We start from the raw sequence: 144,179 nt of genomic DNA on the forward strand, positions 1-144,179 counted from the left end.
TTTGTGGACGCCAGTCAAGGAGCATTATGGGTGAGACAGTGCTGGTGTTGCCAAATAGCTGGCATCTGGATTGAGTTTCACCCTGCTCGGGCCGTGTCCTCAGCAGATGGTCCTCGCCAAACAAGCAACGCAGCACTGATTGGAACCAGAAAGGGGGGAGGTCCTCGCTCTTACAGTACGTGCACCCATTTCATGCATGCTTGTCAAAAAAGCCAGTGTTAATAACATGTACCTCATGGAGTGAAAAGCACTTCCATACTGTTCTGTGGTTGACGCAGGCAAAGCTTCATTTACTGTACAAGCGAGCGATGATTGATCAGCGGAGTTTCTGTCTGTAGCTGTTGACTTCAAGCAGAAACTGCACATGCTTAGTAAAGCTTTAATATGCAATTCTGTTTTAATTTATGCCTTTGTGGGTACCGTCTCTGCTCAGAACAGAGGCAACCAATTTGTTGGCCTGTCAGCAGATGGAATTCGGGGCAGGTGGTGTTGTGTCAACAGTTCAGTGGAACCAGCTTTGCAGGGAAACATCTTCATCAAGCTCACCAGTGAGAACAAACAAAGTACAAGGCGACAGGAGAGTGAGACATCACCTCGGTGCAGCTGGCGTGCCGCCTCACAATATTCCCCTTCTTTCATCCACACTGAGTGCACCCTCGAATTACCAGGCATTAGCTCCTGGACCCTTTGCAAAGGGAGGCAGGTCCGGCATTGAGCTACTGTTCGGCTGGAATACAGGATGGCAGGTTCTTTTGAAAAGGCTCACCGCATGATGTCCACATGATGCAAATACACGCTGCAGCGCAAAGCCACAATGGCCGCAGAGTTTACTCGCTGTGTGGGAGCGGATGAGAGCAGGCAATGAGTGCTGGCAGCTGCCATGGTGGTCCCGGGGACTATGTACGACGACATCCATCAGGCTTTGAGGCGGACTATAGAGGCTGAATGTGGGATTTTGGATAAAGCCTGTCCCGGTGTAGAGGCATGTCGAGGGCTGCTCTGTAGAAAACTGCCACCTTCAATTTGTTTGTCTGTCCCTGAAATGGCATCTTTGTTCTTCTTGATACACCCACACAGCATTTAAGGCAACTGTGGAGACATTCACAGTACTTAAAATGGAGTTTACATTTTGAATAGCAACTATACACAAGTGGCTAAGTGGTCATATATGTTTAGCTGAGGATGTGTATTTATACTCAGATGTCAGAGCTGAAGGAATGTGCTGGAAACAACAGAACAATATAAAGAACTTAGATGGTCCTCAATTTACTTTTGGCTTTTGTGGAATCTTATATATATTTGAAAAAAAGGAGGAAATGTTTGAGTTACAATGTAAAATCAACAAGAAAAAGATTCAATAGTACAATGTGGGGTGGAATATATATTCATTTGCTACATCTAAATCAATCTCGGAGACCATCGGCTATCGTCTGGTAGTGGCCCCGCCCAAAATGTTGGGGCTTCTGGTGTTGACAGCAGATATATCCGAGACTCTGTCTTCCGTTTGCCGTACACTGTTTACAGTCCGACTGGTTTCTTTTATAACACGCGTCAAACAGTGATACTTCTTTCAGGTGTTTTAGGTCCAGACCACATTTTGGCTAATAACACCTATCTTGCTAATGTACTTCCTCCTCTTTTGCTCTCCACACGAACCGTTTACCTGCGGACAACCAAAGGCTGTTGAAACGTGATTGGTCAAACTAGAAACGGAAACCAGAAGGTTTCCAGCCCCAAACTCTTGTCCCTCACCTACAGTGTTAACATATTCACATGGAAAATCTGTTAATAGCGATTACATCCAAATAACACGAGTTGTATGCAGGGTCTCGGTTCAGACTCGCTTTAAAAACGTGTAAACACTCACAAAGTTGAAGTCAAGACCACGGGCAACAGCGAAACAAAACATGGGACAGCTGAGCCAATTGGGAAACACTGTGTGCTTCGACAGAATGCTAGGATAACATTTTAACAGCTGCTCCTGTCCTGAAAAAACACAACTCTATAGTGCCCACACACACACTTACACACACAAACACACAGACTTCCAGTGCATGCTGTGCACTCCTGATGTACTGAATCCGCTGCAGGGGTTGATGGTGGTGTTCGACCGGACAGAGGCTTTGTCAGGGGAGCGATGTGTCTCATGTGAGGGTCTGGGGGCAAGAGAGAGAGGCCGACATTAAAAGCTGCTCCTGGGACTCACACACTGTACCCACCAGACCTGTGACCACAGAGGCTCTCTTTAGTTTTATGTTTCTCGCTTTTATTCCCTTCAGGGAGCATTCCTTCAGTCCATTCCCACAGCCTCGATGTGAGGGCTGGGTAGTACAAAGACAGAGAGCACTCCCACCTACTGAACTTTGACTCAGGAGACTTGGCGGCATTGTAACCTTTTTGCAACTTCCACTCATTTATCCACTTCACATGAAAACAAGTTATTTTCTACGCATTTGCATTTGTTCCGAAGGTTTGTCAGGTTTTCTCTGCTTATTTCACTCATATTCAAAGTGGCAATCTGGGACTGAAGCAGTTATGGAAACTCCAATGTGTCGGTTGTGAATTCAGCACTTAGCGCTATTGCGACTGCTCAAAGGTCATTTTTGAGGTTTTTCATCAGCAGCTCAGTTTGAAACATTGCAGCTGTGTAATAGAACAAAAAGGAGCAGCCACAGTGAGCTGTTGGATAAAGAGCTGCAGGCGACAGTCTGCACACCTCCAGCTTCTAACCCGTCTTAGGTGAAACTGGTGCTACTGCAGGGCTGGTGCGAGGGCCCATTAGGAGCAGGTTCAACTTGAGAACCTTTTAAGAACTAGTTGCCAGGCTAGAGAGACCACTGTCATTACGTCCCTGTATACGTCACTCTACTTCTCCGATTTCCCAGTAACACAAACAACACAAGCACAACATCAACAATGGTGGAATACAGCGAGAACAAGGAGACAGTTTGTTGCTTCGCTTTGGCATCTATAGTTAAAAATATCTTCTTTGCAGACCAGATGACACAAGCTCTGTTCTTTTTTTAAATGATGGTCACAGTGTTTTGGTTGGATTTATTGGTCTTGCTGGTAGCGATAATTCCGCTCCCGGTCCCTGACGTAAACACAAAGAACTGGTTCGAGATCAGGAGCTGGCTCCGAACGACCCCCTTTAACTGGCTCGGTGGGAAAGAAGAACGCGAGGAGACACAGCAGCATAAAATCAGATCATGTATGCCTGCCACTTATTTATTAAAATGAATTCTGTAACTTTTTGTTTATTAAACCACATTTACCGCTACCACTGGAAACCAGAGGTGTCGCTAAATCAACCAGGACTGAAATCTTCCAGATTGCCACTTTGCCACCACATCCTTTGCACTATTCTTTACCCAACCATGCAATTAATGCATGGAATGAAAGGGGGGCATGGGATCCTTCGTGTGAGCTGTGTTAGGGATCAACCAAGGGAACCGCAGGTGGCGTGCTTTGCTGAACTGGGAGGATAAACAGAGGGATTCATGTGAACATGCCCTGCACCAAAATGGACTTCTTCGGAAAGCCCTCCGATAGGAAAGAAAACAGTTCTGGTTTAATTTAAGTCCCAACATGAACTTCCTCCACAGACATCAAACTATGGTGTTGGCTGGCCTCCACTTTATGCATCTTGGGTCTGTTATTCTAGAACCATCCTCTCCGGGATGACTCAGCCATTCATATGAGCAAGAGAGTGAATTCACAAACAAGGATGTCTTGGAGAGCTGAGGAAATGATCAATGGTTCTATATGGAATCAAGTGATCTCCTCTGGGCCGTTTTTGGACGCAAAGATTGGAATCAGATGCTGTTCGTGTCATGACTTCTTGGGTTATCACATAAGTCTATAAAGCGCTTATTGTTCTTTATCTGCTCGGGCATTTCGCATGTTCAGCTGTACATAATCATCTCTGCACAATTGATGGATCTATATATACATATCACAGACTAACTACTGTAGACATCATGAAGATATGTGAACAAGAGTATAAACAGAAAGATGGAAGGAAGCAAACTTTGCATAGCGGTGGGGGAAGTCTGCTTGACATGTTTGTTTGAGAAACTAGTTTCAACTGTCACTCCCTTCAAGACAGAACAGAGACAAGGTGAAACTCGGGCCTCTGCCAAGATCCAACAGATCCAACAGATCCAACAACAAATTCTGGATTTTAATTTGGATCTGCACCAAATTTGGCAAACTCAGTCCCCTAAACATGTCTCACCTTTTTTTCATCAAGATTTATGAATTTTTCTTGGCGATATCAGGGATGTTGAAAAACGTCCCGTTTCGCTAAAGTGAAGAAAGTGAAGCCGTCTGTAAAATATTCCAGGCAGTAGGCGCCGAAAACCTAAAAGTTTTATTTCCCAATTAGGTCTAGACTTTGGGAGCAACAAATCACAAAATGTCCATAGAACGGAGATTACAAATTCCAATCCAGTTCAATAAAGCAGATAAATAGTGAAGGTTTTGAACACACAGCAGTGACTGAGATGACACAAACATTAAGGGTGTGATATGGGTAAAAAGTCAAACTATGTGATGCAACTGTGGCCAAAGAACAAGACAACATAGAAAAAGAAGTAGGAAGTGGAGAGAAGAAGTGTGTTTAATGGTGGTTGAGTTCATATTTACTCAACCATCCAGTTAATGTATAGACAGGAAAGGGGGCATGCATGGGATCCTTCACATGAACAGGGAAATTCACCAAAGAAACTCAATAGTTTGCACTGAAAACCAGAAGGCCCTTTACAACACTCACACACATGATATGAGACATTTGCAGCCAGCACCAGCACATAGAAAGAGCACGAGAGGAAGCACATTGTGTCCAAGTCGGCCTCAGTGGCCCCCGTGTCCCGTCTGAATCATAACCAGGGGGTTCCTGCGGTGGTTTTCCTACAGAATGAGTTTCTTGTCCGACAAAGTATTTGGGAAGTGTAAAAAGTTTGTTGACCTTGAAGTGAACCGCTGGAGGTTTTTTATCGGCAGCAACCAGTCACATTCTCGCTCGTTCACCACCGGTGGCCATGGCTACAGTCGTCTTTGTTGGTTAGCGGCCTTCAAAGGCTTCAAACGCAGAGCCGTGATCACTTTGGCTTTGCGACTGACCACTTGACCCTCGGACGCCCCTCTTGTGGAGAGCTGTAGTAGGAAATGAACTGAAGATTACTCCGACCACAATCAGTCAGGGGATAAGAAAAAAGGGGCTTCACACCAGAGGATATTAGCCCCTGCGGCACAGAGCGAGAAGAATACCCGGATCATTCAAAGATAAATGCTAGGGTGGTGGTCCTTCAGATTCAATTACTGCCAACTTTGGGTGGTACGGCTGCTGCTCTGAAGGATTCAGACTTTGCCTGTGTTATTTTCTCGAATTTGAAAAGGGCAGCGGTGACACAGAATAAATAAAAGGGGGACTAAACAGCCCTGGTCAAAATGTCATCTTTAATGTCACCCCGATCACTGAGGCAATGCTGATGTGAGAACAAGTCTTCTCCCTCTGCACCAAACTTCACCTTTTACGACTGTCGGACCTTCACACCGCGGGTGCAATTAGAGTTTGTTCTTTTCTTTCAGGGAGGGAGAAAAGTTTTACCTCATCCATCACAGCAGTCAACAACAACAGAGAGGGTTTTGCTTGTGCAGTGGTAGTAAAAGTAAAACAGAGCATTGCATATGAATAATGATGAAAAATACACGCAGCATCGGAGGAAAGGATTCTGTTCAAACTTTTTATCAAGGCCAGATCACTGGCATGATCCCTAACTGCAGTTTTCTTTTTAAGTCAGCCAGTTTGCTCTCACAGTGCCAAAGCAAACAGTGCGCATTAAAAGTACAGGAACACAACATCAGATTTGACTGATTATTAACAGTGTTGGAGGAAGTACTCAAACATTTTACATAAAGTAAGACAAGTCAGACAAAAATGTAGATTAACAAAAGCAGAAGTACCACATTACATTTTCTACTTGCTTTTTGAATATTCTTAAAATATTAAAAGCAGAAGTAATTGTTGAGTGTAGCATATTCCCTAATGCAACAGTCAACTACATCATTAACTGTGCCAACTGTATACTTTGTTTAATACAAGAATAATACAGACCAAATAAAGAATGCTGCAGGTCTTATTTGCATCTTAACGCCCTATTGGAGTTTTCACAGAATTTGGCGATATCCACATACATCAGCTACCATCTGCTTGATAACACATGACCGGTGTCAACAAGATGTAACAATACAAAAGGAGTTGTAGATTTAGCAAAATTGGTAAATGGCATCATACATTAAACTATTTCAGGTTGGGGTTTTAAAACTGGGAGAATACCTTCAGACATAATGGCCTAGTGGACGTAATGACATGACTCATAATCCGACTGTGCTATGTAACACGCAAACAAGAATATGAATGGAATATTCTATTAGCAACTCTTGTGAACACCATAATCAAATAATGGTGAATAGTCAGAATATTGGTGTCCATGTATATGTAGTCACTGAGTGCTGCAGCTGCAGGAAGCGGGGTCTATTAATGGACAATTCCCCTCTCGTTATTGCTTACTTTTGAAAATATATAAAACAATGTGAACTGAATTGTAAAAATTAAGGGGAGTAGAAAGTGCAGATGTCTGCTGTTATGTGAAGTGTAAAATGTGTAAAAGTAGCCAGAAAAAAATCTACTAGAGTACACATACATGAAATATGTACTTAAGTACAGTAAAAAGGGTTATGTACATCATTACATCCCACCACTGCAGACTATAGGTTCAAGTCCGAGGTTCGAGTCCAAACTATACAAGCCTCAAAAAACCATCAAAATACTCTCAGTTGGACAACTTCTTCTTTCCTAGTCTCAAACTTTGGTGGAAAGCTATTATATTTTACGGCTTCATGGCTTCTATTTGCTGCACATTAAATTTAAGTGACAACCTCCTGTTTGTTTGAGGAAGTCTGCAGCCTCAGAGGCCGGTGGACGTAGACTCTCACCAAGTGGCAGCTGACTTCTCTTGGCCCCGTGTTTTGAGGTAATGGACAAGGTTCATTTTAACATCAGCAGCCAAGTTAGACACAGTGAGCCCCCATTTTACACACATTAAACTGCCAAGAGGAAATAACATTTCCACAGACAAAGAGGATTAGCAGGGAAGCTGATGAATGACTCCTGAAGCCCACTTCTCCTCCTGTAATCACTGTCAACGTTTGAATATTCCATTGTTGGAGCCCTTACGTCATCAGAACTACAGAATCTCCTTCTTTGTGATTTGTTGACGAGCTCTGAGTGAGCACATACAGCTAAGAAAGCCTATAAGTCAGAAATAGCCAGGGCTAGATGTGCGTGTATGGCACAGACCGAGGGAACCACAGTTGGTGTGCTTTGCCCAACTGGGAGGATAAACAGAGGGATTCATGTGGACATGCCCCGCCACAATAATGATTTCTTCATTGAGCCCTCTGGGAGCAAAGAAAAAACAGTTCTGGTTTCATCTAAAGTCCCAAAACGAACTTCCTCCTCCGACATCAAACTATGGTGTTGGCCGGCCTCCACTTTGTGCATCTTGTCTCTTATTTTCATGCTCTGTTTTTGTAGAACCAGAGAGAGCGAGTTCACAAACAAGGATGCCCGGTTGTCATGGAGAGCTGATGAAATGATCAGTCGCTTCAAGAGGGAATCAAAGAGTCTCCCCTGGGCTGTTGTTGGACATAAAAAATCGCAAGGAAATCAGATGCTGTTCATGCGATAACCTCTGGGGTTATCATAAATCCACGAAGCACTTGTTGCTCTTTATTTGCTTCGGCATTTTTTCATGTTCAGCTGCACATAATCTGTACATCACTGTTCTGTACAGCTCTATATATAGTTATTACAGTCAGTTACTGTGTCGAGACCCTGTAGACATTTTAACTACAGCGTAAACAGGGAGAGAGAGTGAAGGGTGACTTCAAGAAACTCTCCCTGACAAAGAAAATTGTTGCAGTGTCAAGGAGCCATTTTATATGATATGTTGTTTACAAAAAACAAGACAATTCCCTCTGGATTGTGCTGCAACAAGCAACCCTACAAAACCTGATATGTGTACAGTGTAAACACAAGCAGTCATTCAAGCCACTGTTTATATAAAAACATTAGTTTGCACAGCTTCCATCGTCATTTCTCTTGGTGCCAGGATCTACAGGGCATTTAAGGAACTGCATTTTATTGCTAAAAATGGCTCAAACCCTTCGTATCCACACGTTTCAATTCCAGCCTATGGGGAGTGCCATGATGGATGTCACTCCCCATAGGCTCAGTATTACCCACGCAGCATCTTTAGCTTGACTGACGCTCTTGCAGGGCTCTGCTGCTGCCATTAAAAATATAAAGTTGCAGTCTTTATAGTATTTTACCTATTTTATCATGATCCAAGCAAATGTATGCTTCAGTGCTTTTGTCATTTTGCTACTCTTCGCAACATAAGCTCCTCCAGAAAATGCAAGGCGATTGACAATGTCGCTGTAGCTAACTGAAGTGACGTTGAGCTGTTCTCCCAACTTTTTAAACCCCCCCGACTGTTTAGTCATCTCTGATTTTAGTCCATTTAGTTTGTGCTAAAAGCCTCGTTTCACAGCGAGCCTGACAGAGATGCGAGCGTGAGTACAGTTTCTTCTGCTTAAACTGCTAATAAACAAAATGCGCTTTGAATCAAGGGGAACCTTACGAAGTCGGGAAAAAGGTGGATTGGCTTTGTCAAGCATCCACTGGTTTTCACACTTTCATCTCTCTTTGCTCTAAACTCTGAACCCTCTCTTGAACTTGCACCACCTTCAAGTGCAATGAAATGCATGTGAGTACAGGAGCTCAAAAACACTAAACCGACGAACAGGACAAACCTGTGTGGGGACCAGAGAAAAGGCCTTTTTCAGGATCATATTAGAGACATTTTTTTTGGTTATTTAAACAAGATATATGGTGTTGTTGTTGGCTTGAATCATATGAAAACATTTGGAAATTGTTATTATTGGAAGACGTTCATGCAATGATTGCTACTGAGCTCAGCACACGTACGTCTTAACTCTTGCCAAATCTTTTTAACAGGGGTCTGGGTTTCCCCTGTCATTCTTTTTAATAGTCTTACCATACTATGAATTGTGGGTAAAGTCTGTGCGAGGTCTGCGGGAGTTCAAAACGTCTGCGACAAAGCCCTGAAGCACGTACTGATTATACAGTGTGACAGACCTTCGCCCTTTGTGGACTAATCAGATCATGCGTGGAAGTCTGTGGGTCCTGCGACAGCGGACACCGGGATCGGACCGTTCACTTAGTCGCTTGCTTAACTGCGCTGAGATCAGTCGACGCGGCTCCGTGTGAAGCTGAAGGGATTCTCTAATAGGTTCTGTTAAGAGGCTCAGTGGAGTCGCTGGCTTCGGCCCAAGCACATTTGCATTCCTCAGGGGCAAGCTGTCCGGTATTATCTCTGCTCACTCCAACAGAGGCCCCTGAGATCACAAAGGACTTGCTGTGTCGGCCTCTCCTCACCCTGGCCCCATCATATTTGACGGAGGGGAGAGGCCCAACTTCAGAGGCACCTAATTATGCCAACGCCACAGCGAAGGATGCACCTGCAGACAACAGGTGTTTATCTACTTATCATGTGAGGAACCTTCCTTTCAGCCCAACAGGACACATGCAGGCCTCGACAGAAGCAGACTAAGTCTTGATTGAATCATATTTCACTTTGAGTCATACGGGAGGACGTCTCTGCGGAGTGCTGCAGAAATGCTCATTCTTTCCATCCCCTTAAGTTCTCTGAAGACACTTAAAATAACTCAACAGCAAAGCCTGTACATACATGCATGCGCTTGATGAATTGATGTGGTTGGGTTGAATTAATGAGCCTCCTCTTGGAAGATGAATGTGTGTCATGTGGCGTCAGGTCCTCACTGGAAAGCCTCACAGTGCCACGTCAGGGAATCTGCAGGTGTGTAATCTAAAATCTGAGCCAGAGGGGGGGGGGGGGGAAAGAAAAAGAAGGAGTATCTGCGTGGAGGCTGCTGCAGTGGGAGGGGGGGGGGGGGGGCTCTGCAGTGTAACATTTCTGTGTGGAGGATTAGGGTTGTTTGAGGGGAGATAAGACACGGCGGGATCACAGCGCTGTTAAATGCATCTGCCCGAGCCAGCAGAGGAGCAGCAGCAGTCCAGAGACGCTGCCAACATTCCTGGGGATCAACACCCGCTGAAGGCTCCCACCACTCTCCCCTGCTGCGGAGACTTGAAAGAAAACCTGATAAGGAAACCTCACAGTAGCCTCTTTCAATACTCCACCATACATTTTAATTTTACTCATGTACTCAAATTTGAGGTACTTTGTACTATACTTGAGTTTTTTGACCGTATGCAATTTTCTGTATATTTTCGCTACTCTTAAAATAATTCAGAGTTAAATATTGTATTTTGTTTTGGTATTATGTCTTTAATTACTTTTTAATGAATATAAATGATACAAGTCATATCTTATATAATTACTAACTTATATGAATTGATTGTTAGAGAATAATCAACCTATTGAAATCCCAAATATCATCTCCACTGCATCGATAACACATTGATACATCACTAATACAATAATCAATGGTATATTTAAAACATGAATTAAAAATTTCTTTAAATTGTCTTTTAAATCGGATGATTTTATGACATATTGTTTGAATTGCTGCCTTGTGAAGGACTTTCTAATTCTTATTATAGTAGATATTTATATGTGTATTTTGTATATTTGGAAACACATTAACATGGGCAATTATTTTTTGTCTACAGCTAATATGCTTAATTTTGTTACTAATACTTACTACTTAGTGCAGAGCTTTTATTTGTCATGTTTTTTTGCCTATTACTACTTTTAGTTGAGTAACGAATCTAAATACATCTTCCACCACTGTAAATCAAACTCTCATCTCTTTTTATAACTATAGCATTGTGTCACAGTATGTTGGATCATTTTGATACAGATTAAAATACAGTACAATATATATTTTGTAATCCATTAAATATACTTGATATTGATGCATTATTTATTTATTGTCCTATAATTCATTTTCAGCATTCTTATGATTACTACTGTTGTTTTTATTGGTGCTGTTATTATTAGTAACATTGTCACATCACTGTTGTTGTCATTTATAACAACCAGAATGACAGTGCTTGGAAAGAGTCACACAACCTGTTGTGGTCTCTTTCTCTCTCTTCTTTTCCCCTCTCCCCTTCTTTTTTGTCCCTCCCGTATTTCTCTCCCCTCACCCCAACTGGTCGAGGCAGACGGCGACCTACCCCGACTCTCGCTCTGTTGGAGGCTTCTTCCTGTTTAAAGTACTCATTGAGAACTGTTGGGTATCTAATATAGTTAGGTCTCAACCTCACGATGCAAAGTGCTCTGACCATGTGATGACTGCAGAACCTGTACAATTTTAAAAATCACACTTTTGATGAAAGAGGAAGACCATGAGTCTTAAGAGGACATCTGGGGACAGAGTCTCGATTTCCGGCTCTGTGCTGCCATGAGTAAGTGACAGTCTGGGGACTACATGCACAGGCCACATACCAGCATGACTAAAGAACATGCACTTAAAAAAAAGGATGTGTAAAGGTACGAGGACCTCTAGTGGTTAAAACAGGAAGTTCAAATATAAATCTTTATGCCACTGAATGCAGCTTCATATTTTAGGACGCAGGATAGAGGGTGAACGACTGAGTGTTATAAACTCCCAGCTGCACAGAGACATCATAGGGCAGTGAGCTGTCAGGTGCACCGATGGATGTAGCGTGTGCAGGCGCTGACTGGAGGGCATGTCTGCATTAGATGACATGTTCCTCTTCACACCTGAGCCAGCACACAACTTGGTGGCCTTCAGTCACAAGTGGGCTTGTAATTTGAAATGTATTGACTTGCTTTCAGTCGAGTATGAGACCCTCTCAAAGACCCCCATGCCCCCCACCCAGGCAAGAGAAATCCTCCTCTAATCTACGATCTCAGGGGAAATGTGGACTATGTCAAGACCAGTCCTCTGATCTAACACCGGACATAACGAACAGACCTGTTTCACAGTGTTTGTGTGCAGGTTTTTTTCTCCGGGGTTGCGGCAGTGTTTACAGAACGTGTTTGATTTTCAGGTAGCCACTGCCGGGGATAGGTAACATGCGGTATTAAAGGTCGAGGACAGAGGGAGGGACGGAGATTGATCGGAAGGATGAGGGCATGGCGGGGAAGATAAAGTGTAGACAAACAAGTCAGTGTCAACCTGCGGCATTTCTTTACACCGCACACACCCCTGCTGAGTTTGAGCACCAGCTGCAGATTTCATTGTTCCTCTGGTACTGATGTTTGCTCATGTCAATGAAAGGAGTCTAACAAGTTCAAATTTACATACAATCTTTATTCAAGGTCATAGACATCTCTCAAAGGTATAACCCAATAAACAGCAACACAGGCATTTACAATTCAAGGACAAATAATTCACTGTTACGATAACATATCGAAGGTGTTTCGCCTCTGAAGATAACTTTTCACCAACCTGTTGCCTTCAAGTCCGGTTGGCAGACCACAAACCATATACTCATTAACAATATTTCTATATTATATATACCTCAAACTAAACATGTCCATGTCAGCACTGATATTCTGTTCACAGTCTGATGTCAATGAGGCCTTTGACCTCTTTTCTTTTTCTCCATTATGACCAGTTTATGAAATGCAGTTTTTTTAGGACAAGAAAACTATGAAAATACTGCGCTGAGCATTTTCCTACTAAAATATCTTTGTTAAATTGGAAAATCACAAAAATAAATTAATCTACTCAACCAATACTGACCAGATTGAATGTCTATGGACAACATACGGACATCTTTAATACTTTGAATAAACACAGACAGCTGTACATATATATGCTGTGTGTGTATGAGAGACAGTGTTTTCCTTACATGAAGCAAAACAATTTACAAAACAAAACAGTTTTTCACGTTATATATCAACCCCCACACATTGATAAAGATTTACTTCTGTATTGTGATGTAAAATTGATCTTTTAATATATAATTTCAGCTTCATAAGATCATATTATAGTTTTTGTAAACATTTGCACTGTAATGAACATGAAATATAATCGTGTCATTTATAATATTTAAGTCATATGATGTAATGTTGATATGGATGAGGTGGAGAGGGATTTCTCAGGAATACTAACATATTTTGTCTAGAATATCTTAAAAACGGTATTAAACATATAGGGGAATGATGGTCTTAAAGGATTCCTCGCTTCTGTTTGCTAAAGACATATTTCTTGAACACCTGAACGATCCCTGTAACGCAGCACACTCTCCAGGCATAGATATGTTTGTTTTGTTTTTTTTGCGTGCTTTTAACTCGCAGCTCCACAGGGTAACGACAAAGCACGACACAAGCAGCTACTGTAAAGATACATCGCTATCAAAATGCTGTCGGTGTTAAGATTTTGGTGCTAAGTTCTCACTACTTGCTACAGTGTTTCTTCTCTACTCTACATATTACTACTTTTGTGATCCTGTTGTTTTGTCCGTAAGGTGTCTCTCCATAATAAAACTAGCTTCTTTCATTAACGGCTCCCCCAAAGGCCAGAATGTGCATTATTCTTTTTTTTGTGAATGCTAGCAGGCGGCGTGTTTACACATTGTAAACTTGAAGCTACATTTTCAACAGTAAGGGCCAGTTTCCTAGACAGGACTTAAACCTAAAGTTAAGACTTAGGTGGCATTTTAAACCAGACTGATGGGTTTCATAGATATAGCTTCGAATTTTCCTGCATTTAATTCAGTCTACTAATGCCAAGTTGAGGCTTCACGACTTTCTTCTTCAACGGATCACTGTGAAGTTCACAAAACACGACTTGCTGTCTTGTCATCGTGAGTTCATACTATACAACCAAGGAAGAAACAGTTTTTAGCCTTGTTTGTCCACGGTTTTGTTTAGTTAAAATTCCAGATACTTCAAAAAGTCCGGTTTTTAAAAACACAATTAACTATTCTAGATTTAAGCCTTCTCTTGGTTTAATTAAAATTCTCCCCAGGAAACAAACCCTTTAGACTAGCTACAATTTTTAGATAATATTAGCTTGATAGGTCACCGCTACTATGAGAATCAAATCTCTAATATTACGATAAATCTGAGATTTTTTTGAGTAGTTTTGTTTCTCAATGTTCATCACAAGGTGAAAGTTCGATTAGAGGTTGTGTTTTTCTGCAGTAACATGAAAGTCGTAACCTTTCAGTCTGCGACACACAGCTTCAGAGGACTGGAGAGAGCCGGGCAATGAGAGCTGCTGTGGGAGCCAGGTCTTGTAATTATTCCCACACTGACACACAAACTTGATGGCTGTTTCCAGAACTGTCTGAACGCTACATAAGCTCACTCGCTGCAATTAGCATCATAAACATTGTTGACTCACTGGTGTCAGAAGAAACAATCTTCCCACCACTACTGTAGCACTGTCTTTGGCCTCTTCACTGACCCATCATAAGCTTTTTGAAAAGTGGAATGAACCAGAGCTGTGGCGTGTGTGTGCCACGCAGCCCCTTCAGCCTCCCTGCTGCCATCACACCGGCCCGAAAACACCAACCCTCAGAATAAAGTGAATCCCCCCCAAAGCTACTTGTTGTTCCTCAATGATTCCCTTCACCGACAATAGGTACTACAGGATTTCTTTCACATCCTAAATAAGCTTTTTATGCATTTTATCCCCACAGTGTTTGTGAAGAATGGTGAAAAGTCTCGACACCTGTTAAACTCCCCTGCAACTGGTGAGGTATAGATTTAAACTCTGACTGGATACTATTGGATATGTAAGCTACTTCCACAAAATAGTTCTGAAATGTTAAATCTATCATATCAAAGATTATACAACAAAGATAACATTACTTCATTACAAAAAATAAAGACTAGTAACATTTAGGATCAACTATCCATTCAATTCTAAAATATAGCTGAAATGAGACAGCATAGGGTTGCACAGTGACAGGATGTTCATTTTCCCAGTAAGAAAACATCCCTGTTTTCCATTTTTTCTCTTCTCATTTTGGTATAATTACTGAACAAACAATAACATTGGAGAATAAAAATCAAATATTGTAAACATCGTACCAGTACAAAAGCACAGGTTGCAAGACGAGGTCAGAAAACACCGATGCAGGCAGCGCTGACGGCTTCTACTCCTCCTCCATCGACTTCTCAATCTCCTTCAGCCTGCGGACAAACTCCTGAGCCTCCCTGTCTCCGATGCGCGCTTCCAGCATCCTCATGATTGGCTTCTCTGGAGGGGAGAGCAAACAGATGAGAGTAGTTCTTACACCTGACACAAATACCACTAGATTAAATGGCTTTTCATGTTGTATAGGAGAAGTAATTGGAAACCCTGACCTACACCCTCTGGTCTCCAAAGAAGCCAATATTATGTTTGTGTAAAAGAAAGAAAGACAACATTCTGATATGGCCTGGAGCTATATGTACCACTGGGTTTACTGCGAGACAGGTGCAAAATGACCGGCTGGACACTCTTGCCGGCAGGTGAGGCGTTCGGTCTCCCTGGCCAGCAGAAGTCGCTGAGAGGAGCCATAGCTTCGCCGGCGAAGTCGTTGGTGGAGAGCCAGTCATAGTCCATCACAGTGAAGGTCAAACAGGCAAACCTGTGTCTGTACTGCTCAGGACTGACGTGGCTGGAAGAGACAGGAACCAAATCAATCAGGTTCATAGATGTGGAACATACCTTCGCCAGTCCCCTTAAAAAAACTCTTGGGTCTGGCCCAAAGTTAATACACTGTTATACATCCCCTAAACATGCCTGATTTTTGTCAAGATCCATGAATTATTCTTTAAACAAAAAGAAGCGAAATATGTAAATTCCTGTATCAGCCCCTGATCCGGATCCGCATCAAAATGTTTAAGGATTCTTCCTCGACCCATATCGCACCCTTCCCCCAAGTTTTTTGGTACCATCTGGTAGTTTTTGAGAAGTAATAATCACTGACGAAAACATAACCTCCTTGGCGGAAATAATTTAATAGATAAACATTACTCACAAGTAAAAGAGTTCATCAAACACTGGGTGCAGGGTCTTGAGCTTCACTTGCGTGCGTTGACTCTTGGCCATAGGGAAGAGGTGGTGGGGACAGAGCTCCACTATGACGAATGGGTCGCTCAGACCTAGTGACGACCAGAACACTAGAGTGAAAACCCAACTTCAAAACACCAACCTGTATTTGAGTCAGACGTTTTGTTTTGTTTTACCATTGGCGTCCAGTGCTATGATATCGGCAGCATGCAGAATCTCCACCGTCAGTCTCTGCTCTGGAGCATCATAGTAGCACTTGACACTGATTCGACCGAAACGAGTGTGTTTGAGTGTTTTCTGCAACATTGAGTACATGTTATAATACTTGCAACATATAAAAGAATATACAATTTAAACATTTCTTACCAGAAGACTAATCAAATCATGAAGGTATCATTGTAATCACTCCTTTGTATTCAGCAACTCTACATGCACATTAAAGTACTTCAGGCAATGATGCTGCACTTCTGGCCTTCTTGTGGCCCAGACAAAATGGACCGGATGGCAGTGTGGAAGTGTGGGCCACATCTGGGCCAAAACAATGTTGCTATGTGGGTAAAGTGAATGCAATTTAAGACCTATGTCAAGTACGACAGATAAGAAGGAATGTCAGAGTTCATGAATAACACTTACCCATAATTAAAGATAAGGTGAAGTAGCCTGGCAGAAAATAACCCTTAAAAAGCCACCTTATCTCGAAAAGCTACAAAGGCAAGTGTACTGTGATAAATTCTGACAGGGGTGTATATACATTGTCAGTTATCAGTTCTGCTCTTGTTTGTAGTTTTTTTTAATTATTAAACAAAACAAATTTTAAAGCATAGAGAAGTAGCCCTTAAATGAACACTAACATAATTAAGACCTACATAAACATATTAAGTATGTAATATCTTAACGTATTTAAGACATCTGAGGATTCTTAAGACCCTGTAGATACTGTGATGTTAAATCACTTGACAGCATCATCTCTTTAAAGAGCCTGGTAGAAGGGAATTTTACACTCAGAGGCAAAATAACAGAAGACAAAGTGTTGTGCTGTCCAATCGATACTTCTCTGTCCACTCTAGGGCTAAAATGAGACTGTCACCAGGTATGTTCAAACGCACTTGGTGGGAAATCTTCTCCAGATAGTACTGTTCAATCAGCTCGAAGGAGGAACATTTATTCAGCCTGAGCTCCTCGTCCAGGACCTGAAGTGACATGAGGACGGTCAGAAAGGGAAAGAGATAAATGACATGGGAGGTGGAGGCACATAAATCAGACCTGGGCTGATACACGACAAGAAGTCCTACCTTGTAGTCTCCACTCTTCATGTCTTCCAGGGAAAGACCCTCTCCCTTAGCGTGGAAGAATTGCAACGCGGCCTAAACAAAATGCAAAAAAAGTAAATTGCAAGCTTGTAGCAGCACATTCGAGCCTTTAATTTCTGACATCTCAGCATAGACATGTTGTTAACACAAACAGCATGGTGCCTCTGACAGGAGGAAAATACCAAACTCCAAACGCAGCCCACTCCTGTAACGCTTGCTTCTGATGCAAATCACATCCAAATACACAGCAGCTTCTCCATTGTCATTCATGTGGGAACTCTGCTCAGCACAGAACTACTACCTGGTGACTTTCCAAACATCTAATTTATGCTAATGATGCACGACATACTGAGCTAATTAAAGGATGATGATGATAACAGTGGTGATGATAATCATTACAGGGGTGACACATGTCTACTCTTCTTAGCTGCTGCGCAGTGGGAGAGAAGCTGAGAACAGTCACGAAAGAGTAATTTAAGATGAAAAAAATATTTCACTGAGCACTGACCTCCACTGTGTACTGGAAGCGGTTGTAAAACTCCACCTGCACGCCTCTGTTTTCTGTCACCGCGTCCAGGATCATTCGCAGGAGCAGCTCCCACATGCTTTGGAGAGCTCTGCGAGGCGGCAGAAACAATGACGAGACACCCACAAGTTTGTGTTTACCAGCGCATCCAATTACAACCCTGCACCCCCTCACTCAGCCTTGATAATAGCTTAATAATAATAACTTGTAGCACAAAACATGTTCAAAGGGTGTTATCAATGTTGCAAAGCTCACACATGCCTACACAATTGCAGAATGTCATTTGTTGAGCTGTCACAGCTTTCAACCGATACTTTTAAATGTATAAAAAATCTTATGTAGAGAAGAGGAGACCATAGCTGTGTCTCGGTTCAGGGGCTTAATCCTTCGAAGGCTGCATTTGAAGACCACATGCCTCACAGTGGCGCAAATAGGCTGTCCCACTACGAAGGCTCTTTTAAATGCGGCTGACTAATGCGTCCTTCTATTCCAGAGAAACAAAGGGTCCGACAGGTGGATCCTTCCTGGCCCAACGTACCCCAGGATTCATTGTGTTTCGGTGACAAACCATCTTTCAAAGAGATAATGGTGCCGGCAAGCGGAGGCACGTCCAAGACTTGAGTATCTCGCTTCAACTGAACCAAACAGTTAACGGTACACGTAAAAAAAAAAAAAAGGGGCATTTAAGCTTTCACATTGTGTCCAACTTCGGCACTGTTGCTAGGCAACAGCAATAAGGGCGGTAGTTGGTGACCCCGATCACAGAAAGATTTCGTCGTGGAACATTTCGGTTCAGCCTTTGCGGTCGGAGACCCATGAAGACCTCCTCCTTTATGGGCCTGAAGTAGGACACAGCTAATGAGAGGCATTATGTAGTTTAAGGATATATTTGTCAAGGAGCTGGAGTGACTTAAAGATTTTACTATTTTAAAGCTTTTTGTGGCCTGCCACCTCAGCATCTCAGGCCTTTGCCATCAATGCCCCCAGTCTTTGGAATAGACTGCCTGTGGGCCTCAGATTAACTGGCTCAGTATATACATGTGTGTGTGTGTGTGTAAGATCAAATCATTGACATCTTTAAGGAAAAAGTTGGCCAAAGTCAGAAAATCTACACACTAGTTTTAACAGTTTGATGCAATATGTAATGTGCAACAACTGCTGTGTTTTCTTTTGTTTCATTTATGATTTAATGATTTGGTGCTGGATGCTTTTGTAATTTGCTTCAACAGATGGAAATGAGCAATTAGACAGCATGTGTCCCAACTATAACCAAGAACAGTTGTGTTAACTGACGTGTACAAAAATAAATGAAGATATTTTTACAGGGAGGAGAAAAGAAGAACTACCTCGTCAGGTTCTCCTTTACAAAGTTTTCAGTGAGGATGCTCATCGTGTCTTGTAAGTACTTCATGAGAGGTGACACAGCCTGGGAGAACATCACATCAACACATATTACATGTACTGCAGGAAAGATCGCTGTGACAAGAAGGAAGGGTGCAGAAAAAATAAACACTGCCAGAGGCCTTACATCGTCGTTGTTGATGGAGTCAGGAGACAGGCTGATGTGCTGGATGTATCTACGCAGCTCGGGGAGCATCTGCACAGAAATAATCTCTCACACATGTGCACGCTGGTGTATGTGTATACACCGTTGTGCGCATATGGTATCCCAACATGCAGCAATGGATCATAAAAAGGACTAATTTAACTGAAACCCATTATTGTCATTTTGCATTTGGAATTTTTTTTTAATGCAGTGTGAAATACTTCTGTTTTCACATTTATAGTAGGATCAAATATATAAAACACCCATGTATCCAAAGATGTACTGTATATATATTTTTACTCTAATTTATAACACCTTTTATACATCTCTTGAAGTCACTGCTTGTGGAAACCTCACACCATCAAGGTATAAGGCATAGAAATTGTGTCAAATTGCTGCAGGTCTCACATGTTCAAGTGTGGCTAAACAGTAAGTGTTTACCTTGTCAGTGAGCAGCGTGATGAGACGCTTGGCCTCTCTCTGCAGGTCCAGGTCCATGTTGAATAGCTGCCCGTTGAGGGCCTTGTAAACCTGATCCTTCCCCTCTGCCCCACAGGACTCCTCCATGGCCCGCTCCACACCTTGCCAGTCCAGGTCTTGGGGCAGGCGACCCAGGAACACGCGCACATGCTCTGTGTTGTTCAGGGCGATGCAGAGCTAGTGGAAAGCGAGGAGGAGCCGAAGAGGAGAGACAGAGGGTAGAGGTGGAGAAACAAAAGAAGGAAAAGAAGCAGGGCTACAGAGAAGTGGAGGGATGGGGTGCGAATGTGAATGATTGGATCGTAAACAAATCTGTTCCCCAGTTTAGCCCTTTGCGTTGCCAGGGAGAACTCTCGCTGACATTTACTTCCCACGTCATCGTGCTCCCTCCCCCAGTAGTGTCTACAGGCATTACCTGCACTGTGAAGCTCTTGTTGTCTCGGCCCAGCTGGTTCCTCTCAATCTTGCGTGTTATCATCTCTGAGTAGCACACGGCCTCACTGCAGAAATTCTGTGGCGGATAAAATCACAGTCTTGTTACTACAGGGAAACACCTACTTTTTTTCCCCTTCTATTTTAGGTCTAATTCCGTTAAAATCTTTTCATTAATCCTGATTATACGTGTTGTGTCTTTTCTGAGTCGTGTTTGTGTGTATGCAGGATGTGAGTCAGGTGTGTGTCAACACTGGAAGTGGCACTCACGTCTGTCAAACGAGTGACAAAGATGAAGGCGCCTGCAGAGTCTGGCCAGGCCAGCTGGAGCCAGATCTCTCGCACCTGGCTGAAGCACGTCGCCACTTCCACGGCGGAGGAGCTGTGTTTGGCCTCCTGCACGGGTTCCAGCTGTTCGCAAAACACATGGAACATGTGCATGAATGAAATGGGCAACATTGTTTTTGTATGTGAAACATTTGCTTTTTTAAGATTCTGTGGTACTTCAATGCCCCATTTAGCATGTATAAGGTTAACAAAAACAATTATAAGCGGATTATTTTGTAATTTAAAGCCGCTATAAAGACATTTTTAAGTTTATTCATTAATTTGTCAGCTCCTCTGATGAAGTATCCATGACTAGTGTATTAACAGTCCTAAGCTGTATTCATATATTGTAGTTTTAGTAGGTTTAAGCACATCTACATCAACAGTTTTATCCATCTTGTATGAAATAAAAACCTATACCTGGATACTAAAAACAATTTAAAACAAACACAATATCAGATCTAAATTATTACATCCACCAAGGAAGATGTTTTTCACCACAAAACTAGGTGGAATGATGCAGTATGGGTCAGGGAAGAACCCATAGCATTTTAGTATGGATCTGGATCAGGGGAAAGATCGAGGAATTTTTATCTCTTTCTTTAACATTGTGAGTTAAGAGATCTTATTTCTCAGGTATGCGATTTACTGAACGCCATTCTAATTTTCATTTGCATCATTTCAAGTGCAGGTGTCTCTTACTTGGTCTGTTTCCACTGCTTTACGGATCCTGTCGCAAGATCTGTCGTGAATGATCTGCAGCCACTTATGAATCGAGGACTTGAACCAGTTATGGAAGACCGTCAAGGCCAACATTTTAGCGTCCCTGTCAGAGAAGAACACATACCTTTTTTATTTGTTGTGAAAAATCCAAGGCTGAGTTTTCAACTTCCTGCTGACATTTCAAACAAATGACCAACAGACAGAGCCTTTTAAGCTGCTATGTGAACAGTCATTAGTTGAAACTGATAACTCACTTGAGTGGAAGAAACTCCCGAAAGCCTTTGAGGATTTTCAAGGACATGAAGAGCTCAAAGATGGTCTCTCCCATTGTTTGAGTCAGCTTGGAGCTCTCCTGCTCCAGGGTCCCACACACTCGCTCCATTGCTACATTTACGTCATCAGCTACCTGAAGGTCGAAAGAATTTAACTGTGTTCGAGTATGATGTGTCAAAGTAACAAAAAATACAGTGTGGTGGAATATATTTTTGACTTTTCACATACCTGCTTCTCCAGCTGTCTGTATGATATGCTGAAGAAATCTACTTTCACAGCACTGTGAGAATAAAAAACTAAAGTTGAAATGGCCATAGTCCAACAATGCAAATCATGTTTCTATGGCAGGGAGCAGAATAAGTTTTATTGAATTTACAGTATTGTTATTCACCTGTAGAAGAGTTTGTTGTAGATCTTCTGGGCCCTCTGTATGTCTGCAACCACAGCATCCACCACCTGAACCAGCTTCTTCAGCTGCTCTTCCAGGGTCTACATTAAAACAATTATACAATCAGCATCCTGTATATCAATTCAGTTCAAAGGCACAGTCACTACAAATAAAAAAACATATACATATATATGATTTTTGGCTGCAACGTGAGTAGATGAGTGAATTTTCATTTTTGGGTGAACTATCCCTTTAACATTAATCAGTTTAAACTTACCCCATCCTCTGGTTTATAACGGGCAATTAAGCTCTCGTACCACTCAGTGGCTCCTTTCTGTTGAAATAATTACACAAATTAAGAAGATTAGAAGGATTAATTAAGTATGTTTGTATAATCAAAGCCTATGAATTTGTTGAACACATATAACAGCAGCATAACAAGCATCTAGTTTTCCTGCTTTATCACAAACACAACAGCAACAGCAATATAGTACATTATTGCACTTGGTAGAGATACGCATCGTGTCACCCTTACTTTCATAAAATGCTGCAATAAGAACCATCTGCGATAGGACATTTATTTATAGTGCAGCACATCTCCACATGGCGGGTTGAATATGTTAATTGTAAAATCTAATGTCAAATATAATGTTTTTTAAAATTGCATATTCCATTGTTACCTTTACAGCGGTAGTGATGTCCAGATGCAGTTCATTTCGAAGAGGACACACGGTCTTAAACGCCCGCATGTTTTGCATGTAGCCAATCCCCCTGGCATACACAGACAGGAAGGAGCATTACAAGCCAATAACCAAGGTCATGTTGATGCTGCTTTCATGTCATACACCAACATATTATTTTTTAGAATTGAATAAGGACAAAAATAGCTAGAATATTGCAAAGGTATTTCAACTTTAATTATTGTATTTACTATATAAAGTATGTCTGAATGCTGTGAGCTACAATATACTTGTGGGCTCAGACTTTTTCATGGGGACCCCCACAACTCCTATTATGGCTAGGGTCCCCACAAAGTGAGGCATGCAAGAATGTAGGTGTGTTTCTGAGAGGTCGAGACGATCTTCTTCGAGGTATCGATCACTGGGCAGAGCTTGATTTCTCCAGCAGCATGTGTCTTCAGTAATTAGCTGATGTTACTGGCTGGCATTTGTGTATCTTCAATGCATCATTAATTTGGTGAATTTTCTGCTCAAACGTCAATTTTTTTTGTTTGATGGAAACTAGAAGGTGAGGACAAAAGATGGTGATTTCAGTTGATCCAGAGTAGGGTATCTCAAAATCAAATTTTGCACAGACTATCCATGGTCTCCCATGGATTGTTTATACATTTTCCCTTGGTCCTCACATTGTACATGACAATGTGTCTTGAAAATGACTGTATGGATTTCCAGGATTTCATGTTCCCCAGAGGATGAATGCATATGATTTTTGTGATTTTCCCTGATCTAAAAGTCTCACACGTACATTTTATTGGTGGAATGGAAGCATTATATGATTTAGAGAATAAAGTAAAAATATATACATAGCTTCTCATGACCAAAATATGTATAGCGTTAAGCCAGGAACAAATCTTTAACATCTCCTTTGATATGAGACATTTTTCAGCATTGCTGCTCGAGTAAGTAGCAACAGTGCTTCCACCACACAGTGTGACTAACTGGCTGTATTTTCTCAGTGTTTGTTGGTGTGAGAGGTTGAGCGTGTCCTAATATGGCAACAAGGGCGGGTGCGTGATGTGATGGCAGTGTGACTTTACCTCAGCATGAGCTCGTAGCGTGTAATGGCAGCAGCACTGGTGCAGGGGAAAACCTGACGCATGTTCTTCATCAGGCACAGGCAGTGCTCTGTGTACAGCCTGAAGCTGTCTGACAGCTGCCTCTCCTGGACACAGGAAGGGCCCTCAGTTATAGCTTCAAGTACACTGGCTGCGAGGCATTTTTGGCCAAACCAAAAACCTTGATGAATGTCAGTGACGAGCTGAGCTAATGAGGTGACTGTTTCCACATGATGAAAGGTGTGTTCCTACTGTGAGGCCAATGGCAGACAAACATACCAGGTCTCCCCTCACAGCAGGAGGGTCCCAATCTGCATCGATGGTCCTCAGGAGGCGCAGCAGCAGGGAGTAGCACACCCTCTGGGTCCGGTGGTGGCTGCTGTAGCACTGCCAGCGACTGTGTTAAAAAAAACAAAACAAAACAAAGTATTTACCTTTTGCTTGATGCTGAGGGTAACATATCTGATTTGATCAATTTTATTCCTCCATTAACACTCACATAATGGCCTGTTGGAGAGGTGACAGATCAGTCTGCACAGCATGGTGAGTGAGCACCGTCCATCCTGGAGGACCAACCTGTCCGTTCCAGTTGTACGGCTCCTTCTGGAATCATATGTGGATGTGGAAGATTATCAAGTCATTTCACTCATCACATCTAGTCATTCAGTCATTCATACATCAAGAACTTTGGTTTATTTTAGAATGTGGCACGTAATCAAGAAATACAAAATATAAACATAAATGTAAACTATAACTACCTCCAATAAATGGTGTATGTTTTCATTGCTGTTTGTGTGCAGGATTACATAAAAACGACTGAAAGGATTTTATTGTGGAACGCATTCACTTTTGGAGCTGATTCAAATAATGGGGCAGATTCAAAATTTATTTTCACTTTCTTTAACATAGTGAGATATAAGGTATTTCTTTCTAGTTACAGTACATTAGAACAAAAAAATCATATATATTTTCTTACAAATCTAGAGTTGAAGAAGGTGATACATAACAATATGAAATTCACTATATGTCTATAGAAAGTATGTCCTGTCTTCTACTATTTAGATTTTACACTGGAAATGTCCTTGCAGTTAAAACAAAGCCTAAGAATTTCTAATCCAATTTTCGACCCCTGGAGGCCATGCTGTTTGTGTTTTGTCCCAGATGAAAGGCAAATCAACTGATTAGATAAGGCTATCTTTAAGCTCAAGTGCTTTTAACACAAAAATAGCAAATTAAAGTTATTCAATGATTTATAGTTTTTTTTGTTAAAGTAGGTCATGGCAAAAAAAAACCCCAAAAAAAACACAAATAGCTTTAGACTGTTTGATAAAATCTGGAGGAGACTCACCTTAACATTAGCATGTTCATACTCCACAATCTGACTCAGCAGTTTCTTGTGAATAGAAACATTAGAATCCTTCTTGGACAAAGTTGTGTCTCTCTGATGGATTGAAAAAAAAACAACCATTAACATTAAAAGTCGCAGGCTATCATTATCTACACTAAAGAAGATTTTACACAAACCTGGTTGGTGAAGAGCTTCAGCATCAGGTGACATTCTCCCTGAACTTTAGACGCACTCGACCGAGGCTCCAGCTTGAACCACGTGTCATAGCCGACAACAGGAATCTCCTGCAAGAGGGACAGCAGCCTTAATCATTGGCACAGGCACACTTCCAGGGACAGCCATATTTGAATCCTTCAGTCTAATTGAGGTCGTGCTAGATTTGTCACAGCAGCTCGGCACCTCTGACTAGTGAGAGTTAGTTTGGAAGTTCTCCCACTTTGAACACTCACGTTCAGAGGGATGTTAATGCATCCGAGGAAGTCATCGGCGTTATCCTCGGAACCCGATGATGCAGATCCATCGGCACGCATGGACTTGGCAATCTGCTTGAAATACCTGACAAGAGAGAAGCAACAGGCATGGAAAAGTTTCTCTTGCTTGTCTCTGGTTGAGTCCCTAGTATAGTTATAATCAAAGAGTTTCATTTTTTAGGCATTTAGCTAATGCTTTTATCTGCAAGGACTTACAATTAGAGCGACAGCAAAATACGTTTCATTTTCTAATGAAAGACAGTTTTTTTGTTGAAATGAAAATTGCACATTTTCCACCCAGCATTAGGACCTTTTGTCCCTCGGCTATTATTGGCAATCTCAGGTTTTCATTTGACAGTTGTGCCATTTACTGATCTTTCTATGACATGCCTGAACTCTGTGTTCTCTGTGTGCACAGCTTTATTGTCAGTGGGCTTTCCTATATGTCAGTCTCTATTTAAGGTGAAAGGCCAAAACCAAATGATCTCTTAATTAACCAAGAGGATGGTGTCAGGTTTTCAGTCTCTTCATTTATGAAGTGCAACATTTCACTTGAATCACATGGAAATGACCCTTTGATTGGGAGGTTGAATGATTCATCATTTGACTGCCACAAAGTTATTTGGATGAATCAATGAATCACCAACTTATATAAAGTAAACTTGTGAACAGCTGCCCTACAGCCCTTAGATAAGTTTAGATTGATCGTAATTCAGGATCAAACAATACAAGTTTCCTCTACCTGCCCATTCCTCTAAGTCCACTGACTTCATTGAGCTTCTTGCAGGCTTCAGCTACAGACACGTCATCGTCGTGATCCCTGAAGAAGAAGAGTCACATGTCAGATGTTATTATTACAGCATCTCATTTCGGGGAGGAACACGTTTCGTTATCTTTGTAACAATTAACGGAACCGAGAGGTGACGTTCTGCAATCAAGACCCATTGTAGCTGAAGAAAAGCATCAGCCAACTTCCAATTTAGAGCTGAGACATCAAGATTAAAAGACAACTGAATCTTTATAGTGATAATGTTCACACTCAAGGACATTAGGGATAAAAGTGTAACCAGAAACAGTATTTGATCAAGAATTAATTCAATGTTATTGCAAAATAAAAAAATAAAAATGTTGAAAATACCTTTTGAAAATACTTGAGATTGTGTTAAAGACATTTATTGGATGTTACCCGTTATGCATAAAAGAAATCTAAGCAAATTTAACAATAATCTAACACAATATAAAACGTGTTTGTCCCTCTGGGATGGTGATGTATGAGGAATTCAAGGTGTCGTCCGTGCACAAATCTTACCATATGTCCAGATGTAAAAGGTCATTGTGAGCATCATCTATTTCACTGTAAGAATAAGAATCTCCATGAGTAAACACCAACAATAAACACCTTTCATGGTCCTTACACAGAGTCAGAAACGTGTTGCACTGTTCACGTAACTGACAGCATCGGGTGTTAAAAGTGAAACTGTGAATCCCTTGTGTCACACATATAGTATCACCACGTCCTGCACATGGTTAAAAGGTTAAACGGCTGCACTCACAACACAAAGTGCTCGTCCCACACCGGGTTGAGAGTCTCTGGTTTAACCTCTGTCACGTGGATACACCTGGCGGGTAGCACCTCCTTGGTGCTGGAGCGCTTCTCCAGTTTCTCCTTCCTCTTCCTGAAGCTGAACTTTCTCTCCTTCTTCTCCTCCACCTCCCGGGGGCTCTGGCCCACCAGGATTCCCAGCATGCAGTAGGGGTCACTGTAACCTGGCAGGCCACAGTGTGACACAAAGAAAAGGTCAGCACACATGTGAAAGGGATGATTATGTTACGGCAGCAAGAAGATGGACGCCGACACAGTTACAATAAGGGTTTTTTTGGGGGGGGAAAGTGCTTGTCAATCAGACAAGCTCAGTGTCCTCTTTTAAAGTGATTTTCATTAATCCATTGTCTCCAGCATTAACTTGTTTCCACTTGTAATCACACAGCATGCATTTTCTGTTATAATGTCTGTGAAGCACTTTGGAAATTTGTTTATAACCTAAACAAAGTGTATTATTATTATTGTTATTATTATTAATAACCTTGCGGCAGAATCAGTAATAATTATCTTGTTGTGTATATTATACATGTGTCCAAAATATTACACTTCAATTTTATTTTATTCAGCTTCTGATTGATGAGAAAATAATTTTACTAAACGAAAATACTTTTATAGAAGAAATGAAACCTCTTAAAAATCAAAATATATGGAAATAAACAGAATATGCTGTAAAGTGAATCTTTAAATAGGAAAGCCCAGTCATTTCCCATTTTAGGGTTAAGTCATAAGAAATAAACTTAATCATCCACTCTGAAACTGATTTTGAGAAACTTTCATTTCTTTTCATCATGACACTAGAAAAAGTTCATAAGAACCTTGATATTGTACCAATCATGCATTTTATTATCTCTACAATATAATTTGTGTTATTACTGCAAAGTGCAATTATCTGACGCTATTGCTATGATTTGCTGAAGAATCTATAGTGTTGGGTGACAGGAGGTGAATCACTTGAAGATTTATTGAGTGAGCGCCATTTATAAACTTATCAATCCACCATTGTTGCAGGATAAAGCCCATTTCATTTTGTTTTCCCATCAGTTACGTCTTATTTAATGCTTGAAATATCTCACCATTCGCGTCCTTGGCCATCAGACTCTTTGCTTTCAAAACAGAAACTCTCAAGGAAAAACTGGCTCGCTGTGGAAAAAGGAATTTACAGGCTGTTCAGTGAGAAACAAGGTCACACAGTGAGTACATTACAGTGCATTCCCCTAACGTGATGCTCTTGTGACTGTCTAAGTAAATATCAGCGTGCATGACTAAATGAATGTACAAATCTATTCTGCTTTGCTTTACCAGGTCACTTACAGCTTTGTGAGTCAAAAAGCAGGAAAAGTCGGCAGTAACAGCGAAGGCAGCATAACTGTAGATAATGTTTACACGGCCAAACATTTTCAAAAAGCTATACAGTTCTTAACAGATACATCTGCAAAGTCCCTGGCAGTCAGGCGCAGGTCTTATATACATCAAGACTCCAAGGGCATTATAATGTACTCCAACTGTGGCTCCAGATCTGAAGGCTCTCACCTTTTTACTACTGCATATATCTGAATATATCAGAGGATGCACTGAAACGGTGGCTTCACAACCAATGTGTAAGTAATGTTTTCTAAATCTGCACTTTATTTACTTTATTATTACTTTATTAACTCAAGATTATAACTGGAGCTGATTGACATTTACCATGAATCACACCGATATTTTAGATCCCAGCAAAAAGCAGTATTATATTGACAATGATGTTGGAATTCAGAAATGTAGGAGTATTTTTTTCTATTGTTCCAGGCACCAGTTGATTTCCATTCATTTCTCTAGTGCAGCATATTGAAATCTATCAGGAGACTCTTTGCTTTGAGAAAATTAGCTTGATTCCTGTAATCAATGTCACCATTACAGTTTCAATGTAATATTAAATTCATTTCAAATTCAAAGATGAACAAAAAACAACACTAATGTGGACTTAACTCAAATAAATTAAGAGCGTATTACAACACCTAAAATTAACCTCTTTTTTTCAACTGCAAATATCTAGAGAGTCATATGTCTAATCAATAACGTCATATCTCAATTATGTAGCACAGAATGGAAATTTACATTTGTACCCCAAGTTCTCCCACAAGCACAAAAGCTGATGAACAAGTGTGAATTTCCATGCCAGCAGTATGGATGAACATTTATTGCCATGACAATATGGACAAATGGATAGTGAGTCATGTACACATTTTCTCACATTGGCTTCCTGAACTTTCTGGAGAATGATGTCATGTTCCTCTTCGCCCATATCGAACACCTTGTAGAGACGACCAGACACCAGAAAACAAGGGTTATTATATATCTGTATTGGCATGATGGAAACACTCTGCTTTCTCAGAGCCACAAATAATTCAGACATGTACTGACAAAAATCCTATCAAAGGTCAGTGAAATTCCTTTATGAAATCATTGGATCCGAACACACGCTCTTCACACCTTGAAGAAAGAAGCCATGAGAGGCTAAGAATCCTTAGCGTGACATCCGAATGAAGGGGATATCACGGCTGAATATCAGGACTTGCTGTGACTCTGCTTTGATGTTTAATCGGTTTAGCGGCGAGAACATCTGCTCAGAGTTGTACAGCAGCACAACAAATAAGACTGTGAGGGTCCGTGAACAGTGTGCTGGATGGATGGATAGATTAGATAGATATATAGAGAGATAAAATATGTAGATAGATGGATTGATTGATTAGATGGATACTAATATAGATAGATAAGATAGATAGATTAGATAGATAAAATATAGGATAGGTAGGCTCGATGGATAGGATATATAGTATAGATGGATATATAATAGATAGATCAAATAGATTAGATAAATAAGATGGATAGGACAGATGGATAGCTACCTTGAGCATGTACGTAAACAGTTCTTCGTCACTTTTCACGTGTTCTGCCGAATGCACTCCGACACGGTTGACCACGGTGTACACAGCCTCCTCATACAGCAGGTCCAGCTACATGAAAACACGCTCCACTTAATAACAGCCCTTCAAAAATAAAAGCTCATGTTCTTGTTACTTCATGCTTTCTGCTCTGCTGCACATCAGAGGCAGGGATGAAAAAAAAAACACCACTGAGTTTTGTTATTGTGACTTTTAAAATGTATTCCCTGCTGAAATACGATGGAAACAGCGAGGCTGAGCTGACGCACCTCTGTCCTGCTGATTCTGTCCGCGATAAAGGCCTGGTCCACGTGCTCTTGGGGCGGCGGCACTGTGCAGGCCCCTCTTTGGCACTGTGAGGGGACAGAACCAGTTAAGACAAGGAAAACACAATTTTGTCAACAAGTAAGGTCCAAGTAAAGAATTGTATTATTGTATTTATCATCAAAACTTATATTTATAATATATATATACTTATATTTGAAGTTATGAAAGCAGATGTATGCATTATTTAAAAAATGCATACATCTGCTTTCATAACTTCAAACATCTTTACATTTGATAGTGTTACATGTGTTTATGTGTAGTTCTCCTACCTCCGCCAAAGACTTCATGTTTCCGCCCCTGTCCATTTGTTTGGTTTGTTTCTTTGAAAGTAAAATTGAGCAAAAACTACTCGACAGAATACCACAAAACGTGGTGGAAGGATGTGGTACAGGTCAGGGAAGATCCCATTCAATTTTGGTTCGGATCAGGGGCGAGAATGATTCATGGAGCTTGATGAAAAAAAATCAGGCACGTTTAAGGGACTGTTGGGGCTTGGCGGAGGTATGCGCTCTACTGAGTGCCATTGTAGTTTATCTTACATTTTCCAAATATAAGAGGTTGCCAATGCTACTTTGTTAAGTTATTGTCTACATCTGGAAAATGACAATACAGAATCTCAAAGCTTATCAAATACTTTTTATGTAAAATTTTTACGAAATGCACAACATTTAAGCACTTAGAAGAGACCACTAGAATCAAATATGTGGTGATGATGTTTGTTGTACTTTGCTTTTTGCTTAGTTCTTTTTACTCTGCTGACGTGCATCAATTTGGAACTGAAGTCAACACGCTCGCAGCAAACATGTCCATAAAGCAACTTTGCCTGGTTGGCAGTGGCAGCAGGAGGAGCTGAACATAGCCACTGACAGCAGCTTGTCACAGCTGAGCCTCCAGTCCTCAGAGCACCCAACTCAACCCGGCCCTTCTGTCCACTGACGTCATTTGGGCCACGGCGGTGGGCCCGAATGACAGCGGCGGGACGGCCTACTCGCTACCTGGATGTGCTTTAATATATGCAACAGACAAGAAGGTAGAACTTTGGGTGTGGGTTACCTCAGCCTGGGCAGCCCGCAGCATGTTCTCCTGTTTCTGAAGGACAGCATTCATACGCTCAAAGAACTCTGCACTCTCCTCGGAAATCCTGCCAAGAAGAGGGAGCTGATGACAACTCTAAAAATAGAGATTAAACACTTGGAAAATGTGAATATATGAGAAAATAAGTGTGTGTGTGTGTGGGGGAGGATTGGATCAGTGTGGCATCAGAATGTTTCTGGATAGTAATTAAAAACACAGTGGGTTTCAGTGACATCCTGTTTACAGACACTATGGTGGAGCATCTGTCAATAAAGATGATCTCTCTCCTCCTCATGATGAGCTACTGAGACTCCATCGCTTGCAGCTCAGCTCTTTATCATCTTATCAAACGCCGTCTTATCTCACGCCCCATCAAAAAAAAGCAAAGCCGGTCAGGACCAAAGCTGTGAACGATGCGACATGTCTTCACTCTGCATGAACCAAGTTAATCTACTATGATGAGCAGAGCTGTGTGCGAAATGCAAATGATGTTTTCTGTTTCCTCCAGGTGTGAGTGAATCCCCGGACTCCCGCCGGCCCCAGTTGTCATGGTGATACAGGCACATTCAGGGGGAGGGGGAGTTAGCTGGCTCAACACCTTGGGAATCCCCCCACCACCAACCACCACCACCACTTTCACCCTCACCTCTCCCTGCACCCAAATCTCTCACCAGGCAACTTCCTTCCCAGCCCGTATGGAAATCGTCAGGGCTGCTGGGAGCAGCTCTGATGTGTTTCTGGATCGGCCATATAACTCCTCACCCCCTGTAACCCCCCCTCACTCCCACCCTCCCAGTCTCCTTCTTCATCTCTCAGCCATCCCCACAACATTATGCAGAAGAGCTCGTCCGCAGAGGCCCCGTCACGCTCCTTTATTAGCGTCATTGCATCACAGCGGGCATGTGGCAGCCCATCCCAGCACCCACTGACTCTCACCAAGGCGGGGGAGCGGATGGCAAACCCCTGAGGTATTGATGAACACTAATGGCAGCCATGCTGGGAGAGTTGGTCGGGTTTGCATATGGCTTCAAACCCACTAACACATGAGAGGTGGATTTATTCATCAAATAGCAGTAGTTGGTTTTTTAATCTTCACCCAAATATTTAACATGTATATATTACATGTTTCAATCTGGCTTTATTTACCTGATTTTAATGTGTAACAGTAGCCAGTCAGATTTAGCCTCAGCTCACCCTTAAGTTTGGCCTGTATCATTGATTACAAGGCCAAAAAACTTGATGACGCTAAGGTGCACGACTGAAGTTATGTCCCTAACATCTGCTAACCTATACTAGTTGGCAACTTAATTTGTTTGGAAGACCTTCAAACATTCACCGTCTTGTCGTATATTCTAAAATTTAAATGAATTTGAATCAACTGAATAATATATACAATCAACTTAAAAAAGTATGTGCACTAAACTTACATTTTTTGTGCAAAAAATAACATTTTGTAAATTCAACCTAACAATTTTTGCAGTGCATGATATATTCTGGATTTACCAGTTACAAAGACTTACATCATGCAGGTTGCTTTTGTGAGACTGACCCGCACATATTCACTTTAAAGATGAAGAAGTCCAAGAAAACCAGCAAATATTTGGATGAAAGAAGCTCGAGCCGGTGAGTTTTGGATATTTGAACTAAAAAATTACTTAAATGGTAGTTCAATAATGAAAGATTCATTTTATCTCCATCAAATGAACTATTGCAACAAAGTCAGGACTTTACTTATAGCTCCAATGGTGTGTGTTTGTTGTTTTTGCTAAATACCAAACACACAAAATAGAACACGAGTTGTTATTCTCATCTGAAATACCTCAGTCAGTGATGGAAAGCTTGAAACCACATAGTCGAATCTAAAATCTGTCAATGACCCCCCCCAAAAGCTGTTCCACTGAAAAAGAGACCAAGTGTTTTGTTTTGTTTTGTTTTAAGCGCGCCTATTTTCATTTGCACATCTAGTACAAATAAGCTTCAGTTGATCATAATACTCGCAATATGAGACACTCAATTCTTGCCTAATCCATCTTAAATCACTCAGGGCATTCTTCCATCCAGAAATCTGTCCCATCTTCTATCAGTCAGACAGCTTGAGGATTTGTCCGGACAGGCTGAGATCTTTTTGTTTCTGAGTTTTGAGACGACGTATTTATGAGCAGAAATAAACCGAACTCATGAAAATCCGATTCATTTTCATTTAAAACATAAAATAAAATGCTGCTGATATCTTTTAACCTTTCGCTCACACACACACACGGTACCAGAATAACAAAGTGACTTGATGTTGCTAGGAAACAGGTCCTTCAAATATTCATTCAAACACTTCAATTATGTCTCCCCATCTTTAATCAGAAGGAAAAACATAAATAAAAAGGCAAACATGGTGAACTCGCTCCATCTGATCGAACATGTTTTTAAAACAGCACTCACTGGGAGAGGGGAGGTGACGCGGGCCCCTCACTTCAAACTTCAACATAATATGGCAGTGCATACATAGTAATTAATAGAGCAGGCATCAATGTCGTGTGCAGCATGAAAGACAATGTGACGTCTGTATGCGTTCTAATAAAATGAGATGATGTTTTAAATGTGATCCATTACGGCTGTCAGTGCATAATATCAGCCTTCAGCTCCGATCATAACTGAGGGTGTCCGTGACAAGAACCCAACTCCTCAACGCTACACACAAGACGGGTTGTTTTACTTTAATTACACATTTGAGTAAGCAACAGCAACACTACAGGCGAAAAGGCTTCGGTGCGGAGATACGATCTCAACAGCTCCGATAGAATCTTTCCATTCAATAACTTGTGAAAAGAAACAGCAGCTAGAAGTAGTGATGGACTGAGCAGTGGCCTGGTGTGAAATTGTTTCCAACTCAGGAGCTTTACAATTGTTTATACTCGCTCACTGTTTGGGACAATGGCTGCCTGAGGGTTTGAACCATTTTAAAAACAGGCAAATGGGCATTGATCACACTTTTCAAAATAGGAAATCTGTTTCATGTTATTACCTCCGACAAGAAGGTTATGTTTTCCATCTGCATTTGTATGTTTGTTACAAGAATAAAGCAAAACCTATATGGATTACCACAAATTTTAGTGGGAGGATGTGGTATAAATCAGGAAAGAACACATCAAATTTTGGTGCGGATCCAGATTTTTTTTTCACTTGCTTCTTTATTTTTGTCAATTAATCAGAGAATAATTCATGGTAAAAAAAAACATTTAGAAGACTGATGTAAATGAGTGTGTGCAATGTGGTTTCAATTCGGTGCAGATCCAAATACAAAGCCGGATCGAGTGAATTTAAATGTGGTTTCACAGGGAAACTGTCGGGCATGGTCAGTTTGCAGGATTACGCAAAAAACACGGGATTGATTTACACTGAATGTAGAAGCTGCAGAGTCAAAAATCTTTTCGTATTTTTAATCAATTTCTGTTTTGGAATTCTCAGAGAGTAATTAACGGGTCATGATGAAAATAAATCAGGCACATTTAGGGAACGCATATCTATTAGTGTGTGTAATTTGGTGCAGCTTGATTGAATCTAAGGGGACTGTTGGGCCTTGGCGCAGTGCCATTCTAGTTTGTTCTTTCTTAATCAAACGATGCAGCTTACCTATTGCAAAGAGCAACAGTTTGATGCCCTGACGTCGGCTGTGTGACACTGTGACAGACGAAGGCGGCTTTCACATGCACTGCAACCCTCAACTTTTATGGACCTTTCCCAGATGAGCTAAACGCAAATGACTGAACCAGCTGAACCAGAAATTAAACTGCCAGCTCCCCGCGTGCAAAGTCTGCATGCCACTTGTGAAACTGCTCTCCTAATCCAAACTGAATTACTCCAGTAGGTCCATGGGAACACTCGCCTCACGCAGATCCGGTCGAATGCGGCATGTGTGAAAGGGCAACTGTCAACTGTGGGCCGATCAAGTCCGGACATTGTACAGAGCTCAAATGTGGAAAAGGCTAAAATAAGAAAGATATTATGTGATTATTTTACATGTAAATATGACTGAAATCCCATCATGGCTGTTGTCTTAAACCCATTTGTGAAGATTACTTTGTCTTTGTTTGTTGCTGTTACACAATCAGGAAACTCAGCACTACAGAGCAGCGGGTTGGCTTGGAAGCGACTGCTGGTTAACGTGTAGTCTCAATGGGTTCCACTGTGTTTCAATCACTATGCATGTATACAAGACTAGCTTTGTTGGGACTTTGGAAATAATGTATTTGTGAGCACAGACAGGAGGAGAGAACCAAACAGATAAAGGGCTGAAAGCGGCTGACACTGGGAACAGAGCAAATAGGACGCACTAACATCATGCATATGCTAACTGGGGTACTGTAGTTCCACAGCAGATTTTGACCACACCCTCCTCACTTCTTCACTCTGACCATTAACAGTCCAGCAATACACCAGGTTTTGACCCATTCTTGTTGAGATTGAACCAATCTAGCAAACTCTGACAGAAAAGTCTGTTTGCATATATATATTTAAAGATTAAGTACGAATTAATGGGCTTAAGGCTGAGAGCAACAGATGGTGGCTGAATCAGGAACACAAACACGTCGGTGTTTTGGTATTTTCACTGGATTCGTTGCCAGTAAGAAAAATATAGAATAACACCAGCCTTATCCTTTAAATGCATAGTATTTCCACCATTAATGGCTGTAACTGTACGTGCATTTTCTTTCCATTTAAAGTCATTCTCTGCATTGATTTAAAAACTGAGATCTTCAACGCAGTGACACTGAAGAGTCAAATCTGCAAAAGCGACTGCAGCAGGCTCACGATTCAAATCCCGCGAAGTCGGGTGTGTAATATGAAGTTCACTGTTGATGACAAAGATGGAGGTGAACTAGGCAAACAATAATAAAATGAAAATATCAAATTGAAAAGAAATCCCTGTGCCTTTTATGCAGTATAATGCCTGGCCGGGCTCATCTCCGACAGCGTCTTGTGCTTTTGACTTACCAACCCTCTCACATAGTGGTATCGAACAAATTTTGTTCAACTTAATTAAAAAGTGCCAGAGAGCTCCGCTTTGACAGTCGACTGAACTACTGGTTCAACAACTGTGGATGGCGCGGCCCAAATCTTCACGGCCTCATTTGCAAATTCTCAATTAAAGTGAGAGTGCCTGCCGGTCAGCTGCAGACTGACTGGATAACAAAGATCAACGGTCTGCCTCTAATGATGAGCGCTCAGGGAATGTGCACGGCTGAGGCTCAGTTTGAAGGCTGTAGCACTGGGGAGCTGGAGAGGGAAATGAGAAAAGGGTGAGACACTGACAGTTCAAATCACTGTTCAAAGAAGAACACAAATGGGGTTCCACTGGAGCAGATTTTATATCAAACTTCATTAAAAATATAAATCATACTGAGACAGCATTAATATTATGCTTAAAAATACACATGAAAAATGTCCCGCAACGGTCCTCTGTAGGTCTAGTGTCTAAAACACAAAATGTATCGGTCTTCAACTAAACATCTAAGGTTATCTTCCATGCTAAAAATAGCCATCGTCGTCATTACAAGTATAAGTTCACATTGTGGCAACAGCCCGTGTTTAGGTTGCTATAGAAACCTCAGGTTCATACTATTACCTATGGCTTCAGATGAAAATTTAAAACACGACTGATAATAAAAGAAAACAGGTGCTTGATTTCACCGGGGCCACAAGCCAGAGATGTAAAAACTTCTAAAACAATAGAAAGGATCAGACAAGATCCAGATTTGGGTACAAAATCCATTTTATGTCCAGTTTCATTTTTATTGTCCAATGCTCTCAAGGACACAGAGCTGACAGAGACATGACACAACATTATGAGAAAGAATATAAACACAATATAAAGAAATAATATAACAAAAATACATACAGTACATACAGCATAATATGCACATAACCACAATACATAGAAACGGTACATATTCACGTACATGTAAAGATACAAACATACAGGTCATACAGTGTAAGCACATTTATACAAATATAAATACAAACAAGTAAATATGTATACATATGCACAAGAATATACATAAACATACAATGACAAAAACAAATCACAAATGACAAATTGTTTAAGATGGCTAAGAGGTATTTTCTACTAAACACACCTGGATACAATCAAAACTGTGAACATGTATAATTTATTTATTTCAATCTAAAGAATTATCTTTTATACAATTTATCTTAAAGGAGTAGATCTTTATTTGCACTATAGAGGATAACTATTTCATTATCTGGATAGCATGTCTGGAAGATGAAAGGTATGTTTGTCAAATGCGAGGCTACAGATATTGATAATTTTTTTATACTGACTCAAACAAAAAAAATTAGGTTGCCATAGGTTGCCTGTATAGACAGCTTATTACCACCCATAGTTACGTTTTTTATTGTTAGGCAACCTCTAGTGGCCAAGGTTAGTATGGCAGGAGCAATGGAGGGAGTCAGGTGATATATAAATATTGATAATTAACCTATTGGGATACATTTTGTTACTTTTATCTATAATCGTTCCAGACCTTTATCGGTATGTTCATTATTGTAACCATGACAACAACGGTTCTCTAACCTTAAGGAAGTCGACACACATACAAACATTTAGTTGCACATACACATTACATTACACAGTACAAATACACACTCAATAACTCAGCACACATAACATTCATGTATATTAAGATTCGCACACAGAAACACATACAAAAAAAGTAAATCGCTCTTTTATTTTGCAGGAAGACGTCTGTCATTTGAGTAAAAACTGATGTTATAGAAGTGCTATTGTGCAACCTACGTGAAGTAGACGTGTGGACATGAGACCGTGTGGTGTAAACTGATATACAAGAACGCAACGTTTGTGATCTCCTCAGAGCCTGACTGTGCATGTACTAGAGAGGCTGATGTGTCCATGGGGAATAGGCAGCTTGTACATTGCCTCTTAATGGCAAGTCACAACTGTGGAATAAATGCCAGCAACATTAAAACACTGCTGACAAGAAGTGATTATCTGTGGCTTAGTCAGGACAGAAGATGAATTAATAACAGAAAATAATTATTGCTTATGTGCCTAAATGGCAACTATGTTTCTGAAAAGAGTAATATTAATAAACAGCCGGCCTCCTGCTTTTTGCTCAAACTCAAGGACGGCTTGATTTGTGTCAGTCATTCAGTAGGTGATCGGTGAGTTAGTTAAAAAAAATGACACAACCCTACTGGTAGTGGCATAAGACACAACGTTCAGGCTACACACTTTCACCTATAGAGAGCCTAAGGGATGCCATGGCATGGAGATTTGTCCACCAGTAATAGACTCATGGCAACAGAATGAATGTGGCAACACCCAATTTCATTTTGGCTTAGTTGCTTCTCTTTGATTGGGATACGTGCGGTAAAATTTGAGAAAAGTTCAACTTTTGAAGCATCAGTGAAAGTACCAGCCGATCAAATCAAGTTCATGCAGATACAGAGAGATTGATTATTAGGGTGATGAATTGCCTTGTTATCTATGATTAGACATTTACTTATGGAGACTCAAACTGGAGAAACCTAACCTGGAGAGAGGTGGCAGAAGCTGTTGGTGAATCTAGCTAACCTTGCTACGAAGTCAGCCATTAAAGACAAAGCCCTGGTGGCCTTCTCGAAAGCCAGCGATGTAGCGTTGTGATCATGATAGCGCCAAGCACCAGGCACGCCCGTCATGGTATATGTGTGCGTGTAATGTTCACCGGGGGTAAAGCACAGTTATCAATTAAAACAGACATTTTCCAAGAAAACATGTGTCAGCTCAATAGCGGTAGAGCAGTTCCAACTTCGATTTTGCTGCAGCCTCACTCTGTGTTATCTCCAGATACTGCTAACTTTATGAGAACAAATTTGCAGATTTTCTAATAAATATTAACAAGTTCCCTCTTGGAACAAAGCTTTCAGTTCTACTATCCGACTAAATACTGATTACTTGTACTCTACATATCGGGAGTTTTTTATCTGATGAACATGGGTGTCCATTAATTCACGAAAACAAACGGCAAAGTATTTATAAAAAATATATATATTTTAAATGAAAAAGCACCAAAAGTTCACAGAATTCCACGAAAATAATAACCTCGTAATAACCAGAATCCAGTTACAGCACTTGACGCCAGGTGTAAGTAAAAGAGCTCACACCAGCGACTCACCTGCGGGGTAAGGGGTCAGGACTGTGTGTAAGGGGGCTGCCAGGGGTGGGCGTCGGCGGCTCCCTCCGGCTCCTCAGCGACTGGCTCCTCTGCACCTGCCGCAGCACGCTGCTCTTCAGGTCCAGCAGCGCCGTCATGTTGTTTCACTGCGGACACAAAGAGCCAACATCACGTTAACTCTCACTCCACTGCAAGAGCATGATTGGCAGTGTTTGCGTGAAGGAGTAACTCACAAGCTTGACTCTAAGAAAGCGAGTCAAAACACTTTTACGGTGCGAACATATTTATACAACTGGTTGTTTCCTGACATACAGTTGGTTTAAAGGGTTTCTTGTGGTCGGATCTGCTGCAAAGCACACGCACACACCTTTTGCTCTTTTAACATAATTATACTCTTTCTCAGCAGAAGGCGAGTCCTGGGTCTGTCTGACTGATGCCCCAGGGTGTGCAATTTATCCTCTACCTTTTAGTCTGTTCAGTTCAGGCACTCGACCTTTATTTATGGGACTTTGTAAAGAAATATGCAAATCAGGAAGCAGTGGCGAGCTGGGAGTCTTAAGAGCTGCATAATAGCAATGTCAGAAAAAAGGTTGTGTTATTAAAATAAAAAGGCAAGAAACGAGCGCAAAAATATAGTACTAACTATGTTTAGAAATGTTTTCCTGAATGTCTTAAAGGTTCAGTGTGTAGAATTTGGTGAGATCTAGTGGGGAAATTTCATGTTGTAGCTCAATGCCCCTCACCTCACCCTCCCCCTCCAAACATGAAAGAGAACCGTCACATTTACATAACATGTCATTTAGCTTTTATCCAAAGCGTCTTTACAATTTGTGCGTTCAACATCTATGAGGGGTCATTTTTGGGGTTCAGCAATTGGTCTAAGAGAAGAAAGGCACAAGTGTTGAGAGGCCCACTCGGTAACAACTCATGTACAGGTACATCAGAGGTAATATGATCAATGGTTAAACATTGAACTAAGTGTTAATCATGTAATTTGCACTTTTCTCCCTCTTGACAAACAATCAACATGTAACTGGCATTAATTGCAAAGCAGCCATGTTGCACTAAGTAATTAGGATCATTCAGTTGAAAGGTAGCTGTTGAGTTCCCAACAGTGAAAATGGAAACTCTGGTTCCTGATTTTTAATTGTGGGCTTGGCTGGACATAAAAAGTATTTTTCAACAATGGTACAATCCAAAACTCAGAGCTGCCAGCAGGGGTTCAGCTTCATGGAAATATTTGGGGGGGTTGTTATGCTTTGCTCAGTTGCCCCAAAGACCTCATGAGGGACACACTCTACATGTGATGTCACACAGAGAGCAGTTAGATGCATTGCTCTATTACTGTTCATCTCCATCAATCCATCCATCCATCCATCCATTATCTATACCACTTATCCTTTTGAGGGTCACAGGGGGAGCAATGAATCATGGGGTATGTGGGCTGGGAAGGATCCTCCCAATGGCGCCTTCGTTGCTCTGTTCTAGAAGAACATATTTGTCAGCCACATTTAGAGCCTTTGAATTCGACAGCCTAGTCGCGCCGCTGTGATGCAATCGGCCTACGAATGCAGCAGATGAAGGATGTGGCGCCTGAATTGGAACACAGCTAAAGAACCATTCACACTCACACCTATGTTCAATCTAGAGTCTCCAATTAACCTAACCAAGCCGCAGTACCCGCAGAAAATCCACGAAAACCTGTTCTTGCTGTGCTGCTGTGTACATCTCCACTGGTGTCATTTTAAAACAACTGTCTGGATGTTTGATTAACTCCGACACTGAATCTGACAAATGAAATGTAAGTTACAGTAGCTGGCCTAACATAAAGCAGTCTCCTATAAGAAATGCATTACCAGTGTTAGAAATATGCTTTACTTTGTCATTGCCGAGGTTTGGATAACAAGAGCAATACCTGTCTCACTTCTGTACAGTTTGTTAGCTTAGTGTAAAGATGGGGAAACTATTTGGACTAGTTTTCTTTTACATTAGTTTTGTAAAGATTAAAGAAATATGTCAGTTTTTGACTTTTATAGATACTGGTAATAAGATTTTGTTAGCTTTCAACCAATTTGTGTTGGCCATTTTAATTTTTATGCAAAGCCAGATTAGTTGGCTGTCATTTCAAAACAAGTAGGGACAAGAGACTGATATCAATCTTCTCAGCAAGAAACCAAATGTGTTGAAAATGATTTACTATTCCTTATAATAAAACCAAACAGTTTGTCCTGTGTTCTTTGACTAACCGTTTGCAGATGTACATTTCCCATAAAAAAACAAATCCACCTCTACCTAAAACTGTAATTAATACATGTTATAAATAATAAATAGTAATAACAGGAACAATTATAACATAAAGTAATTTAGGAAAATATGGGGATAAAGGCATGTACATATATTATTATAAATTGTCCTGCATATTTTAATGTATGGCAGCTTCTAAATTTAGTAAGCTTTAACTGAATGTTATGCAACCATTTGTAGAAGAAGGAAAACCTTTCTTGACTACTTCTCGTAACTGTGAAATACGATATTTAGAAAATTGAGTCTGCTTGACGACCTTAGCGAGATTGGCACTATGTTGCTAAGCAATTCCCTCAGACAAAGTAGGCCTTGCTGCCATGAAGTGAACTCTCAATTTGGCTTCATGGCGACTCTAAAATATAACTGAGTTATGTGACACAATAACAGTTTTGTGCTCCCTCTACTCACCCCTAGAAGAAGAGCCGAAAATAAAATAAACCAAAGTTATTTCATTATCCGTGCATGTCAGCATTCTCCCCAGGATAAATGTAAAGAAAAAGGTACAGGACATGTCAAACTTTACGATTTCCTTGCAATAGCAACATCAAATGTTTTTATACAGCTGACTCCGCAGTCTCAATCAAAAAATATAAACTGTCTTTCCGTTTGTGTGTAACAAAAAGGTTTCATGAGAATATATGTTATATCAAGAGGCACATAGTTACTATGAAAATTATTTTTAAGTGCAATGCTCCTTTATGGCTTTTTTTGGTCAACAGTCAGTCTCCAAACTTCATTATGTTCCTCAGCTATATTCCCTTTATTAGGAGGTAATCCTTTAAATCTTGACAGAAGGTTGGGCGTCTATAAATACCTGAGGATCAATATTGAAGTCAGTCACTAAATCCTCACAGGAAAAGAATACATTTATTAGCTGCCACAGTTTAAGTGCAACAGAACATTTCAAGGCTCCATAGAAGAAGGGGCGTTCGCAGTGCGAGTTTCATTTCAGCATTCATTTCGAGTAAAAGACAAATCTGATTGCAAGGTTATTGATTGCATAAATGACAGCAGTTTCTACAGCAAAACACTCACACACACATCTGCCTAGCAACTGAGGGAGAGAGTGAAGTCAAATCAAAGAGTCTCTTTAACAGCATTCCATCACTTTGGTCCCTGGTTCTCCATTTTACTGCATTTTCTTATAAATAGGACTGTGATACTGGCTCCACCTGCATAACTTGAGTCTTTTGTGAGGCTCCAATGGTCCGACAGAAACACAGTAAAGGAGGAAGAGACAGAACACTCAAAAAAAGAGAGAAAAAGACCTGACAAGGACACAACAGCGAGGGTTTGATTGATGGAGAAGTAGTTTCAGAGGACAGTCAGACAGTCAGACGCTCTTTTCAATAGTTGACAGCCAATGTCTACGTCTGTGTGAAAAAGAAGCGATGAACCGTGGGCTGAGAGCTTGTTCAGCCAGCAAAAGACAAAATAGTCACTGTTATTAACAAACTGTAATAGAGGACAATTAACTTGGTGTGCAGAAGAGATTCTGAGCTGAATTTACAGGAAATGTTAATTGGTGTTTGGTTTTATATTTAAAGACGACCCTCTTAAATGTGGCCTGTTTTGAATCACAGCACTTGCACCAAATACATGCAGAGAAATTCAACATACTGGCTTGTATGACTACTGTCATTCAGAGAGCAGCAAGCAGTAGGCTTTCCTGCTCGGAGAGAGCCGGATATTCATGGTACAGGTTGCATCGATGGCTGAGCCAAAGGACAGAGTGCCATTAATCCAGGAGGCTGACATCTGTTATCTACTTGGAGTATTCTCACTTTACTCAAGTAGACTGAAGTGTCGATACTCCTTGGCTGATAGATATTATCAAAGAGTCTTTCACAATGTGCCTCAGAAAGCACCTGTTGGAATCTCCTCAATGACGACTTCACATATCGAATTCCTATATTTTCCAAAATGACAGATAGATGTCGTCACCTTTCCGTTTTCATTCAAAAGTTTTGGAAGTGCATATAAATATTCAACTATAGCCAAAGGGTCGTCTCATAGGTTTTTGTCATATACTGATTTATAATAATTATGCACTAGGTCAAACTTTAGATTCATCAGTTTCTAACAATGATACATTTGTTGATGGATCCAGCTTGTAACCGTATAACCTACTGACATCCTAAGTCAGACATGTAGCATCAAGATATATCTGTGATGCCAGTTAAGGAATGCACCAAATGCGTGTAATTTGACCTGATTGTGACACTACCTTAATACGTCCACATGTATTATTCATATATTTACTATTGTACCTGACCTATGCTTCTATACCCTAAGGGTGAAGTGAACCTAATAGCACTAATACAAAAATAAGATTCAAACAGAAATTATTACATATAAAAAGAAACTATAATATCAAGATAAACCCTGAAAAGCTAGCAAGAACAGCAAGAACACACGCATGATTCTAAATGGCACAATGAGAAAAAGCATTAATCCAAGTATCATATATCGTATCAGATGAGTCCATCATTACTAAGTTGTTTGGATTTGCCAGTTCTTTCAACAAACCCTTCAGTCAGATGCAGAATTTAAGCTAAAAAATTATTGCAGTGATCCACAACTGTCTTGTTCTCTTATTAAAAGGAAAAAAATGGAGATAAACACTTTCTTCAAATTTAAGTTTGTCAATACCTTCAAAGTGGAGACATTTCTTTCATCTTTCTCTAAGGAGTCATCTCCTGGCCTGGAACTATTTAGGTACAACATCACTGAGAACTGCAACTCCTCCACTAACTCAAATTTTCAATAGATGTATGATTACTGGCATACATTGGACCAGATCTATGACTACTTTGTGAACAACCACTTGCTCTCAACATGCTTTCAGGCCTGGTTACTACTCTGGTCCAGATGATTGACCACAGGCTCAAGGACCCTGATAAAAGCCAATTAGTTAAGCTTTTGATTGAAGCCCATGGAGATTTACTATATTGTGTTTTTTCAACATATAAATTGTTATTTATTTAATAGAACTCAAAGATTTAATTGGCTTTTGGTTGTTTTTTTTTATGTCTTGTGGGGGGCCAGCATAGATTGCACAAAAAAAAATGGCAGGCATGACATCGTGCTAAAAGTGAAGCCAAAAAATGTTGAGCTCCCCCTGCTGGCTGGCTGCAGTATAGGTTGTAGACCCTTCATGCTAGCCGAAGGGACACACAAAAAACCCAAAGTACACGGAAAATAAATGTCTTCCAAAGATATAATTTTAGGTAGTTCTTATCACAATGATGTATGTGCTATTTTTTTCTGGTAAGTTTGGCTTTAATTTGTTATTTGATGCTACAAAAACGGGGTGAAATATCATGATTGACAGCTGAGATGATCTCACAATTAGTCAAGAGCATGAATCAGTGGGAGCTTGATACCAAAGCTCAACTCACTACTGCGCAGACTCTGGCACCAAATGATGTCAAAAGCACAATATGGCGGCCCCCGTATTCCAACATATTTTGGCCTCATTTTTGAGGGGTGGAAGTGGAGACGTGTTGTCCATCTTTACTTACAGTCTCGGATTTGTAATTAAACCAAAGCCAAGGCACACAGGTTGATTAGTTACAGAAGAGTTTTGAATCCAATATTTTCACCACTGGACAGTATCATTCTATTGATTTTATGCAGTGTTCCAGTGCTGTAATGTCTGGTTGACCCCAACAAAACGCCTTTAAGTGCATTTCGTTGCTGAACATTAGGGGCTACAGCCTGTGAGGAGAGGTGTTCACCATTAATGCTCCCCTGCGTGACTTCTGTTCAACAGTGTCATGCTCTTGTCATGATTTCTTTAAGAGGCAGAGCAGCAGAAATACCTGAGGCATGTTTGGTCGCTGTGCTAAACAAAGAAACCTGTTTTATATCTTCAAACTACGGTGCATCAGACACACAAAAAAAGCTCTGCTCAAGCCTCACATCAGATCCGCTACATGCAGCCTGGTGAGCAAGAGGAGCTGACAGCTAACAGGCACCGCAGAGCAGCTGTCTCCCAGGTGAACTCATTTCAATTACAGGAGAGGATCGCTCCCAACTGGATTTCACTCTGCCTCAGCCGTCAACCCACAGTGACAAAAACGGGTCGACGTGCCACCGACGGTGGGGCGCCGGCTGCCAAGGAAATACTGTCAAAGCCAAGTAAATGCCTTTTTCGCTACATTGGTGTCAAAGTCGTGCCAGGGAAACACTTGCTCACCACTGTCTCTCTCCTGTGAGAGCCAATGAGCCCGGCAGCCAAAGCCGGCTTGCTGATAAAAAGGGAGTGTCTCTATGGTAACAGCAGACGAAAGGGAGCTGGTAAATACAGGTGAATGCAATTTTACAAAGCCAAGAAAAAAGAAAAAAGCCCTTTCATGTGTTGGCTTTAACACAGCTAAACATGTAGAGCAATATATAAAACACACTCATTCATGACAGCAGGCCACAGTCTGGTCACTTCATTCCCTGACACAACTGTGGTAGAGGTCCATATAAAACAATTCCCCCTCTATATAGAATCTCTATTCAGCAATGTCAGTCACTATAACACTTCAGAGTCACAGATATGTTTTTCGATGTGACTTCAAGAGCTTAACTGTTGTTCCCACTTCTCATTCCTTTCCCATTTGACATCTCCAAAAGTATACATCAGATAAAAGACAGCCAGAGATACTGTAGCGGATCAATAAAGTAACAAGGTTTACACTGTTCTGCAGCGGTCGGTCATTGGCAGCTTCAAACGCACCCGAGATTAGTCTTCGTGGGGTTTTCAGAAGCGCACCTATCTAAGTCATTAGTCTATTGTTGTCGAGCTCTTCTTTAAGTGTCTGTCTGAGCGTGAAAGCTTCATCCTTTAGAGTGCTGTTGAGTGTTTCAAAGGGGCTGGGACAGACACAGGGAACGAGAAAAAGACGAGGAGGAGAGAGGGGTTTCTTTATCTCGGAAAAAAAAAGAATCAATGTAATTAGGGGCATGCATTTAATTCATTACATTCCTCCCGAGTCTCCAAAATGAAAGGTGAGTATTAACCATCCCCTCCTGTGGTGACACTGACAGTCACGTAATTAAATCAAATACACATTTTGACCTCCATATTCCCCGAGACTTCATTATACGACATCAGCCTGAGGAGATTCAAGTCATAACTCTAAGTAAATCATGCTCTAGTGTCAATGACGATAACAACTATGGCTGTCATGGCATTAAAGACGGAGCTTAAAGCCTCCTCAGTGGCCATCAGTTGTATTATGTAAGTCGGCCTTTAGGGACAAATGGATCCAACTGTCACTTTCTGTCTAATCTTCAACGAGCTGTCAAGTGGATTTGATGCAAAAAAAACAACAACAGCAACAACGTGTAACAAAGTGTAGACATCTCTATGACCTAGACCATATCCACTTGTAGATAACAAATAGTCCATAATCCAGCAAAAGAAACTGTGCATCTTGTCGTCTACTCCCCGAAGCCCCCCCGGAGTCTGTGTTGTCAAGGCAAATGACGGGCACTTTGGCTCGGAAACTGACTGCCAGAGAAAATCCCAGGAATTGACGGCTGTGAGCTTTAAAGGGCGTCTGCAGCGCAGCCGAGCAGTGGAAACCACTGTCAGCCACGCAACAAAGAATTAAATAAATAAAGAATACAAAACTTAAACAATGGTGCACATCTTTGCTCATTATACCACATATAATACATCCTTTGTCAGCCTGAGAGACACTCACTCCAGCAGTGACTGTCAAAAATAGCAGCCATTGAGTCTTCATGCGGAAGCAATGCCGCCGCCGCCTCCGTAGTTTACGCACATAACATCAATCTGAACTGCGCAACGACACAAGTGATGCTCTGAAGTCATGCAACTGCACAGGCTCTAACAAATTACACACTTCCCAACAATATATTAACACAGCGTTTCCATAACCTCTTTTTTTTCTACCACTGTGCAGCAGGAGGAAAACACTGGGGAGGCAGCTTTTATAATAGACAGGTTTGATCCACTGTATAATAATAGGAGGTGATGATTAATTAATGACTAAAGGACTCATAATAATTCGTCTAAAGTGGAGTTATGACCTCCACAAGGAGGAGAGAGAGCCACACAGAGCCACAGAATTTCAACTGTATCAACTGAACAGGCAAAGATGCTACATACGGATTTACTATTTTTATTATGTTCTTCTTCTATTAGACTCTGCAGTTTTCATGCAGTTGATGATTAGTGAAACACCATCATTGCCTTGCTCTTTTATTTTGCTGCACATGTAACTACTGTCAATATTAAAAATGCAGGTAAATTACCGGCTTGCAATTGCTGTTGCTGTCACTGGGGGAGAAAAGAGAGGCTGTGTGTGTGTGTGTGTGAGAGCGAGAGAGAAAGAGAGAAAGAGAGAAAGAGCTCCACAGGCATCTCCAATGCATCCAATTGATTTATACATACATAGTGTAAACCCAGCACTAACTGTGTGTCAGCTGCCAAAGAGGTTAAACTCACACAGAGATCAAGAAACCTAAAACCTCTTTTCTATTTTTATTTTCCTGAGAAACATAAGACTTGTCTAAGGAAAAATGTGCGTCAGAATAAAAAAAACTCTTCTACTTCGGGTTTACAAATGTTCAGTTATATTCAAGATGTAACCAGGGTAAATATAATAACAACTTCACAGGCTCTATCTTTTACCTGATGTGATACTGGTGTGTTGCACTTGTGTGTTTGTGTGTGAGTGTGTGTAAATCAGAAATCAATGCAACCTTGCTCACCTGTAGTCTCAGTAAAAAACAACATTACACAACATTTCCCTGAGATAGATCGCCACAATGTGTGTGTGTGTGTGTGTTTGTTTGCGTGGTTCCACTCAGAGTCAACTTAAAGCTACTGATCAGGTTTCCAGCATCAGTCTGTGGATGCTTATGATGAACAGAAGGGGAACTTTCACTATGGCAGACAGATTAAGAAGCTGCGAGGCGAATATTTCCTCTCAGAAAAAAAAAGTGGATCAGGTCTGAAACCCCCTCAGGAGACACATCACCCATCAACCACACATTCTTTCATATCACCCACAGAACTTTAGACTCCTTAAAAAAAGGCTAAATTCAAATGATTTCCAACTAATGTGGATTCTGATCAACAGGTGCATCTGAAGCAGCCTTCACATTGACAGCATGAGTCAGAGCAGCTGACGCATGTGTAAATACAAATTTGAGTTTGCGTTAAAGATCCAGATGTGATGCTGATGTTGGATGAAGAAGAAGAAGCTCCCGGGCTCACCTGTGTCTCTGGAGCGGTTCTCCGGTGTGAGAGGTTTTCACTGATGTCAGGATCAGTGGATCAGTGGATGTGCAGGCTCGCAGGAACAAGAAGAAGAAGAAGAAACGTGGTTTTTTTCTGTCGCGGTTCAACTTCTGGGAAAACAACACCGATCGCTCGGTGTTTTGTTTCTTGTGATGCACGAGGAGACAAAAAGCTCCGATTAGTCCGCGGAAATGTCTGCTGGGGCTCACGCGCCGCCAATGCCCGCGCCAAATATGGTCACGGGAAGTGCGGCGGTTACTTCACCGCCCTCCGCTGCTGTCGGAAATATCGCAACTGCGAGTGGACGACACGACACCGGTTCACCTCCCCTGAGAAGGAGAAAAGAAGAAACATGTTTAAAGCGACACTCGTCCATTAACCCTCCTCCCCTCTTCCCTTCATCCTTGTTCCCCCATCCATTCGTCCCCCATCCCTGCCCTCATACCTTTATTCTCCTTTTCTCTTCCCTCATCCCTTCATCCCCCTTCACTCATCCCTTCATCCTCCATCCCGCATCCCTTCATCCCTACCCCCATCCAATTATCCACCTTCCCTCATTCCGTCATCCTTATTCCCTCATCCCTTCATCCTCCTTCCCTCCTTCCTATACAAGCATCCCTTCCTCCTCCTCTCCTGATATAAAAGCTACGTACCTGCATCATACACTTGTTATTTAAACCAATTAGCTTATTAGCTTACTGTTTCTCAGTGGAAAGCAATACTTGACTTGGCCTGATGTGTTTTGTTGTAACCCTTTGTAGTTCAGTGTAAAGAGTAGTAACATAAATGTAAGTATTAAGATAAGATAAGATTGATTGACTGGGTGGCTGTGACTCACGAGGAAGAGCAGATAGTCCACTAACGAGAAGGTTGGCGGTTCGATCCCCGTTTAACCCATTCCACGTGCTGATGTGTCCCTGGGCAAATGGCCTCAGTGGGCCAGCAGTGTATGGTTGATTTAAGATAGAGAAAGTGCTCCTCACACTGTATGAGTGTGAATGGCAAAACTGTACTGTAAAACACTTTGAGTGCTCATCAAGACTATAAACGTGCTATACAGACCATTTACTTATTATTTATTGGTCTCATGAAGGGGAAATTAGCTCTGTTGCAGCAGCAAAGACAACAGTCAAAAATTGGCATCCTTAAAAGTAATGAATAAGTAAAAATGCAGTATAAACCAGGGGATATAAATGATGCATACAGTGTAAACAGAAACAAAATTATATAGAGTAATACACAGCAAATATATGACAGTCACACCATGGACACAACTAAACAGCTATGACATAAAAATGGCTTTCTGTGAGTGTATATTATTTTTAAGAATTACAGTATATCTTTTTGGTTCATGCAATGCTCAGCATACTTTCTGACCAGGGGCAGGGGTTGTGAAAAGACGGAGTTTACATTGTGCACCTGAAGGCATCATTTGACTGTTGCTGAGGGATGTTGCTGAGAAAAATCCTCTCAGCTACAAAGGTGAACAAGGTCCTACTGTCAGTCACTGACATCAGTGTACATGTTGTTCTGCTTAATGAGCTCAAACACGGGCAATGCCGCTATTTCCAAGAAACACTTAAAGGGGACCTACGTACATGTACTCATACCACTCAGGAGACAGGAAGTCATTGAATTTACACCGAAAACAGTCTGAGCCTGCACAGAAAAAACACAAAGACTGTATATTTTCAGTCCAAAGATGACATAGTGTCACTCTTTGTATGTTATTTAGCGTTGGATAACAACACTAACAATAATCAAAAAAAGAAGGGTAGACAATGTTCTCTCCATCCATCCATCCATCCATCCAGAGCAGGGAAGAGAGGCTAAAGACACTAAAGAGAGAGATGCACTAAATGTAGGAAGATGTTAAATATAAAAATGTTGGTTACAATATATATATAAACACATTTATCGTTATTAATAATTTTTATCATACTTTAGAATGTGGGTGAATAATTTAATGTCATAAATATAAATCATTGTACTACCATTAAATGTGGGGTAATAGACAGAGTCACTGCCCCAAAGCCTGTTTTACTTATTAAAGCACGTCCACCATTAATCATGGTGTTACCGCCATATACCATAACCTAATAAGCACGCCATGGCAACCAAAAATAGGAGATGGAAGGTAATTAAAATACTAAATCAAAAGGTGATTGAAATGGTAAATCAAATGTGTTTAAACACGCCATTAATAGAGATAAACCAAAATCCTGGCTTTGACACCTGTTGTGACGATGTGTTCTGCATCAGTGCTTGGTGGAATGACACTCTGACAGTAATATTTACAGCCCATGCAAATAAGACCAGATGATGCACAGTTCGAAGCCCTCGTATTATAGGACGTGTCGGGCACTTTCTCACTTGTCTGTTTGCACGTTAGGACACACGAGGGGAAGGGCATGTGCACGGACGCTTTAAATAGGCACAGGAGCATTAATTACATGCTTGCAGGAGAGAGGTGTCTCTCTCCAAGCACAGAAATGATTTCACACGTGACCATTATAATGGGAGCTGCAGTCATCTCCAAGTGAAAAAAACTGGAAGGGATCCCTTCATCAGCATCAACAAAGTCAAAGCTTGTCAGCATCCTGTGATTAGGGAGTTCCCTTTTCACTGTTTACCCTGTTTATTCTGAAGCACTCATTATGGGATGCAATACAATTTAAACAGGTTATATTAGATTAAATCTGTTTATGGGAACAATGGGCAAATTCTTGCTGCAAACAGAAGATTGATGAAAAGGTTGAGACGCTGTTTTGGGCCTTTTTGTGAAGGTCAAAACAATCGTATACCATTTCAGTTGTACATTGGGTAAACATGAAGGCATTCAAGATATTATTCACAATTAATCCCACATCCACTGATTTTCAGTTCAAAGCCAGTGCTAATCAATGCTTGGTCCTTCGTCAGGTCATGGTGGGATATAAACAGCCTCAGTTACTTATTTACAACTTTGTTTTGTATCTTGTACTAAACAAAGTTAAAAGAAGGTTAATGGAATGAATTTTCTTTGATGGAGACAGACTCCTGAGCTGCAAATGAGGGGCGGTCAATACAAAAAAACACTCTGACAACAAGTCCAAAGCTGGAGTCTGGAGAATTACATTATCTAATGCACTTCTGAGGAAAAACAAAAAGATCAAAAAACAACTCTGATTCGGATATGGTTTGACATCATTTTCAGCAAATCCAAGCAGAAGGCTTTTCCCATGTTGAGAGATAAGACACATGTGACCCTTTGCCTTGTTTCCATGGTCACATCATTAGAGAACTTCCCCAGCTGGCTCCGACTGCTTGATGTGTCGACGGCGAATAACAAGCGAAAGATTTGGTTACGCCAGAGGAAAACAAAAGCTACTTTCGAATCTTTCACTCGACCTGAAGTCCTACGACCTAATGGAACCACCAAAGCGGATGTATTAAAAATACATAATTTAATTTTTTTAATACATATTATGTATTTATAAACCAATCAGTTAAGTCATTGCATTTTCTGAGTCATTCAAAGGTTATTCAGTCACTTATCGTAACCATTTGTCTTATTATTGAAGATACGAGTCAGTCCCCTCCTTTTTCTCTTCTCTCTAGAGAATATGAGAGATGTTTGTCAGCAGTGAAGAGATGTGTATTTCACACAACATCTTGTTATTGTTTCCATCTGCTGTGATTGCATTATTTCGACACGTGATTTTCTGAATACTCTCAAAGGCCACGTTCATCAGTGTGTTCATCAGAAGTCAGGGCTGCACAAAGCAGCGCACAGAGGGAATCATCTGGTTCTCAATGGTTTTAATTATGCAAATTGGATTTTGGAGAAGTGCTGACAGGTTCAAAAAAATGCACCCACTCGGATTTGACCCGTTTTATTGTGTTGGTGGGGAGCTGCAAAAAAGCCTCAGAGGAGGCGGGGCTGACTGAGTGTCAGAAGTTTAAAATGTGAGTGATGGTGTCATTGTCCAAAACTAAAAATACACCTGAGTAACTTTTGACCAGTTTTTCCTCCTCTGACTGAGCCATAGTTAAAATGCAGCTCGTTTGAATTCCTGTGGTTGACAATATTTACCTTATGGATTAAGTTTTCCTGTCATTTTGGCAGGATCATGTTTGTATCATTTTATTTTCTCTGTATTTACAGGGTGAGGAATAGAGTCTCTATAATGTTCGACCGCAGAAAGAAAAGTGCAACATCAATATGTTGTTTTTCAAATAAGCTTCATTTGGCATTATTAAGACCAACTGTCCGTGTGATAGCTGTGGGTGTATTTCCTCCTTTATTTACATCTTCTCCACACACTTAACTGAAAATAGGAAACTTGTTATGATGTCTGTTCAGAAGGATGATTCATCTTGATTAAAATGCTCTCACCCTTTCGAGTCCATCGCACGTACCCTGGCGTCAAGACAGCAATATCCTGTGATTCCAAACAATCACATGTGCAAAGATGTGGACATTGAAATGATTTAGTATCATATTTACATGTCATAGACACATATTACATACATACTGTCAGGACACATCACTATAGCATGTTCGTACATGGATACACACAGTACGTGTAAATATTAGTGTATGAGGTACTCAGATAATTAGACACCTCTTTGTACATATGGATCATGCAGTCTACAGCCTTTACCTTGGTTTCTTCTTCATTTCTCATGACTCTTGTGCCTCCCTCAGGCAGAAGAGGGAACTGACAAAGAGCCATCACAGTAACTTTATTTTTGTACTGTTTGCCCCCTACTTTTGATATTTTTCTTTTCTTTTTTTATATTTTCATCCTCGATTAAACCTCAGGTAGCTTGTAAATGTCTTCCACAGCCACATTACCACCACATTTAAAAATTTGAAACCGCTTCAAAAAGTGATGCTCGCTGGTCTTCCACAGTTTCACTCAAATTATTCAGCTATAAAATCTCACAAAAAGGTGACTCAGGGCAGGTTGTGGCTGCCTCTGCTATTATACAGCATGTGCGGTTGCCTTTTTAGATAATTGATATTGAGCCTCCATATGAAAAGCAGTAATAAATGTCTTAATAAAGCTATTTACTGCGCGATATGGTGCACTTTGCTTTTATAGTGGTGCATGTAAATGATCAGTATCTACAATTTACTTTATAATGGGAACAAGGCTGTTATAGCCAGGGTAATGCTTGTGTCCTAGGTTAACCTCCAGGGCCACACAATTATAATAAGTGAAAAAGAAGTTTATGATTGTAATGCAAAATCAGAACAAGGGGCCACTCTATTTATAGTATAAACCCGTTAGAGGCCTTTATGTGACGCTAATAAAAAACCTACTTATTGTTACTTTAGGTTAATAAGTGTAATTGATTATTTTTTGACTGTCCTGATTCTGGTGACCAGGTGCTACTTCCTTAAAGTGACAACTTTATACTTAAAAGGGACATTAGTCAGTATGCACCACTTATATAATATAATATAATATAATATAATATTTTAATGTCCATAATATAACACAGACAGGCGGCTGCTCTGGCTCCAGCCCAATAGGGGGCGCTTGTGTAGCTGCAAACTCGCCGACCAGCTGCCAACACAAACAAGAAGAAGACGAAGAAGAAGAAGAAGTGAAAACGCTATGTGGTATTTTAGCCCGAATGTGCCTCCAAATATGTGAGAAATGTGAGATTTACATCCCGTCGGACTCGGTCTTGACTTCAGCTGGAGTTACCTGCACATCATGGCGGACTCTCTGTTTCTGCTGAACGGGGACACGCTCGCTGAAGGAGACTGTCGCTGTCTCTGCGGCTCTTGTTATTGTATCTGGCGCTAGCATTAGCCCGGGGAGCTAACACCGCTGTCCGAGCTTTCGACAGAACCGATGTCGATTCATTGCTGCGGGGCAGGAAGTTGAACCGCAAAGAACAAGGTAATTTCAGACATTGGCCCGCCGATCGGAGAAATGCTCACGCTTTTTACGTAACTGGTCGCAGTCGGTACGTTAGCTTTGCGGTGCACGAAATGCTGACGTTAATTTACAAGTGAAAAGAAACATCTGCTGCGTGTCTGCGTTACAAGAGGAGACCTTGATTAAAATGTGACCGCCCGCTAATACTAGTTTCCACGTCTTTAACGGTACCTCGTGGACGTTATTGCTGTGTAAACATTCCGGGGATGGAGCTGCATGTGGGAGCCGCTGTGATGGATCTCGCTCTGCGCATCCCAGACATTTGACTTGTTCGCCTGTCACAGAGAAATCATGTCTTGCAAAGCCGCCACCAAGGACAAGAAGTCGAGCTTCAGCAAGAAGCTGTTCAGGCGAGGCTCTGTGCGATCCGTGGGCAGTTTCATGAGCAGATTCCTGAGGACCCTGACAGCCTTATCCCACTTTGGATCGGAAATACAAGCAGAGGATGACAAGGACGATGGAGGGTTCTCCACGTTTAAACCCGGGAGCAAAGATGTGCCCATGGACGATGGGGACCTGGGGGGGTTCCTGTCCGGAGACAGGGTCCCCGGAGTGTCAGGGCTCAAAAACCACGGGAATACCTGCTTCATGAATGCGATCCTGCAGTGCCTCAGCAACACTGAACTCTTCGCGGAGTACCTGGTTCTGGAGCACTACAAAGGCGAGGAGGGGGACAAACCGAAGACTAATGGCCTACACCTGCAGAGGAAGGGTCCCCTGGCCAAAGGAGAGGTCACGGAGCAGCTGTCGGGACTTGTGCGGGCTTTATGGACGTTTGAATACACTCCACAGCACAGCAGAGACTTCAAGGTAAGAGGGGCATGAATGATCACACCAGGCAAGATGCTGTCACATGTGGACGTTAAGAATGACTGTCATGTTAAAAGAAAATACTTCAGGTGACAGACAAACTAAATCAAAGTTATCAACTGTGGTAATCTAGCTTGTTAACTTTAATTTGAACAAACCTAATTCATTTGCATGTTACCAACTTGGGTAATTATGTTAAGTTGATGAATCGGAGAAGAAAATCACAGCAGATTCTCGTTTCGGTAAAGTAAATTCAGTAACGAATTACTAACGATAATAATTTATTTAAATGTCATTGGTGGAAAACACTATCTACATGATGATTCTTCACGTGAATCCTGTGTCATCATAAGACATTTGTGCCTCTTCACATTGGTTCAATATCTGTGGAAATGCATGGAGACAATGACACATTTCCTGCTGCTGCTAATGTAACATTTTTGTCACCTAGCATTCATTGTAACCTTTGTGTCGCACGTTTTGTTGCAGAACGCGGTGTCAAAGAATGCCACTCAGTTTAAAGGGAACTCTCAGCACGATGCTCAGGAGTTTCTGCTGTGGCTGCTGGACAGAGTGCACGAGGACCTCAACACAGTCAACCCCAACAGCAGGCCTGCTATAAAGGTGTGTGTTTGTTGGAGGCTCCTCTAATCCTCTGTTTTTTATTCAAACATATTGACTGTGTGTGGTAGCATTGATGGATGAATACTTTTCCCAAGTTGCTCAACCATTGCTCAGCCCCACACACCTGTAATTAGCGGCATTGCATTTTATTTCACAGGTGTTCAAATAATTTCTGTGACTCAGTGTTTCTCACGAATGACTTGCTCTCACAGTGCAGTTGAAGCAGACTTGCCTCATCTTGTTTCCTCTTGATTAAATGGTACGAGTGAATAACAGAGTATGTGAAGGCTTTCTGGCATTAATGCTAGATTATGAACCCTGATAGTCTGTTTTTTTTCGTGACTTTTAAATCTGACTCATAAAACCTGTTTGTTTGTTTGTTTGTTCAGCCCCCTATTGAAGAAGATGATGAAAGCATAGAAGAGCCTTCTCTACCTCTCTCTGCTGGGTCGTTTGTACAAGAACTGTTCCAGGCTCAGTACAGGTAGGTTTTTTGGCCTGTAGAAGTCCTGTTTTTTTTTTGTTTTTTTTACAGTATGCCCATGGTATTTGCTATAGTAAGAGATATTATTTCCCACACAGGTCGTCTCTAACCTGCCCACATTGCCAAAAGCAGAGCAATACGTTCGATCCCTTCCTCTGCATCTCCTTACCGATCCCACTCCCACACACACGGTGAGTGCACACCTGAGCTGAGCTACAGCTTTCAAAAAATGTGCAGTATGTTTGTTCTGCTTCCTTTTCCATTATATAAGCAAACACAATGTGTAGAAGTTCTTCAACAAGGTAACACCTTTCATTGGTGTGTGTGTGCGTGCGTGCGTGCGTGGACAAGTTCACAAGGACCTGAAGCAAAAACCTGTGTGTGGTTAAGGAAGAATGTAACCTGGTTTGGCGGTGATGTTGAGGGTGTAGGGGGAGCAACAGTCCACTGTGCCCAGTCACAATGTTAAACTAACTTTTTACATTGGTTGCAATTTTTCACTGCACATTTTTGCTCCACAATAATACACCTATTATACCTTTGATTGACAGTATTGACAGTATATATATATATATATATATATATATATATATATATATATATATATGGCTGTGTAATTATTATATTATTGCATAATCATGCTAGTACACCCTGTCAAAGAGCAATTAACCTATTTCTAAATAATATTCAGTCTGACATTTGAATGAGAATGTTTTTTAGGATGTTAAAATGAATAAAACATTAACCACAGACAACCAAAACAATAAATAAAACAGACTCTCTGGTTCTGTTTACAAAAATTGCTTTTGCTCAATCTTCACAGGGTATATGTTACCAGCTCAGTAAACTGGATGGTGATTATTTAGATGAGCTTTATCTTTGCATCGTAGTAAGGTTAGTATTAAAGCATTTCGCCTAGGCTTTTGTGTGTGTGTGTTCGTCACATTTTCAATGTGTTTAAATATGTGTCAAACAAACTGTTCAGGTCCTAATAACTTGTGATGAGTGACTCGATCAAATACAGAGACACACCAGACTAATGTTTGGCGCACTGGTGCGACCAAGCACAATTGTTAGTCTCAGTTAACAGATTTTTGGTCGCATGTGCCCTCGCGGACATAGAATTTTGAAAGCAGAATAACACTGAGTTCATTTTAGGCTTTGTGCAGTGCAGGTAATAAAAAGGAAAGAAATATTACAAAATCTTTGTTGTTGTTGTTTTGCAGAGCATATGTCAAGCTGTTCTTGTGGTTACAGTATAATAAAAAATAATCCATACATGTCTAGTAAATGATTACCCTCTCTTTGCCAGGCCCCTGTATGTGACAGTGGTCTACCAGGGGAAGTACTCTCACTGTATGAGGATTGGAGTTGCTGTTCCCCTCAACAGCACCGTCTATCGCCTCCGAGATGCTGTGTCACGTGAGACCAAGATCCCAATGGACCAGGTGACATTTCTATCACTTATTAGCTCAGGGTCTGTCACAGTGAGACTGTTTTACAGTCACACTGCGAGGCTGCACCAGTTTCTTATAAAGCTAGGTTTCTCTAAGAGGGAGCTCAATACACTGTTGGATAAGAAACGATTTTATATACACATTTGTCCTGAGGGCATCAACGACTGAGTGCTAACATTGATGAAAAGCAAAAGGGTGAAAATGCCATGAGAGTAAATGTCACCGACAGCCAAGGTGGGATAAGAAGTGATCTTGAGATGTCTGTGTTTATTTGGAATAATAATGGGGAAGCAATTTCTTATTGGAGTGGTACATATTTTTAGATTTATGTTTCTTCTTTTTTCAGTTTGTTTTGACTGAAATGTACTATGATGGCTTCCATCGCTCATTTTGTGATGACGACGATGATCTTGAGATCATTCAAGAGAGCGATTCCATCTTTGCCTTTGAGACACCAGAGACCTTCAAACTGGAAAATTTACGCACAAAGAGAGGTGACACTTTCTTCATATTCCGCAAATGTTCGGTGTTTTCAAAAGACACTATTGGATCAGAATCTAACCAGACTTGCCTTTTGAATCTTATCACAGGAAGTCTCCTTGCAAACCTGAACCACAACAACTTGAAGTATGGGACTGAAATCAGCAGGACTTCATCGTTCATGCAGGGGGCCATGACTCCTGTTACTGCATCACCCAATAAAAACCTTGGACCAGAAAAAATTATCCTGTTGGTGTGTAACAGAGCCTGTACTGGTCACCAAGGAAAGAGGTACTACAATCAAAATACATTCTGTTCTGCGATTGATATTGAATATTTAACACGTTTTCTTTTCTTGTAAATAATAAAAATTTGGCTATCAATATAACACAATTAAAGCGTAGAGGAGAAATTGATAACTTCTAATAGTGCATTGTGTAATTTTAGGTTCGGCCTGCCTTTTGTACTGTACATGGAGCGCACGGTGACCTGGGACGGTTTACAAAAAGAGATCCTGGAGAAAATGCGTCATCTCTTGAGGCCTGGGGTCTATATTCAGGTAAAGGAGCAACAAACAGGCAACGTCCTAAACTGAATAGAAAAAATATGCCATCTTTGTCATATGTACTGGTCTCACAGATTTATTTTAAATGGTGTCTCTTTGTGCAGGTGGGACCTTTCAGTCTTCGGGTGGTTGGCGTTGTTGGTATAACCTACCTCCTTCCCCAAGATGAGCGACCACTGTGTCACCCGACTGTGGAAAGGTCAGTTTGGATATTTTATGTGATTTGACCAAAAAGTTATACAGCAGTTAATTTTAGAACAATCAAACAAGGTTACCTCTCCTAACATACTATGTATATGTGAATAGAGTGTTTGATATCATAAATCCCAGGCTTTTTACATTATACTTTTCATTTCCATTCATGTTGAAAAGCTAGAAAAACAGCTCAGTCAGATCCAGCCAGACATTTCATCCAGTGTGATGTGGCCAAACAAAACCACAAAAAGATATTTGACACCAGTGTGTGAAATCTGAATGTTTGTGGTGTAGTAGTACAGTAACTTAAGCAAAACTGTCATTTTTTGGAGGGGGAAAGTTTCCTCTCCATTCTGTGCTTTTTCCCAGAACATCCTCAGCATTAATGTCAGTGAAAGGTGAAAATGATGTTGACGCAAAACAAAGCAAACACTGTTTACACATGAACACAGTTTACACATGAACACAAAGGATGAGAAAATCTTGCAGGGTAACTGGGTGAGGTCACAATTATATCCACCTACGGTAGTTCTGATTCTCTCAGAGACCTGGTTGGATGACATGCCCTAACAGGATTCTCGACAGTTTCTCAACACGCCAGTTTAGCAAGTTTGGCCTATAACCCACATAAGTTCCCAATAAAAGAGCAAGTTACAACATTGCTCGTCCATAAAGGTGTGTGAATCAAAGTGAAATCATAGTTTTGTTCATTGCTATGAATGATCAATAGGTGTTTTCATAACAACTGAAACGTTATGTCTGTTACGTTATTGTCTGTTATAAACACAATCATATAACTACAAAAAGAAACTGCAGCAGAAATGTTTTTTGCCAGTTCTTTTACAGGAGCCGAATCATGTCATTTTGTTAGGTCATATTTGATTAAAAATTCCCACACACTGAGCCGGTTTCAAATTGCTCGTGCATTGTGAGGCACACAACCACAAAAAGCTTTTCACTGCCCACAGTGACATAAATGACAAAGGTATAAAATCCAATTTATAAATCTCACCTGCCGAAATAACTTCATTTGTTTCCGTCACAGAGCGTACAAGTCCTGTGGACAAGGAGGAGGACCACCACATGTGAAGATAGTGGTAGAGTGGGACAAAGAGACGAAGGACTAGTGAGTGACAAAGATTCATATTGTCTGTCTTTCATGTTGTTTCATCTACACACAATTATAGGAAGCTGCATTTGGACATTTGTTTGTTTTAATCTACATTTGGATCAACATATTAAATTCCAAATAGTTTGTTTCATAACTGTATTAATTTGGGAGAAATTTAATCAAACCATAGTGTTTGTTTGGAAGAACAAGATAAACCACTAATGATATCCACTTGCCTTGTATACACACCAGTGAATGTTTTATTTTATTGTAATTTTATTAAAAGTAATTCATTAAATACATAAAAATATCCACAACACGATCACAGACATTTGATATTAAATAGTTACACATAAATTATGCTTTCAAATACTTGACTGTCAGTCTTGTTTAGGTCCTCAGTAGGTAATGCAGACACAACTCCTTCTGAGTTGTCTTAACAAGCGACGAGCACTATAATACACTTTTTCCTTACATTATTTGCCTTTAGTTTTCTTGCTTATGTCTTGAAGAAGATAAAACCACGGACTCTCAATTTTCCTTAAAATTGTCCACCTTTTTAAAGATGACTTTGAGCAATAGTGCTAAAATTTCCCTTTCAGACAAGTTGTGTGGCAGTCATAGCCATGTTGCAGCACCTGACCTAAAAACTCTGCACCGATACCATGAATAAACTTTCAGGGCTGTGTTTAAAAGATGTCAAAGTTTTCTGCTGTAAGACTTGAACTTTAGTCTTGACAATAACAGCTTTTTGGGGGGGGGGAGGTCACAATGCTGGCCACAATATCGTAATGGCTGGTGGCCATTGGCCTAACTCTAGTATGTGTCAGCCATGATAGAGGAAGGAAAACAGTCAAGAGTCAGCCACAACCCAAAGCCAAAATGTTGCCAAATTTTAATCTTTAACATCGTCATCCAATCCTCACCTGTTTCTCAACATTTAGTCACTGCTTATTGCCACACTTATTACTTGCCACAGTCACAAACTTAAAGTTGCACATGTGTCACTGCACCTTCCTCTGTCGTTTAAAGACTCAGTTTTACAGTAAAAGGTGTTGCACCATTTCACTTAAATTGATATTTGAACATTCACTGATTCATTGATTTCTGAAACGACAAAGTACTGCAACACCTCAAACAAAGGCTGGTTTACAAGACTCAACCTCTTCGAAGCTCTTGAATGTACCTCCCACTATTTTCCCCTTCACACAATTTGCTTTTGTAATATAAATGTCTGCAGTTCCACCTACACAATCAACACGTCTGCTCTTATTCCCTCACTTAAGCTATTTACTTTGTTGTGTGGTTAATACACACATGCATACTTCTTCTTCAGAAGTCATGGCTTGACAACACTTTTCATGGCAGAGATGTGCAGAATATTGCTTGTGATTGAATCTTTTCATTCATTTATATAGTTCAGTCCGACAACTCATGTTTGAAATGTTCATTTCAGCAGTAGAACATAGAGAGTTTGATCTTTAATCCCCTCGTCGGAGTCGACAGGTTGATGCTGGGGTGGTGGAGGGACTGACTCGACAGGCGTCGATACGGATGCAGGGCAGCAGAGGCATTAACAAGCAAAGGGAGCTATCGGAAATCTTTGCAGCTTAAATAGACCGCCATATTGGGAGGGTGTGTATTATAGAGGGTATGATTACAGCAGCGCAGCTCGAGTTGGCTGCCTGAACAAGCTCGCAACCATTGCTCCATTTAATGTTTGTGCAGGTATTTGTCTGTGATGCCATTCAAAGCCGATTTAGTGCTGCTGCACTACCCAAATCTCACAGTTTCACAGTATTATCATCAAAAGTATTACTATATATAACAAACTGCATTATTGTAATCTTTTAAAACAAATGATTTAGAAATAGGGAAACACACAAAATCTCGAGGCAGATTCCTACGATCCTCGCATGACTAAGCTGTTGAATGACGGGATGACTGTGCTTCCTACTCCCACAGTCTGTTTGGACACACTGAGGAGGAGTATATTCCCGATGCTGAGAGTGTGTATCTGCACAGAGAACACCATCACCAGCCGCAGGCCTGCACCCTCGCTCAGTGCTTTCAGCTCTACACGAAGGAGGAGCAGGTAACATTTCGATCAGACTTATAGCTGGTACACGCATACTAATACACACGGTCCATTACTGCAGGGTCAGTGGTTTGACATGATAAAATAAATCTTAGCTTTGCCTCTGCACATATCCGTGGTATATTTTGAAGTATAGCCTCAAATATGTCTCCTCCCCGATGGTTTATTGTTCTTCTACTAAAGTTTAAAAAGCCTTTCACTTGAATTTTACCGTTTATTTGACTTTGACTTATTTGACTAATAAGGTTGGATTCTGGGAATGGACCTACACATACATGGTGGTTTAACTCGCCTGTAAATGTTCTAGAGGAGACCGGAGAGGAGCGAGTGGAAAACTTGGGGCCTCCTTTTACAAGCAGTGTGGTCAGAGCTCGTCCTTGATGGCTGCTGATTGGTGTGTTTGTGTGTCTCAGCTGGCCCCAGACGATGCCTGGCGCTGTCCCCACTGCAAGCAGCTGCAGCAGGGCCGCATTAAGCTCAGCCTGTGGACGCTGCCGGATGTACTCATACTGCATCTCAAGAGGTTCAGACAGGTACTTCAGCTCATTTAAATAAAAAAAATGGGACTCTCTGATTATCTACAGCAGCAACAATTATTTTTGGCACAATGGTCACAGATATCAAACCTCATTTCTTATTTTGGGAATAAACCTAAAATGTGCTTTCTCTAAGGAGGGGGACCGGAGGGTAAAGATGCAGAACATGGTGCGGTTCCCATTGATGGGCATGGACATGGCACCTCATGTGGTGAAGAGGAGTCAGAGCAGCTGGAGTTTACCTTCCCATTGGTCGCCATGGAGGAGACCCTATGGCCTGGGAAGAAACCCTGATGACTACCTTTATGACCTCTATGCTGTGTGCAACCACCATGGGAATATGCACGGAGGCCACTACACTGGTAATACAGAGTTGCAGCAGTTTAAAGGTGATATATAAAAGTTGTCAGGAAGTTTTGGCTCATCATCCAATTTTTTTTCGATTTTTTTTTTTGTGTACAGCTTACTGCAAGAACTCCATTGATGGTCAGTGGTACTGCTTTGATGACAGTGAGGTTTCCCCAGTAGCTGACGATGACGTGTGCCAGCAGACGGCCTATATACTCTTCTACCAGAGGAGGACAGTCATTCCCTCCTGGTCGGCCAACAGCTCTGTTGCTGGTCAGTGCCCACTCATATTGTAATGAAAACCTGTGTGAATGCTAAGTGTAATTCTAATGCAAGATTTGCATGAACAATACATGTAGATTACACTGTGGCAAAAGGTTTTGCTTTTATGATGAGTAATAGAGAGAAACTAACATTGTAATGTTCTTTAATGTGGTGTATTTATCCATTGTGCTTTGAAGCCCGGGAACAAGACTATTCTTAATTAGAATAAATCATTATTCTGCTTCTGAGCAATTACAATTTTAATGTATGTTTTAATGCATCAGCTACCACATATCCACAGAGCATTTGTCATATTATCTGAAGAAAGTAACTAAGTAGACTGCTTCATCAGGGCTCTAAACAATTCAAATAATTGTCTTTTACACAGGTTCCACTAGTTCCTCCCTGTGTGACCACTGGATCAACAGGTTGCCTGGCAGCAGGCCTGCTAGCTTGGCCTCTGGAGCCTCGTCCAGACGCACCTCTCTGGCTTCACTGGCCGAGTCGGTTGAGTTTCCAGTGGAACGCAGTGAGGATGATGGTAAGACAGATGCTGATATTTCTTTTCCTTTAACTGTTATTATTATATTGTATTACAGTTGTCGGATGAGACTGTATTTCTTTATCATGCTGCTTCATTTAAATTCTTTATAAAAAGCACACTCCTGTCAAATCTGACTCATATTTGAAAGTTTAGGCTTTTTAGTTTGAACTTTAAATAATGCTAGATGTTTGTAAAATTAAATTTAGAAACTAAGTAAAAAAAAAAAAAAATGCATAGCAGACAGTTTGTCATAGACCTAAATGATTAAATGAAATGTCTTCAAAGATCCAGGTTTACATTGTTGCTCAGTGTAATCCACTGAAATGAGCAACACAAACCTTTGTACCAAGAGTGCAATTCTGCTTCCACTGACAATATTTCTCTTGGTATGCAAAGATGCAAGAAAGTTTTTTTTTTTAAGTCAGAAAAGAGATTCTTAAGAGAATACAAAAACAATAGTGCGAGATAGAAGAAGAAGACAAACAAGACAACACGCTCTGCAGAGCAAGAAACCTTGAATTTCAAAATGAATTGAAAGTGAGGCCGATGTTGGCTTGAGCTGCTGTTTGTGGTTAATATAAATGTAGGCTTTATGTAACCCTCCAGAATACAGGGTTAGTATAGTCCCACAAATGTTGGCCAGGCAAACTGGTGTTTATCTGCAGCTTTAACAGATCTCTCAATAGAGAATACATATTATTTATTTAATGCATTTTGCTATGCAGCCATTTTTTATATGTTGATTTCCAAAATATTGAATTATGGCAACAACTTATCATTAGTAGTCATTATTAACAATAATAATATACAACTAACTTAAATGTACAAGTTCAAATGTCTTATGACACAAATTTGAAACAGCTCTGAACAAATGAAAATGGGGGATGAAAAACAGGGTTTCATGTTATTTTTAGAAGTGTTGAAATAGCAGTTGGTTTAAAGTTGTTGTATTTTGGATTAGTTCAAGGTTTGCTGCAGCACTTTAAGTCCAGTTGAGCTATAAGTCAGACAGCCAATAGTGCTGTGTATGCGTCTCTGTAGAGGATTTAACAACAAATGAAGTTCTTTCTGAAATAATTCCCTGTTTTTAGGAGGATTCTCTGCCCGCCCTTTTGTGAGGAGCATTCAGCATCAGAGCTCGTCTTCCAGGTCATCCATCGCTAGTCCTTTAGCCTTCAGCGACAGTGGGATAAAACCATCTTGGTCTCTTTCTGCGAAGCTTCATATGAGATCCAACTCGCCCTCACGGTTCTCCCTCGACTCTCGATGCTCACCTCCTCTAGAGAGGATAGGAGAGGCCTGCGATGACAAGGTTTCCACTTCGTGTTTTGGCAGCTATAGTCGACATGAACGCTACTTTGGCAGCAGGACTCCGTTGTCGATGATGGAGAGCAACTTAAGTGACCAGGACAACAATAAGCAGTTCCTAGACATGGTGTACTGCAGGGCTCCCACTCCAGTGGAAAAGAAGGGCACCAAAAATGAGCCAACCGAAAACAACAACCAGATTACAGCTATAGACCAAAACATACTACCTGCCCAAGCGACGCCCTCCAAAGAACAGAAACGAAAGAGCAGCATTGGAGGATTTGCCTCAAAGGCTGAAACCACAGGCTCCACAAAGAGCAAAGTGGAGCAAGAGAAAACTTCCAAAAAGCGTTTGTGCTCAACCCATAAAACCTCCACCCCTGAGACGTCTTCCAGCACACCTGTGAAAGGCAAGAAGGTGAGCAATACTAAAGAAAAGAGTGTAAACGCCAAGAAAAACACCTCAACACCCAGTGGGACGCCCTCCAAAACAAAGGCAGCAATTCAGCCTCTAGACGCAACGCCGCAACATAAGCCATGTGTCCGATCCACACCTCAGTCCTCAGCTTCTCCCTCACCAACTGCAAATACAAATTCCAGTGTCGCAGATAAAAGCACTCTGAGTAGTCGTAAACGACTGGTGGAAAGGAGCTACAGCAGAGATTCTATGCACACTAGCCCTCTGGTCAACAATCTCCGAGGCAGCTCAGTAGCTCGCTCTTCGCTCTCTAAGAGTGGGGAAAGCAACAAGATTGAAAAGAAATCTGTGAGGAGTTCAAGCAGTAGCTCCTCTGTCACTAGCCTGCGTTCACCAAGCGTGTCCACCAAAGACCTACAGCGCAACAGCAAGTCTGAGGAAAAAGGGTTGTCTTTCTTCAAGAGCGCCCTTCGACAAAGGGAAAGCCGCCGGTCGGCTGATTTGGGAAAAAGCTCCTTGCTTGCTAAAAAGTCCTCAGAGAGGACGTGCAAGCAAAATGGTCAAGCCAAGGAAATCGTTGCTGAGAATGGTAAGGCAGGAGATGCTGTGTCTTCACAAACATCTACAGAGACAAAGTCAAAGACAAAAGAGTCTTCCAAGCCCCCCAGCTCTCTCAGTCGCACTCTACTAAATGTAGGCAAGTCCAAGTCTTCCACTTCTGACGTAAGTCTCAAGTCGCCCACAAAAGGGAAGAAGCCTCTCGAAAGGATGGCATCTTCCCGAAAACTGTCATCTAGCATGCAATCACCTGCACGTACAACACAGAGGCCTCAATGATAAACTCATTGTAGTTATATTGAACGTACATATTGCAGCTATTTTCTTTGTGCCTATGTCTCACAGAGCATCAGATGTATTTGTAAAGAGACACATTGGATGTTGTGGTTGTGTACACTTTCGTTGAATATAGAGGACTTCTTGGTAACAGCATTGGAGTATTTATAGCTGAACTCTATAAAAAGCACTGTAGCTATTTGCATATTTCGGTGGCAAAAACTCCTGGTAAAATTACAGTTCGAGTTATTGGAGTACTTTGTATTGTTACCTGTTACACCTTTAAGAATTGGCAGGGCAGGGTAATAGATGTATTCTGGCATGGGTGATACATAAGCATGCTATATGCATTCAGCTGTACAGCACAACCAGTTTGATCGTGAGCACTCAAAGCCTGTTTGACAGCTGACAGAATTCCCCCATTGCAATCTTGAAATCCAATTATCTTTCCTTCAGACAAATATTCGAATACTTCAAAAAATATTCAGGCAGAAAACCTTGGTTTGAAATGCGGCATCTTGCACATTTAACAATAGGATGAGAGACAGTGTTACCTTGTACACACCAGCAATGCACAGTTTTTATTGTTTCGTAAAATCTTTTTAATTAATAGAGGTTCACATTTTTGTGAGATAAAAAGTAGTTGGTTGACGCTGCCCAAACTTCACTGCTCCTCTATAATGCATTTTAAACTAAAAAACAGTGGGAGAGAACCACAACATTGATAATGGTCTCTGGACAAATACTGAAACTTGATATGCTCTCACACACAAACGCACATATACTTGTGTTTCTGTCTTTGTGAGGACATTATGCATTTCCTAACCCTTACCTTAACCATCACAACTAAATACCTAAACTCAACCCTTACCCCTGAACTAACCTAAGTCTACCCCTAACCTAAAACCAAGTCTTAACCCCAAAATAGTCCTTGTCAGAAAGAGAGGTCAGGTCCTCACATAGATAGAAATACAAATACACAAAGGGCCTCACTTCATGAGGTCAAATATTCAGGTCCTCACAAAGATAGAAATGCAAGTACACACACACAAAAGAGTTTCATTCCGAAAGAGTTGTGACAAAGCATTCATAAAGTTTTCATTAGTTGTTTAAGCTGATCAAACTGGCCATTGATCGATTTAAAACCTGCAGTCTAAACACACAGTCTCAAAACACCTCATAGCATTGGTTTACTTCATATTTGTCTTGAGAGTATCTAGGATCAATATGGAATGGCAGTACAAAAATAATAATCTTTATTGTTAACATTAAAAGACAATTTGTGGAGTACAGAGGTAAAATCTCTTTCAAAGAAAAAGAATTAGGATTGGTACGAAAAATTGAGGCAAAACTTTATCTTTGTTTAATATTAGTACCTTTTTGACAGAAATGTATTTTATTAGATTCTTATCAAAGTTGAGTGTGTTTTTTTTCCTCAGAAGAGATGGTGTTTTGGAATGAAACCCTTTAAATTGAAAATAAATAACTATATATATATATAATTATATATATGTTTCTGTACAGATATTGACATAAGTATATAGTATAAACCCCATTTATTTTCCTCTCCAATAGCAACATGAAAATGATCTCAAGCGCCTTTCAGTACTGTACATGGAAACAAATAATTGCCTTTGGCAACATAGTAGTCTACTACTGTATGCATCACTGAGTAGGAATGTTGTGTTGTTTGCACTTTGTATAGATAAAGTAGTTTCCTCTTACCCTGAACAGTTATAAATATATATATAAATATACGCACACACACACACACAAACTTAATGTAAATATCGCATTTTTAATATGTTGTCTGTACATGTTTTCAAGACATATCGTAAAGTAAAGAGTCAACAGGCCTTTAGGCGTGAAATGGTAAAAGGGTACATTCATCTCAATGTTTCAGGGGTCATCCCTTCATTCCTCCTGGTGCTGTAACAGACCACTGCTCTTCTGGCACTGATGTTTCTTAAATGAACATATTTTCAAATGCTGATGTTCAGAACTGTGACCACGTAAACATCAGTGAGCCAGAAACCTGTTGGCAGTGTTTATCATAATAACCTGTGGTACCTCATCGGAGAGGACAGTGCTTTTTTTTTTTTCCTTCATCGGGCTGAAATAAGATGTCGATAATGAGCCATTTAGTTCATCGTAGAACTATGTATTGTCTGCGAGCAGTCGTCCAAAATCACATGATGGCTGAATTTTATCAACTATCAGGCGCTGCAAGGCTAATGCAAATTTTGCAGTATAATGATAGAAGCAGGTTAGTTTCACTTCAGCTGTAATGATTCTGGCCTGAATCTGAAGCTTTACCATTGTAGAATAAATTGCAATATTCATATAGTAGATACCAGCATAGTGTATGTTTTCAGTGAATGAATGTGGATTTGTCATTACTAAGCAGCTTTTTATTTTATCGTTAAAATAATCTACAGTATTCCTCTCAGCTGTTTCTCTGTAGCATAAACCAGGTTTACATTAGTTCTCAGATGGTTTCAGAGGAAATACCACTCCAATTAAAGATTTAAGAATGTTATTTAAAAGGTCTGTATAGGAGTTTTAGCTGATTTAGTTCTGTTCTTGTAGAAACTAAATTGAGTTGGTTTGTTTTTTTACATCTCAGGAGGTGTAAAGTGTCAGTGTGCAAAGTAGCGACTTCACCTTGCAAAAGATGGATTGGCGAGTTTAATTCTTCCAGTTTCTAAAGAAAAACGTAGTATTCGTCACTGAAAGATTCACAGCAAACTGTCATTTGGCACATAAGAGTGTGATGACTCTTAATACTCAAATTCCACTCAAATGTTTTGCTTAAGTTTTGAGGCGATGTGTAAAGAAAACAAATAGACGCAGAACAAACCTGACATTTAAGAGGGTCGAAATAAAAAATTGTCTGAGTCGGGTGACTTGTTACTTGTTAGGTGAGGAACACAACTGACATTAAAATATTCTTCCCTGACTTAACAGAGTGTACTGTCCTAATGTGACAGTATGGAGAAGTGTAAAAAGTTCCCTGCTGGAGACCTGGGATTTTTCTGTCTGTGTTCATCACTTTACTTGTAACCCGTTGCCCAAAACTTTCTACGACCACCATAATGAAAAATGTAGTATATGTTGTGTTTGAAAATTCATACACCATAAAAATAACATACTTATTGTTCAATTGAGGTGGTTTTCCTATAGCTGCTCTTTTATACGTTGTAATCTATCAGGAACACGTGCGTGGCACTTTGGATCAAAGCAGGACTATTTTATGTAATTCATGTTTTTCACTCTCGTTTGCTGGTTTTAACGTCAAACTTGTAGTAGCCAGTTCCAGCCAAACCCTTTTTGACCTTGTTCCTGAACAGAACTGAATTCTGAACGCTGCAGCCTATTGCCTTGTTTTCCAACCATTTCACATTTATCCGTAAGAATTTTGATTATAGCCACAACATTCTTATAGATTTTTCTTTACAGCTTGTAAAATTTGATTAGACATTCAGTTTGAGATCCTCACTGCAGGCAGCTCGTACTCGAGCAACTCTGGTATTGTGCAGCCCAAGTTCTTTACAATCTTTTATTATTGTACGTATAATATGAATGTCAATATGTATTGAGATACAGCAACATGCATTCATTTAGTGACAAGCAACCTTCCAACCAGTAGCTTTTAATCACTACAAAAACCTACTTTAAGATTTTTACTTCGACCAACATACTAGTGGTAAAGCAATAATCCAGCAATCATCTCATTGATTGATGTGCATCAGTTGGAGCAAGGAAGCTGAGGTTTTACCAAAAACTGCAATATGATTTGATTTTGAGAGCTCAAAATTCCATTTAAAACCAGACAAGTACTGTGCTTCAAATGAGTACTTTTCCCATTCTTCCAAATGCGTATCTGTCACAACAAGATGTCAAAAATCAATGCGAAATGTAACAGAAAAGCATTTGAACACGATTTCCCACTCTCTTCCCTCACTGCAGTTACTCACTTTACACATTGTCGATGTACAGAGTTGATAATGATTAAGGAAAGCAGTATTTGCATGAAAACGCTATTGCATGCATTTCATTAACTATGCAAGAGTCTGCAGCTGTGTACAGTAGAAGGCAGAGCATGGCCGGTATATTCCATCGCTTCATTTGCACACAATTCCAATGTTTTGAAAATGTAAAGTATCTCATCTTTCCGATAAAGGGAAAAAACTTAAAAACCTTGCCTATATGGAAATCTATTTAATGCCATAATTTCCTATAGCATTCTACCATTTCATTTGTACGTGTATTCTTTCCTCATTATCTTGTGTTTTGTTTATTTCTGCTGATCTGTGCTCTCTGGGTGCTCCTACTACACTGGTAGGTTATACGCTCTTTGTTTTTGTTGAAAAGATGTTAAATATTTACTGTTGTACACCAGCAGAGACAACACTAAGGATGCGATAATCTCTATGCGGTTACTGCATAGCCTAATGTATGTATGTATGTATTGTGAAAAGGCCTTGCATTATTTCACTTCAGTGGTAACGGTTTGTGAACCTGTTTAAAACTTGCTGCGTCAAAGATGTGGTCGGTCTCTTATATAAAGGCAACTCAAGCAAATGAATATATATAAATGGCTAAATGCAATGCAATAAAGAAAGAAAGCAAATTTATAGTTTTATATTACACTATGTAATGAACAATGACATTCAAATATAAATATTCAGTTAGTACTTTTTGTAGTATTTATGCCACATCAGTTGTTTTCATCAGGATGTGATTTTTATTGCTTTTTATTCAAAGAGGGCAGTTAATCAGCAAACTTTTAAATGATCTAAAACGGTGCCACTCTTGTTTCTGATAACCGGTGAACTGGGGATAAAACAATCACTCTAATGTTTAAAATGCAAACAGGCTTCTCAGCAGAAGTCAGAAGTCTATCACGTGCAACTTGTTTTTAATATTTTACCACTTAAATCAAAGTTGCAATAACCACTGAAAGTGAGACAAACATTTGAGCCACAGATTTAGGATTCTTCGGTAGATTTTGTGGCTCAATAGCAACACTGGGTGGACAGATGTTGAGTCATAAAGTCAAAAGACTTTGTCTTTGAATTTTAATTTAATAAATGTGTATATATATTTTTTAGGGCATATAGACAAGGCTTTCAAGGACATCTGTCATATGTAAACACTACACACTGATAATATTGAAACTTTACAGAAGCCTTAAGGAAACAAATTGTAACGGTTATTTTGTATCTGGACGGTACAGAAACTAACGAGCTGTAGAATGAATGAATGTCATGAGTCTCACTTATTATTATTTTTTAGATTACATTAAGGACATTAGTGCTAAATGCACAGCACATCTCTGCTTTTACCTTTTTTTTTATCTTTTACTTGTTCTTTTTGTAATGCATCGTTCATAAAGCATTTTGTAAAATACATAATGTTGCATTTATTGTGAATTATTTTCTTATTAAGGCCATCTTGCTGTATTAAGTTCATGAGGATATTATTTGATCAGGCCGATTGTTTTACATAATTTTCCAGTAGGGTCTCTGTTACAGCTTTTGTGTGTTTTATTTTTTATTTCTGTGTACTTTTAAATTTTTTTCAGTTAAGCAAACTGTTAATTCAGTAGTTTAAAGTTCATCATTGTCAGAGTCTTCTGTGTTAATTTATTTCTCTTTTATCATATATATGCACTTTTTTATTATAATTTCTCCAAAAGACAAATGTGTATATACTATGTTTAGCCATGCAAGTACAAAATGAAAAATCTGATTAAAAATATTGAAACTGGTTGTGTTGAGTTGTGCTTTTTCTTACACTAGAGGGAGCTTTTCTCTAACAAATCGGCCCTCAGCCTGACCTCATACACACATGCAGTTATGGAAACTGTTGGTTTATGTGGACTCACTTGTGCAGCATTATAGTGTGTACAGTTGTGTGTTATTGTATCACATCAGATTTTTGAGAAAAACATGTTAATCTCACCTCGAGCCAGTAATACGTGAAACCAGTCAATAGTGGCCTCAGTTTCCAATTCATAAGACTGTCCAGGTTTGTCACAATTTGTACTTTAGCAGCTTGAGACATACTATGAAGGCATTTTTATTATAATGTTCAAATATCCAACCTCTATCCTGTTTAGATCCAGTTGGAGTTTGGAAACCAAGTGTACGAGCAGCACACAGATCTACTGCTTATTCTCTAGCTGCTGCCGACTGCATATTATCTGAGACCTCAAGGCTGCGCGGTACATGAGCGGCTCTAAATTTCTCAGCAGGATTATTATTTGAGGCTTTTCCCCGGCTGCAGAATATAGAGATGCAGGAGCTTGGATTTGCAGATGCAAGCACGTCTGAGATCAGTTTGCAGTCCACTTGACAGAATTTAACACCTTAACCTCCAGCGACGGAGAAACATCTGCTGCTCGGGTGAAAAGTGGATGCTGGGTTATTTTTTTGGTCTGAATGAGAAAACAAAAAGTAAAATTCATGTTCTCGAGGGAATAATGGGACTATTAATTGAAATAGTTTGTCTCAAATGAGATAAGAGCGATTCATTTGTTTCAAGATGGGCAGGAGATAAAAAGTGATGAGATGGATGACAACGATGCTTTGGACACTTGAGCAAAATATTTTTTGATTCAACATCCTACATTAAAATATATATATTATTTTAAATAGATAAAGATTTGTATTTACATACAAGTGATGTTACTGTATTTGTGTTTTTATTGAGACGGTGGATTAACATGCAAGAAGCATTCACACAGGACCATATTAATTCTACTTCGCAGATGATGTTATGTTTTACATGTAAATCTGCAAAATAATCAAATGATGATCAATCAAATAATCAATAAATCTAATATTATTTGATTGACCACAACATTATGTAATTTTACCAAATGTTCATTTTAAAGACGATGGTATGTCATATGAAACATCTAAATCTGTAAAGTAACTAGTAACTATTGCAGAAGTAGCATTAGGCTACTAACAGATAATGTAGTATTTTTTTTACCTTGATGTGCAGTGGAGTACAAGTAGTACAGTACTTCAGCATTTTATTATTTAGTTAATTTCCATAATAAGTGATCAGAAAGTCATTAGTACTTTAGTTCTGATCAAGCAGTTGACTCTAAAAATGACTTGTTTGGAGGCCGGTAACTTCTCCATTCTTCACATGAGTCAGATATCCCAGCTTTTACAGTTCAGTCTAACACATGAGTTGATGATGTAAGAACATAATCAACAGTTGTTCACCTACAGTCGTCTTTGCCGGATGTTCAAAGCACTTCAGTCCCTTGTATTGTAATGTATATTTGATTGGCACCATTATGTTGTTGCTATGAAACAGGGCAGTCAGTCACCTCACATGAATTATTAGAGTTTTCCTGCTGAGGATGTCATTTACTTTTATTTCTCAGCTCTTTTAAATGGGGTCAAAGCAGCATCTTACTCCTCTGATGATAATATCCCCCCCCCCACAGACACACAGTACAGTGGAGTTACTTTAGCAATTCGCCTGTGGTTTTATCTCCTTTGTCCCCTCTTCTGACTCCACCTCAGAGAGTGCAGAAAAATCGATGGGCATTGATTTTAGGGAGGGAGGAGAAAGAGGTTGGAATTCAAGGGAAGGAGCAGGGGGAGACAGAGACAGAGAGGTACTGGCGGAGAGGTGCGAGACCCTAAGCGTAATATGCATGTGATGCCACAGCTAAAGGTCACCAACGTGAACCTGTCTGTTACAACAGATTATGGTGTCTAGCCCTCGCAGTTACCGGGGTCTCACATATAAAACGGAGAATAATGGCGGCCGTGAAAAGGGACGCTACAGCCCTGAACTGTAAATAATTTTAATCCATAAAGAGAGAGATCGTTCAACTGCAGTCGCGGAGGAGTAGATCATTTTATCGAGGACTGTCTTGCTACAGCGGGGCAGCTGTTGACGATTGAGCTCGTAAACACTGCAAGATATTGTTGTTTTTCATGTCGGCTTTAAGTGCGAAATAACGTACCGACACTAAATCGGATGTAAAATCTGCTGCCCCGCTATCAGCATTCATTTGTCATGTTCCTCCTTGTAGCAGCCAATTAGCTGCCTGTCTTCTGCTCGCCGCTGCCGAGCTTCATCTCACATTCACTTTCACTCTGCTTGTTTGTTATCCTCCTCTTTTTTCTTTTTTTTTTTATCTTTCCCCAAGACCACTCAATCAACCTTCACAGGGTAACGTTCAAAGCGGGACAAGACAGCAACAGACTTTCACTACAGAGAGGAAGGGCTGTTTGATTTCTGTTGCAGGATCCGTCCGGGGTCCGGTGGGTCAGAGCGGCTGACAGCTCGGAGATTGATAGTCGAGATCTTTCCCAGGCGGAACAGTGCTGCACAACACAAGCACTGATCCAAGGCACCAGCCGAGTGTGGGGGGGTGGGGGGGGCATCTGCAGATGGTGTGTATTCCTCGGTCAAGTGTGTGCACGTATGCATGTGTGTGTGTGGTCTGTTGGATGAAGGCCATGAACCATCAGCACTCCAGAACGGCCCAGTGTTAGGAAGATGTCTCCACCTGATGCCTCATCGATTGTTAAAGATGAGTGAAATTTCAAAGAAAAATGGGAGCTTGTGTCTTTTTTTCCCTCCTCTTTTTCATGCTCCTTGTTTTCTCTATTGAAATTTTATTATTCCCCCGCCGTCATTTCCCTTGCTCCTTTATCTGTCGGTTTCAGACAAAGCAAATACACAGAGATTAGCACCGGGAGGAATTGTCACTCTTCCTGATTTTGATCAGCCCCAACCGAACAGCGGAGTTGATTTTAATATAGATGTGCGCACACATGGACGTCCAATCACAATGCTGCTACGCAGTGGCACGCTGATTTCTCTTCTCTTGTGAAAAGAACACGCTTAGAAGAAATTATTTGTTCAGTATCGCAATAGCTGATTTTAAATGTTGATATGTGTCTCTCGGGTCGTGCTCCAGTTTAGGGTGTTTGTGTATTTGTGTGTATGGGAAGGTGCATGTCCACAAATTGTTTCACAGTCTGCAGATGCTTACGCTGACTACATGATTTTATATTTTTAAGCAAACAGCTTGGTGTGCGGAATATTGATAAAATAACAAAACAAGAGAAACATTAAATCTTTAGCTCAAATCAAAATTTACATTTACTCATTTGGCCGAAGCTTTTCTCCAAAGTAACTTACAACTGCAAATATGACATTTAGATATATGATATCAATATGACATTATCTTCAATGCTTCAGAAGATTCAGAAAACAGAGTCATTCTTTTGTCATATTTTTTTAAAGCTCAACAGTGCAGATCAGTGTGCTGGCACAGCTTTGGATCACAGGTATTTTACAGCTATAACATGAATGGAATATGAATTAAATTGTCTATTCCCCTGCTGTAATGGTTCTGCGACCTGAATCAGGCAGATGTAATGACCCAATGTCCCGCTCACCGGATCTCTACTGACAGTGCTTACCAATTACACTGATGACACGACTCTCTATGTTTGACAACATTTCCATCAAGGTAGGATAAAACATGCCTGGACTTGTCAGTGAGTGGGTCAATACCCGGGTGCTTCATTTGCATACATGTGCATACATCTCTGGAATGCCAGTGTAGCTTGAAGATTATGTTTGTGAATAATTTCTTCGGACCAGGGATCTTGTTTATCTCCCCTGACAGATTCAGCTGCAGTTTCACAGCTTTCTGCTGAGAGAAAAAAAAAGAGATGAGATGCTATGATGCTTCCCAAACCAAAAAAAGGAAACTGACATAGGATTTTTTTAAGAGCTTCGGATTATGGAAAAAACAACAACATCAGCGGTACTCAGTAGAGCGCAAACATCCGCCAAGGCCCAACAGACACTTTATGAAACCACATTAAAGGCTACATCCATTCTTCTACTACTAATAAATGTTAGTTTAAAAATGGCCATGTTGTGTTATACACTGGTAGCTAATGTGTAGCTAATGTGGTAGGCTAATGCTAGTTGTTTTCTTCCAGAAGGGGGTCATGTGATCACAGCCTGATGTCAGCAAAGGCTACGTCGTGACCGAAAAGACCCAATCAGCGGGTGTCAACATCATTGTTTCTTTCTCTCAAGTTTTCAAACTAAAACAGGGTCAGCACCATTTCCAAACTTCTCCATTTTAGCAGGTCAAAAACTAGTAGAAAGAGTAAAAAAGAGTTGTGTAGATTCCAGGATGGGTTAAAAGCAGAGGTCGAATTTACCAATTGCGTGAAGCATGATTGTGTGGGACGAATAAAGGAAATCTTAACAAGTCAGGCGGGGAAAATCCAAAGTTGTCATATTTCTAACTTTGCAGAGAGGACAGGATTATGGACAGTGAGCGGAGCAGAATTGTCACATTTGTAAGCAACAAGTACCACTGCAGGATTAAGGGAGCAACAGGAATGTGGAAATGGACCCAGCGGAGCGTAAACGGGGATAATGGGCTTATACCAGCTCTCACACCTGGTGGACTGCCTGCGCTGAAAAGGCGACAGACGTCACAAGAAGTCGCTATCTCGTCATTTCTAACCACTGAAGTCATTTGACCACCTGTAAGATGAAACCGTTGAGCCGAAGCTGTAAAGTTAACACGCGGGTGCGCACGCTGGCCCATCAAGTGTGAAATAGTTTGGATATCTGACACTATTTCGAAGCATGAGACTCATCTAATGCATTTCTCTCATCCCACCATAGTCTTCCAAGTGTATATCTGATTTTTTTGCACAGCAAGCTACATATTATTGGATTAAAAAGCAAAAAAAGAAACGCGGCTTGACTCTTTATGGTCTGCTTTTGTACGGGAACAAAAAGGCTTGAAGGAGCCATATTTTAAAGAGGCTACGTGCTCATGAATCCTCTTTATCATGATACATGGTTTCATGAGCACAGCAGCTAATACGAATATAAAGCCACCATGAGCTGTTCCACCATTATTTATTTATGAATGGATATTCCCCCAACTGCACTAATACGTCCTTGGGCTTAGGGAAATGGTCACACGTATTTTGGTTAAGCCAGGTCTGAGATTCTTTATGACCTGTCATATTTCGAAAAGTAACACTTCATCATGTGCTTTAATTTCTGTTTCTTTTCCCCTTTGATATGATACAGAGAATCCCTCCTAAATTGTGAAAAGTGTGACAGTGGATGATGGCTGAGCCTGCTGAAGCACTAACATCCACATAAATGTTTTTATTATTATTACCTACAGTTACTGAAAACTGAAATGAAAATTTAATGACACTTGTCAAGGAGCACAACTGTTATTTATTGCATATGAAGGCAGGCATGTCCTTGAATCCGTGAAACCATACTCTAAATATCACGGGGGGAGAGAAAAAAGATGCATAATGTGGCTCTAAAACACAAAAGCATCCACATTTCTTAATGACCCTGATGTAAATGCTGTAATAACCTGGAGCGCTGGAGGGGAGTGAATTGGTGCCTTAATAGAGTTTGAGGAATATTTATGACTTTCCTGCAGCACTATTTTTGTACAGGAGCAATGTGGCTGACAGAAATCTACATTTTAAAACTGCTTTACATTACATTGCACAGGCATCTCTGGTGAATTCTGCGTGTTGGTCCAATGCATACGAATGCAGGAACGCTCACATGTGCAGGCCTCATTTATGCGGTTTCCAATGCGCCTCTGAAATCCCTCAATTAGTCACAACCACGAATGCACAGAGGGGCAGGCGGTAAATTAAGAAGGACTTGAACATTTGAGCCACCGCCTCCCTCTTTGCCTCCATCGTTTTTTTCTTTTGTTCAAATGAGGAGAAGGAAGCTACGGATTGTATTTCAGCGCTACCGCCGCAATGAGTCAAATTTCCCAGTCACCTAATGGCCCCGTGTCATGTTCATGACAAGTTTAAAAATGAAAGAAAAAAGCCATCCTCTCTGCTCTGCTAATTAACAGTGCGAAGAGACCCGATCACATTCCCCAGACTCCCCGTTTCACCATGGAGAATAGCAATGAACCCATGCAGCAGGATGAATTATAGATTGTGCTGTATTCTGATGAAGAATATGAGCACTTTGGCAACATTCGCTGACCATTTAGAAGGCACTTTTACGTTGTTTTCAGTTCCAGGAGAAACTGACTAATGAGTGTACTCACAGTGCTGTGTTGAGTCAGCCGTGTGTTGGCTTTAACCACAGCAGCAGCGGCAGCAGAGTGGCTTTGGTCCAGGGTGTGTGTGTATCAAGCCTTCTCCATCAATTCCCACCAGTCTCTGGCCCGCCTTCCAAACAGCCTCACTTCAATGATCAGCACCGCCTTTGCTTTTCAATCTGATATTAAAAGTGCAAGCAACAGCTCTAACATCACCTTTGTAATAACTGGAAATTCTTGAGACCCACATCTGAGAAGAAGACGCATAATTAGGTGAAACATGGTTCGGTTTAAAACAAACTTTCAGATTCTTAGTGGACGACATGAAACGGAATTTCATATTGGAGTTTTTTTTTCTTTTAAATTTAAAGTGTGGAAAATCCTCATCTCCAGTGATAAGTCAAGCACTACCTCTCATTCTGCAGATTTCTGACCTCAATATGACAGCTTTTATCTTCTCTTTAGAGCCTAAAGTGTCCTAAAGAGTTCATTTAGCTGTTACCGTGAGTGATGGGATGAAGCCCCGAAGAGCTGCGGAGAATTCAGCGCATTTAGCTCCTCATAAAGTGAGAAATGTCAGCCGTGACTTTAAGGCAAACTGTTTAAGTCTACCTCTATAATTATGATGTAAGGAAACACATTGATGAATAAAATATCACACTGTGCCTTGAGTATGTAAACTTGAAAACCCAGTAGCAACTCATGAGGATCGTAAAACTCTTATTTTCATGCATTTTTAATTGGTGGTGAAATAAAAAAAAAAGGAGAAGAGGAGAGAAAACAGACCAAAAACGAACCCCGGAAAAAAAAAAAAAAAAAACGTCTTTACATGTAACGCAGAGGCAATTTACAGCAATTTAGTGTGGCTTGGATTCAGCTGCCTCCTCAGGCACCTCTTTTATTTTCATAGAAGATGCAGTGACAGTAATGAATCATAGTTAAGACCAAACTGCAGCGTAAGCTTGCGGTTTATTAAAACAGTCAGCAGCTCATTGCTTTTGATCCTTGGGAACGTCATTGTAATGGATTACAGTCCAGCTCATTGATAGTTCTCCGACCGATCATCCCGCCGCTCCTTCCCCTTCATGTTTCAGCCTCCATATTTCTTCTCAGAGGAGACACGGCAACAAGCAAACAACGTCGAGCCGAGGAGCCGAGCGTCGGAATGCGAATCCATGCGACCTTGGCTCGTGTCGTCCCTCCGAGTGTCGAGTTTCTCTGTGGCTGAAGGCGGGAATTTAATCATTGGATTCTTTTGTCTCTGAGAGAGGTTCACTCGAACATCCTGCTGAAGGACGAGATGCGTTTGGAGAGTTATTAGGTCTCGTGCACAGGCAGAACCTACTAAACGTCCACCGTTAACTCTGCAGCAGTGAGTCAGGACGGAGATAAGAGTGCATCCTCAGCACTGAATAGATTTAGTATATTTAGACACTGGGAATATTGATGATGAAGGACAAAAAAATATTGTATCGTTAGTCTAAAGGGGCGTCAAGATGTGAATGTATAACAGGGTCTTAAACAGTCAAACTTTTCGGCCTTAAAATACAACGTACCTGTTAATTATGTTAACGTCCATTTAAAATTAGTTTTCCAACATGCATCATAGTTTGTCTCCGTGTGTTGTTCCTTTTCAACAATATAGATATTAGTACGCTAATACAGCTACAAACAAGACCAACATGGAACTGATAAATGATTGTCCACATATCAGTCAGAATTGGTCTCCGTGCACTTTGCTTGGCTGTGAGAAAGACTATGGATTCTTATCGTCTCCGCCTGTAGCGTTTGAAGGGTTATTCTCTACTCAGCTACTTCACCTTATCTTCAATTATGGGGAAGTGTAAGTAATTCTGAGACCCCCATATTCCTTCATATCTGTCGCGCTTGACATAGGTCTTAGGTCATTATTTATTCAAAAAGTTTTAATTGTTGAAACCTGCAGAAACCCAGTGTAAGTTGAACAAAACAGCTATGTGCTTGGAAACTCACATCAATGTTTCATTAATGATACATTTAATTATTTTACCTAAACTACCACATATTTCCCCTCTGACTTATTCCATCTCTGATTTATGACACGTGTGTAAACCGATGATGTGTGTGGTGGAGTTTATTATGTAGTGTCTAGTGTGAACGCATGCTAGGGTGTAAATGCAAATTATTTAGATCAACGTTAGAATAAGACAATTCTTCTTAATGATGTGAGCGTATAAGAAATGCAGGTGGAACTTGCACCAAAGCCTTTACCACCATGTCCTCCGTCCCAGCTCTTGTTCTGACTGCCAACCAGTCTCTGTCAGCGCCTTTAAAATCTCAGTAATGGTGGCAAATCGTTCCAGGTCGTCCTGTACAAGTGCTCGTTTGAGCACTTGGAGCGACGTGACCCTCGGAATAGCAGCTTTTTGTGTCTGCTGTGTGCAATTTTATCCCAAATAATCTTACTCTGTGATGTTTCTGATGGGAACTTTAAAAAAGAAGCTCTTTCTGCAGCTTGTGATTCTCAGTTTATTTTTGGTTTTCTCTGAGGATCCGCACAATGCATCAGGAGCGCTAATCTTGACCTTGCTGTTGCTGTGTTTGTTGACTAATCCTCAGTAATATGTTAACATTCTTATCTTACATTGTGGTAGATTTTTTTTCCTCATTCTGTCATAAAAAAAAAGCCACTTTACTTCAACCCAGTCAGGTTCTACTCTGAGTTCACCTACAGTACGACAAAGAACGAGTTTACATGCACAACTGACTGGAAACCATAAACAGAAATCTGCAAGAAAACAACTGTTTAAAAATCAGCAGGGTATTTATGTGCGTGTCTGCAGGGCGCAGGACTGTCTGTGTCTATCAGGATTTTATTTTTTAAGATGTTAATGGTGGAAGTTGAAAAAGTTAGTTCTCCACTTAAAAGAAAACTTCACATTCAAGAATAAAATGAATAAAAGCCTGGTGGGTAAAAAACTTGCAGTGGGTCATTTATCAAAAAAGATATGAACTTATTCTAAAACTTATTACATTTTTGATGAATATGTTCTGATTTGATTCCAGAGGAAGATATTAAAACAGTCCAGCACACTATTGTGAACTGAAGCACTACACGGCTCATACACACGGACCTGTGAGTAACTCGACTGGAAAGTTAATCAGACACCAGATTCTTAGAATTTAAAAGGACTCGTGCATTAACTGTTGTGTGAAGCTCGACTCAGAACGCAGAACTGCAGAATCAGTTGTCGCTGCCATGAACACGCAGGTGTCATAATCTATAACATCCCTTATACGTTTGATATGTCTCAGCTACAGAGCGCTGGTTGTCTATTTATTTATAACATTGAACGTATCATATGAACAATCGCACCAAATTTAACACTGCACTGCATTGGGCCCTTAGCAATACACAGAGATGGATCTGAAGTTTTTGGGGTGCAAACATATCAGCGCAAGCATTACAGAAAAGAAACAAAACATTCAGTGTCATCAATGCAAATATTTGACGACATGGAATCAATCAGAAATATGCAATTGAAGTGTTTGATGGAAATTGATGCGTAGGGTGTAGGAGGATGGATGAATGGATCTCGAGGAAGAGGTTTTGAGGAGAAGGTGCGTTATCCTCTGGGAGGACACACTGAAGAGCGGGCGGAGAGAGACTCGCTGTGACAGTTCCATCTCAGGCATCATTCCACACGAGGCCCCAGACAGAACCTATAGAATGAGACTTGTTAGAGGTGTGTGCCAAACTGAAAAAATAGGGATGAGGGAAGGAGGGTGAATGGATGAACAGGTGGGACAAGAAAAGCAAAGCATAATGGGTTGAACAGGCATGACGGGTAGAGGTGTCACCCTATTCCCGAACTAGCTATGTTAAGGTTATTAATTATGCACACCCGTACTATTTCCTGTAAGTGCACGTGGGAAATGCAATTCAACACATCTCTTGCTCCCAAGTATCGGAGCACATCTTGGAGCGAGAACTGCGTTTTCTTGTGAATTCGCTTCTTGTCCAACATTCCCTCTGACGAAGCTGTGGGGACAGACTGTTCGCTTCTACTTCTAAATGGTCGGATTGTTTGTAAGTGTGTCGGGCCTTCAGAGCTGAATGCATTAAAAATCCTGTCAGATTCTGGCATGTGTGAAATAGTTCAGAAGCACGTTGCAGCCACCAGCTGCCCATCACTGCCTCCATCCTCGGTGAGAGGATCGAACGCGGTCTGGGGACATAATGCCTCGCAGATTGCGAAGTGAAAACACACAGAGCCGCCTGGCGAACAATGAAGTCCCCGCGTTACACAAAATGCCAGGTGCGACTCCTTCCCCCCCGTTCTCCCTTGGTTCGCCCAGCGGGAATTCTCTTCTGGTGATGTTCACAGCAGGGGGTCGTGTGGCTGAGCCGGTCCATGCCGGTCAAAGCGTTTCCTCTAATACACGGAGGACGTTTGATGCGGATACTGTAATGACTACAAAGAGAAGTTGGCACAGTAGTTGTCGGGATGTGTGCAGCTGTGAGCGCACACACAAAAAGTTGTATACGCGTGTTTCTTTGGCAGGTTTTGCAGTGACAACAATGACATGGAGGGTTGTTGGCAAAAAGTACAATTTTGTGGCACGCTAACAAGAAAATCGTGACATTTATGCAGAAAATCATGTTTTGTAAAGTGATGCATTGTCGCTATGATATTAATCAGAGAAAAAACAACAAATCCTCACATTGGAAACGCTGGAACCAAAGAAGGACAGAAGCAAAAAATACTTTCCTCTGGTTGTTTCAGTCTTGATTTAAACTAAACATCACTATATACATTGTTTATAATTAGCATCAACATTTAAATGCACTTCACATGTAAATGTATGGACAGCAATAATCCATAGCAATAACAGCTGTCAGTGAACGTGCTGCAATGAAAGATCAAGCCCCCCCCCATTGCATCCATGTGATTTAATGAGTTGTTATCCTCTGATCTCGCTCGCAAAAGTGTATAATTTAAGGAAAATCCCCAAATTAATCCTCTCAAGCTCAGGGTAACCTGTGGAAAAATGATTATCCAATAAAATATTTATTAAACACTAAAAGGGCCATTCTGAGTACTTAAATATTTAATATGGTATTTACTTTTAATACTTATACACTAATATACTGCTGATTTGATACTAAAAGACCTGGTTTTAGAACAGAGTGACTTTGAGTGCAACTGCAGTTAGGGTGGACGAGTGCACAGTTGTCAAACACACATAGGTTTATGTCCCTCCATGGTGATAGCGAAGGTTTGTATTTATGAAACTTAGATACGTCTTGTGAGTAAATAAACAAAGTCAAACAGGTTCATAGAGTCACAAGGCGTGACATTGACATTATTAAAGGCAATACTTTGGCCATAGTTTTGTTTCCAGTGTTTGCTAGATCTAATATCCTTTCTTAGTAGGCCACCTATATTTGGAAACTAGACTCTAGTTGACATGATTTATGGATTGGTTATACTGTATAGGAAATAACAACAGCGATGAAAAATGCTGTGGTACGCTTTGAACCGTAGTCAAGCCAGCACAGGCTGTTTTCCGAAGTTGTCTGACACTTGGTGAAGTCTCAGGCCTGGGGGGGGGGGGGCAAAGCAGGTTGCAGGATGAGCTGGGTGTAGGTGCTCAAATTTAAGATAGCGATGCTAACTCGACCTGGTAATATTAATGGTTGCCTTTTGGAAAAATCCATGTGATGATGTTCGGTCGATTAGCAAGTCACTAATAGACGGAGCCGTGCACAGCCGCTGACACAACGCCACAGACATGTGCAATATTTGAACCATTCTAACCATCAAGCAATGCGTTCAGTGTTCCCACCCACAATTAAATGGCCATACACTTATTAAATTTAGCAAAATACTGAAACTATGGGTGAGTAGCTTTGGGTGTGATGTATTGTCTCACCGTGTGTGTAACGACTGATCAGACAGATAAGAGGAATTCAACCCCGTCTGACATCCAATAGAAGTGGCTTTAATCAGTGTCATCATATCCTGAGACCCCTCTGCCAGGTATTATCAAGCCCACGGAACCCAGCGAGACAGTCGTCCCCGCGCCTGCTGTGCTCAGCATAACGATATGCGGGTGCAATCTAAAAGCTGTTCCTCTAACTGAGACGGAGCATCCACAGTGCACCGTTCCTGGGAGCTTATAGTTTCCCATTTCAGCAGATTGGCCTGTTGTGTAATTAATCTTAATTTAGGTGCAGGAAGTGGCAGGGGAGAGGTGTAGTATGGAGGCTTCAGAGATTGCTCTGCTGTCAGGTCGGAGCTGTGCTCTCTGGTCTTTTAATAAGAAGAAAAGAGGGAATTTAGCACAATCGAATGTCATCAAGGAAAACTGAAGAGCCCTCGGGAAGGATTTATGCCATCTTTTGGGATCCTGGAGTACGCCAACGTGGAAATAAGTTAGTTTAAGATATTATACTTGCTGACTGCTGTCAGGTCTTTTAACTCCGTAGGCAATGATTATAAACCCTTATTTAGTCCTTTTCAGTAGTTTATTGTGTCATAAATCACCTCTGCTTTTATTATTTTGTTTCCCCAAAGAAAACAAAGACGTATATGTTTGAAACAGAGGTGTACACTCTCTCTCATTCACGATCATCAATGCAACAAAGGCATCAATAGCCGTACTTTCATTATCATGTCATTATTATTGCGAGATGACAGGAACGTGGCTAAAGGAGAAATGTTTGTGCCATGTTTGCATCTGTAATCAGTTATGTGCAATTTGTATTCAAGCCTTTGATTCAAGCAAACGTGTCATTTTTGATTAATCGGATTTCGTCGTCCTCTGGCATTTACTCCTCATCTCGACAGTCGGATGTTGGAGACGTAAACTGTTATCGAGACGAAGCACGTGGAGGTCGGCGTGCGCCCCTGAGAACCACACGGCAGCACCCGGTAAAACGTTCTCAACTTTCTGTTCACACAGGAACCAAAGGGATGAGCGTAGTGTGAAATATGGCTCGGAGCTCAGGGACTGAACTTGTGTTGATGCTTAATTGCAGCGATTTATTTAATTATATGAATGTGTTAAAAACACATTGTGCAGTCGGATTTACCGTCACGTATCTTAATGACCCTCAGCTTAAGGAGTGCTAAGGAATGCTAATGAGCGCTGCACTGGAGTCACCGAGCAAAACACTTTTAATACATTAGAAAATACCGCAGGGGCCTCTTTTATTTGAATTGGGAATCAGCTGCTCAGTGAGTAAGCTTGTTACAGACTTCAGTGTGCAGAATGATGAATGCATATTTGATATTACAACGATTATTAGACAGATTCTCACACTAGACAGCAGCCTCCTGCTCTCAGACGTCTACCACAACCTCAGGTTCATGCCGAGAATCCCTGTGACATGTTTAAAATATCAAGTAGTTCAAAATATACGCAGTAATTGTGGATATTTGACTTGGATGTTATGCAGGATGTAGTGCACAGGAGATTCTAACTTCCAACCTCACTCCATCTCTTCCCGTCGCTCCTCCAGTCCTCCCTCCCTGTCCCCTCCCCTCCCCAGCTTTCATCTCTCATCTGCAGTTCTCAGGCTGATGTGCCACCATCTTTTCAGTCGCTCCGGATCTCTGAGAGTTTTTTCCTCTCACTCAGCAGCCACAGATGAACCGAGCCACACACTCTGGTGCTGCATAGGACTGCGGGAGGCAACGTGTGAGATGTACCTACAGTTCTACCCCCACGCTCTTCCACTGTGTGAGATAGATTAAAAAAATACTACGCCTCAACACAGACAAAAGCTCGATAAGTAATAAAAAAAAAACTAAATTTCCCCGGTGAGCGTGCAGTTATAGATGAGAAAACCGTTGCAAAAAGCCAACACTTTATTTCAGTTAAGTGAGCGTCAACATGTCCGGTGGTGTTTGGTCCTAACACTCGTAACGCACAGGCCTGAAAACCTGCAGAGATCTGATGTAAGGCAATCCAAACAAGATGGGCCTCTTTCATCTAATCAGAGTCGTGATTGTTATTGATCCTCTCTCCATCCTGCAAACAGAGGTTAAGGAGTATTTTTGTCATTTCACTGTGAAACAGCGTCTGCCCTCTGACTGGGTTTGGCTCTGCAGAAGTGATGTGATTTTTTCTTCTTCTGTATAGATTAAAAAACAGGAATAAATGCACGTTTACACGGCTGTGACTTTATTAAAGGCGATGCACAATATCATGTTAAATAAGGAAAGGAGAGCCGCCAGTTTGGATGCTGCTGTGACGTGAATTAGAAGCTGCTGTAAAACGTTTTCATCTCTCATCCTGGAGCGAGTTTGCTTTTACATTTTCAGTCATTTGATACATTGATGCATCTGCTAATTGTTTAAAATGTAGAGGGGTGTCTTTGTCTGAGTTTGGTGAGATCTACTGAGTACAAAGCAGCAGTAAATTCACATCTGTGTCACATGTAAACATGCCGGTTTATTCTCCTAATTAATCGGTTAAGGCATGATGCTCTTGAACACCAACATCAAATCTAACTCTCGGGATGAAGAGTCAATGAAGGGGCAACGTAACTTTATCTCGAATACCTCAATTGAAAATGCTTGTTTCCCTCACTTTTGTGCTGCTGTATTTGTTTTCGGCTTCAGTCTGACAGGGCTGAGGTGAGGATACACTCCAGTGTTTTCTGAGGGCAGTGGCCCATCCGCTTCCACTCCGCTTCCTGCCATCGAACAACGTGTCACTTTGACATGTTATTTACCAGACTGTTGCCACTCTTTAACGCAACACTAGAGCGAGACGTCCCCGGGAACAAGAGAAGTGTTTTCTCATCGTCTGTCCTAAAAAAAAAAATAACAAAAAGGCACACCGCAGCGAAGGGTTAAACTCTGGTGCCTGCCCAGCTTTGGCAAAAATGATATCTGTTGTAATAATGCATGATTCCCCTGCAGCCCTTCATTTCAGATAACAAGGTGTTGTCGAACCACTCACACTGCCGGCAGCCACGCAGGTTAATCACTTGTAATTGCTGTGAATTGGTGTTTAAAGGGGGAAGGACCTGCTGACATGCACCTGAAGCTGCAGTCAACAAATCTCACTGGGATTAGTTTCAATGATGATTTCATGGCCCACAGTGTGGATGGTTTTTGTGTTTTTGCACCAAGGAAAAACTGGAATTTTGTTTTAGTAATACTTTAGGGCTACTTATACAATTGTAATCAGTATTCTCACAATATTGAGTTTTTCTCAACTTAATACTTGATATTAAAACTTCATTCTCGTAATATGACTTTATTCTTGAAATATGAATTTCTTCAATATGGCTGTTATAATCATCATAGTTTAACACTATACGACTTTTGTTGATATATTCTTAATAATAAAACACTGACAACTTCTCATACTTTATACTATTACAGCTGATTACTATTACAGACTACATTTTCACCTGTTTCCACTAAGGATGCCCACAGAAGAAGTTGAATTCTTTGACAAACAAATTAATATCTGCTTACAATTTCATTGTATGTTAAAAATAAAACGTTTTCTTAAAAGTTATATTTATTTTTATGTTGCATATTAGGTTTAGTATCCCTTCAAAAATTGGTATATTATTGCATGAATTGATTACTCACAACCTTCTATGCGCTTCTATCTAAAGAGAGAAATATCTAAACTAAAGAAGAAAAAACAATTTCAAGGCCCATTTGCTGTAAAGTCATTTGCAAGGGACTGAATGAGTGGGAGGTTAATTGGGGAACTGGAATAAGATGCAACGATGGAGCTCAAAACTCTTCAGCTTTGTTCATTTTGCTGGATGATGTGACTGGATCATGACCATTAGCCTCCAGACGCTGGAAATTCAAATAAGAATGAATGTAGTTTGAAAGAGTTGCAATGAGGAAGTATTCATCATTAACACTCGCAAATGTCTTCACTGGTGGAAAAAACAGACTTGGACTGAAATCATTTGGCTTGAAACTGACCCAGGATGTTGAATTCCTGTTAATGATAAGCTTCATTTCACAATATTTACTTTCTGGAGAATCAGTGATAGATGTTTGTTTGACCGCAGGGTTATGGTTACAGATTTCCACAAAACTTGATGGATGGATGAGACACGGGCCGACAAAGAACACAATACATTTTGGTTTACATCTGACAAAGCTGTGGATCCATTATTTCTTCTTTAACATTGCAAAATACAGCATTTTTTTGACATTTCCACAAATTTCCCAGGGAACATTCTGCTTGATTGAATTTAAGGAGACTGTTGGGCCTTGGCAGAGGTTTGCACCATTCTAGTTTCTCCATTCATGTAATTTCTCCACTTATATATTTCCAAATAATAAAATGTAAAAGGTGTTCAATCCGAGCAAAAATACAAAAAAGTAGTTCCCTTCATCTCTCCTGCCAACTCGTCCTGGTGTGGAGATTAGAATTGGAGGGGCTGCAGGCTAAGTATCAGGTATTGTCAGTCAGTATCACGGCCACTTTCTGTGCTCTCCAGCCTGAGTGAAGCCACGCGGTGCATAACAAAGCGACCCGTGTTTTTCACTCCCAGTCTTCTCAGCCTCTGGATTGCTCTCTGAGAGTCGGCTGCAGGAAGGATACAATGATTTTGATGGGGCTATATTAGTTTAAAAAAACAACAACCTTAACACGTCAATGCATCATGATCGCTGCAAGTCACGCCGCTTGTGCAATCTGAAGTGTGAAGCGAGTGAAAATGAGCAGCCTGCATGTGGCTGCTGTACAGTCAGAGAGCCGCTATCTGATTCCTTCAGCAGAGCCTTGTGATTGTTCCTCCCGGCCGTTTTGTGTGACACGTAAATATTCAATTACACTCAGATTTACATCATCTTCACCGGATCTGCAGATTTTTCTTATTTGAACCCAAGGGGCCAGTGCACTCTCGATGGACTCTCTCCAATTTCATATCTAAATCACTGGCTGAGCTGAGCGACAACACATCACGCTTACTCTCGTGAGTGTTTTGGTTCAGACACTCTTCTCGGTGTGACATTTTCATTCACACCAATTGGAGCGAGGGTTTGTTGCACCGGCTGTGCGGTGGATTTACAACCGCCCCAGGCTGTCCCTTTTTCTGAACATGTTGACAAGTGATGATAAAACTGTCTGCGAGGTTGCCAGAGCCTCTTTGTTTCTGGACATGAGTCGAGTCACGGTTTTGGCACAAGCGAGCTGGCCAGGTTTCCGGAGCTTCCAAACAAAATCCAGGCGCGTGCCAAAAACCAGACAGACTCTGCTGTCTGAGTGAGGTTCAGTCAAACTGACCTCACATCAGTGACCCTCTGTGGAGGAACGCGTGTTCTTATCTGGACTGTGAATCTGACTATGTACATTTTTTTATCTGATCAGCACCACATTTCTTGCACAAAAACGCTGTTGATTTTACATGAATAAAAAACCTAATCCAACAACATTAAGTCATTAAAGGCCCGAGCTAATTGCTTCATGCATCAACCTCTAAATCACTTTCACACAGTTTGGTGTTATAGCGATTTGCAGAATTATGTGTAAATCTCTTTGTCTCGGAAGTCACTGCACGATGGTGTGATTTTCACTGAGAGCTGTTGTAGCAGGTGGTGTTCAGTGATGTCTGCGTTGTGATTTATTTGATAGAAGGCTTCAGACCATGACTGTCTTTGGAGGAGATCTAAGTTTACGATTCTGACAACACGAGCCAAAGAACAAAATCCTCTGGTCAATATGTGCAGCCCCCTTAGTACAACAATAGAAAGGGGATAAGTGAAGCAGGAGACACACCCTTACTATATGATGTTTTGAAAGGAATTGATGTGAAATTCAAACCGGATCAGCTGGGGTTCTGTATTTATTTTCAGGGTGGGCAGGTTAGGTGAGAGTAGGACAAATGCAAACTATTTTCCAGGAAAACAATCTGAACGAAGCATGCAGACAAACAGCTGAATGCAACAGGGTTTCACATCTAGAATTAGGTGAGAACCCAAATGTCCCACACGGTCAGATGAAACAGAGTTTGACCTGTTAACCTGAGGATAGGTGTACAGGTGGGCAGTAAAATAAGGTTGAGGTGTCCAAAACACAAAGGAGAAAAAAAGCAAGGTCAAAAACAAGCACACAAGGAATAATCACAAGGAGGAACAGACACAGACACACTGACGAGAAACTGACAAGAGGAACTGGTTAAATACACAAAGATAACGAGACAAAGGTGAAACTGATGGAGGCGGAGCAGCTCGTCAACAAAGGAGGGAAACCAGACAAAGACAGGAACTAAAGTAAGAGAGAAACATGAGGACAGAAGTTTCAAAAATAAAACAGGAAATACACAAGGAAAACAGCAAAGTTGAATAACATAAACACAATGAGTCCAACATAAGATCCACAAAGAAATCATTCAGTCCAATAAAAAGGTCCAAACACATCAGAAGTCCAAAAACTGTCCTCTAAGGGTCCAAAGACAAAAAGTTCAACACAGAATTTTGGCACGCACCACTGCTGCACTTTAATTGGCAATGTAAAGTAGAATGGTGACCAGATTGTCTGAATGCTCACATGTGTCAGGGATAGTAGTGCAGATTTGCACTTGATTTACGACTTAACTATTAGTATTAGTATGTACTTTGCCTGGGGTCCACAAAGTCCCCTGACATGCTCTTGAGACCGGAGTGGACACAGGTGAGTGGACCTGCAGGTGCCTGCACACAAAGATTAGAAGGAGGCAGGGAACTGGAAGCCACGCCCACCAACACACAGAAACACACAGAGGAGTAAGAAATTAATGGGAGACAAGATATCAGATGAAGGGAAAAGCACCAGAACCCACGAGGAAAAAGGAATATAACATATACAGAGCGTGGAGCGTGCACTTTAAAAGTTTTTTTTAATTTAAACAACCACCTGCTATGTGTTGCTGCAATAGAACCCAGGAGCCTTGTACATTCAAATATTTATGAATATTGTGAACACAAAATCTTTAGCTCATTTATGGAAGCGATCACAAAACATGAACATTGCTGATTTGCCAGAGCTGCAGGGATCAATCTACCTGTAATGTGAGTAATTGGATTTTAGAAACACAGATCGTCCCCATCACCTTTATAGCACTAACTGTACCTGCCACTATTACCAAGTGTTCATTCCACTGATTTGATCTCACACAGCCTGGGACTACCTGCTACTATACATCGAAACGGCTTGGTAAGTGGGAGGGAAGGAGACAAATACCAGCACATACTGTAATGTACATCAACCGGGGGGGGGGGGACTGAGTTATTTGCATCTCTCTAGGCATTGATATTACAATCACACATTCCCTGGCAGCTTGTTTGAAATGTTTCTCAGGGAGGCCTGAAGTATAAATATTCTTTGAACACTAAAGATCAATTGTCTCCAATGATCAAAAACTACAGTGCGCCACTGATTCCCTTTGAAGTTTAAGGCAGTTCCGCAGAAGGCTCCTGATTTCAAACATTGCTGATTCAGTGACATTTCGTAAGCCCTGCAGTGCATTATCATCCTCTAATACACTTTGAATAGTGCGGCGATGGCGTCTTACAAACGTTGCACTATTTATTCTTGTATGCACTGGTTATAATTTGATGATGGGGATTCAAAACTATGCAAGCATTTGATATTTGTTTGCAGTTTTTCCACTTGCCTGTTCCGGATCCAATCAGTCCTTCACTCTGCACTGTCTGTCCTGTCTGCTTCAAAGTGTATATGTGATGCAATTGTGAATATGTGGCAATATATATATTCACAATTGCATTATATATGGCATGGTAATGCACTGCACCTTGTCCATGTAATTCAAATTTTCTACAAATGTCCTACATATTGTTAATGATGTTCGTATTTTGTATTAAAATACTGTCTCTCCTGTTTAGATAGTGTGAGTGCGATGTTTGGTAATCTGTAAAAAATATCGACCTTCAATGTCTCATGGTAACCCCCCATGTCCTTCGATGAGACAGAACACGGTTCAATTGAATTATTTCAATTCAATTCAGAAAACACAGCAGAGAGAGAAAAAACATCCAAAAGAAGCAGACAGAGCGGCCCTCTTCCTCAACCAAGTAGAAATGAGGGGGAGAGTGGAAAAAGATGGTGAGAAAGGGAATAGATGGAGACCTATATATATATATTTTTTTTTTTACAAATATCTTTTCATTCTTTATATTGTGTGCAAGATACCCCAATATCAGCCAAACCAAATTTAAGAAAGAAAAATCAATTCCCTGATGCAGATGGATTGATGTTCTACAGTTTACTACTGCTAATAGTTGCATAGTAGTGTCAGATCTGGATCCTGCAGCTCTGGAGTCAGAGAAACCTGCAGAATGAGAGAGACAGCACAAAGCTGACGACATGTAGTATGGGTTACTAATGGGGAAGAGGGAGATAATGTTCCCCCAGCTGTCTAGACCTATAGCAGCATAAGTAAGGGATGGTTCACGGCTCACCTGTTTATTCAACGAGGAAAGAGTCAAGTCTGCAGAGAGGATGTCTGCCTCCAAACCGGGGGCTGGTTCCACAGGAGAGGAGCCTGGTAACGAAAGTCTCTGCTTCCCATTCAACTTATGGAGACTCTGAGACACAATGGAGCTTGGTCCTAAGGGCTTTATATGTATGGAGAAGGATTTTGAAGACTATTATGGATTTTACAGGGAGTGGAGTAATCCTCGACAAGGACTGCAGGTGTACATCAACAGTCTGTCAATAACATAAGAGGATACCAGGGAATAGATAGAAAAGATAGACAAGTATAAACAAAACACAAAATGATAAAACAGATATAATTCATATTTCCCCTGTTGCGCTACACATTCATACGATTTTGTTAGAATGACTGAGACAGTAAAACAATACAGATTTGTAACAAAAACATACACCTTCAATTATTCCTTCACCTTAACCTACACTGCACTAAGATATTAGTGTGGGAGTCATTGAGACATCCTGATAATAAGGATTTTCCGGTCTAGACGTAACAAATACATGGATTCGTTTTTTCAGTGACTTCTTGAGGATATTTCTATTTTCTGTATATTGTACAGAGTGAAGAAGGCTGTCCTTGAGACTTCTTTCATATTTGAATAGAAGGACATTCCTCACAGTCAAACCGGAGAAGAAGTCGACGCAGTGCTTCACTTGGTGGTTCTCAGGGAAACTTGTTTATAATCAGTTCTGTTGATTATCAGAAGCTTCTCTGACATCTGAAAAAACAACAAATGAGACAGTTTTCAGCAAATCGCACCCAAAGTAAGAGGATGATTAGTTACTGTGGGACTCCTGGTAACTTTCTATGTAAAAAAATGTGTTTGGTGACGAAACCCCTTCAAATAATGCCTTGTCTCATGGGATGCCTCGGAAGTATTATTTTTAACATTCTGTGTGACTGTGAGACGAAGCGTGAAAATGTCACTGTTTCAGTTGGTAGGTTTGAAAATAGTGTTTTTCGATTTCCATCCAGTAAAGTGTTTTAGAGCTTGATTAGAAATCATTTCTGTCAGTGCTAACACACCTGAAGATCACATCACCATTCACGTACAGTTGAATGAAGGAAAAGCTACGGGGAAAAGTAGAAGTGTGCATTTCCCTGGACCCACGACAAGAACCACAACTGTTTCTGGGAGTATGGTTTAGTAGTTCTTTGCATTCACTGGTAGTCGAGTTGTGACTGGAAGTTTTGACTGGAAGCGAATGTAAGAGACGGTGTCATCCAAAAGCTGCAATGTTTCCAAAAGTCTGTATTTCACGGGCTTAATCATTGTGTGGACGATCCTTTAGGGAGCAGGAGCCAATCCCAGCTGACATTGGGCGAGAGGCGGGGTTACACCGTGGAAAGGTCACCAGCGAATCACAGAGCCAACATGCAGCGACAAACAACCAGTCACATCTACGGTCAATTTAGAGTCTTAAATTAACATAACACTAATCTGCATGCTGTTGGACGTGCAGGAGGAAGTCGGAGTACCTGGAGAAAACCTACACAGACATGGGGAGAAGATGCAAACTCCATTTAAAATTTAAAAAAGTCTAAAAGTCCCTAAAGCGAAAGTCGTGTATTTTAAAACTAACATATAATAATGTGGATGTTGCCGTAGTGTGTCGTCTGTGATTTAGTTGGCTGGCCATATCAAGGAAAAGAGCAAATAAGATTTCCAGCCTATTTTAAGATCAGTACAAGTCTGTATATTACAAGGTGAACTACGGGTTGATATCACGATTTGAAGGATGAGAAGTGTTTTTTAATAATCTAAACCAAACTGAAGCTCTGTGTTAAACTGCAGTTCCTGTCGACTTAACACGGCCCCTCTTTGGATGCTCATCAGGGCCTCGGCGCAGCGATATGTGTGACCTTTGCATGATAAACCACGAGGGGCCACGGTTCTGACATATCGTTTTGTCTTGGGAGTCTTTGGCAAAGAGGCTCAACTCTCCTCAGTGCAAGAATGCATGACAGCATTCTGGGATTTCTGAAAGGCCACTATCCGTTTCCAGAGCATTTATCAAGCAGCGGGGAATCACTGTATTTGCTTGGCCCCGCATGCATCATATCCGTTCACCCACATCAGACCCTTTATTTGCTCTATCGTGTTCTCCGCCTAAAGAGAAAGGAGGAAACATTTATGTCCGTACTTTGCTTTTAACAATTGTATTTGGCCAATGTACTTCTATATTTGTTAATAGCCTGTAATGCAAGTGATGTAAATGACTGAGACTTGTTCCACTGCTGCACTTGAGGGCTGTGGATGTGAGCATTATTTTAAAACCTGAAATCCTACAATAAAAAAAACATCTCTTCTTCTAAGTAGACATGTGTGTCTGTTTAAGTAAAGACAAGAATAACACCACTAGACAATGTTGTAATATTGGTAGGGTTCTTGCCAAGACAAACAGACATCACTCCCAAAATGAATGAAAATACTAGAGACACAGGGCTGGAGAATGTGTATTAATGCAATAAAAGTACACAAATCACCAGTGGTTTTCTCAAGTATTTCATTTTAATTCTTGGATCCTAGACACTCCAATTACAATAGTCCATACATGCAGTAATACAGAGAGGAAGAACCAAACCACGAACCTTTAGGCTGAATTTATCTGCTCAAAATGTATTTTCATACCAATCTAAGAAATGATACCACGAGCTGTCTGAAAAGTTGGAAAAAACAAATCTAACATACCATAAAACCTTTGAAAGTAACTGACAGTAATAATGATTATGTGATTTGTACATCAAATACAGCTAACACTGGCAAAAACTCCCATGTAGTTTTTGAACTTTGAAGTGCCATCAGAACATTCCTCTGTACCGATTCTTGCTTGCCGGATGCAGCTCACAAGTCATTTATTCTGAGCGAGAGAAAAACACGTTGAGAAACTTTCAGCTTCAGCGCCTTGAAGAGGCGCGGAAGCGTTGGCATGTCTAAAAGAATAAGACATTCACTTCAAAGTCAACCAACGATATGTGTCAAAGCACCAGCGTGACTTTGACAAACGGAAAAAAAGGCGGCAGCAAACAGAATTGCACATGCTTTCTCTTGACACTTTGTGGTAGGTCATCATTCGATGCTCACAGATGACACAGGGAATGGAAATTCGTTTAAAACCCATACCATTGCAAGGAAATTTATGAAGCACTTTTTATAGATGTGAAACGCAAAGAGAATTAGAAATAGAAATCAGAGAGGAACAATTAAATAAAACTGAGATGCGAAGGATTAAAACACGAGATTAAACTGTGATTGTAACAGTTCATTTCACAGTATCTGGAAATCGAGGGCCAGCGTGCAGCCCTGCAGTGCGATTTCTGTCTCTGCATGTACAATATTTATTTACTGACGGGTTCACAAAGGTCTCTGTAATCGCTCACTGTAACTGAACATGTCCTCAAATGAATTATTACAGTATGAACTCGGATCTCAGTGTCGTTTCATTAGCAAAGCAGACCAACCAGTTGTCTAATAGTGCATAGCATACTTTCTGTGCATGGAGCTATGCCATGTTTGACTGAATTGGATCAGAGTGAATATTGGTGATGGACCGGTTTTAATGAGTCAGTAGTCAAACAACTTTGATGCTGTGAAACACAAAGGCTGACAATTCCAGTGGAGCTCAGTGCAAGTCCCAGTTAAGTCAGCAAACATTAATAATCCTCTTACATTTTGAGCCCATGTAGTGCAACTTGTCATGCATTTCAGATTGATTCTTTTGTTGCCTCCATATAGCTTTAGAGTCTCTCTGCCAACCTCACACCATTAGGCTGTGCCCATTTTGCAGGCTGACAGAACAGATGAGACCTGTTATGTCTTTTACTCTTTTTTTTTTTTCTTCTCAGATTTTGAGGGTGTGTGTGAAGTCATTCAGATGTAAATTACAGTGCTTCCACCAGAGGAGGACTGTTAAAATCGGAGGTAAATGTTGAGTGGGTGATTTTCAGCAATTTATCACGAAGATGACAGGCTTGTAGATTTATGTTTTAAAGGTGCATTCACACACCATTTTTCAGTTATTGTCTCTTCCAGCACATCATTTTGAAAGAGTGTCTTACCGTCTGTGTCAGTGATGACAGAATGATGACAGATCACATTGCTCGACTTTGGGGTGGTAATCATTCTCTGACAGCAAAAATATTTGATATTTGCCAAAGGTAGAATGTCTCCCAGAATATCAATGATTGGGTTATGGCCAAAACGTGTAACAAACGGAAAAATTTAAAGCCAACGAGCACATGTAGCTCATATTTAAAATACTGGGACTGGATTAATCTTATCATACATTCATGTTGACCGGTCAGGATATAATTTAGTGTTGCCTCTTTTTCTTGGGGACAGTATAACTAAGCTCGTAATGATGTTAAGAACTTTCCAATTTCACCCACTCTTATTTTGAAATTACAAACTTTCTGTGCTGTACGTTGATACATTTTCTCCTCTCTATTCCATTTATTCCTGCACTCTTTCTGTGCAAACAAAGCAAATTTCATTAAAATAATTTTTGATTGACTGTTCAAATGTTGTTTAATGCACATTTGTGTTTTATATCAAACATGTTGAAATATCACTTGCTTGTCCACCCCCCTGGCCCCTGCAAGACACCATATTTGGTGGCAAAGAAGAAGAAATCGAGGCAAAACAAAACGTAACATTGCTGTTGCTTTCCATCACGGGAGGCAGCTCTTAGAAATTAACTTTTCCTCAGGTAAGTAGGCTGGTGGAAGGTCAACCGTCATGAATGCTAATGCTGGCTTTATAAAAGATACTTACATTATAGCACATTTAAAAGAATCCTTCAACAATTAGAGGAAAAGTGCCAAAAGGATATAAAGGGTTATTGATTGATTGGCTAGCCGCTTCCCAGTTTCCCGTCTTTTTGCTGAGGTAAATTACTCACCATTTATTTTAAATGACAGATAGAGGAGCGGTATCAAGTTTAACACTTTCCATCGGGAAGATTTCTGAACGTGTTATCGCTCCAATTTCACAGAAATGTCAGTCACATAATGCTGCCGCAAAGTTTGCAGGAGACCTTCACAACCCTCTGTAAAAAAATAAATCTAATATCAGTTTTCCTTTTTAAGACTTGGTTTTTTTGCACATGCAGATTATCATTTCTTCATTTACAGGCATACAAACTCAAATGGCAAAATTGAATGAGTAAGTGAAATCAGAGCAGAGAGCCGGCTGGAGTGAGCAGGAAATATCCTAAAATATTTACTATGTGGGTTGGGGGCAGTTTGAGGGCTTCTGAAAGAGGAGACGGTAAAAGACAAGAGAAGAAGTGATACTGACTGAATGAGCCCATTGTCTCTGGAAGCCTGGAAGTAATGACACAATGGAAATGCTTTGATAAGCCACATTATACTAAACCAGGGCCGGTGTGATTGCAATGAGCTTCGCCACGATCTATGATAATTTCCCTCTGAGAATCTATCCCAGGCAGACAGAAGCAATCTCATGGTTTTGCACTCGCTATCATTATTGTCTCCAGTTTTCCCAAAGTAAGGGCATTAGTTCCCCAATTTCACAGAGTCACGTTTACGAATGATTTACCATTATTTATTCCAAAATGCCCACACATTAAGGGTCAATGAGGCATCGTATCAGCAGTCCACATCCTTAATGCATGTTTACACCACGGATGGTATTTTATTCACACAAAACACTGACGGATTTATGATTTCATTTCATCAGAGATGCCAATGACTCTCAAATTACATCTGCATTAACAACACAAATGTGCAGTACCGACCAAAAACGCAAATTGAAGCATTATTCTTACAATACATAACTGTAACATAGAGACTATGAGGGTTTCAAAACTGTAAGTCTGCAAAGATTTTGTTTGTATCATGTTCTCAGTAGCTCATCTAACTAAAGCCCCTTTTCCACTGGTCAAAAAAACCCCACTTATTTCCATTAACAGCCACTAAAATCTGGATTTTGTCTGCAAAAGGAAAGGATACATCGTCATTCCCTCCTGGGTCAAATGACTTCTCCTTCTACTTTATTTTGACCGTGTAGCCGCTGATGCTGCACCTGCATTAAACTTCTGGGTGTTGCCATGTGAAAATAGCCACGAACTTATATTTTTTTTACATCTTGGGAACAACATGCATTAGCTATTTTTTCTTCATATCGTGCAAGATGCAGCACAAAGAGACGTTTGCAACATCGAACATGACCAGGAATAAAACACGAAAAGGCAATGGGGGAGGAGTCAATCGCAAAAACCTGCTAATTTTGGCGTAAAAGAGATATTAGGTGGTCAACTGTTTTATATTTAATTTATAAATCTCGAATTTGCACACATTACACATGTATTAATGTGATGACAGAATCACAAATAAATAAAAGCCAATATAAGCAAAGACCCCTGTGCCCTTGAAATGTATGATGGTGGAACTCGTGTCTATGTGGAAGTTACTGTTCAGTGACTCGCGGTAATACTCGATACTTTCCCATTAGTGGTTAAGTGAAACTCTTAGTGTTGTTCAGACTGAAGTACCAATGATTTCCACCACCTGCTGGGATTTTTAAAAGCTTCAGGATCTCTAATCTTGAGCCGCTTATAGCTGCATGAGGCCAGCGGGGTTTGGCGAGAGTGACAAAAGTGGTGAAAGTTTGTGGAAGTGGAAGTCATTTGGCTGAGATCCTTATTGTGTTCTGCTCTCCTGAACTTGCTGTTGGGCACAATCCCTCAGTTGAATAAGAGCTTAATTATCTAAGTTACAGACTCAGACTGACTGCATTTATCAGGCGTCCTGGAGAGGGTGTCTGTTATCACTGCGTGCCCCTTCTTTTCCTCTGGGGCTCCCTCGGGCGCAGTCCTGTGCACTGAAATGACTTCCTCTGTGATCCCACATTTAAATGGAAGGCAGCGGGCAGAGTCCAGCCCTCAGCCAACACTGAAAAAACTTGTTTGAATTGCAAAACTGCAGCCTCCATAACAGTTGTTTTACGTTATCATTTGTCTTCCAGTTTCAGCTTTCTTCTCCGGCAAAATGCCATCGGAATATAATGTGGTTTAGCGGATGACCCGCATGTGCCGGATACTGCTGCAGTGGGAAAATGGACGTCAACCAATGTGGTCTGATAGAAAAGTAAAACCACAAAGAAATAGTTCTTGATTATAAGAATCATTGAATAACAGCAGTTGTCATTGATCAAAAACGAAAGCGAGGAAATATTGTGAGCGGAATCAAAGTTCAAGTGAGTTGCATCAAAGTTCTTGTCAGGGAACATTTGCTTTAATGAGATACAATCTGACAAAATTAGATTCCGCAGCTTCATTTCCTGGCCTTGATTAAAGTTTCAAAAGGCAGAAGTGTCGTATTTCAATTACTGAACATTTTCTTTGATTTGTGCTTGCAAACAGGAAAAGAAACTAACGAGAGAGTATGTTTTTACCGCCGTACGTATTCTTCTCCTGCCACGGCGTAGAGCTCTTTTATGTTTTGCATGAGAGCAATGCTATGCAAATCTCTACCTCGCTTGCATGTGAAACAATCTATGCGTTCCCCCAGAGGGTGGCTACCGACCGCTGCGGTATCCCTGCGGCAGGTACGCACTTTCCACCACTGCTACTTAATTAGTTGAGTGCACGCCTGGAGACCTGTTCTGCACTTGACCTTTCTGAAGGAAAGGCAAGCAGCACATGCTCAACGGACCCAAAGGAAATGAGGTGAGGGGGAAAGGTTTTCACGTCGGTTAGTGGTTTGGGTGTACATACAGTAGTTGTGCATGTGCGGCCGCGTTAGTCCATCTTTCCTAAAGAATACGTGGCTCCTTTAATGGATGGGGAACCTTTCATTAGTATGGCACAGAGCTTGTGGGTTGTATTACATCAAGCATGAAGCAGCACGGCGGCGACACAGGAAAATACCAACGTGCCTCTGCAGACTAAATAAATCAATCTTTCTGTAACATCTTTTAATTTAGAGACACAGCTTGAAGTGCGATGCTCCGTGATAGAACATGTTCCTGGGAAAAAGCGGGATGACATATTCAAAAGGTGCACTGATGCAGGTAGGGGTTAGCTCGCATGCCATTTTAGCATTTAATGAGATTTCCTCTGGAGGGGTTTCTGGCTGCCAGGTTTCAAATCATCCAAAGGGAAGTCTGCTCTTCTCATTGTCCATGGGAGAAAAAGGAGCCTCCTCATTATCCTCCATGGCGTGGCTCATTAGGGGGGGCAAGGAGGTGTCTCGATGCAAATACTTCAACCCCCAAATGGAAACTGTCTTGTGGGTGAAACCGCCCATTCCAGGCTGAAACAAGCAAACTTGATGCATCGAAAGCAGCGAGCAAATAAATAATGTAAGACTTGTTTTTTTTCTATCACGTTATTGATACATTTTTTTGAGGCGGTATAGAGCTACTGTGTTTTCTGGGACACAGCACATTTGCAGCTGCTTCTCTTTGGATGCTGTCCCCACAATGCAGAGATTATAGACACGAGCTTGTAAAGTGTGCACAGTGTCAGGGTTGGCGCATCAGTAGAATTTCAATCGCTTTTCAAGGCAGGCCTCATGAAAGACCTCAGCAGTATTAGGAGTCTGTAATTTGAAGCACCCTTCATCATTTATATATATTTAATAAAAAAGTAAAATAAATAGACACTGTTGGATAATTTCAATAAGTGGAAGAGGAGTGTTATACCCAAGAGTCTTTGAAAGTTCATGACATTTACAACAGCGTCTTTGGTATTTGCTTTGAAGGTTAGAATGGTCAGTCTGACAGCTTTTAGTTGCCCGGTGAATACTTTGTTTTCTTCTAACGAGGAGTAACTACATTATATACATCTGTGTTCGTGCGTTTCTCCCTTTGGTACAAGTACATGTGTGACAGTGCGGATACTGGGAAGCCTACAACTTTAATGATCACATGCATTCAAGGGACATAATTGCAGAACTGTAAAGGAATGCCATTTTCCTCTCTGTAAATTTGTATTCCGTTGAGGAGGCATGAAGACCCCCCCCCCAAAAAAAAAACCTAATACCCTTCAACAAAAGTTACATGGACGGTCGCCAGATGCAGGACAGATAACAAATCAAAATATTCATTGGGTATTACACTGTGGCAGTGGCGTGGGAGACTTCATTTTCCGCCGCCATGTCATGAAGCCCTAAGCATGCCGGGCGAAAAGTTATAATTAACTGAGCTGAGATAAAGTTGAGCTTCTTGCTAAACTGGCATGTGTGGTGACGGCTCACTAAGTAGCAGGCAGTGGCAGACGGCATTGGCAGGTTAATGAAAAATTAATGGAGAATATCACAAATGACAGTTTAAATACGGCTGCTGGCCATCGGACATGTGCTGGAGGAGCAGTCGGAATGCAAGCGAATGTGTAATTTCCTTAATAGGTGGAGGTCACATTGTCACATTTGCACATTAGCCTAAGTGCGACTAGATAGCGCCGCGGAATTCGCCGCCCCGTAGCAGAGGACTTAACAATGCACTGAGGGAAACACCTATGCAAGAGGTCACAGAAACAGGTTGATACTGTTTCACCATTAGCGTAGCATAGCATATTAACATAGGTGAAAAGATGTTTTCCTCGGATAATCGTTTTATCTTATCTAATATTTTCATTAAATAGCCCCTAAGAAAAATGGATAGCATTATTACATTCGTAAAATATAGTGTTGAGTGGCATCCCTTCATCACTCACAGGTTTTGTTAAAAGAATGCTATTTATGCACATCTCTTCACCGGCAATAGTTTTGTTTGAAATATTTTAGAACGTGAACCTCATGTGACGCACTGACGTTAAAGGCTTTGACGATTCTACCAAGACGTCTGGTTGATTTAATGGATTCTTTAGTGAATGCTCAAATTATAACTATTCTGACACATCCGGAATAAAGTTTAGTGTTGATTCAGTGTCATTCTGCAAAAAAAACGCAGATTTGCCAGAGAGTAAAAAAAGATCACAATAACAATTCAGGGAAACAATATGTCAGCATTGATAGTTTTAGCAGTAATGGAATATCATATTGAAGTCAGTTAACCATAAAAATAAACTATTTTTTACTTTAATGATTATTAAAAGCTGAAATAAATATCTTCCCTGAATTTGATTAAATAATTGCAGAGGTCATTGATGTTCCTAATCCTGTGCTATAACGACATTAATGTAATGTTCACATTAAGAAGGTCACAGTAACCTTTTTGTCACATTTCGTAGAACACCGATTTGGATGGATTCCTTTGTATTAAAATCCCTTATTGCAAGGCTTCCAACTTTCTGTGCCGAGACTTTTGGAGGTTTCGTAGGGGAAATTGTCAATGACAACTCTGATTGGCTTTCAGGTGCGTATTAAGGAGGTTAATCTGGCTGCTTATCATTGAAACCCATTCAGAGAGGGAACGAAATCGAGTCCATCAAATGAGGACATTTTGAACATTAATGAGATCAATGACACGCATGGCAGCACTTGGTAAGAAACATTTTAGCTCTCAAGAGACTCTATGCAAACTTCTTGGTACTACATAGTTATAAATTCTGCAGGAGGGTGAAAGACCTTCTCATTCTCCTGTAATCATAGTCCCACAACCTCAGGGTACACGTCTGATTGTACTCGGTTACTAGACTCTATAACTAGATACTAGGTTTTTTGCTGAGTCGAGAAAAAGTGGAAAATATCTCAAAGGAATACTTCAACCCTTTTGCCTTTTATTTCAATGATCACAACAAAAATACTATCACAGAAAAAAGCTGAATTGAATTCAACAAATGTTTAACTTGTATCATCTCTCTTTATACAGGTTCAATTTCTTTCTTTCTGAGTTACAGCACATTTATTATTTTTTAATTTGTCATTTGAGCTTGAGTCAACAATAAATGGATACATTTCATTGCAGAATAGCTGATAGGGTGAGTTTATTATTCATTTTTTTGAGATTTTACCGCAACTCCAGGTTGAGATCTCGTTTTAACCGTACACCAGTGGTTAATTCTGACTGGAAATTATGAATAATATATAAACAATCTAGATAATGAACATTCAAGCATTGCATTAATGTAGCTCTGGTGTTGGTAGTAGCCGGTTGATGAAGTCACATGTCATGTTCTGTTTACAGTAAAGAAAAGTCATTATTTCATCTTTTAAAGGAATGGCACTTGTTATCAGAGTAACTCAGCATTATATGAATCCATGTGTATGATTATTTTCTAATGTCTGAGCTTTTATATTCAGCTTGTCAAGATAAACATAGATCAGTAGATTTTTTAGCATTTTTACCCTCGATCGTCTACATTTTAAAATGTCTCTAGAGGTAGCCAGAGTGTTTCTATATGGCACCCTCAGTCCCACTTGAAGTCCTGTCCCACTGTTTCATAGAATTTGGTATTAAATGGCCTATAAAACTCCTGCAGCTGCTCTATGACCTCCTCGTCGATCAATACGTGAGTCCTCCCCTTGGATTTGCCGAGGCAGCGTGGCTGGCTGCTGCTCTCCGGCTTCTTCAGACAGGGGAAGCCTTTGGTTCGATTAAAGTAGAAGTGCTTGTCCGTGATTATTCGTTTCAGTCCCAGGAAGTCCTGAACGCGGCCCATCTCCCCCGCCGGGTCGGTGATCAGCCGCTCGCCGCTCACAAAGTGCATCTGTGACGGGCGAAAGTACTGCAGCCAGTTCTCCAGGTGCAGGATGTACATTCCGATCCGAATGGCGTTCCAGGAGGTGTCAACGAGACCTAAACTTCTGTTCTTAAAGGCCAGGTCCTCAAACGTGGGAATGTCGGGCTTCTTGGAAAGAGTCTGCGTGTAGTCGGAGATGGCTCTTGTGACCGGGTTACGCACCACGACAATCAGCTTGGTCTCGCGGGACATGCTGGCGATGCGTCTGGGTGCCTCTCTGGTGACGAAGTAGCTGGGAGTCTTCTCTAACGTGATCTGGCTGTCTAGTGTTCGCGGCATCAGTCCCCTTGGGAGAGGAAAAAAACAGAATGAGACGGACAGGATGAGTCAGCAAGAGTTTTTATTTTCCTGAACAGGAGTGTTTCACATGGTTTTTCTGTTTTGTGGATGATAGTGGTTATAGAGATGTCGACGTGACCTAGGAAGTTTTCATTTTCAGTAATCCCTACTTGGATCTCTCATATTTAAACACAAGTATTTTGTGTTGTGATAAATGCAGATTTACCAAGTATTAGATTATATGGCTTTTCAAAAGCAATGCAACAATATAAGGGAAACACACACTAAAATACAGGTTATTAAATATGAGCATATTCTATGTTTCAAATGTATCTTGCTTTGACTCATGATCCCAACTTATTCAACACTCACACTTCAGGTGCAGAGCTGTAGTTCTGTACAATGTACATATTACATGGTCAAAAATGTGAGTCTAACCAATGCTCTGCTGATGTTACAGGATGTTATTACTGGAACCCTTGTGCTTCAAAGTAGAATAACAAAAACAGAATCCTAACTACATGCGTTGCTTATCGTGTAAACTTAACAATAACACATTTAGAACACTGTCCCTGTTGTAAAAGTGAGCTGTAGTAATTGCACCATGGCAAGTACAGGCCGACTGCTGGACTCAGTCCACAGAACCTTGAAGCGGCACCACTGCTGGTACAGAGCGCTGGTCGCCTGTATTCAAAGCTTATTGATATTATCATGTCCAAATCGCACCAAATTCAACACTGCACTTCATTGGACCCTTAACAATACACATAGCAAGTGCCGATAAAATGAACTGTTTTTGAGATTTCGGGAATTGGCTGTTAGATATAAAACATGACCTACAACCTTTCATCAAATAAACGTTAAACATTTACGTGAACCTTACTGTATGTCAAAGAAATATTCAGATCTGTTACTTCGAGGAAAGTATTATTACTTATAAATAAAGTTTAAGGATATATCAAAGAATTGAGAACCATCATTCCATCAAACTTCCAGCAAACACAGAATATATTCAGACCAAGACTCCCAAAACAAAATGTGATTCATTGATAACTGGACAGCTTGTACAACAAAAACATGGATCATAATTATCGTCATAATGCTGCCAAGCTCCTGGCTTTGAAAACTACAGGCAAATATTTACATTTGTCATGTGCGTTCCCCTTCCCAGCGTAATATGTCTTTCTGCCTCGGCACTCTGCTTCAGTTAAAGTTGATTAATGGCCATCTGGTGTTGGCTGAAGAGACACTTCCATATCATCCACTCTGTTTCCTGCTTCCTTTAAATAGAAAAGTGACTCCGCTGTAGCGTCAGCACAATCACTCTGCAGTTGGTGGAAGAATAATTCCAAAACGGGGGCCATTAAACTGGTCTTTTACTTTTATGATTACAGAGGATATAGCGGCTGGATTTCTCTGTTTCACAGCGTGTGAATCAGTCTCTGGATTTCAGGTATGTGACCGGGCAGTTCTGATGATTAAATACCACACTTTCTTTATTATTACTGTGGGAAGGCTTCGATTAAAACCTAACCTTTCTCAAAGCATTCTCTCTCAAGGTAGGGGTAGCCATAGGTTACCTCTAAAGTCTTGGAAATATTGATCCATTTAGCTTTATTTATGAATCCTGAGTTTCTGGCTCGGGTGCCTCAGGGCCACTAGGCAACTATTAATCTTTTATGAGAACAGCACCTTTTTTGAGCAAACAGCTTTGCAACACACTAAAAAAACTCGCAGCCATCTTCCAGGAGGTGCAGAATCTGAACAGATCTTAGGTTGTCTGCTGAGGAAACTGTCTTCGTTATCTGCCTTGTCAGTTCCATATATTCTCGCCGTCCTCTGAGATGAAGATTGTGGAGATGAGAAGAATCTCCTGCATGCGCCGGTTCAGAAACTGCAAAACGGTTTAAGACCGGGCTGACAACGTGGAACCCATACAGCGAAAGGTCACAGATGGCTCCGCTTAAAATAGTGACTGGCAAATCTAACTTCATAAACTATACACCTAAGCATGAACGATGGAATGTTTCCCTCACACAGGATGTTTTTGTTTGGATACGGACTAAAAAAACTCTGAGGTGAGTGTGTCCATCAGAGGAACTCGCAACATATGCTAACGTACCTTGAGTTATTGATTTTTATAGCTGTTATGTTTGTTTACTCTGACTGAGTCTCGGCACCGGATAAAGTACGAGACTGTTACATGGAGGCTGTAGCAGGCGGAAGGGATTGATATAGACAAGATGGTAATAGAGGTGTAAAAAAACTCTGACTGGAACATGTGTGGTGAGAGCAGCGGCACCGATGGGATCAATTATCGCAGAAGTGTCAAGAAGGGTTAAAAATTATATAACACGGATTTGGTTTCATATAACAGACACTCTGCTGCTCTCACGGATTTCTGTCCAGTTTCCTTCGGTCCTGCTGTTGTTGTGTGAGGTTAAAATGAAGACTTGAGACTATCGCATTGTCTCAACCGAACAGTACATTGAACTTTTAGTCCCAGGAACTGTTTTCAAGGAACTGAAAGGTACATGCACACCGCTGCACACTTGCAGAATAGCCTGCTGACGTATGAACAACACGGCTACAACAAGCCACCCCACTCCAGTCCACCAGGCGGCAGTAGTGCATCAGTCTATACAACAATAATGACACTATATGAATAGAGCAACACTACAACAACTGTAAAGATGGAGAGGATTCAAATCGAGCGGATTTTACCAGCTATAGCTGAGATCGACCGGCTACACCAAACCCCCAGGAGTATTTGACCAATTAGGTTGAGTACTGCGCTCTGCAAGTCTCACCCCAAAGGTTCCAGTACCCCCGAGGGAAGGGACTTTTTGGGGGGTAAAAAAAAAAAAAAAAGGTTTCCCCAGAGATTAATTTAGAGCCTGGTCCTTGCAGATGAAATGAGTTTCTGCAAAGGTTCCTATTTCCTGAGGATCGCTCCTATGATGGAAACATTGTGTATTCGAATGTAACTTTCTAAAACCACTATGTTCTGTCCAAGTTGTTATTACTTTATTATTATGTCACTTCTGTGTCCATAACAGTGGACATTTAGGTTCAAAACACGGTGTCAATGACCGCGTTTCGAGTCGGATTTGAATGTTTTTCTGTTCTCTTTTTTACGTTAAGTGGTCACCATTTACTTCAATTGTATAGGATTTGGCTGCAGTTCTGTTTACCCGTGAAGGGTTTTGTGGACTCAAACACTTCAACCATTGGCATAGTGGTGAGTAGATAATAAGTGAATTTTCATTGTTGGGTGAACTATCCCTTTAGCATATAGTCTGAATACCTGACTTAGAAAAATAGGTTTTTGTAAGGAAGTAATAAAAGAAGTCCTGACGGGATCCATTTTTGGGGGGTTTTCTGCTTAGGGTTGATTTTTGGGAGCAATGCGAAAATTTGTGTAAAAACAGATGGATAGAAACATTCTCAAAAACAATCTGCAGTAATTAAAATTAATTGTGAGTGAAGGTTGAATAAATCGGCGGAGTCTCTTCTGAGATAATTCCATCCGTGACAGAACTCTGCACGGAAAAAACAAGTTGTTACCAATTAAGTGACAAATTCATTGTATCTTCAATATCCGTTCGCACGACATTAGATGAAAACAGAAGCAGACGCCGCTGCTGTGCATCATCTCGCCGTGACTCTAATCTCGCTCAGTGACTCATTAAATTGACACCCACAGCACCCATGTCCACTGTGCTCCCGGGTGTCTGATGTTTCACCAGCAGTCAGGTGTCCAATCAAAGGCTTGTTTAACTAGCTGGAACTGCAACCAAGGAGGACAAGGCGCAATCCGATGATCAAAGCATGGCGGTCTTTATGGTTTTTAGCCGAAAGCAGGGCCATTTATAACAGATGCTTTCATGAGAGTAGGTGCAGCTTCGACCAACAACTTCCAAGTCACCTGTCTTGGAGTGATGTTAATGAGGAACACTGCGGGGATGCCTGTTCTGTCTATAAACATGTTTTTTTCAATCGAGCCTTGATAGTCGCGGCTCATATTCATATTCATTTGAGTGGTTATAAAAAAGAAAAACGATTTTAATGGCTACGCATTTATCCTTAATGGCCATATGTCCCCTTTTAGGTGATATAACAAGTAGGATGCAAGTGAGGAGATGAAATTCACCATTTTGAATACATACTTTTCTTTGCTGGCTCAGACACATGGCAGCAGCAGCCTCATTTAACGTATCTGTTCGTTACTGAGATAACAGGAATCAGCCCGGGAGGGGGACACGTGATACCCGAGGCCCGGTGTCTGAACCAGCCGTCAGAAATGTGCTTTTCCTGAATATTTCTTTTTTTTTTTTTTTTTTTTTACTCCTATGCCCCCAAGAAAGTCTCAGCACTGCACACAGCATCTGAAACCAAAAGATAAAACCGTGGGGTCTTTTCTGTGGCAGGTTCTGGTGTGTTTTTTTTAGTTAAAGCTGCCCATATCTCACTCTGTAATAATTATTTGTAATTAGAAAACCTACATGATTGTAATTCCAGCGGAACTGCCTGGAGGATAATCACTGATCCTTTTCACAGCGTCTTTGTGCACGTAGCAGTAGAAACAAACTTTAAAAACTCACTTTAATGTGAGGATGTTGCTTTTTGGGGACACAGGCGGTCCCCGACACACGATCCTTGATTATCTGACATTTGAGTGAAGTGCTCTGATTGATCACCACCTTCTCACACAGCGTCAACACTAAATTCCTCGGGGGTAATTTACAGTTTTCTTCACAATCCTTGGTAAAACTTAACGTCAGGACGCATTACAGGCCCGGGAGTGACATTTTAATCACTCTGGGAAAATGAAGTCAGGTGTGGAGGATCTGTTCAGTACTGTGGATGAGTCCTGTTCCTGGTTAAATAAGATAACATGGTGGAAAGCTGGATGCGTCAGCGTTGCATTTGATGCTGTAATTGCACAATTCTAGTGGTAGTTTGTGTAAGGAAATGGCAAATTTAGTTTTTTTAAGTTCTTTTTCAGTTAATCATTGACACATGTAGCTTTTATTTATCATTATCATATCTTTCTTTTTTTTATAATACTTATTCCATTAAATTAATATTCCTTAGTTAATATAATAGAGATAAAGCTGTGAGCAGCATTAATAATTAACCCTCAAGTATTGTTCTTTTGTTTTCCTTTGTTGAAATGCAGTCGACAGGAAGTCAAACAAAATGGGTGAAAGGAAACCACTGATGCACTGGGTGTTCTTTAATTTGGATACTTTAAAACAGGCAGGTATTAAAGTATATGTTCCAATTTGTATCAAACTATTTTATTGTAACCAAAAGTCGAATAAATGTTCAACAGGTTAAGCAAACACCGAAACTGAACAGACTTATTCAGAAGTGGCATTTAATCATCATTAATTATGACATTTTAACTAGAAATTGTAAGAAAAAAATACAGGACATTAAATGATCACATTGTCATCTTGGAATATACTTTTTAATTTTCTAACACTTCTGGTCTGTACAAATTGTATTAAATGATTTATGAGCTTTGTTGTCTCCAAGAGGAAGAGTAAAAAAACAATAAAAGTATCACCCTTCTGCAAAGCTTATCTTCAGGTAGTCGGGGTCAACAGTGGAAACAGCCATTGCCACTCATTAATTTGCTACAGTAAGCCGTAAGCTAGTCTGCATATTGTAGTGACCCTGAAACAGCCTGCGGGCCATCTCACTGAACGATTTATCTCTGTTGGTGCAGTGGAAGCAGGAGGTCTGGAGTTCACACTCGGTTCCCTCTGGAGCTGCTGTATCATTATGGAGGAATACGCCACAAACATGGTCGTCTTTGTCTGAGAGGAGCAAGGACTTTCCATTATGCCCAGATAAACCATTTTCTTGCAGTATTGTTTTCCACTGGGAGAACACGCTGCACTTTCTACTGCTGCAGCGTTAAAGCAGGACAACAATTAGGTTGGATATTTTTCATTAAAATGAATGCTGAAAATGTAAGTTTATAACATTTGAAGTACGTGGACTAGTAAAGCAAAAAGGAATCGATGAAATCAGTTTTTTTGTACTTCTGTAGAGAACTCTGCATGTGTCAGTGGACTGGTTTATAAAGGGTTAAATGAGCTCACACAGATCTGACGAACATCTAATCAGGAAACAGGAAACTGAGTCCTTAATGAGTTTCATGCATTAGTAGCTACCGCAAACATAAACGAATAAATATAATAAATCAATAAATCTACTGCTGCGATCAGAACGAGCTAATGTTCATGGCGACGTGATCATTATATGAAAAGGAGGAACAACATTTTAGCCTCTTGCTAATGCTAGAGCAAATACTTAGAAGTCAAAAAACATAAGTGATGAACATAATTTGTTCAGGGGGCATTAAGATCTCTACAAAAAAAGAGGGCAGATGAGAGGTCGTGATGAAATTAAAACAACAAACAAGAAACGTCACAGTCAGATAAAAGAGAGATGTCCAATCAGAATGTGTATCTAAATGTGTATATGTATATGAAGTTGATATATTGCTGCATCACTTCCCGGATGTAAGTTTTCTCAATGCAGTGAAACAGTCGACTCTTCGGCTCCAGACAATGTGTCTTGTTGAACCAGGGAAACTTCTAAAGAGCAAACGCGGGTTCATCGGGGATGCAGACCATCAGAACAGGTAAAGGTCAGCTTTGAATCATCTGCTTGTGAACAATCAATGAACTCCGAATTTATTACTGTCATTTCACTCTGGTCTGAACTTAAAACAGAATGTTGCATATTGTGAGTCCGAGTTGTCAGTGGATGTTTGCAGCAGGGCTACGCTTGCAAAATGCAAGTTTCATCTCCAAACAACAAAGATAAGAGGTTGAACATTACACATACAATCAAATATACATGTGGTTTTCTCACATGTGAAATGAAGACATGTAAAAACACCAGTTTTGCATGTTGTGAGGTAAAGAAAAGGTTTAATCTCTCTCATGTTTTCCCAACTCACACCTACACTCATCTACTTACTCAACTGGAAACTGACCAGTGTTGAATGCGCGTCATCTTCCCTATCACATACAATTAATCAAGTTACGTTGTGCAAACAGACAATTACTAATATTACAGTTTAATGAGTTGGGAGATTTCAGGCGAACGCTGGTCTGAGGAGGGTTTTACTCAGAAGCCATTAACCACAATGTGAAGTGTTTCTGCAAGGCCAGGGGCACGGAGATTTAGAGAATGGCCTTTACCTCCCACCGGACAATAAATGTTTATCATTACAAGGGCTAATAATGAACCCAGACCATTAAACAATATGCGGGCATATGCATAGGCTGGGCCGGAGAGAGAGGTCCAAATCAGAGTATCTATTACATGCTGTGTTTGTCCAGTCTCTGGAGTAATTTAACAGCAAAACAGTTACACAGTAAATTACAAGAAGAAGGCTCCTGGGCTCTCATTGCCAATGTGCTATCACAGGGAGCAGCATGCAGTGTAATGATAGTCAGTCCTTGGGTTATATACTGTACACAAAAGGCTTTGGTGTGGAGACAAAATGTTGCTTCATGGTGACATTTCTAGTACTTTAATATTTTTTATCAGAGGATACAAAAGGTGAAATGATCAAAATTTCATCTTTATGTGTACGAATCCTCAATTACAGCAGCACAAATTCATGCAGCAAAGTGCAAAAGTAAACCGCACATCGATGATGAACTCAGGACAGAATATGAATATGCAATATATTTAAATGCAGTGCAAAGTGCGACTTTATTTGCGAAAATATTGTGGTCTGGTTAAGAGCACATCAGGCTTATTAAAGTGTCTGAGTTGTGCACTGTCCTTAGACCCTGTCACAGCAACTTCAGGGTAATTGCTGTTCTTTTGGATACATAAGTAATATATTTAATCGGAGCTTCCAACTGCTTTGAGTGCGAGTGAATTCTGTTTTTGTTCATTTTTCTCAAATGATTATGTAGGATGAGATTTGTTTTCTACATACATGCAGAGTTAGATCCGCGGAGTGATATGATCTAACAGTGAGGTGATGTATCACGTTTGTTGTGAGTGTTCTGTTGTCCTCTTGTCGTAGCATTAACATGGAGAGTAATTCAGTATCAATTAAGTTCATAGGTAACACTACATTTCTAGAATATGCTGTCACTTTGTTATTGTTTGTGTGCTGGACATTATGTAGGGTGCTTTTAATAAACAGTCTATGGTGCAGAGTGAAGTTTATGTTCATCCTACCTGGTTTTTCTGCAATGAAGATTTTATAGTCAAGGTTTTTCATAAAATGAAACAGAATTTGCTTCATTGCTGTTCACATGTGTGGCTTTTATATTATCTGCGACACAATCGTCAGAACCAATGTCACAATTTTTCAATACAAAAGCTCTGTAGCTCAATACAAAGCATTGCAGCAAGAAAAAGGAAAATTGTGCTCCTATACTCTGAAGGCAACTTGCGAAAGAGGAAATTATTCTATAAATGTCGCGGCCATGACGGAGATCAGCAGCCTGTCTATGGTGAAGTAAAAATAATCCGATCGTCAAAATGATGTGGCGAGACAGACATTATTGGCCTCAGGCTTCCACTGGCAGACCACTGCTGTGGTTTATCTGAGGACGTAGAAGAAGGTTCAACTCGGTCCACAGACTGACGGCACTCTGCCCGTCCCCACTAAGTGTCCCTAATACTCCGTCTTAATTCTGACACATTCAAACCTCTTTTTCTTTGTGCAAACTTTCTTTCAATACTTTTAGAAACTGACTCTGGGAAACAGTGTTTCATACAAAGCATTTGTCCTGAAATGTCCTGAAAAGCCAATACCACTCTCAGACCCGCTCCCTGCCGTCCAAACCCATTAACAGTTTATTTTGCGCAGGTAGACGGTGCAGAGAAAATGTTCTTACGCTGCGTGGTTCCTCATAATGTCTGTGCCACCGTTCTTCCTAAAAATGTCATCTTGCTCTCGCCTGATATGACGACATATAGATCCGGTCGCCGCTGGAGAGGCTGCTCCATTATTAAAGTATCACTCACTTGGATTACACCAGTGATGACATCTGATCATTAATCACGACAACAGAGACCCGCTGCCTTGAAAGTCTATTAAGAGTTAACAAAGAGCAGTCCACACGAATGCAGCGATCCTTCGGCCAATTCATTAACGAACAGAGGTGAATAACAATTCAGCGTCCCGAGAATCAAGCATCTATTTCTCTAATTTAATGGGAGACAAATTGGTTCCAAATAGACTGTCTGAGCGACTTCAGGCCTTTTCTTAGCCGCATAATGGTATCAAAATATATTAATAGCAGTACAACACAGTACTGTAATACTGTAAAAAAAAATAATAAACTGCATAATGTATTTAACCTTGGACCAAATCCTATTTAATCGCTGTCATTTCAACTCCAGTCTCTTGTTTTCCTTGAAATAACAATTATTCATGGTTTGGGCTGCAGAAGGGAAATGACTGACACTTGCTCTCCTTGAGCAATAACACGTTTGAATTGATCTGAGCAATGAGCTGTCACATTAACATATGGCATGGGAAAGTGTCCGGGGACAGCGAAATAAAGACACCCAGGCCGACAGTGAAAGCCTCTGAAATGTTAAGCTGTTTCTAAACTCGCACTGTTTATTTTGTGCATATTTTACAATGAATTTACAGTGAATTTCTGGGATGAACGGCTCTTTTCAACAGACGAACTCATAAAATCAGGTCTTTAAAGGCTTTTGGCGACGCTCTAGTATCATGTGCATGGCAGCTGAAATAAAAGTGTTTTATAATAGTATAATTCACATGAAGTGACCTCCATTATGATAACATTGACAATATAAATGATCGAGTGACTCAGTGATGGGCAGATTATATCCTGCCCCTGCACACAGTCAGTAACACCTTCCGTTCCTTTGTGCAGTTTTACAGCGGCATCTTAACTGACATCATCATCCGTGGAGCTTTTAGAAGTTCATTCCTGGTTTACAGTATCGCCTGAGGCAATGTGACGGTCAAGGGTATTTTAAAACAGAGACTGGACAGTCCACACACCTTTAGAAGGTCTGAGAAAGAACAAAAGGAATGGGAACGGGGGAGACAGACGAGGAAAAGCTTACACAGGATTTGATCCCTGGTCAGCAGGGACACGCTGGGTTTGCCAAGAGGTGAAAGTGAACAAGCTGACAATCTCTAAAGGTGAGATAAGGCTGGTTGACTTTTAGACGTGTCAAGAAACAAACTAGATGGTCGTTAGTCAGGTACTACTGTTTGGGAGTAATGGGTGTACGATGTACAGGAGTACTGGTTTGTTCAGACAACTCATACACTTTTAAGAAAAAATTTAGATTTCTGTTAATTAGTGAATAATTAAAATATCACATCTTTTCCCTCAAGTCAGTGCTGACCTATTTAATATGTCATCAAGATTTGCATATCTCCCCCATGTTAATTTTAAGGTACCTATAGTGATTTAAGTACCTAATACTTTGGGGAGGTTGAATAATAACAATAATAATAACATAATAACAGTTGTTAATGAAGATCACATAACGTTAAAGCACATTACAGGTAAATACTCCAAGATAACACTTAGATCTACTTGAAAATAAAAAAATGACATGAGAATCCCACTTTCTACAATATGAGACCTTTTAATTAGCGATGCAATGTTTACTCCATTCACCTTCTTTTAGCAAACTAACCTTTAATTTTAACACAAAGTGCAGTTTAAGGTGATGGGAATGTCATGCATCTGCATTTTTAAAGTTTGACCTGATGATGGTGATACAGGACAATGCATATAAAACTTCTAATAGTACATTCAAGCCTGGACTAAAGTGGCAGACTGACCAGCAGACTAATCAATATCAAAATTGCAAGTCGTTAATGTATCAAATGACTGCACTTTCCACACCAGCTCTGATACCAGATAGAACTGGTACTATTCTTTGATTGCAAATAGTAATGCCTTACCATGTGATTAGTTCATAACAGTAAAGTATTTATAACCACTGCGTGTCTCTGAGCTGCACTGGATTGAAGACAACTCATCAATAATGCAGAGTTACGCCGGACCATCCCTCGCTGTATAATGTGCAGTTTTCTGTGTTAAATGAGAACAATCTAACTTTCTGTCCTCATCAACCTTTCTGATGGTACTGTTCCAGAGCTCCCTGCCTCCCCAAGCCAATTAATGTGGACCTGGAGAATATTCGCGGCTGCAGCCTCTCATACAATTTCAACACTTGTCGGGGAATCGACTAGAAGTGCCTCTGACTCGCGCGAAATCAATAGAGCTGAGATGCCCTTTTAAGTCTTGATGGTGTACAGCGACATGTTTTTGTTTGATCTTTATGATTCTGCAGAGAAATGGAAAGAGTGTTGAGAAAAAGTTCAAGGAAATTGGTGGTGGTGGAATGTCTGTTTTATCCGGTGCTGCACGGTTTTGTGAACACCCTCGCGTGGAATAAATGAGGCCACGTGTGTGTGTGTGTGTGTGTGTGTTCTGCTCAGGAGGCGGCGTAATGAACACTGCGCCATTTTTATTCTGATCCTAAATGATCTGTCGCATGGTTAATGTAACAGGACAGATTGTGTAACTGAACCGAACAACTGGCCACTTCACTGAAAACTGATGGGGGTGTAATTCTGTGCATGTTTCTGCCCGTTCAGCGGATATTAGCTAGTATTTTAAGATATGTTAAGTATTAGTAAGATATGAGTATTTTTAAACACATGAGTGCTGAAAATGATGAGTCACCTAATTAGCACGTCCACATTCTCTTGTGATAACACCAGAGGCCCTTTGCATTTGCTAATGAAGATTGTGAGATGTGGTTGATGGCTCGAAAAAAAAAAAAAGAAGAAGTTGGTCCTCGTGTCGAGTCTTTTATCAAATATAATTACACCTTGGTACTTAAACCAAGGTCAATAATGAACCTCTGCGCTCGATCGGAACATCAACAGAAAATTGATGGATGACCATTTTAGCCCTGCAAGGCTATAATAGTGATTAAAATGATTTGGCCAATCTGCTGTGGTCAAGGTCAAGAATGACCCCGGGCTCAAACTTTGCCCGTCTTAGATCATTACATTAGCATGGTAGCAGTTAATAGCCAGACAATGACCATGCAAGGTGCTAATGTGTAGCGTGTTAGCATTCTATGGGAGTAATGATATTACATCATGATTTAAGACATGAGAGTAAGGTAGGTAATTTTAGACAGAAATCTTTGTCTCTCTGTTTTAGTGCAGTGTCGACTTGAATTATTTATTGGACGAGCAGTTGTTGAGAAATGACGTTACGTATGTAGGCGCCGCCCCCTCTCCGTCATGTATTGAGCTCTTGTAGGTATTTTTGTAGTTAAAGGAGGATGTATGGAACCACATGCCTGATTGGACACAGCCTGCAAGTGTGGTTACGACCTTCCTACTTTCTGTTGGACCTGATTGGTCTTAAACGTTGATTGCCGTGTCACTGGAGGCAGCTGATCTTAGCAGTTTGTTATGTAGCATACTTTGTTAGAGAACCAATTGTTAATCCATTTGTGATGGTAAAGAATGTTTGGAAACTACCTGTGGATAGTTTTAGCTACTGCCTCATTGCAGATACATTATTGTATAGACACAGAACAGGGGTTGTTTTGGTTCCAGCAGAGTAGTTAGCCATGTTATTTTTCTTTTTGGAAGTTAGGTAGATCTATAAATCCTCTTTTTGTAACACTTTTCACCTTCTTCAATGAATCCCTCTATTTTAACCACCAACATCTTGTTTTATGTTGCTATCCTTAGCTTTACAAGCTGGGTTGTAAGACATTTTATTTAGACTCTCCTCTTGGAGAGCCACACCATTAATGTGTAACCATTAACATTATTAACATTTACGGCTTCCTAAATATTAAGTTTTAATATTGCTTATTGTTTTATATGTTCATAATCAGGCCTGCTACAAACGGTTATACTCATTACCTCCACCAAAGAGGCTATGTTTCACAGCGTTGGTGTTTTGCCCATTCGTCCATCGATGAGTTTGTGCATTTTGGTGCGGATCCAAATAAAAATCCATATGTAGTGAATTTAAATGTGGGTGCACAAGGGGAATGTTAGGCTTTGGTATTAATAGCCATTCTAGTTATTGATTAATGTAGATTATTTTCAGGTTTCTGTTGTTTTCTGTGGCTCTTGAGATACATCTCCTGGTCATTAGTTTTCTTATGTTTGTAGCTTGTGGGCTGAGCACAAAGTGATTTCTGACATTGCGGGTTAAAACCCCAATGAAAAAGTAATTGAAATAATTAATCAAATAGATAACCGAGTGATTACCCATTGATAGAAAGACCGACATACAGATATATACAGTATATGAATTGAGTTATTAAAGAGAACTCACGGTAGCTCACTGAGACAAAGCAGAGAAGCACGTGTCTTATGCACAAATGCATGATGCTACTTGCTATAGAGACAAATGTGACAGTTAATCAAAATGAAAAGATACTTTACGTGACATGCTGCCAACACTACAAACGCGAGTGACAGATAATCACTGAGGGCCGGTCTGAAACAATGAACATCACTCAGTCACTCGTCAAGTTGAATAACGTGTGCTGCAGCCCGGATTCATCCAGTCTTTGTAGCCACGGCGATGTTTACTTATCTTACGTCTGTGAACTGTGTTGCAGTCGTCACCTCAGTGAGGGAGCTCGATTAATCTTTACTTAAATCTAGAGCGACACCGAGAAAACAAAATCGAACGCCTGTGAGGCCCAAACCTCTGGCCTGACGGTTTGTTTATTGATGAAGTAAACAGTTGCTACTCCATAATTAAACTGCATTAAGATGTCGAAGGATTGATGTGATGGATGGTTGCTGTTGTGGTGAGTGGATATGGTTCGGAGCAGGAAGATATCTGATGGGCTGATGTTTGATTCCGTATGTTGGAGGATCTGCTGCACCTATTTCTTCCTGGATAGTCTGATGTGTTCAGTCGACACGGTCTCATGGGATTGTGTTAAGATACCATGTCACTGTTGGGAATTCTATACGTCAGCAGTGTGTCATGTTTGGTCATTGCAGTAAAATCCAGCATGTCCTTTAGCATGTTAGGGTTCAGTCAGTGGAGAAATGACAGGGTGTGGAATGATTTTAAAAAGTGCGTAGTGATAGAATTTGGAAATTGGAGTGTTAGTTATATCAGTTTGTTTCAGTTATTACCTCCGCAGAGGAGGTGATGTTTTCACCTGCGTTAGTTTGTTAGCAAGATTACACAAAGTGATTTGTGGAGGGTTTCGGTGGGAAATGTTGGTGCAGACCCGCATTGGGGACAAATCCAGGAATTTTGCGAGATAGTTTGCGTCTTTTAAACATTTCCATTGATCCCTGAGATAATAATTATTAATGGAAAACATCCGGCATGTTTAAGGGACTGATATTTATGAGCAATTTGGTGCAGACCCAAATAGAAATCCGGATCTAGTGAATTTAAAAGTGGTTACATAAGGGGACTTGGCGGAGGTATGAGCTCTCTGAGTGCAATTCTAGTTTCTATTCATTTTCAGCTGTGAGTGTGTGATGTCATGCAGTAAAATCCAGCATTTCATTTAACACTGTTAGGGTCAGGGCTCACTATTGGGAAAATGACAGGGCATGAAATGACCGGTGAAAAGCAAAAAGTACGTTATGATAGATTTCAAAATGACTCAAGGAAATTGGTGTTTTACCCCATTTGCTGTTCCAGCTGCATTTCAGGTGTTTACCTGGTGAGTGTGTGGTTAAGCTTTGTCAACGTGATGCATTGATGCTCGTTCGTGAGTGAAAACCTACTGTATCAATACACAATGACTCCTTTACACTGTGTCAACATTAGGCCTGATGTGTGCATGTGTTTCCATAAATCAATCTACCCTCGCACCACTGAGAAGGAACAGCCTCTGAGCCCATATTAAATGCCTCCATGTGCCAAGCTGTTTCGTGAGGTATCTAACCGGCTTTGCAGCTCACTCTGTTAATTATTACAAAGACCGACACCTTTGTTTGTCAATGTGTTGTTTCTAAAACAGTGTAATTTGTTAAATACACAAAAAACGATAAAGACTGACAGCCAGTAAAGTGGCCCCTTAGGAAGTTTTACATCCACCGTTTAAAAGCAAAAAACGACGCCTTCCTGTGAATGCAAATGAAATGGCAAACCTTGCAGGCTCAACAGTGTAATACATGGAGAATTAAGATTAGAATCAGAAATGGCAATTAAAAAGAGGCCTGATAAACAAGTGTTAGGAGGTTGGATTTCGACAAGGAAGTTCTGAGTGTTTATTTGTTTAACATTAATACAGGTTTGAAATATTATAATGTCTGGTTCATTAGTTTGGGATAATTCTGTTTTCAAACTGATAAATTGTCTTGAGTCAGAAAGAGTTCAGTGATATCCTGTCATGAACTTGTATCATCTTCAGTGGATTTCTATTTTATTTGGTCTAAATATTAATCTGAAAGGAAAATACTGTATTTGCAGTGGGATTTAAAAAAAATGCATGTTTTATCAGTGTTTAAATCCCAAATGTAAAAACTGTTTTGCTACCTTTAAAGACTGGTCGTATGTTTTTGATTGAAGGAAATAATTCTTGGTCTAAATTGAGGCCCTGGGAACGAGTAGAGTTAAAGTGGCACAGTGATTTTAGTTCAAACCCATTGATGAGTGTGCGCCATTAAACAGAATGGCTTTCTTTGCAGAGATGTGTTGTCTAACTGTTTTGTGTCGAGAGGAGTATTACAGGAATTAGACAGGGTCATTTCAAAGAGTAAGTCAGTCCTTCACAAACCAGGGGTCAGGATCTTGTGTATTTCTCATAATTAGCAAGAAAAGATATAAGAAATAACAGATATACTAATTCAAAAAACTGAAATAAATCATACACCTAAACTATTCAGTCTCAACATAAACTGAAGCTAAAAGTTCTGTGCAGGACTACAGGAACAAAATTGAACATGCACAGCCCGTCTTTAAAACCATTAATAGTTACTGAAAATTGTGCAAACTCAGGCTGCTGAAAGCCAAACGACACCTCCTAGTGTGCATGTCTAATGGGACCTGAGCAAACTATCAGCTGAGCCATGATGGGCAGGTTCTCATATACATGATAATTTCCTGCCGCTTCTGCTGTTTATTCCTGCAGTGCAGCCTGAGAGCAGGCATTGTCACTTGTTCCGTGTTCTTGGAAGCGTCGCTCTGTGGTCTGTACCTGCCACGCTGGTGACATTGTGGGTACGTGAGCGGAAAGCTGGTTGGTGGCTCCAGTAGTCAGTGTGTGGTGTAACACAAAGCCACCAAGTCTGCTGTGGAGGTCATCGAGCAGACATCCGTTTCAGTCAGCACGGTCTCAGCCTCGCAGTGATCTTCAGGGCTTTTGTTGAGAGAAACCTTGGATTTCTTCTTCGTGATTTATTTCACTTATCTGAATTTAAGATTTGCAGATATACTGAATAGGTTAGAGACGGAAAATATGAATCGGAAAAGGTGTCGATATTCACAGGTGAATACGTCTACATTGGAATCTGGTGAAGTGACAGAGTGTCACAGAGGTGGGTGGGCAGGGATGAAGCTGTGGGCTTGTTGCACCTTGTGAGCGCCTTTGTCTTCACCAACTAAAGCAGGAATATCTTGTGCCTGGGTGTAAGCCTGTTTGAAGGCAGCTGGTAACCTGGGGGCTGCCCATGTCATCATCTGAGCTGTTTGGCTGCTATTGTGTGAACTGATCCTGCATCAGCCTCGTGGAGCTGTCTGTTCAGCACCATGACGCCCGGCTGACAGCTCACATCTGCAGCACGGAGGAAAACAACATCGCACAAACTCAAGAGAAGAAACTTGTGATCTTAGAGGTGAAGCTGAAGTGTGTGTGTGTGTGTGTGTGTGTTTGCATGTGTGCAGTGTGTTGCAGCCTAAAAGATCTGGTGCCAGGCTGTGGAGTTATTGTACAAACGTGTCTGACGTGACTGAAGTGCCTCAGACTGTGACATTAATTAAATTACTTAACTCAGGGGAACATATCTCCAGCAAGGATAACAACCCTACACATCAAACTCTTGTTCTAGAAAATAAATGTATCTGCACCACCCTGTCCTAACTCATAGACCTAACACCATAAATGTCTGATTGTTTTTTACTGTCAGATCCATACATTTTGAGCATGTTGAAAGTGAAAAAAGCAGAAAAAACAAAAACATATATTCTTTAAAATGGATTCCTCCCTAACCCATCCCTCCATGCATCTAGTCTGGTGTTTTAGCACTTTCCTGTATAATTCTGCTGTTTTGGCATGGATATGTCAACACCAGGACCCCAGGTGAGTGGGGGCTTTCACATGCAGGGCTGAGGGCCCTGGTAGAAGTGACAGCACTGCGGGTCATGGGGGGGATTTATCAAAGAGTATCTGTCAGACAAAATATTAATGACCATCATACTGTGTGTTTTGTTTTCTCTCTCACCTGTACCAATCCAGCCCCCTGTCGTAGTTTCTGTCGAAAAAGTGCGGCTCTGTTCCGAGCGCGCGCACATCTGGATGTATCCGGATGAACTCCAGCACCGCCCTGGTGCCTCCTTTCTTTACCCCGACTATCAACGCGTTAGGCAGCTTCTTATTCCCATATTTCTGCGCGACGCTCATGTTTCTGAACTTCGTGTCAGCCCAGTGACTCCCGGACGCGGCGGGGGCTTTACTTTGGTCGCGGAGCTCACTTGATCCTCGCTGGGCAGCGGTCTCATCCAGGGCGGACCGGACTTCCAGCGACGCGCAATTCTCCACATTTCCAAGAAGTTTCTTCCCCCCTGCTGCGGTCTTGCTCGGCGGGCACCTTTTCCCCTCGTATCCCTGGTTTGTCATGATTGTGCCCCGGCAGAAAAGAATACTGTAGCACAAATAGGTGCAGGACAGTGACACGGTGAAGATGAAGGCGAATCTTGCGCTGAATCTGTTCGTAGATGAGAGGAACCTATGTGCCATGTCTCCATGGGTTCAAAGTGCTGCATGGTTTTCCATCGAAGTCCTCCTCCTCTCTTGGTCTGCGGTGGGAGACTGGCAATAATAAAATCGGTTCCAAAGTCAGACAGACTGGCATGTGAGGATAGGGGCGGCTTCTTGGAGGCACCAACTGCGCGTAACTGTCATTATTTCTTTTCATAGGCTGCAGAAAACTTCCAAGTATAATATGGTTACGCACAGGGAAAAAGGGGGGGGGGGGGGGGGGGGGCAGCCCTCCGTCAAACAAGTTCTTCTTGAGTTCCTCTTGAGTTGCGTCTTAAAATGAGTCCCACAGGAATTTGTCGTCCATCTCTTCCCTCCTGTCTCCTTGTTGCGCGTCGGGTGTGAGAAGAGGAAAAGTGCAGCGCGTCCTCAGTTTGCCCCAAAACTCTCACCAGCGCGATCCTGCTCGCCTCCGAGGGGATTGGGAGGCAGAGCCCACCTTTTCCCTTTCATAATGAAGTTGCTGAAGATATATGCACTTAGGCTACAGGCTGTAAATATTTAATCAACCCCCTGACGTCATGCACATGCTCATAATTAAACATGCGTTTTTATCTTTTAAAGGAACATCCCGAACATGTTGTAGGGGAACATCATGTGTGTGGGTGGGATGATTTAAAGATGCCACATCCTGAGTGACAGAATCGTTTCAGCATTAGCTCCATTTCTTCAGGATGTCAGAGCTGCAGGAGGTGTGTTGACTGACCCTTATGTTCAATGTGTTTTATAACATGCTCCATTTCAGATCCTGCACATGGGTTTTGAAAGCAGCCATCACCATGTTTGTAATCGGTTTTCTGCCTGTGTGCAACATGTTTGCTCTTCACTTGAGACAGAATGATTTATCAGGGGCAGAGCTGCAGTCTCCTCATGTTGAGTTCTCTCTTCACACACACACACACACACACACAAACACCCTGGCATTAAAAAGCACTGATGTTAAGATCAGACTTGATCCTCCTGTGTTGTCTCGATGTTTGCAGACTGGAATGCAGCGTTTCACTGGCAGCTCTTTCACTGTCATGCCGAGAAGAGAGAAGCGGCAGCTGCAATGTTCATGGTCGTCCATTTTTTAATCACCAAAATATGAATGAATTGCCATTCTATCTCCGTCTGGGACCCTGCACGGAGGCATAATCTCACACTGGCTTTTGTTTCAAATCAATTTACTGTGTTTGTGGTTTGTATTGAGGAAAATGGAGTAAATTTGTTTGGCATTGCACGCTGACTATTTCAAGGCAATCAGTTCTTTCAAAAAAAAGGTGAAGCTCACAAGTGAAAGAAGTTGGTTTTCTGAGGGATTAGAATGATTTAAGTGTACTTATACTGTCGGCTATTAGCAGGGAAGTGATAAACAGAGGAAATGCAGAAGGGTTGCAGATGCTCTATAACCAGCCTTTTCTTATTTCAGCAAACTCAGTGCTCAGAAAAATCACATTTGACATTAAAACAACAGTTGTATCCTCACGTTGACGCACAAAAAATCCTACTGAACTGGTTTTCATAAACAGAATATTCAAGGTCTCGTTTTTAACGGTACACCGTTTCCTGATCACTAAATTTTGTTTACTGCAAATAACGAAGGGATGTAAATCAGTTTTATGCTGTGCACTCGGCTTCAGAAGGACACTGAGAGGTGCTTTGTCACATTATACAAGTAAAATGTCTAATATTCAACGCTGCTTAAACAGACAACAGCCTTGGCTCCTCAGGGTATGTACCGCTGCACCATACCCCAGGAAACAAGTTGAGGTTACTTTATTTTTTTTATTTCTGTTACACTATTAAAGCCTCTGCACTTTTTTTATGAAACCATTTGTCAGGCCCGTTGAGCTGGCCCCCGGACAGCATCGTTTCACCTGCAGCTCCATTTCCGTTTGCTTTTACCTTTTTTGGGATTTGTCTGCCTTCAATTCAAAGATCGCCACTTCAAAGCAAGAAGGTTCTTGGTTTGGATCCCGGTTCTGTGTGGAGTTTGCATCTTTTCCTTCCCACAATCCAACCTCTTTTTGGGGTTAGGGTTAATATGAGACTCTACATAGCTGTGGATGTCAGTGTGGATGGTTGTTTGTCTCTGTCAGTCGGCCCTGGGATGGACTGGTGACCTGCCCAGCACGCCTGCCTCTCGCCCAACATCAGCTGGGATTGGCTCCTGTTCTCCACCTCAAAGCCTTTGAAAGATAAGTCATATGGATAATGGATTGGATGGATAAGAGTATATTATCACATCTGGCACGAAAAAGCACCAAAAATGTGTTTGTGAGAAAAGAAGCATTTTAGTTATTGACTCGCGCCACGTGAATCTGTCCTCTGTAAAATACGGTCAGCAAACACGTCGATCACTCCAAGGTCACGTAAAGTCTATCAAGGTCGAAATGACAGGAATACGAAATGGGAAAAAGTTCCTACTCGAACAGTTTTACATTTCAAAGGGATGGTGAGGAGTGGGAAACCGCGGAATCTGCAGTGGAGGCAGTTCTAAAACTTCCATACTTCTTTGTTTTGATGTGTCACTCATGCACATGAGAGAGTGGCCCTGGACCCACAAGGACGCTCATATTTGTAGCTGGTGTGAATGAATATGGGCTTGGAACAGAAATTCAAGGGACACGAAAAGAGATTTTTTAAAAAGGGGAAAAAAATCGGCGTGTTATATTCATGCTTTCATGGTGGATTGTTCAGATTTTTGTAATTTCTCTCATTCCCTTGGACTTCCTCATTCATATTAATTCGTTAATAAATTGGCAATAAATCATGCACACACACTAACTAAACCTAATTTACCTTTAATAGTAACATGGACAGCAGCAGACACTTCCCATAACACCTCCCTGAACACTTACACCTGTGGACAACACTGCACCTGTCCACAGGAGCCGTGTCATTAACAGTCAACGGGGACGGCTCCAGGTTCCAATGAAGTCTGAAATCACTCATGAGCTGTGTTCCATAAAACCTCAGGAATTACAATTTTTTTTTTCTCACTCCCCCAGTCGGGAGAACTTTGATGAAGCTGAAGTTTCTGTATTCTGTGCGGATGTATGACTAATAGAGCAGAATGTGTTAAAACCTTTGCCGGATGTGTGCAGGTATCCCAGAAATTGCCCCTAATCACAAGCTTCTGCGATACGTGATAGTTTGTCGTGCCGCGAGCCTTCGGAGGAATATGACATTTGTAGAGCAGCGAGCTGACTTTCATGCCGTGCCGTCGGTACTTCTGTTCGACACAAACATGACCTAATCATACACTTGATATACGTCAATGTTATATCAACACAGCAATCAAAAGCAACACTTGACCACTTGCTGTTATGTGATAAGTAACCTCACTGAGTGTCTCTTTGCTGCCATATTAAAGCTGCCCTGGCTGAAGCTAATGTTTCCAGCAGGGAATATTGTCCCTGCAGATTCAAATAATCTTCCCCTTTTAAATTGACCACTGAGGATATGCAACCTTGCCGAGCTCCTGCACAGCGGTGCAGTAATGAAACATCTTCCCGTCCTATAATACCAAGGATATCAGTAAATCTCTTTTAGTTTTTTCATTTTTTTTTTCGCTATGCAGAGATTACAGGATCACAGTATCAGTATGATATCAGGACTTGACAGGATTTAGTTATTCCACCCACTGTATGTGATAAAACCTGACATTATCCTGCTAAATTATGTGGCACACTGCAGGATGCTGAAGATGCCAGAGTAAGGACAGCAAGAATTGTTTCTTTGGGAAAAAAAAGAAAGTTTGACAGCAGTGATGAGTTTCAGAATTCACGTTGCCGAGTAAAAAAAACGACTCATCTTTATTTGTGGTAAACACCCACTCAGTATTTCCTACGATTCCCATCTGTCTGCTGGAAATCAGATTGAGAGTCGACGGTGCATCTTTACGACCTCAGAATCAGTCGGAGACAGTTGGAAACCGGAATCGTTTGAATTTGAAAGTCACATTTAAGTTAGAAATAAAAGCGCAGGCTCGATGTGCACTAATGTTTTATTTCCCCTCCACTGAATCCAAATTATACGAGCAATGAACAAACCCAGTTCACTGAAATGTCCCAGCAGTGACAAACATGTGGGCAAACTCCGATGATCTTATTGCTGCTGCCTCCGTTAGAAGAGTGAAGCCGTAATCGTCCCTTTTTAAAAAAAAATGAGCCTCGTCTTTTTCTGCCATCACTCACTCCTGCATATTTCCAACAATTAAACCAGACCCAAAGACTGACATAATAAAAAAAAAAGAGGTTATAAACATAAAGCATCCTTCACACCAACAAATCTTTACAGCAGTCGTTATGCAGTGACATCAAAATTTATATCAGAGCGATATTTACTGGATCATTTTCTGCACATTGGGTGTTTTAGGGTCAGAAAAACACTGACTTACTAGCACACAATGTTTATTTTCATCATTATTTATCATTTAAAATTCTTTCACCTAATTAGCGCCTGTTTTGGAGCTTTCTCTGCGCTTGGCAGGTAAAGTATGCATGATTAAAAGGATATGTTTTTAAATCCTCCAAGTCTGACATATAAAACTATTATTCACATGCACATATGTACATCAAAATGGTTTTAGCTTGATGCAATCGTTCCTCCTGCATGTTGATGAAAGATAATTTCCTGAGACACTTCTAACGTAAATGTTATGGGAAATAATCCACTGTCCCGTTCTGTTGCAAAAACACATTACAAAGCTTACGTGCAGCTCACACGAGGCTTCAGCAGTCGGAGTTAATCAAAATAATTGGGGATCTTTCGAAGTTTCAGGGTTTTTTTATTCAAATTTTCTTCTTTGTGCTTCCCTGAGCAGTGTTTCCTTGCTGAACTTTGGTGGAGGGAAAATAATATTTTCAGAACTAAAAAAGGCTTTAAAAAGAAACCTGCTGGATTTGTTCAGCTCAGTCTGCTGAAGCCTCATATTAGTTTTAGATTGATTTTTTTTTCACACCAAAAAAAAAGGACAGAGGATTTTGTTCCTCAAAGTTCATTAAGGACAGATCTTCTACCGACTTGTATGAAATGGAAAAATGATAAAAACAATCAAAAACGGTTTCAGTGAACGTACACTCCCTTTGCACTGCATAAGAGTTTACATATGATTTTTAAGTTGGGTTAGTAAGTGAGGTGCGAGAGGTCCTCAACTATCTTCTAGAGGGACCACTTCTGTTTTGCTGTTGTTTAACTGAAGACAGCAATTTGCCATTCAGGCTTTTATCTCCTGAAGATGAGACTCAACTGTGTCATAGCTGCCATTGTCACCGGGCTCTAAAGAGAGGTAAAGCTGGGTGTCGTCTGCGTAGCATCGTATAGGAGATATTGTATTTCTGGAGAAGTAATTAATGTATTAAAGGTTGTAAATGAAAGACATTTTCTTTGAGATTGTACATGATTGCATCAAATGATCTTCTCAAATTCATCAGCTGCACATTTGTGACATGGTGAATTATAAACTGTAAGACATGGTTAACTTTGATTATAAAGGGATGAAAATGGAAATCGAAGTTATCCAGATTCTAGATTCAGATTAATATGTCAATTATGTTTCTCCAATAACTTCTACTTTTCATGAATTGAAACTTCCTTTTACTGCCAGCACAAATCCTGCTACAACTAATTCTTCTTTTTGTCTTTATCTTCATCTTCTTCTTCATCCTCTTCTTCCTCTTCATCCTCTTCCTCCTCTGTGTATTTGCTGCTGTAAAAAAGAGCCAACAAGATAACAAGTCAAGCTCTGACTAAAGGCCATTGAACAGCAGGTTACCTCTCTCATTGCCAACCGCAGTGTCAGCTAATTGCTGCTGACATTTTGCCCATGTTGTTAAAATCAAAAGTATTTTTATGCATTGCTTTCTTTGTTTCTTCTCAACAAGGGGACGCGGTTTACAAATGCCATCCTCTCCGCCCGTCCGCTGAGCGTCTTGATAGTCGACGTTATAGTCTAATTAACACACAGTTGGCTTTGGCAGGGCTCAGCAGTTTCCTGAATACAGCAAATGAAAATGTCTGATCCTCTTGCACGGAGGGTAGAGTCAGCACCCTGAGATGCGGCTGCCACCAGGTAAGAAAATGAAATCTAATATGTCAGGAAGTTTAAAAAAATTCTAATTAAGTCCAATTTTAACTTGAAAAGAAAAAGAGACCCTCAGTTTTCAACTTTTGGTTTATTTTGTCAGTGTTGAAATAACGGAATAAAGGAATCTGCTCAATGGTTTTCATGGGAGGGAGCCCTATATTCCATTGGAACAGCTGAACATGGCATGAACACGCACACATGGAAGTGCAGCGCGGCCACTTTAATACCCCAAAATACCAAATGAAATTACTGTTTTCTAATTTAACGTTTAGCATTAGAGTACCACAGCCGCGCCCACTCAAAGAGAAGTCCACCAGGCGTCATAATGTTATAACGTTGGCCTGAGAAAGGCCTTTGCTCAAAACGTTACCTACCTGGGAGATAAAATAAAGAAGTTTATGGGAGCATCAACTTGTGTGCAGACATTTCTCTGGTTTTTGTCACTTCAGTTCAGCATCTAGTGGTTTTTCAAGTTTGGATGTGTGTGCTTTTGTATATTTTCTGACACAACTCTAAAACATACTATTTGAGGGCAACGCCGCCACACACGGATGCCCAGAGGAGGAGCAGACACAGCATTTGGTTAATTAGTGGGTTCATCGGTTCAATATCGATATTTTAATAAGAGAAAAACAAACAATGACATATTTAGCTCTCCCCAAGAATCTTCTGCATTTCTTGAGAGATGATTAACTGCAATGATCCCAAGCAGCAGTGACCCAACGGTAAGTAACCAAGATTTCTGAAATGATTATTTAAAATAGGAATTATTGATTGTTGATAAGTTTTTCCAAGTAGTATTGTAGTAGTGCTGAATATATTCAGGTGTATATATTTATATTTATTATTATAAAAAATGTTAAAACCCCTCTGTCACTGACGCTCCATTGATTGAGATGAGTGATGGACAGCTGCCATCAGAGGAGGGGACGAGTGTTGTTAAAAATGAAGCCGTTCACTTAGCTGTGAGCACTTCTGAACACAGCCGCATATTGATTGAGACAAACCACATGGCTGATGGATTTTGTGCGTTCTATTTAGGTTTCTGCGACTCAGACAAAGGGTTGCTTCGGCGAGTGATTGATCACTGTGCATAGACGGCTACACCTCTGTTTCTGTTTCCTAAATGCGACACGAGTCGATTGATGGCCGCGAAGTGGGTTCCAGTGTCCTTTCAGTGGCTCTCCGATTCCTTTTTTCTCCGATTGTATTTCCACAGATTCTTTATTCTTGATGACCAGCGCCTCGTGAAAAGCACATAAACAGGAGGCACCTTATCCCTGCTGTTATTCTGAGGCTCAACAACCCTGAATCCAAACAAAATGAGAAGTGCTCCTCAGTGGGGCTCCTTATCACCGAACAAGCTTGGCCTGGGAAATGGGGAAAAAGCAAAGATAATGACACAGGATGCAAGATCTTCTCTTGGCAAACAAACCTGTTGACGTTTCACGTTTTGGAAAATGACTTGTCAGCTTCTAATGGGAAATAAACACACATTTAATCAGTCAATGTGATGATTTCATTCAGTATGTGTTACTCTCTGTCGAAGTCAAGAGACAGTTCCATCTAAAAAATGCTTAATTTCAACACAGTTAAGCGCGATAACTTTAAATGTCGCCTGTTGCTAGCACACCTCGGTTCAGGTTTACCTGTCTCATTTAAAGCCCTGAGAGAGAATTAGCAGAGACAAATATTGATTTGAAAGTCCTGTGGCGTGTTTTGTCCGACAGAGATGAGAATAATTAATTTGATGATATTCTGCTTCGAGCCAAACTGTGAAGTGTTTCATTTTTACACAGTCTGACGTGACCGCATGGACAGAATATTACGTGAAGCGATTAGAAGTTTTCCACAGTTTCCTAAATAGACGAAAACTGGAAGAAGAAAATTATAGCTTTGTTCTTTAAACTGGCTTTTGTCAGAGTGTTGAAATTAAATTGGTTTCATTTATAAATACAGTGTATTAAGTAAGGGAAAAAATGGTTATGTGCAAAATGTTGCTTATTTCTAAACGACAAAACCCAGAAATCCATATGACATGGAGGAGATGGGATGTATGACTGTACTGCAGGCAGCCAACAGGTGGCGATCAAGATGATTTGGCTTCGCTTTTGAGGAAAAGTGTTGTTGGTCATCTTTATATAGAGTTTGCAGTACAAACCCAAAGGAGATGTCAAGCATAAACAATACTACAACTTTGAATGTCTCTAAATATCACTTGAAGTTAACGCACAACTGCAGTCACTCACTGATATAGCAGTAGAGTCCCTTTGCTGCAGGGACGCCTCTTCGATCTCGCATTTAACGCGTGGAAAGAAAGTGTCTCATCAGTGCGACTGAAAGAAACTGGGCCGAGAAAGTCCCCGGGCTTTTTCTTTAAAGTGCTTCCATCACAATCCCCTCAGAGAAACTCCCTCCAGGCACTTTGTTGGTTTCTCTTTAATCTATTGCCCCCTGACATTCCCAGACCACGTCCACACACCAATGTTTCCCACAGTACTTCTTTTGTGTTCTGTCATTTCTAGTTAGGTTTTGTGAACAAGCTACACTTTACATACTCATCGTTGCCCAACTCACACTATAGGTTTGGCTTTGTTGCAGGCAAATTCTCAGACCTAGAGACAAAGAGATAAATTCCTAAACAAGCTGATGATCAGAGTCAATTCAGACTTTCTCTCATAAAGAACGAGGAAAACAAGTAGTTACTCCTCAAGTTCATTGGTGCTGTTTAATCTTAATTGAGGCAGTTTCATTTTAGCAGCTGATGCTGTGTAGAACTCAGATCATTGATTTTTCTTTGGCTGCGGGTCACTTCAACTTTCACACTTGAAATGATGCTGTTAGTCATTTCTTTTTATAATTCTCCTATATTTGTCTATTTTTAGAGCAAATGAGACTTTGAATGTGTGCACCACAAACAACCATTTTCAGAAGCACTTAATAGTGAGCCATCAGCTCCTCCATACTTTCCCTATGGACCTAAACAGGCTACACCCACACTTCTACTTTTTCATTTAGATACGCACCAACTCTGCCACAGATACACCTATTGTCCTACACTGCAGAGTTTTAGAGCTGCTGAAACAGAGACGTATGGAAACACTGCTGAGTTCTTTTTAGTTTGAAAACCCCAGGGGTGGATTTTAGTCTGGACGAGCAGAAACAGAGATGTTTGGATACGATGACATAGCCACACAACCACTTGCTGATTGGGTCTATTTTGATCACGATGTAGCTTTTCGCTGATTCGTCAGGCTCCTATCACATGACCCCTTACCGGGAATAAAACACCCGACATTAGCCTCGGCTACCAGTGAAGAGTGCAACATTGAAAAAGCTACTTAGTAGTATATATGAAGCCTAAGAGGCTTAAGTCCACATAACAGATTTCAGTGAAGAAGCAGCATGACAATATGGTGCATGAACAGTATAGGTGTATAGTATAGTAACAATTGGTGTCTGTTACTATCATAAAAACAGACATGTGACTTTTACCTACATTCCTGCACAAGTCAGCTCCCGCTCAAAACGCTGAACATTTCGTCTGTACTGACTGAGGTGACGGAGGCAGGCAGAGCGTCTCTCTGCCTGCATTCACACACTCATTCATTTTTAAAATACCTGATACCGACGCCCCTCCGCCAGCGCTCCTCCTTGAACAGTAGCTTTTCGGGGATTTTGCCGAGGAGCCTCGCAGCTCATCAGACATCTCGGCGAATGAGCGTTGTCAGTGCGGGAGACAGACGCTCGGCTCCTGGAGAGCTCCCCGCCGTGAAAACAAAAGTGAGACCTCAGCTTTCGGCAGCTGTTTGAGAAGGTGTTTGTGAAAAAGTCACTTTATAGGTTCTTGTATATTGCAGAGATCCTGCAATCTCCCGCAACCGCACAGAGAGGTGGCATGCAATTCAGGGCAAATCCTCATGTCTCAGTGCTATGTGGGATATATTTGATATACTCAGAGTTTTGTTGTCTGACATGTGCTTTTTTTTCTTAGTCCCTCTCCGATCATGCAGATGTGATTCAAGACGTTCCACATCTTCCCAGAGAAAACAGGTGGCAAAGCTCAAGTGAATAATCTAGTTGTTAACGTTTACAGAGCTTTAATGACTCTAAAAAGGGCTGAGCTGGAAAATCAAACACAGCGTCGTGATTTTATTTCTACTCAGCAGGAAAAGTTTTAACTATTTTGTCTCATTAAAAAAAAGGGAATAGATATTATTTGTTATAACCCTCCCAAACGGCAGTGTATAAAAGTGGATCCCATATGGTTCAGCGGAGCACTGAACCAAATCTATTATTGAAGTGTGAGGAAGAATTTTTAGAGCACTCTGAATTTCTGTGGTATCTATAATTTATATTTAAATCCTTCTTGGTCCCTACTACATATTCAGAACTCATTTACTGTCATCCGTTCAGACTTGGCACCTTTTATCCTCCAGGAATCCCGTCTCGATTACTGTTCTTATCAGGATTTGGATGAGGATTTGAGAGGGAAGGTGCTCGGCAGTGACCATGGAAACATGCAGCAGAAACAATCCGTGTGTTCTTACACAGACGGCGGAATGATTAGATTGTGTAACATTGCTTTAAGTGCTTTTTTTTCTTTCTTTTTTTAATGAAATCACATCGTGTTCACCAAGTTCCCCATCAAAGCCTTGCATGTCTTATCACAGCTCGGTTAAACCAGATCCACATACATGACGTAGGCTGGGCTGTATCCACACGAAGCCTCGGGATCGGGCACATAAATATTCCATTCAAACATATTGACTGTGGCAAATTTTGATGGAGGTGTTCAATTTTCTGTCTAGTTTGTCTTTTCACAGACTCGGTATCCATATACCACCCCAGCTCTGCCGAGGGTAAACTCCACACACAGCCGGCACCTGTCAGAGGAGATAGTGTGGCCACCATATAGAAGAATGAAAAAAAACAGGCGGAGAGGGGCGCTTCAATCATTCATCACCTCTTCCTGCACCACTGTCACAGGGGTAGAGATCCAGAATACAAAAAAACAAGGTTCTAAAACTGCAGAAATGGCAGCAGATGTTTTGGGCTATTTGTTAGGATTTTGCATGGTAGACAGAACTCCACAGCGCTCTGGGAAAGCTCTCGCAGGAGCACGAGATCAGAAGTGTCAGATTTATTTCCACTTGCTTGTTTGTCTTGTTCTGAAAAAAAAGAAGTTTCTGTTGTTTTCTGTGCCAGAACAGTAACGGGGCCAACAAACTGCAGAACACAACGAAGAAAACACTAAATGAAATGATGGAAAAACTGCGTCAAACATGTTTCCTCTGTCAAGTTGATTTCATAAAATTTAAATGAATTAGATGAATCATCAATTATGAAAAACAACAACAAGCTAGCATATCATATGATCAGCTAGTTAAGCTGTTTTAAACAGAGTAATGTCACTTTGTGTTTTAATGAGAAACACATCAGTGATAGATTATGTCACTGGAAACACAACCTTTGACATTATACCCATTTCTGCAAACTCTGATATAGAGTAGATATTGTTTAGAGATTTTATTTAAATAAAACAAGTTCAATGAATATGTAACTTTCAATGTTTTTTGCAGATTTGTCCTCAGAAAATTTGAGACAGGAGTTTGTTCCTCCCTCATCTGCTACCTGTTAGTTGATGTAGAGCACGTCAGTGATATAACTGAATTATTAAGCATGAGATAATGTTATACAGGATATTTAATTATTGATTAATGGGAATGCACATATGATTTCTGTCTTTGTCCCTTGCTGACCCCTGCTAGATAAAACACACCTTGCAGACCGAAGTGGTGATGCGCCCTCCATCCATTCGGTCAGCGCCGCAGTGTGAGATGGATGAACTCATCAAGCAAATCCCAAAGGCACTGAATACAGCGTTCTGCTGCTTGTAGCTGATGAAGTGAACCTGCAAAGTTGCATCATCAACAGTATCCACAAGAGGAAGAAACTTTCCAGAACACATCACCTCTTTGGACCGAGACAACTTAAGGAGAGTCCCTCTGAACAAGTGTTAAGTCATAAATCTGTTATTTAGCTGTTTGTTATTGTGGCGTTTGGAAGAAATACAGCAGCTGCAGAGTATTTTTCTTTTTTTTTACGTACAAAAATTACATTTTAAAAGAGTTAGAGAAACAGAAAGAGCAAGCACCTTTTTTTTACATGCTCAGTTTCTGTGACCAATAATGAAGGGTTACTGTAAATCAGTACAAGGACACCATCAAGCAAGGGAGATGCATAAGGGCACAGTCACACATACGAGAATGTAGCGGTGACAAACCTTTAGCCTCCCGTTCACTTCCAATCTGTGCGAGCGAGGAGATGAATAAAACCCCACAACGCTTCCTGTGGCAAAGCAAATCTCCTGCACGGCTTCATATGGAGTTCAACTTTGGTGAAGTTTGACCGGAATATTCGCTTTGTATTCCCGTACCTGTGACCGTGCCCAAATCCTTCACGTCAAAGAAAGAAAATACAAGTAAACTGGGTTGGCAGATTTTATGGCATCACCAATGTTCCCAACATAGGACATTCCAAAAGAGGAGGATTGTGATGAGAACTGGAACAGTGCACACACACACACCACACACCTCAGTAAACCAAGTGGTATAAACATGCTCTGGAGGTAGTGAAATAAAGTTTACTGCTCATATAACCAATATTAAAGGTACTGACTGCAGTGCACAACAACAAGTGTAAAAATGTAAGCATTTCTGATATAAAAGTATTTTCCTCCATCTTCCTTCAAAAGTTAAAAGGAAAGCAAGAGGAAATTCATGCTCTTTTCAATGGATTACAGTAAAGATCTCAAAACTTAACTTTGTTTCGCTGTTTGACCAACAACTTTCCAGCTTCTGTTCATTCTCACCGCTCTCCCAGTCAGCAGTTCTCTGCAAAACAAAGCTCTAAAAACTCATTGTAGTCCACCCACTCAGCGCCGAGCTGCAGACAGACACTGCTACAGACTGCAGCTGGTGAACATTAGCCATCTGGCTGCTGAAGAGCCCAAAGAGACCAAAACTTGAGCAAACATTGAATGAATGTTGGACGCGTAGATTTATTAGATGGCCAAAAGAATGACACTAAAGAAATGATGCGTTGTAATGTGTCCTTCAGAAGGACCTCACCTGTAATTCTAACGCGTTGCTCAATACAGTGGTACTATCACTGAAGTATTACAGTGTTCGAATGGCTGGAGAGAGCAACCCTAAGTATTACTTTACTATCTGAAAATGATGAATAGTGCATCATAGTGCTGCTACACTGCAGGATGCACATAGAGTTGTTTTCCCTCTTGAAAGGGAAACTGCAAATGAGAGCACGAGAAGGAAGTTGCATGACCCTCAAACTGTGCACCGACGACTTCCCTAATGCACGGACTGAAATGCAGCCCTCTCTATTCCCTGTCTTAAGCAAGCTTAACACATCCTATTTAAAGCAGATGACAACTAAGAGGCTCCAGATGATGGAGCTGACACATCCGCAGAGTGCAGGCTGTGATGTTCCCGTATTGAAGCTTGAATTTTTGCCACGGCATCAGTGCAACGCTGCTGTTTTGAAGTGAGTTGAAAGAAGTTAAATCCAGAGATGACTGGGTGCCGGGTCCTCATCTGTGACCAAACTGAGAGCGAGGGTGGGTACACAGCAAACCTAATGAGGATGCTAATATTTCACTTCTCTTCCCAAACAGCCTTCAGACTAATGAGTGGGTTTTCCTCGCACTTACGTAAATAGAATATTTTTTGAACTGAAAAAAAAAGGTTTACATACACAAATCTACAAAGTGTCGGGAAAATCCAATTAAAGAGTAATCTAATCCCATCTTTAATTTTGTGTCCAGCCACTAATTGAAGATCCATTAAATCCCACTCAGATCTGGCAACAAAGAAACATCGTGCTTTTTTTATTCTTTTATTCTTTTAATAAGAAATATTAAAACTTTCCAATCCCGCTGCAGCACAATGGCACTCTTGGCCTCTTTTGAGTGTCAGGCTGTGCAGGAGGGACACAAAAGGGCACATATTCATAATTTAATTGTTGAATTAATGGCAGTCTTCAACCTGTTAGTCCATTGGCGAGCTGCGATGAAATGAGATGGGGCCGTCAAGTTTAGAGAGAACAAAAGAACAGTAAAAATCCCTTTGGCCTGAGGAGACAAAAAGCTAATCACACACTTATTAGGCTCCTAATGAGGAAATGAAAGCCCTTGCTCTTCATCACACCACATCATCATTGGTATTTTTATGTCGCTCAGCATATGCAAAGTGCGGACTTTATTATTCCGGTGCATTTTTCTTTTTACAGTCAACTTTGTGGTTGTAAAAACACACAAATCCTCCGTCCTCCTCTACCGGAGGGTTTTAAGGATATCTTTTCATGGGGCCTAAACTCCTGGTTGGAGCCCCTGCCTCAACACATTTAGAAATTGGAAGGCAAGATGCAAAAAAAAATTGTTCCTTGACTGCAGCTGAAAATACTCTTTTATTCTTTTATTATTTATTATTGAAGCTGCCAGTCCACACGTCTACCTCCCACGTTGTTTTATAATTCCACATGCAAAGCAATGACTGGAGGGGTTAATGTCCAAATATTTAGTCGACTCCGACGTCGGCACTTCGCTGTCCCAAATATTGAATTTCCCCCAAACAACATCTCCCCCAGGTTTGGGTAAATGACACGCTGCTGTACATTGCAGGGCGGTGGAGGATGAGAGAAGATGGAGGGCAAAGGAGCAAAGAAGGAGTTTGCAAGGCAGAGTGCGGGAGCATAGACAGCCGAGAGTTAGCGGTGCTAATGTGGGGTCTGAGTGTGTAACCTCACTCTCAGTGCGCTCTGATTAAAGAATGATTTATAGGCCTGCTGGAGAGCCCTCTCAGCAATCCGTCTCCTCAATGAGATTTTTTTTTTTCTCCCTTTCAAGGGGTTTGGTAAATCAAGCCGTCTTGGAGAAGATCTCGGCTGGACAATGTCAATGTGTTACTGAGAGGGAGACGTTGGATGTTACAATCACAGAAGCATGTGGGGGTTTGCAGGGGCAGACGGACACTTGTTTGTCACATCCGGAGTTGACCCCGACTCCTTCAGTGAAATGAATCAACCTGGAGAGACATTTTTACATCTATTGTTTCTACAGACTGAAACTGATACTGAATTATAATAATCATACATTATTTCCTTCATTATAGTTATCGTTTGCATTTGAGATGTCTTTGATGTGGGTTTCCTTTCTACATATGCATCACCTAAGTACATAACCTGTAGTAACCTAAGTCCCAAAAGTTTCTTTGTCACCGAACATGACAACATTTACAGTCATGCTACGTTATTAAAAAGTTATAAAAAAATGTATCCTACAGCAAACATGAATGAATGTAGACTGTATATAAAGATGGACGACTCGTCTCCACTTCCTCACATGATGCCGAAATGAAACAATAACATCCAGGATCCCATTTTTGGGAGTCTGCACAGTAGCAATAAGGGGAAGGAGCTTGGTAGTCAGGTCCACCAATCACGAGTCAGTCTGACCTGTCAATCATGATGTTTCACCCCAATCTTATAGCATCAAATAAATAATTAAAATCAAACTTGGCGTAAAAAGTGAACACATATCAGTGTGATAAGAACTATCTATCATGACATAAACACATATTTATTTGCACTTTACTTAGATTTTTGAGTGTGATCGATATCCCATCCACTAACATGGAGGAGGCAGGATTTATGCTCTGTATTGCAACCAACCACCAGGTGGCTGTCAAGACATTTAGGCTTCACGTTTGTGGATCTGTCTTGTCGTCCATTATTATATAGCCAACAGTCTATATAAACTCAAAATGTCAAACTCATGGTGGCGCTAGAGGACAAGTCGACAGACAGACAGAAAGACAGTCATTGCCATGTGTAAAGCCAGGTTTTAAAAATGTGGGCAAATCCAAGAGAAAAACAAACTTGTTTCAAGCATTCAAGGAGAATCAATATGATGAAAAAAGACAGAATAAGATAAACGGCTGCAAAACCATATCAAAATAAACTTTTATTTGTATTGTAAACAAGTCTAAACTCTCTCATTGTACTATTTATATACATATATACAGTGGGGATTATATAATAGACAGAAATACTTGATATGATAGAAGATTCTCTTCTGGTGTGGAGACTCCTGCGGCAGAGTGGCAGCACTTGCGATGGAAAAGTCACTGCAGAGCTCTGTGACATGCCCATCAATCATTAACAAATCATCTGCAGACTGAATCCTATCTATCAGATGGTGCCATGATGCCATTTGTCCAGACTATGCTGCATGACACTGTGGTCTGAATCACAAGTGCAGCTACAGCGGCTGCAACATTGTTGAGCTTTTTCATTTCCATATTATCTCCAAACAGTACAGTATTTATCCGAGCAGGGCCACAGTGTAAAAAAATAAAATCAGGTAACCGGCCTTTTATGCTGCGTCCAAGTTTGAACAGTCTGTGTTCGTGACCTTTTTATTAACTGGAGGCACACGACTGCTGTGTGTGATGCTTCCCAATTATCTCTTCCTGTTTACCCAATTACATTAATTAGAATGCACTGTATTTACATAACCCAGAACAAATAAGCCATCGAGCTAAACCTATTACAAAGCTTCTGTGGAAATAATTACTCCACCTACTGATGCTGCTGTTATAATGTTGCTACATTCAGGCGAAGAGAACAGGCTGTACTTTGTGTTTACAAAGGGAACAAACACAGTGTTTGGTTTGGATATTTTTATTCTTACAATGTTTAGATTGTACATTTGTGTGTAAGCTTATGTAATCATGATGTGGCAAAACCCCTCCCCGTAAAAGGTATTTATCAGTGATTTAATACTTTCCACCACTGATACACAAAAATAAAATAGAATAGTGTTGACATTCTGGAGTATGTCCTGCAAGATTTGTATTTTATTTTTTCTATTCATCTTACAGGCGTCACAAAAGCCCTTACAGCAAATCTCTGTCCTTCAAAAAATAAAAACTCAAACATTGTAGTGCGGCGGGGTAGCCTATTTGATCCAGTGGATAACAATGTAAACAGAGCCACGGATGTTTCCTCAGTGTGCTTCACTCTATATTTCGAGAATTGGCTTTTTACAATGTAGCCCACGTACAAAGCTAACCTGCCTGAATAACAGTGATTAAATTGGGCAGACAGCTTGCTCATCATTATGGCACAAGGAGAGGGCAGTCAGAGAATGCTTGAAGGTGCTTAACAGTCACCGAACACAATATTTCCCCGCGCTGATTAGCCGACTTAGACCCGAAGAGCGCAGGCGGATGATTATTCCCGAAGATGACAGTGGCAACATGTTGGAGCCGCGCTGCCTCCATAAATGTCAGGCTAAGCGCAGTCATTTGATCTTTTTTAGCATCGGGCCCCCGTTGCATATTCCACCTTAAATGGATTCAAGTTCCAGCTGAAAACATGCTGTCCTTGACTATTATACAGAATAAGAGGGTAGCCTTGGTGAGGACACAAAGGGCGCCTCTCAGAATGCTAAGAGAGAGAAAAACAAGTTCACTACATAGTTGCTGTAGCCGCTCTCGGCTTTTTCTGTGTGAGCAAGCGAGTGGTCCATCTCGTGTGGATGTGACAGTCCTGCAAACATTAGGGTCCGGAATATGTTACAGTTTGTGTGTGTTGTAGCTCCTTCAAACTGAACTGTCTCCCTGGGAAAAAAAAAAAAAAAGAAGTACCAATTATAATATTATAGCTGTCTCTAGCAGTGACCTTTTTGCATTTGCTCTGTATGCTATTACACTCAATCAAGAAAGGTCAGTGGACGTGGGTCCCATGCAAAACAATATTTTTTTCCCTATATCTCGTCGGCTGTTTGTTCAATCTGATTCCATCACTCCGGCACTTCGCGTGCACTGATGTGACTTGTTGGAATATTGTAGAGAAAGTAACGGTACTTTTTTTTGTCCATACAGCTGAAGTGTAGAAATATAACATATCAAACCACATAGAAGTGGTTTGGTAAGGATGTGTGTTAAGTTTTAAACATTTTTGGAATGTATTTTTATATTAGAACTTAATCACTTTTAATTGCACATGGTCAGTTTCATAAAGTTTGTAAGTGATAATAAGGACATGAGTTATAATTGAATGCAACCACAAGATGTTCAATTCTATTTTATTCTATAAATCAGCTTTTTTACAGATACTAATAGGTTATTTTAAAGTACTTTTTATTGTCCCTCTTACCCATACAGAACAACATGACAGGAGAGAGTTCATGTATATCAGATGGAAAGATACATATAAATTAAACATATATGCTGGAATCATTGCTATCATACATTCAGTATAAAATATTTCCAACATTTTCAAATGTATGACAAAAATGAGGTCATTACTTTCGCCCTTCCTGTTTAATCTGTTTTTTTGCAGCTGTATATAACTGATCTGTCAGACCAATGTAATGATCATGGTTTTCTTATGAATATGAACATCCCACCGTGACTGAACCTGCTGCTTTGCATAGTCATGTCAGTATTTGAGAAGGGAGCCCCTTGGTGGGCAAACTCTGAATTTCTCTCTAAATCTTCCTGTCAGATAAAGTGAGCAGCACTGAAGATGGGCAAAACTTCACATCCTCTTTTACCCTTACAATGAAAAACAACATATATCACAAGGACTGATGATACATTAATCCGTAAATAATTTCATCATTTTCAGTTCGTAACACTTTCTGATTCCACTAGTTTACACATCATAACTGACATAACATATATATTTATAAGTGTTAGTTACTTTCTCTTTATTTACTGTAGCAATCAAGAATGTGTAAAGGCTTCAAATGATGTGCTCCATCCTGCAAAACTGGCCCAAATTAAACATCTGTTGGTCCAGCGTGCAGAATAAGATACAAACAATATTTTTATGATTTAAGTGTAAACACAATAATAACAACAACAAACATTACAATAATATCACTTATAATAATAATACACCTCTTTTGCAGTGCACTTTACTTAACAATGTTAAAATATGCAGTACAAGTGTTGATAAGAGTGATAATTAAATAATGGAACATGAACAGAGAAAATAGAACAGTAGAAAAGATATAATTAAATATGTATATATTACATATATTAGACCTAAATAAATAAATATACTCAGTCAGTGTAAATAGGAGCCGATGCCAATTATTTAAAAGTTCTATAGAAGTAATTCCATGAATGAATGAGCAACTATGTGGTATTTTATGTGATAAACTTTTGTTTTGCTTGTGTGCAAAGCGTGTGGCTTTTTCATAGATTTTTATTTCTTGGAGAGTCAAGTGATGTATGTTTTTAAGATGTTCACACTGACATGTACAGTTCAACCACTTAAACACAACCTACAGATTACAACATTCAATGGCATTAAAAAATATTGTCCTCTCTGATTGGCTGAACTACACACAGACCTCATGCCCTTTGAGGTACTTATCAAAGTTTCTATGATTTGTCTGTGTTCAATATGTGTCTTTCACTGTGCACATTTAAATGCAAGTATAGATTTGAATGTTTTCTAAAAACAACGTGTCTCAACATATGATTCATACTTTGCATCTTGTATTTTAATCACATTTCGATAATATAAAGTAGGCTCCCTCACGAGGAGTGAGGCGTCTGTTGTTAGAAACGTGGCCGAGAGTGATGGACTAGAAGTGGAGGAGCTCAGTTGTCCTTGTGTTGATTTCAGTGACCTCTGCAGGGGTTCATTCACGTCTAATCAATTCCCCCGATCAAAGCCGGCTGAGCTCGAAATAACCCCTGCAACCGCATCCCGGGCCCTCGCATTCCTTCATACAGATGCCAATATAAATAAATGCTCACTGAGACGACACCAGGCATCAGCGTATTAGGTCCCCGCTCACTTCAATACGCCATAACTTTGTGAGATCTGTGCATATTGGCCCAGCAATAGTTTGTGCTAATGTTTCGCAAACTACAGTATATTGACACAATAGTCCATCGAAGATTGAGCATGGTTGGGCTGCACGAGTAGATAATACAGCAGCTGAGCAAATACCAATACAGGTATATTCAGTACAAACTAAGATGAAAGTATTGATCATACAAAAGAACTTGACTTTCTGACCTTGAACAATATATGTCTGCA

The 144,179-nt window shown here is 40.7% G+C and overlaps 3 protein-coding genes across 3 annotated transcripts; 1 reads left to right on the plus strand and 2 right to left on the minus strand.

Annotated features, from left to right (window-relative positions):
* Positions 1–12,396: 12,396 nt before the first annotated feature.
* On the minus strand, positions 12,397–49,653 carry baiap3 (BAI1 associated protein 3). The gene is made up of 34 exons (XM_034593661.1): positions 49,402–49,653; positions 39,855–40,000; positions 31,645–31,732; positions 30,534–30,617; positions 30,229–30,336; positions 29,574–29,633; positions 28,414–28,480; positions 27,291–27,504; positions 27,047–27,091; positions 26,480–26,557; positions 25,717–25,822; positions 25,444–25,551; positions 25,268–25,360; positions 24,419–24,522; positions 24,199–24,316; positions 23,902–24,026; positions 22,805–22,895; positions 22,402–22,458; positions 22,128–22,225; positions 21,965–22,016; positions 21,718–21,869; positions 21,443–21,566; positions 20,684–20,824; positions 20,397–20,492; positions 19,943–20,158; positions 19,484–19,552; positions 19,302–19,381; positions 17,938–18,046; positions 17,412–17,483; positions 17,226–17,309; positions 16,296–16,416; positions 16,088–16,211; positions 15,519–15,724; positions 12,397–15,321 (listed from the first exon to the last, which is right to left on the minus strand). The coding sequence occupies exons 2-34, from the start codon at positions 39,989–39,991 to the stop codon at positions 15,218–15,220; spliced, it is 3,531 nt and encodes a 1,176-aa protein (XP_034449552.1). The 5' UTR covers positions 39,992–40,000; positions 49,402–49,653; the 3' UTR covers positions 12,397–15,217.
* Positions 49,654–54,989: 5,336 nt separating this feature from the next.
* On the plus strand, positions 54,990–68,125 carry usp31 (ubiquitin specific peptidase 31). Its single transcript, XM_034593412.1, has 16 exons — positions 54,990–56,174; positions 56,664–56,798; positions 57,188–57,282; positions 57,381–57,473; positions 58,595–58,730; positions 59,086–59,233; positions 59,330–59,510; positions 59,667–59,778; positions 59,889–59,983; positions 61,025–61,105; positions 63,056–63,185; positions 63,602–63,721; positions 63,861–64,086; positions 64,187–64,345; positions 64,725–64,877; positions 65,972–68,125. Exons 1-16 carry the CDS (start codon positions 55,656–55,658, stop codon positions 67,441–67,443), a joined length of 3,855 nt encoding a protein of 1,284 aa, XP_034449303.1. The 5' UTR covers positions 54,990–55,655; the 3' UTR covers positions 67,444–68,125.
* Positions 68,126–104,693: 36,568 nt separating this feature from the next.
* Positions 104,694–124,356, minus strand: hs3st2 (heparan sulfate (glucosamine) 3-O-sulfotransferase 2). Its single transcript, XM_034593990.1, has 2 exons — positions 123,426–124,356; positions 104,694–105,971 (listed from the first exon to the last, which is right to left on the minus strand). Exons 1-2 carry the CDS (start codon positions 123,938–123,940, stop codon positions 105,353–105,355), a joined length of 1,134 nt encoding a protein of 377 aa, XP_034449881.1. The 5' UTR covers positions 123,941–124,356; the 3' UTR covers positions 104,694–105,352.
* Positions 124,357–144,179: the final 19,823 nt, after the last annotated feature.

The sequence above is a fragment of the Hippoglossus hippoglossus genome, chromosome 8, assembly GCF_009819705.1.
Source record: "Hippoglossus hippoglossus isolate fHipHip1 chromosome 8, fHipHip1.pri, whole genome shotgun sequence".
Classification (NCBI taxonomy): domain Eukaryota; kingdom Metazoa; phylum Chordata; class Actinopteri; order Pleuronectiformes; family Pleuronectidae; genus Hippoglossus; species Hippoglossus hippoglossus.

What these genes read in the sequence shown, in the direction of transcription:
- hs3st2 (XM_034593990.1), bottom strand. Translation starts at nt 123,940, where the DNA reads ATGGCACATAGGTTCCTCTCATCTACGAACAGATTCAGCGCAAGATTC. An exon ending in AGGGGGCTGGATTGGTACAG is followed by an intron (nt 105,972 to 123,425) that starts GTGAGAGAGAAA and finishes TCCTCTCCCAAG; the next exon opens with GGGACTGATGCCGCGAACAC.
- baiap3 (XM_034593661.1), bottom strand. Translation starts at nt 39,991, where the DNA reads ATGACGGCGCTGCTGGACCTGAAGAGCAGCGTGCTGCGGCAGGTGCAG. An exon ending in GATGGCCAAGGACGCGAATG is followed by an intron (nt 27,505 to 28,413) that starts GTGAGATATTTC and finishes GTGGCCTGCCAG; the next exon opens with GTTACAGTGACCCCTACTGC. An exon ending in TGGGACGAGCACTTTGTGTT is followed by an intron (nt 27,092 to 27,290) that starts GTGAGTGCAGCC and finishes TTATTCTTACAG; the next exon opens with TGAAATAGATGATGCTCACA.
- usp31 (XM_034593412.1), top strand. Translation starts at nt 55,656, where the DNA reads ATGTCTTGCAAAGCCGCCACCAAGGACAAGAAGTCGAGCTTCAGCAAG. An exon ending in CTGTTCCAGGCTCAGTACAG is followed by an intron (nt 57,283 to 57,380) that starts GTAGGTTTTTTG and finishes TTTCCCACACAG; the next exon opens with GTCGTCTCTAACCTGCCCAC. An exon ending in GCACGGAGGCCACTACACTG is followed by an intron (nt 64,087 to 64,186) that starts GTAATACAGAGT and finishes TTTTGTGTACAG; the next exon opens with CTTACTGCAAGAACTCCATT.